The sequence below is a fragment of the Eretmochelys imbricata genome, chromosome 5 (assembly GCF_965152235.1).
Source record: "Eretmochelys imbricata isolate rEreImb1 chromosome 5, rEreImb1.hap1, whole genome shotgun sequence".
NCBI classification, from domain to species: Eukaryota; Metazoa; Chordata; order Testudines; family Cheloniidae; genus Eretmochelys; species Eretmochelys imbricata.
The window spans coordinates 97,680,437-97,824,615 of NC_135576.1; the positions used below are offsets into that span (position 1 = coordinate 97,680,437).

Below are 144,179 nucleotides of genomic sequence, written 5' to 3' on the forward strand. Positions count from 1 at the left end.
AGAATTGCAGGGTTCCACACTAGGACAGTAAAGGCAAGAAGCCTGTCAGTTGGACGGGTGCTCTCTGGGAGACTTGAGAGGGGTCAGCGGTGCAGCTAGCCCTGGACTGTGACTGTTGTGACTAGTTTATAGGAAAACTGAAGAACAGAAAATAAAGGACTTGTCCAAGGTCATCCAGAATGTCTGTGGGGAAAGAGGGAATTGCAACTGGGTCTTCCTAGCCCAGGTTAGCTCCTGGACCACCCTTTCTTCCACAATAATAATCACTCCCGTAGGAAAACCCATCAAAGGAGATTTACTCAGATGAATTTGGAAATCTGAGTGTCAGCCATAATTGAACTTCATTACATTTTTCCTTAAATTATTCACAGAATGCTAATCCAGAACTGCATGAGTACAGCAATACAAAAGCACAGATACAGTGTCCATTCCAACACCTCAGTCTTCATGAGGGGGGAAAGGAGCCAGTTTGTAGGCAGGTGAGAGAATGAGGGAAACCCAAAGTAGGAAGACCAAAGGGTTTGGCTGGCTAAAGGGGTTGATAATTATGATACAGACTTTCACCTCTAAGGTCACTATTCGCCTATGGTATGAGGGCCATCCAATGGCTGTTGAAGTCAATGGAGTTATGCTGAATTACACCAGCTGAGGATCTGGCCCTTGGTTTCAATATTGCAGAACAAATTCAGCCCTGGGTCAAGGGGGCACAGCTCACAGATTTTGAGGCCAGAAGGTACCATTATGATCATCTAGTCTGACTTCCTGATTTAGTTACACCATAATTAAGGGTAGCCTAAATTGTTTCATGATGTCACAGATTTGCCCCAGGCTTTGCCTTATGAAACCTGGTTAACATTCCTTCTACACTACAAAACAGAGCTGCATTGACTAACCTTTTTTTACATTTTTTTTTATAGATATCGTGGGTCAAATTCTGGCCAATGTGGCAAAGCTGTGTAACTACTGCCAAACAGGTGTATGTAAATACTTGGGCAGTGACTACCTGTTTGTTCTGTGTTTGGATAGCACCTATCAAAATGGGGTCCTGGTCCATGTCTGGGGCTCCCAGATACTACCACAAGACAAATAAATAATAATAATTAAGTAGTAATAGCAAGTGCCCATTACTTGTCCCTAAGACCCCCCATGTAAAGCACCCCAACCTTGGAAAGCATTTTGGAGGCGGATACTGAAGGACAGAGCTATGTGGTTTCTTTTTGCATATGAAATGCTTTTTAAAAAATGATGTAACTGGGCAGCTTGCCAATGGGCTGAAATGTTTAGGGCTAAGCCATCCCTGCTTACAGAGTCAGCTGAATCTGGGCTGAATAAGGTGGTTCCCAGGATTAAAAAAAAGAGCAAGGAGTTGCTCTAAGAGAGTGGGGGATGGGGAAATTGTAACTCCAGGGAGCCAGCAGATGTTTGTAGGTCCCTGATTTAGCAGTGGAAAAAACAGCTGTAGAAGCAGGAGTAAGTGGGAGAAAGGCCTTCAGGGTAGAAGGCCTGTGAGGGACTCCGTCCAAGCAAAGGAGATCCTGTAAAGGCCAGCTGGGATGAAGACTCTGTGAGTTTGTGTTTTGTGTTATTTCAGACTAATCAGGAGAGAGATACTGAACTGCTTGGGGCCTAGAGGGCCAGTATGTGTCAGAGAACTAAATAATCGGGAGTCCTTGTGGAGTTGTTTTGAACCACCTTTGAACTGTGAGTTTTTAAAGGGTCCGAAAGAGATTAAAACAGGAAAGGTGCTTGGGGAGGTGGCTGTATGATATTGCATATGGTAAGAATTATTACTGTACTGACAGGAAAAATAGGGATTTTAATAAAATTAAAAGCTCAGCTGCATAATGCCTCTGAACTGGGAAGCACATACTTCAAACACTAGGCTGCACAGTATCTCTGGGTATTTAAAGGTCATGCTTTGGCTATTGAAAGGTAGCCATATATTTCCAGTCTAAACTAATCAGGTGAATCTCACTTCTCTGTAAATGGCCAGCACAAGCGGTATGCACTGCTTAAGTAAAACTGACTCAGATATAATTTCCAAACAATTATATTGACAATTGCCTGTGGTTTTAAAAATAAATGAAGTAACAATGAGATGCTACAGAAACACACTGAGAAACTTATGCAAGAATAAACTAACATTTTCATTCTCATCATAAATATTTATATACTTAGAAACACTTTGACACTCATGACAACATATATCCTTCCAAGACATTCAAATGAACAATAAGACTAATGCAGTGGTTTCTGTTAGATATTGGTACTGAAGCCCCCAATCCTGAAAATACTTAGGCACACTGAGCAACTTCATGCACAGGAGGAGTCGCATTGAAATCAATGGGACACCTCGTTTGTTGGCTGGATCAGGGCCATTGTTTTTGCCAGGATTGTACCATTTAATCCTGTAGCTCACTTTTACTATTATCTGTAGTTAGGAGTGCCCCTTGGCATTCTTGGGTGTCCTCCAGGAAAACCTTCAAAGCGTGGATTTCTGGGGGAGTAGCCGGGCATGCCATATCCTCTTGGCACTGGTGGTCGAGTCACAGCTATGTGTGGGGGCGGAGCAAGGCTTCCTCCTCTGCCATGCAAGGAATAATGAGCATTTGGGCCAGGTCCGTGCTGCTGGGAGGGGCTTGCTTCCTGTTGATGGCTGGTCTTCTTTTTCTTAGACTCTTTGTCACCTCGTCCTTTCTGGGTACCTAAAATGTATTTAGAAAACCAAACTGAGTCATAGAACAGAGATTACCTGTTAGAGCAGTGCTGCGGCATGTCAGCCGCAGACTGTAGGAGCACCAGCAGGCTCTGCCAACCCCATCTCTTAGAGGGAGGTTATGGGGAGTGATCCAGCAGCTCTCCCCTGAAGTTTTCCAGTCAGCCCTTCCCATCCTCCAAGACCTTAGGTAAGGAACGTAGAAGCCCCCACCCCTACAGAAGGCAGCACCAAGTAAGTGGAGGCAGTTTCTAGGGCTACTGGAGGAGTGAGGGCAGTGTGAGAGAGATGGCAAAACTCAGCAATTTCATTATAAAACCGGCCAATTTCAGCAGGGTGCGCTTGGAATTCCCCACATAGCTCTGCTGAAGTGCCTCATTCCTGACCTACAACCTCCCTAACATTCCAGCCCTGACTTCTCCTGCTGCCAATTATGCCAAACGGTGTGCTTGTTTTGCGGCATGGACAATGAGGACAGTAGTGCCTGAGTGCAGAGGGGAGAGCACACCACTCCCTCTTTAAGGCAGGTAGGGCTGCCACATACGCAGCCCGGGACCATGCCTAGGTTGACTGAGCCAGAATTCTTCCTGAGGATTCCTACTACATCATGGCCTTGCTGCGCCCCCCAGCCCCCACCCCCCTTGCAGGAGCCCGGACTTAAAAGCCACAACCTGGCCCTCAATATTCCAATATAAAAATTACTATAGTATTCTGCAGTAAAACTTCAGTCTAGCAAAACACTTATGCACATGCTTAGTTTTTAAGTGTGCAAATAGTCCCACTAACATTAAGAACCTGCTTAAGAGCTTTGCTGGATTGGGGCCTAACAGTCCAAAGTAATACAGCTTGCAGTTTGTTACTACTGTAGGGTTCTGGATTGTTACTGAATGAGACTAATATTTCTTATAAGGGAAGGAGAAAGACCAATGCCATAAAGATTAACCTGGTGACTGCAAGCTTCTGTACTGTGGTTAATTTGCACTGTTTAATTTTCATGACTGTCCCTCTCAGGGTGTCACTGTACAGTAAGTAAAGAAGTTGAGACAGTGTAGAGGGATGGTAGCAAATATACAGACATCTTCAGAGCAGTCGCACCTTGATCTGCTGCAGAGTCTTGTTTGCTTCCTTGCTGCTTGGGTTTAGCCTCAAGGGAGTTTTCTTCCATCTCCCGTGATTGCTGTGCTTTTTGTTTGTTTCTCTTTTTGTTTTCCTCAGCTTGCTGGTCAAAGGGGAGAGAGGGAAACATACCTTAATTACTTAAACCATTTCTCTACTGTTTCAGAACAATAAAAAGTAACAGTTCTACCCTCTTTATGGCATCCTTACACTTTGTAGCTTCTTTTTGAGATCCAAGTTAGCTTCCTTGTAGGATTTGGATGTAGCATTGAGATAATAGATACTCAATCTAAATTTTAAAGGAAAAAGAATATATTTTGTTAGGTAACAATTATAAAATCTAACACAATTCTTAATAAAGCCACATAACAATAAATAGGTTGTCCTTATCCTCTATAGTGTGTTAACATGAAGAGTGGCTTTTATTCCACTATCCTGTCTTATTAACACTAACGTTTTGACAGTTCAGTTATGTGCTTCTTCACAGGAGAAAGAAAATACATCTCTACTTGAGATCCCAGAACAACCCAAATGAAAAATTCACTTTCCCTATCTAAGAAGCCTCCTTTCAGTTACAGTAGTTAAGGAGGCAGTTCCATCCAGCTGTTCTTCCATAACATGGGTGTTCTGCAAAATTGACTTGTAAAAGATGTATAATATGTTTTTCAAATGACCAAAAGTTGTTTATAAAATCCTTTAAACTTGCACAACAATAGGCAAATTCAAGTGCTGTAGTGACAGCAAAGACAAAAAGCAAAAACATGGAAAACTAGGTGATTTTTTGTTCTAAATCAGAATCTTCCAGATCACAAAATCACAAATACATGGCATAATTTTCTTTGTTAAATAACTGTAAGAAATTAGCACATTTTCACCCCCTACTCTCACCTAATGAAACTCTAACTGGATATCCAGCCATGTGATGTTTTTATAATGACATTAACAGTGTGTCATGCTCCTGGTTGAAATAAGTGATTAATCTTCTCCCTATTTTGTTGTCTCTGGTTTGCCTTGTATTGTCTTTGCCTTTGTTTTGGGCCACAGTCACCTAATGCAAAATATGAGTTGCTCTCCTTGAAATCAACGGGAGCTACCCATATTCTTCATTGAGAGTCTTTCTGTATGTAGTATGATTGTCACCAAGTCTTTGCCACATTTCATCTCAAAATTGCATTCTGCCTGTGTAAGTTCCTTCTGCAGTTTCTATTACACTTACTGTTTTTCACTTCCTGTTCTAAAATATTTGGCAGTATAACTGTGCTCTGTTAAATCATGACTGAATTTCACCCAAGAGGTAGCTGCATTTTTGTGTGTACTAAGTGATCCTATAAAGTGATCCTTTGTAAAATCCCTTGGGATTAAAGATATCAGGATTATTATTCTTATTCAGGACTGATTTATGGACAAATGACCATTCGTAGTCCAAAGCCTCAGAAAAGTTGACTTTGGACAGGGAACTTCTAGTACAAGGAGGTAGCAATCATGGCTTGCTGCACACCTCTTACACGGGGGTTTTAGCCAAAGAATCTAGATTGGAAGCCCTCTATGTGGCTTCTCTGCTACATGCCCCCAACTCTTACCTCACACCTAGTTTAGCAAAATGATGGTAGTTCTGCTGCTTTTCAAGCCTCTTTATTATTATACTAAAACCCAAGATGCCCAGAAACAGGCTTAAAGAAAGCTCTTTATCAGGGGAATAGCACTTCTGAGAGTTCTCTACTAAACATGCTAGGTTTTATGATGTGCAGTTCTGCCCAAAAGACTGATTAAATTTGCTGTGGTTTGGACCCCATATAGTTTTTTTGCTTCTTAATTATTTTTGTTGTTTTGGTAACAAAACAAGACAAAAATTAAGCCATTGAACAAGAGAGAGAGATTGGGAAGCCTGCCCTTTGTGCAACTACACATTAATTATGATCAAGAAAAAGGGTCATGAATACTTCAAGGCCCTCAACACAAGGCAATCAGTGTTGTACTTGACTGTGTTTCCAGTGGACTATGGTGGTGGAGGCTTGACATGAAAGGAATTGGGTAGAGATTCACATAGGAAAGCTTTATCTACAGTATCAGAGTTAAGATACTGTACTTACACCATAAGCAATATGAAGGGCAGGATCAGTCCAGGGTTAGAAGCATAACTAAATACTTTTCCAAACCAGGAAGGGAAGTCATTCTCCAAGGTTTCTGAAATGACCTCAAACATTCTGGTTTTCCCACTGTTAAAAACAAAAATTAACCCTGTATCATAAACCCTGCCAATGCCAGTGTAGCATTGTGTATCAACATACAACATATTATCAGACCAGGGATGGGCCCAACAATAAGTTATTGTCATTCACAGTATTTAAATGCTCTTTACTGAACCGATTTTAAGAAAAACATTACTTTTTATACATGTTAACATATTAAAGCAGCACAGAAAAAGTTAACAGTGGTAGCTTGTTCATGCAACTTCATTCCTTGGGGAGTGGGGCAGAGGAAATCTTACTGAAGCTGTTCTAGTTTATCTAATCCTGAATTACACAAGGTCCAGGATTGCAGTTACAGAGACCAGTCCCCAGATGTCACCCTTTATGTCTTCTATGATCTGATTTACTAAATGAAAATTGTCAATCAGTATCACCTGCTATGTATCAGTTCTGTGAAATCCAGCCAGTTTCGTGTCTCAGCAGATTTGCTATTATTTCATACATTTCTCCCATATAATGATGGTGATGTGACACACTACTGGAAAACATCTCCTGAATGATTTGCCTATACCCAAAGGAACTTTTAGAGCTAAGGCATCAAGACTTCTGTGCCTTTAGAAGATGCACTGGGATCACTTTACTAATGAATTTTTCAAGCCCTTCACTGGAAACCAGATCTCCATTTTACTGCTCTTCTCCTTTTACTCCATTAACACATTTTTGCAAGCAGATATCAAAGACTCAAACATTTTAAAATCTAAATGTCGTGTCTAACTATTGCTTGCTTACTAGTGTAATATGTCACACTAAATGGCAAACAGAGATGTTGAAGATTTCTCCCCTGGTATTTCACTTCTGCAATGCACAGGGTGAAGAATAGGGTATGGGATCAGTTGGTTCTTGGATGAGCAGATGTCTTCTTAGCTATATCCCCCTCTGCCACTACCTACCTGCAGGGGAATGTAGGCCATCTTTTTCAAAACCAACTAGTGATTCTGGATGCCTAACCTGAGACACCTTAAAGACTGGTGAAGAGTCGGTGTTCAGCACCTTCTGAAAATTCCCTTTCAGGTGTTTCAAGCTGGCTACCTGAAAACTGAGGTGCTCACAATCACTAGTCCCTTTTGAAAATGTAGGCCACGTTATCTGGGATACTGTTTATTCTTATTTCAATATGCATGGATTTACACACATAATTGCTGTCAACCCTTTCTTTCAATCATTCCTGAGAATGTCAAAGGATGACTCACAGCACCAGAAATATATTATAACAGTGCTACTGAATCTAACTCCCTGAAGTACTGCAGAGAGTCTCAGAAATTTGAGATGGAAAAGCCCTATTCAGTCATCTAGTCTTCCCCTCTGCTATTGCTAGATCCCTTTCTGCAGTACTATTCTAAATGTTCTGTCTCCCAAGCAATGAGTCTATTCTACACTCTAACAGATCATCTCAAGCAGGTAGAGAATGTATCTCTAACAGAATGGTTCTCTATTCCTTACATATAATTTCAGACTTGATCACACTAGTAAGAAACTTTTTTAAAAAAAGAATTTCTGTCTCACCAGTTAGTGAATACTTTTTAAATAGTTAATCATTTCTCTCACATTTAATTCATCTTCAGAGATTATGGTCCTATGCACAAGTAAAATTAGCATAGTTTATAAAGTGCCACCACTTAGTAAGGAAGTTCGTGTTAGTTATGTCATTCACTGTACAGTAGTCATACCATGAGATAACCTATTTGTTAAGAAAGAGATGGATATAAAATGTGAAGGACCTGAATGGGCCGCAGTCAAAGGATGGTGGGATAGAGACAATAGTGTACACAGCAGGCAGAGTAGAGAGGAAGAGAATAAAGAGCAGCATGGCCATGTAGAAGTTATTGGATCTAGAGGCTTTGAAGACCCTCTCGTGAGGGACATTGCAGCACATCACAGCCCAGCATTGCAGATACATCGAGGTGTGGAGACGGAACACATTGATAGCTGGCAAGCATGGAGCGTAAAAAGAACCCATCCTAGAAACAAAGAAGAAAGCGCTCTGTAAAACTCTGCAGCCTTAGATACACCATAACTCTTCACCCACCCTGGGCTTTCCTATCCTCTTGTTTTGCAGCCACACACAATGCACTCCGTTTTGTAGCTTATGAAACCTTGTTTAACTCTTTTTATTGGTCTTGGCTCTGTTTCTTCCATTGACTTCATGGCATATGGCTAAAATACTCTAAATCAACTCTTTCCAAGTCTCAAGACTTCCCCAACCCCCGCTTTTCTTTCTCCAAATGAATTTTAAGCACCCAGTCAGAAAACTGTTATTGATTTCCCCCTTTCACTTTCTTCTTCTTTAAATGGTTCTTTCATTTTCAAATCCACTCAGATAATTTCAGAGTAACAGCCGTGTTAGTCTGTATTCGCAAAAAGAAAAGGAGTACTTGTGGCACCTTAGAGACTAACCAGAGGTGAGCTGTAGCTCACAAAAGCTTATGCTCAAATAAATTGGTTAGTCTCTAAGGTGCCACAAGTATTCCTTTTCTTTTTTCAGATAGATTGTCACTCATTTATAGAACAGATAATCCCAAACATTACACGCCATAATCTCTTGCAGGCTTGATGAGTATCTTGTTTTATCATAATCCAGCATGGTCTTAATTTAATTTGCTATTGTCTTATTAATATTTTTGCTGTCTCCTGAGCTGACATTTATTTCACTTATTCTGTTATGATGGTGTGACCGAGAGCACTCCTGTATTCACAGATTATTGTAATAATCTTTGTGGAAAATATGCCTTGTGGGGTATCATTTAAAAACTAATAACATACCGATCATTAATATTCTTGTGTAATGTATCTATGGAATGTGTAGTAAGAGGTATGAACATAAACTGAAATTATTATTACGAAGTGTTTACCAGTTTCACAAAGACAAAGGACAAACTGACGCATCTAGCCTGGTATCATCAAAGTTGATTAGCAATCACTGGTCAAATGGCCATTCTTTGGCAACAAAGGAGACAGCAACAGATTGATCTGTATTTGAGCAAACAATAACAAGGAACCTCTTTCACTCCATGTCTCTTTCCTCACAGCTGGAATGAACTTCATCTAGGGGTAACCCTCAGGAAAATGCATTTCAAAGGGTGATTGGACTATAAACGTGGGGGGGCAAAAACACCACAGGTTCTCTCTCTTTTTTTGCCTAACACAAAGGAACCATCCCTTTGACTTTAGGGGAGAGATTCTGACCTGAGAATTTGGTCAGCCCAGTAGCTGGGAACATGTATTAAGGATTTTACCTTGAACCAAATAAAGCTTGTAAAGTTTTGGCTACTAGGAAGCATTTTATCTTTATTATTCTGGTAACTATTTCTGACTTTAATATCTTATACTTGTACTCATTTAAAACCTCTCTCTCTTTGTAGTTGCACCCAAATGTGACACACAGTTATTTAGTGCCTGATTCTAATTAAGTACCTATTGATTCTGATAAATGTTGTTAGTTGTTTATAGTTACATGTTTATGACTTTAAAACACTGGGCATTCATGTTCTTTGGCCTGAGCTCACTCTTCCTGCCCCTCTGATTTGAGGATCTAATCCTATTTACCAGTGTGGCTAAGTGGATGGGACCCAGAAGATTTGATTCTATTTCCAGCTCTGCCATTGGTCCACCAGAGGACCTTGACCTCTTCTCTATGCCTCAGTTTCCCCATGTTTAAAATTGGGATAATGGTCTTTCCCTTTATGGAGTGCACTTGGAGATCTGTGGATGAAAAATGCTATATAAGAGCTAGGTATTACTATTATATTGTAATTTTACCCCCTTCTTCTTTTCATCTGTTCTTAATGGAAAGAGACCATACAGACTCTGCTAGTCCTTGGCTGAAGGCACATACTACACCTTGTGCCCCTGATCATACTCTCACTGAAATCAGTTGCAAAACTTTCACTGACTCCAGTCAGTTGAGGATCAAGCTAATTTGTGCCCATTATCATCATTTTTAGGTACAACATTTGAAGCAATGCAGAGTAAATTTTGCAGATGGCTCACTGATATGCAAATTCACATGAGAAGGTTTACATTCCATTCACTTTACAGAACAGGAAGCCTTTCTATAAAGAGAGAAATGAATCTCCCTGCATACACGTGCAAATTTACACACACGCAGGCCTTTCAAATCCTCTCCAGTTACAGGCTAGACACAGCCACACCAAAAGCTCTCCTGTCACTACAGTTCAAGTGAGTACATGTGTGTGCAGCTCGAAATAATTCTAGAAATATACAATAACTAATTATATATTTTATTAAAATTTTTACTAAAATAGTTATTCATTATTTTATTGCTGTAATTTTTACTGTCTCTCTTAATTTCACTTGAGATGATCATATGTTTATTATAAATGATAAATCACTAAAAAACATAACAGCTCAAGTTCACTGCTTGATATAGGCAACATTAGCTAACATGTTATGGTCTCGCTCCTACAGTATGTAGCAGGCAGGTGGACTGCTAGGTCCATGTGGATCCCACATTGGGGACCATGCTATATTAGAAAGTGTATATTGTGACAGAGTATAGAAGTGTATAGTATCTGTATGTGAATCAGGTATTAAACATGAAATGTTCTGAAAATAATCAAAAAGAAACCCAGTCTGATTCCGAAACCAACCTCCCAACTTCTCCTAACCAAAGGCTGACTTTCAATCCCCTCCCATCTTCCCTGCCCCCCAAAAAGTGCTAATTATGGTAGTGGAAAGAGAGTTCCATTCATGCTGCATAAACTTGGGAGTGCATTTTATACTACAGCTGTATCCTCTTGATGAACAGTGGAGTGAGTGCAGCAGAAATGTTAAGTATGAGCAACTGGGGTGTCAGTTGCTGCTGTCTTTATGATCACACAACAATATGCTGTTTTACAAGCTAATTTGTTTGTTTAACCTTGAGTGCCAGGTAGACACTGGCCCTGTGGATTTTCAATGTACGTAGGGCCAGATTAACCAACAGGCCCATATTTCTGTTTCTCTGTGATATATGTGATGAGCAGACTGGCTGCAGCATGAGGCTGCTGCTCCAGGCCTAGATTAGATGCACAGGAGGCTGGATACACATGAGTTCCGCTGTGAGTACCAGGGGCTGCTCCAGTTCTCTTGGTGGCCAGGAAAGGGGGACATCCCCAGCTGCTGTCTGGGTACCCAGAAGAAGACTAACTCCCCCTAATGCACTAGAGACTTGGGCCCTATGAGCCTAATTCTGCTCTCACTTGCACCCATATAGAGACTGAAGTCCAATTAAGTTATATCAGAGTAAAAGCACTGTAGAGCATAGTCGGTCCCTGTCTTTACAAGTGAGGGTTGAGAGGCATGCCCAGCAGTATATGTCAGTATAGGTCCCAATAATGGAGCGAGGGATCATTCCTGAGTGATGTAAATCACTCCACAAAAGGACTTAGCATGCTGCCCCACAGTGGTCCCAGCACTTACTAGCTCAGTTCATGAAGACCAGCAATGGGTCTCAAACTCAGGTCTGTCATAGCACAGCTGAGCACTACCACTAAGTGATCCATTAGTTCACACTGGCAGATTTATTTAGGTATTTATTTATCTCTGCTCCGACAATGCACAGCAGCTATAAACCTAACTTTACAGCTGCTGTGTGTCATCAGAGCAGTGCAAAAGATAGCAGGGAATATTGCTGAATCTGGGACTGTCTCACCACTGTTACCCTAATTCTTTGCTGATTTAACTCCACTGATTTCAAGGTATCCAGTTTGATACCTATTGAGCTACAGTGGCATAAAACTGGAGTAATACAGTGGTGAATCAAGCCCAGCATTTCAGAAGTGGCAAATATGTGAATTTCTGTGTTTCATGCTTGATTTCACAGGCTACGTGAAAAAATCCACACAGCGCTGCTGGCTAAGCTGACCTAGTATACAACAGTCTGTTAATACCATACATGTTCTCTGCCACACCTACCAGATCATGCCTTGGTTAAAGATCAGTCCCAGCACATTTCCACTTATATCAAACTCTGAATAGGAAGGCTGAAAGAAAAGGCACAAATGCTTCCATTAGGCTTGCAGATAATGTTTTAAACTGACACAGAGGAGTAGATTAAAACTGTCATCTACAACAGCAACAACATATTGGCAATGTCTTCTCAAGACTCTTCTGTTGCGTATTAACAATGATTCATGAAACAAATGAATATGACTCAAGACCAGTGTGTTGCCTTCAGTACAGCCTCCAATATTTCATTATAAATCTTATTGAGCTCTTTGAAGAGGTGAAGGTAGTACTGGAAAGTACAAAGAGTTCCATTCTTATTGGATATGCTTTGAACTTTTAAAACAATGATTCATAGATTCTAGAAGGAACAACTGAGATCATCTAGTCTGACCTCTTGCATAACATAGGCCGTAGGATTTCCCTGAATTAATTCCTATTTAAATTAGAGGATATCTCTTTAGAAAATATATTCTATCCTGTCCAGCAATGGAGAATCCACCACAACCCTGGGTAAATTGTTCCAATTAACACTTGCTAATTACCCTTACTGTTAAAAATGTGTACCTTATTTCTGGCCTGAATTTGTCTAGCTTCAATTGATCTTCTTATCTGTTTGACTGTTAGGCTGAAGAGTCCTCTATAATCAGCTTTTCCCACCATGTAAGCAATTAGACTGTGATCAAGTCACCATTAATTTTCTCTTTGATAAACTAAATAGATTGCACTCCTTAAGCCTATTGCTAGAGGGTGTGTTTTCCAATCCTTTCATCATTCTCATGGCTCTTCTCTGAACTCTTTCCAATTTATTAACAACGTTCTTGAATTGTGTACTCCAGAACTGGACATAGTATTCCAGGAATGGTCACCTTTGGGCACTTATCTATGTATAAGTAAATGTGTGTGTGTGTGTGTGTGTGTGTGTGTTAGAGCTAGTCAGAATATACTGGGGCAGGGGGGAAACCAGGGGAAGGTTTCTCTGGAAAAGGTTGCACAGGCAACCTTAGGAAATACTATAACCTGTGTACTTGACTTTGCAACCTTTATGTTCTCTTAACGTAGCTTTTTTGTATGAAATATACATGTCTATATAGTACTGTGATATGTATGCTGTTTATATAGCTTTTGCTCTAAAGTAAAAGAATACTGCCAGCCAATACAAATTCTCACTATTTTATGGATAAGTAAAGTGGATTTTAGTTTACTTCACACAATTTCAACAAAACTCTCAGTTTACTACTAGTGATGATGGAAGAGGCAGAATGAACACAGCTTGATTTTTTTTCCCCCAAATTAAATCGTGTCAACAGGGTTGGTAGTGGGAGAATCTGAGGCAGATTCACTAGTAAATTCTGGCTGCTTTGTGTGCTCCAACAGCATCTATAAACCTGTCTTAATTGGCTTGGATTTTGGCTGCTTTACATTACTAGGGCAGCACAAGGTATCTAGATTGCACCGGTGAATCTGGACCCTTCACTTTTGACTTGTAAACTGAGCAAATCTCTTAAATGTGATCTTGTATTATCCACAGCTAGTTCATTTAGCTTCATCAACCAGTAAATGTATTAGTGGCACTTAGTGAATAATAATAACAAAAATAAGGAATCCGCTTACTCCCAAGTAAACATTCCATTCAGCTTTCATTAACATTTTATCTGAGCCTCCCATTTGCTGACTAGGATCACTGACAATGCATATTCCCAGGCACGCAGTCAAGAGTGTGTGACTATCCTGTCAAAGTGTAGCTGTGCATGGCAGGCCTGCTCAAGTGTAAAAGGTATGAGACAAGGTATTGCTCTTTTAGTCCACACTTAATTAGAGCTCTTGATCATCCAGCCTATGCTTTATTGATGTATTTGTTATTCTTTTAACATACAAGAAGGTAGTAGCTAAAAGCAATGGGGAAGCAAAAATTAGGCAGTGGTATGAAATACTAACTGGAGAAACTGAAAAGCTAAATGGCTGAATAGATCTCCTGCTTCAAATGTAAAAACTAGAAACTAAGACCAGCCTGTTTAATACTTTAAATCTAAGTGAGTAAAGCAGTGTCGATACTATTCTGAGGGCTAAATGACATCTTTTATGAGTCAGGAAAAGAGGGAGGAGGAGCATGCCCAAAGTAGCTGGGTCAAGAGGCATGATCTCTTAGTCGGGTGCAATGGCTCCGGGGCACTAGGTGGAGCACAATGAGCAACAGGACTTGTTTCAAGTTGAGGGCCCATTCAGCAATGTACTGAAGCACACACCATTTTTAAGTGTGAGTAGCCCGTTGACTTTAGTAAGATTATTCCCATGCTTAAAGTCATAGCTTGGCCTAAGCCTCTATCACCTCATTGACACTTGTTCTTAAACAGTACCTGTAACATCTTTCCCAGGAATCCGGGACAGTATTATATTTTGGGGTAATGATGATGATCTAACAAGTGACATTTCTTACTGTTTGCATTTGGCCAGGCTTTAGAAACCACCAGGAAGCAAATTGGCATTTTTTTCATCTTTTTTCTAAAGCCAACAACATTCCCTGCAGAGAATAATAAAGGAGTTTCTGCCACTCTGGTTCAGGGACTGTGATTATCATCCATGCAGTAAGATTTATAGTACATGTGCTCCCATGGCCTTTGGTACAAGCAATATGCAGATGATACTCAGTTCTATATCTCCTTCACGTCAAAGTCTGGCACCTCCACCTTTCCCAGGGCTTCAGCGAGATAAGCACCTACGTGAAGAGCAGCTGGCTGCTCTTAACACTGGGCAAATCAGAGGAGCAGTTTGTAGGAAGAGGGAAACAGGCCAAATCTATAACATCACTCTGAATGGATGGCATCTGCTCTCCCATTATTAGAGTGGCATGAAGGCTTGGAGTCATTCTGGACTTTTCAGTGCTCCTGAATCCCCTAATAGCCATAGTACCCCAAAACGCCTGTTGCTACCGTTGGCCAGTGAGGAGGCTGTGCCCCTTTCTGTCCGATGTAAGATTGGCCACAATGATTCATGCGTTCCTCACCTCTGGGCTCACTGGCTGTGGTAAAGCCATTTACCACAATGGCTGTGGTAAATCTGAAGACTAACGAAGCTCCAGCTGGTCCAACATGCAGCAGCCCATCTACTAAGTAGCACAGAGCAATGAGAGTACATCATTCCAGAGCTTCACATGGCACACTGACTCCCTGTCCAACACTGAGTTTCATTTATGTGCCTGGCTTTGACATTACAGAGACTTTACCTGGTTATCTCAGGAACTGCCTTTCTCTTGAGACCAACCACAATAGCTCTATTTGTCAGGGGGGTGTTGGTGTTAACAGAGCTAAGGCTGAAACTTGCCACAACAGAGTACTTTCTCAGTGGCTGGCTCATAGCTATGGAACTCTTCCACCAGAAACCAGAATGGCAAGCATCCTAATCACCTTGCACTAGCTGTCCCTGAGTAATAACTCGACTGAATGGCTCAGTGTCATTTTTTCCCCTGAAGATACCTCCTAATATAAGTAATAATACATCCATGCATACTTTCATGGCATAATACGAGGAGAGAGGGATGGATGAGAAACAAAAGGAGATTACAGTTTTACACACTGCATTCTATTTACTGTGTTGGTGTTAAATATTACCAGGATGGGTGCACTAGAAATACCAAGAAATTAACTGTGTAAGGGAACTCTGTTTACACTTAAAACTTTTCTACACTATGAGTCATTTACCGGTATAGCTATCCCTGTATACTCTAACCGCAAAAGCACTCCTAGTGTTGGCACAGCTTATATCAGCAAAACTATGCTTTACCAGTATACCCCTTCCCTGAATAAAGCAAGCTATGTTGGTAAAAGCACCATTTTGTTGGTATAACTGTATCTACACTAGGGGCTTTTGCAGGCATATCTAGTCAGACAGGGTTCACAGCCCCGACAAACATAGCTGTGCCAGAAGAAGTCTTTAGTGTAGACATAGAATTAAGTTTACATCAAGTTCAATTCTGAATGCTTTCTATTGTTGGATAGTGAAACCAGGAAAGAGCTGGCCTTAGAAAACATTATACAGACTAAGGATGAAATCATTGCTCCATGGAAGTCCATGGGATTTTACAAAAGACTTAAATGAAGCCACAGGCTTTCATTCTAGATATTCCGAATACACCTGTCACCAAACAAATTGAGTCACTGATTAAATCAGGTGAATGTTCTATGATCATGATTAATCTTAGTTAAAACAGTGTTCCAACTAAAACAATTTCTAGCATATCTAAAACCAGTTCTTTGATGTTTTTCCCCCATCCCACTGGCTGGCTTAGTCATAAAAGAAACCATTTAAAGCCTGATCTACAGCTCACAGAAGCCTTTCCAGTGACTTCAGTAGGATATAGATTAGATCCTTTAAAATGTAAATGTGTATAAACAAAGCAAAGTAGCAAGAGAGACAAAAGGAGAGGAGAAAAGATAATATTTAATGTTGTTCAGGGATTTTGAAGATGATGGGTCTTGTCTTCCCTGAACTTGGGATGCTCAAGATTAAAATACAAATTACTACCAACACGTCAAGTGATAATCTGACAATGGAATTGAGAGAGAGAGAGAGAGAGATACTTACAAATCCATACTCCAAGTCCCAGCACCAGCAGTAATTGAAAAACCTGACAAAGACAGCTCTCAGGAAATCCCCAATTATAATTGTGATGTATGTTGTCATAGTGTCAGAGATTGTCAGTCGCACAAATTCCTGTTGATGCAATGTTTTCTTTTAAGAGAAAGTTTAGTAATAAACAAACAATACTGGGAGACATCCCCAGATGTGTTCAGCACATTTTAGAAGAGAGGGGAACTTTCAGCCCCTTTACTATCCCTACTGATCCCTGGGGATTGCCAGGGGCCAAATTGACCCCCAGCATGTTAAAGCTGTACTGCTGTAACATGCTGGGACTGCTGTAACATGGTGAATAACAGCCTGCTAAGTGACCACTACCAACTGGGACTGCCAGAGTGTAATCCAGTCCCGTAGATGATATCCTAAGTCCCCTTTTTACCCCGACACTAAGCATTCAAACATGTAGGGTGGAACATCCTCTCTTTCCTCCCGCCAATTCCCACAGGAGTTGGAGAGGGAGGAAGATGGAAAATCTCAACATAAAAGTTGCTCCATGCCCACATCCCTCTGGGAGGCCCCAGTAGATGCTTCACCACTTATCAGGCCTCACCCCAGACCTACTCTTCCCTCAATTTTTGGTCCTATTATTGTGGTTTCCAGAAAGTCAGTCACTGTCACTGATTGGTCTCAAGCGCTGCTGAACTAAAACCTTTGTTCCTCTGAGGCACACAACAGATTGAGTTCTACAGCTTGTAATTCTGCACCAGTGCGTCCAGCAGAGAGTCTGCTAAACTGTTAGTGTCTTCCAGGCTAGCTGCCCCCAACCGGTGACATCTCCACTGGGCTTTCTGAAAGGACTGTAAGATTTCCCAGTGAAGATCCTGATTTCCAGATGGGGAAATTGGCAGTGTGACTCGAGCATCAAAAGCCAGGATTCAATGGAGGATTTGGTCTCAGAGAGAGGAAAAAGGTGGAAGTTAAGAGAGAGAGAGGATAAGACTTGGTCAAAAGGAAGAAAACAGGCTGCGGGGAGATCACAGAAGCCACATAGAACATGGATACTGAAGATGAATATGTATGTTCAACAGAATCAAACAGAACTGCTAGGTACATCCATCACTAAACTGTGCTGCCTGAAACTGCCAACAGTCTTAAATTGCAGCAATTGCACCTGTTCCATAAAATATGGAGAAATAACTTCTTAAATGCAGTGATGGCTATTCACAATTTTGTAAGACTTGTCTTGTTGAATTACACAGGATGTATCTTTCGGCACACTAATTTTGCTGTCACAAATTGGTTTTGGGTGATCAGAATTCCAATCAAAATGGTGCCAGTCATCTTCCACATGGTAAATTCATCACCTTTCATGAGTGCTAAATATGCTGTATAAGACAGAGAGAAGGCCAAGAGGATAGAAAAACAGAGGAGAAAAGAAATGTTTCCAGTCACCATTACAAGCTATAGTCAATGTGTGAGGTCAACAGGAACAGTGAGGGCCTCAGAGGATTCAAAAAAGGAATAAGCATTTCTCTGCCCATTAGCTAAGGAGTGACACGGGACCCTGTCTTCCCCCGATCTCCAGGTCTTTTCCTACTTTAGGGAAATGCCAGGTGACAACAGAAACAAAGAGTAGTGCTGATGTAAAATCCTCTGAGAGATTCACTATTATCCTAAACGAATTGCATTACCTGCCCTACCATTGTTTCCCAACATGGCCCTCTAGGGATGTCTGCAGGATCCACCTGTATTGGAGGAGCAGTGGCATTTTCTGATATCGTACCATTGTAGAGGCTGGCTTCCCATATTGTCATGTTATACTTCACTATCTTCTCTTCTTCCAGCTGGAAAAAGAAATCCCAGATGTGTTTTTACTAAACAACAGATCAGCTGTATGAACTTAACTCAGTGGTTCTCAATCTTTCCCATTCCTAGACCTTCCCAACACCCTAGAAGTTCCCTCCCTTTAACTGGAAGGGAACAACATGGGCATGGTGGAGTGGTCGCTGCTAGAGCTGGTGGTGGGGAGGTGCGGAAAAGTTACCTATCCTGTGAATTTCTTTGAGATTTTGAAAAAAAAAAAAATCCTGAATCACGATGAAAAGTAAAGATCTTGGGGAAACAATTGCAAAATAAAAATGAAAAATAATTAGGTTTGCATCAATCAAAATGTTTTGTTTTGATTTTGACCATTTCTTTAAATTTTTGACTATAACTAGCTTAATGTTCTTAACATGAAGTCAGTTCAAATGAGAGATTTGTGTTCTGAAAATGTCAAAATGAAATATTTTGACAATTTCAGAATTTTTTTTTCAATTTTTTTTTTGAGTTGAGGAAATTGTTTAAACCAACTCTTTTTTACCAATAAGTTTCAGGTTCAACAAATCAGCATTTTTCTGATGAAAAAACTTTTTTTTATTGAAAAATTCCTGCCCAGCTGTAGTCACAACCTCTTAACACCTTAACGGTCTCCCTGTAGGTCACAGTCCCATCTTGTGAAACCTTGACTTCAGCCATTAGAAGTTTTTAAAAAAACACATTCAATGGTGATGGAAGACTTCCTGGTTAGCTTGCCTTGAGATTGATCTCATCCATCAGGGCAATGATGAATGTGTATAGATTGCCCAAGAAGAGAGCAAAGATGCGCCCCAATTGCCATCTCAGAGCTATTCGAGGGTGGTAATTTTCCAGAGAACTGATTACATCAAATAAAGTCGGACAGAACATTCCCAAGAGAGACATGACCATGTTCACCTGCAAAGAATCACATAAGAAAAAGTTAGAGATGAGTCCTGGGATTTTGCTCTTCCCCTGCCATTTTAGCTGGCATTTCACCCAGTGCATAAACAAAACTTATTGTGGGAGTTCACATACGATGTTTATATGGGGGATGGAGGTGGGGAAAAATCAGCTGTAATCTACTGTAAATGGATAATTGAGGAACTTTTCTTAATATCTGTTTTTAAAGTTCTTTTTAACCACTAGCACTGAAGGGATAATAAAACATTAGTTACTTTATTCTAAATGGCACCTATTTTCAGGCCTAATTCTGTATCAGATCTGAGGGATTTTCCCATTTCCAATAATTTTTCATGTTACATCCACCCCTCTTGTGTGTTAAGGTGAATAGATTGCCAAAGGGATCTAGGTTTAAACAAAATGAGGTATTTTTAGAACAATGCACCACTAACTCAGTATCTGGGCCTTTATATAGCCCTTAAATTATCTGTAATTGATTGTCCACATTGCAGGTGCAAATCCAGTCTGTCCTCTCCTTTCTACCTTTTGTGATTAGCATTCTGTAACTGTATTAACTTATCTATATAACTGTATGGAAGTGTATTGTGTTGAATGGTCCTAGAGCATAAAGCTATCTGCTAATAATTTTGAAACTCGGTATGGATTATATATTCCACAAACTGAATCTAATTCCATTTGGACTCATAAGGAGTTGGTTGCTGGAGTGTAGGTGAAGTAGATTTTTGTTCTTTTGTTTGGTTTTTCCCACATATCTTGGGAATTCCCTGAAATGTAACCTCTTCTGTACCTACCTTTCCAAAACTTAAACAAAATATAATAAATTTACAACATCCTAATAACAAAGGGTAGAAAGCTGAGGTTACACTTCTGTTTTCACACGTAATGTGACACGAGAAAGGGACTATGCAGGCAAGAAAAATTACCCTCTGGCATTTGCAACTACAGAGCATTGGTGTCTCGTAGAGTTTCATCAATGAGAAATAAGAAATAAATGGCATTTCTATTTGCTGCTTTTCTGTTTTTTTATTTTAATGAGTGCTAATTACTGGATTTTCATATTTATAGACAACCAGTAGCACATTCTGTATGGAGCTTGTAGCACAATGTAAACTCTATGAATAGCTGGAGCTTTTATGATGATAGAATTTCAAAACTGTTTAATTAAAGGTGTTTAATTATCGCTATTTAAATAACTAATTCTAGCATAAAGAAATCACATTTACTTGTTAAAACTGAACAAACAATAAGTATGTAGCTGCCATCCCTTGCAGTTTCTGGCTTTATAATTGAAGAAGGCGAAATCTATTTACCACTGTATGCTATTTATTTAACAGATGATGGTTCTTAGGTGCTTACCTATTGGTATAGCTAAATTTGATAGAAATCTGAACATTGGTTCTTATCATTTTACATTATTGTTAGGTGTCCTTACTGTTTATTGGTGATGTTGCTATTGAACAAAACAGGCATGTTGATAATAATAGACTATCTAAGAGAATCTCAGAAGTGCTTAAGAAACTTTACGCTCCTCTGAGTCAGTACAGAATCAATGAACTAATCTCTATAGATAGAGAAACACATGCAAACACAGGTGATAGGTAGATTGGAATTACCATATTGGATCAGACTTGTGGCCAGTCTTGTCCAGCATCCTGTCTCTGACAGTGTTCTGCACCTGATGCTCCAAAGGGGGTGTAAGCAACTCCCCAATAGGCAGTTACAGGATAATCTGGCACCAATGGAATCTCATTGTAACCACTAATAATCTGAGGTTGGTTTAAACCCTAAAGTATGAGGATTTATATCCCTTCCAAAATTCTTCCCTCTTTTTAATGTTTATTATCATAACTGTGTACTCTTGTTAATCACATAGATGTCCAGTCCCTCTTTTTAAATCATGCTAAATCTGACCTCAATATCATTCTGTGGCAATAAATTCCAAAGTCCAATTATGTGTTTTATGTGAAAAAGTATTCCCTTCTGTCAGTTTTAATTTACCACCTTTCAATTCCATTGACTGTTCCTTTGTTTCTCTATTATGAGACAGGGTAAACAAACAGAAGTTTCTGAACTTCCTTCTCTCTACCATTCATTATTTTAAATACTTTTATCATGTCCCCATTTATTAACCTCTTTTCTAAGGTAAAATATCCCATTCTTTTCAATCTCTTTGCATGTCCGTGTTTTTCCATGCCCCTAGTCATTCTTGTTTCCTGTCTCTGAACCCCGTCTTGTTCTGCAATATCCTTCTAGCTAATTACAACCATCAATGAAAAACAGCCATTTGTGGGATGGAAGGTGTAAGTCATAAAACAATACACAGCAACACTATGACTATTTAAGTCAGAAAGTGAAGAATATGGTGTGCAATTAAAAATGCAAAAAGAGATTTAGGTAGGCAGAATGTAATTGTTCACCAAAAATTTTTCTTTAAAAAAGCCCTCTCTAGCTGTCTGGAAAATGCCAACCTTTTCAAGTAAATGTCTTTGAATTTTTTTTCACTTTTTTTATTGAAATTCATAATTTCATTGAAAACTTTCTTCAAAAACTCAAATTCAGTTACATCTAATATACTTGTCTGGAGAGAGCAATGCTTCACCCTGCACATTTGCTCTGCTTCAGGGTCAGACACTGGGGCAGATTCTCCCATATTGTTCACACCAATATTACATTGGGGTAACTGCAGTAGTTTAAGTGGAATTACACTGGCATAACAAGAATGTAATGTAGTGGGAAATCAGGTGCTCCATTCCTAGAGGTGCATGTGCACTAGTGAATTAACCCTGATACCCACCCTATCCAATATTCAGCTTCTCCATAACTGCTGGATTTTTGCCAATCACTAAAAATCTGCAAGGAGCAGGAAGTGACCTAGAAAAGTAATGTCCACCTATAAAGCTGGGAGTAAAGGTACATATGGAACAATAATCACCAGGTACCCACTAACTAATGTGCAAACTGTACCTCCAAACACATCCTTTCCCCTCGCTGAGAAGTCAACTATTCTGGAGAGCAACCCTTTCCAGGGCACTCTGAGGGCTAGAAAATAACAGCTGCACAAGCAGCTCTGATTTTCCCACTGCTAAGTGAGGTTATGAATCTTGTAAGTAGTGCTGTGACTGCGGTGAAGTCTAAACACAAGCCCCCAGCATCGTAAATCATGCCAGCAATGAATATTGAATGCTGATCGCTTGCTGTTTAAATTATAAGTTTAAGAATAAACTGTTTAGTAAATATAAATCACTCTTTCCATTCTTGCTGAATGCAATAGTAATAGCCTTGTCTAATATTCCCTACTACTGAAGGCAGTAATAAAGGTCTATTTTCCACGTAAATATTGTATCAATTTTTTAAAAATTAATTAGGAGGAAGATTTATATTTTATAGTAGCAAAACCTTGAGATGTCTAGAATGAAGACTGAAAGTTGACTTGATACCTTAAATATAAATGCAGTGATCTACTCTATCCACACTGCTGGTAGCTCTTAAATAAGTTGGAAGGTATTTTTTTTTGCAAAAATCCATTGTGTTTGAGCTTGCAAGATCTTAAATGTAAAATCTGTTTTTTGCTGCTGGAAAGACTTTTAATATAACAAGACCTCCTTCTCTTTCAAGTGTTATTACTGACTCTGTTTTGGCTGAATCAGTCTGTCTTTCCACATGTTCTTTATGCTTTTATTATATGCCTTTTGTTAAGTAGCTTTATTGCTTAGGTAGTATGGACACTCTGCAAGTACTTAAGATAAAGACAAACCGATAGAAAGAGAGAATTTATGGATGTGAATTTTCTTCCCATTACATATTTTCTACCAAATTATATATTATTATTTTATGTAGGGCTTTGCATCAGTAGATAGCCAAGCATTTAACAACGGAGGTAAGGATTATTATCCCCATTTTACCAATGGGGAAACTGAGGCACAAAGCAGTAAAATAACTTACCCACATCACCCAGCAAGCCATTGACAGGAGTAGATCACAAGTCAACTGAATTTCAGTCCAGTGCACTATCCACTAGGCAACATTGTCTCCCACCACAAATCAATGTCTACTTTTTTTCTTTTCCAAAGAATGGGCTAGATTCTCAGTTGTGCGTAATCCAATTGCTACAGCCCATAAAAGGAGCCAATTGTGATCTCACTACTTCTGAGGACAGTTCTGCACTGGGCCTGGCTTGTGCCAGTGGAGAATAGCAGAAGCACAGTAATACTCGGCCATGCCCTACCCCCACTTTGCTGGGGGCTGCCAGGATGGATGGCATAGTTACTGGTTCTGCCCAGCTGGGGACCCATTGTACCAGGGAAGCTTTGTACCCTTTGGCCTCTCTGTACCACCAGACTGGTGTTAAAAGTTTGGATTGCAAGACAGAATCTGTCTCACCCTTTTTTTACAAGGAAAGTGATGAGTATTGTATATCATTTGTGCCTAATACAGCGTCTTGTTCATCACTCCTTAATCACCCCTTGCTCTGAAAATTCTCCCAATGGAGTCAGTGAGAGGTTTACTGTAATGAGGTACTGAACCTTCTTAATAAATCATAGTTTACAATTCCTTGCTAGGTCAGGTGCTGTTGTGTGAATGTGACCTGTGAGTTAAGCCAGGCAACATTATATAGAGTAAATGCTATAGAGCACCAATTGATGCTCTTCCCTTTTTGTGGCAGAACAAAATTTTTGCCTCAGCTACCTATAACAAAATATGTTATTTTAATCTCACATATACCAGTGTAAATCAGGAGTAACAGTAAAGACAGTGGAGTTACACCAATATAGAATCAGTGTAAGCAAGAGGGCAATCAGGCCCAAATTTTATTTGGTCTGTACTGTGGGGAAGTGCGCTCCATTTGTTAGACCCAGACTTGTGTGTGTGTGTTTGTGAATGTTACAAATCATGTTTAACCAAAGACTTAATGGAACTCTCCTATGTCCTTGAATTTACTTTCATTTTGCTTGAAACTGTGATTTCTGACTTCTCTTTTTGCTTGTATTTAGCTGCAGAAACCAATAACAAAGGCTTAAAACAGAAATGTTAGTGTTAATATTCAACCCCATCCATCTTTCTGGCTAACCCGCACAGTGCCATTAACAGGCTGTATTAATAAAGTAGGTGAGGCCCTGTCACTAGTTGCTTTGAATGTGTACAAGAAATTAGCCAGGTTTAGGCATGGAGGAGTTTATAGTCAGGGCTGGAATTGAAGTGGGGGAGCTCGGTGTGAAAAGCCATTTTGAAAAGCAAAACAAAACATGACTGTCTTAATGAATATGGGAAACAGAGAAAAAAAAGGGAAATCCCTTGTTACACATTTACCATCCAAGCCCTAATTAGAAGACTACCAGAAAAAAAAGCACCATGGAGAGCAGAGAGAGAGAGAGAGAGACCTGTGGCTTCAAACCACATCTATTTCATAAAATGTGCTGGGACTAACTTCATTTCTCTCCCACCAGCCATAGTTATCCAGGCCCTCCAGGGCAAACTTCTGGGATCTCCTCACAACAAAATAGATGAGGTAACCACTCCCGGCCAGTGTGCACAGGGCCAGGAAGTTAGCAAGAACTCTCAGGAATCGGGTTAGGTGAATGTTTTCTTCTTTTCGGTTCTCCTGCTCCTCCACAATAGCTTCCTGCACTTATTGGAAACAAAAGTGTAGCTGTAAGTGAGCAGCATGAAAAGCATCAGGCTCTATATTGTCTGTGCAGCTGCTAAATAACAGTCTTTTTCAATGAGTTGTGATGAATGGACTTTACTCCTGGGCATCAGGTTTCTTAAGAAGGTGACATTGTATCAAAATCTGGGGGGCATTGCTGGATTTGGCTTGCATGGGTATCATCAGGCTCATTTTCTATGGTTTTGTCCCCATTGAGTTTCATTTTGAGATTCTCTTACACCTGAACTCACGTGCCAAAGCTGTAATTCAAAACAAAGCCAGCACTGACTATGAATTCATAAGGTGCTGAGAGTTTGGAGACCCAGAAGGATAAGTGTATGACCAGTTGTCAGAAATCTTTTTGTTAAGGAACTGGGAAACTTGAAAAATGTGTCTCTCCAGAGACAGCAAGGTTTCATTTTGAGGGTCTGAAATTCAGGGGGACTGTAAAGGAACCCAAGACTAGACCAAGGCTGGATGATTTCAGATTTTGAAATGAAACATTTGCACAACATTACTCTGTGTAGAGTGCAGATGAATTTCGGGGCTCTTGAGTAACTAACCCTACCCCCATCCCTTCCTAGCTTCATCAGCAGAAAGAGCTCACACTGTCACCAAGATGTTCTTGTGGAGGGAGAGTTTAGTTACAGCTTCTTACTTTACTGTACATAAATGTATCAATCACCCAGTAGGGCAGCTGGATTATTGCCTTTTAATAACTCTATGTGGCTCTGCTTTCTTTACTCCACTTTTGTCTATTACATAAGGAAAATGAGAGAGCAGAAATTCTTGGGGGAGTTCTGACCCCTTTGAAGTCAATGGCAAAAGTCCTACTGAGCTCAGTGAGGCCAGGAATTCACCCTTTGACTGTTCAGTTCCCAGCCTGTTTATAGAAATGAAGGTAGGATGGTTGCATCATGTGATATCCATCAAGAACTTTACTCTCTCTCTCTCTCAAGTGATTTTCACTCTTTTCATGCCGGTTCCTGGCTGCCCCGGTGTAGGTGTAGGAGAATGTGAGGCGAGGACATAGGCAGACCTTCACAGCCCTCTAGCCCCCGTGGGAATCTGCACAAAGAGCCACTGTTGCTTGAGCTCCTTGGGCCTTATTCTCCACCCACAGGACCTGAGTAACTTCCAGTGAAATTACTTGCATGGGGGAGAGATGCCCTTTATGCATAAGGTGGAGGGGATTATTAGCACCCTGGACAGTACTCCAGAAAGCACAGAGGGTGTGGCTGGCTGAGTAGTGTGGAATTAGTGGAGCTCTTGTCTCTCCAATTCCTTAACACAGCCCTAGCCTCCTGCACTCTCCACACCAGCAATGGAGGAGATGCATGCTGCATCTCCAAAATGAAGTGCGTGGTAGAAGCGGTTCCTGAATTCACTCCCCCTAGTGTCCTAAGGTGCCTGCCTCAGCACTCCCCAGGCAGAGTGCCTCCAGCCAATGCGGCTGTTGCACTACCCCTCCCACACCCACGAGCACCCCAGAGATTACTGAAGTCCACCAGACAGCCCTAAGTCTAGAGTCCAGTCGGTGAATGTGCTGCACTGCACAGGGAACTGGGCTGTGTTTCCCTGTTCACTTGAAAATAAAACATTTGTTGTTGTGAGAAAACACAAAGTGACCTTGTTTTTCTTCCTGAGATGAAGGTGTGGCGTCAAACTTCTGAATCAATTTTTTTTTTGACATGCCAAATGGGCCCTTGTGGCAATGACATTGCTGTCTAATGGTATCTCTTCAGAGCAGCAAGAGAATATGATGATGTCAGTGCTGCAAAATGTCACCAGCATTTTTCAAACAAAACATTTTTTTTTAAAATAAAAGCACCATAGAAACTGGAAGCTAGGAATAGTGAGGAGGAGAAGAAGGGAAACATGTTTTGCACAGGAATCATTTTGCAAGTACATGTACAGCAATCCCACAGCACACAGCCGTTGCTATCAGGACTGCTTCCCTGCAGTCCGAGAAGGAAAGAGCCTGGATACCACAGTTCCACTCTCATGCTGGTTTAACAGTGATATATTTTCACTGACCGACTGACTTTGGTGTGAAGGGAGAATCAGGTTCCCACTCTCTAGTGAGCTATATCTTACCTTAAAGCTCGTTGTGATTGAGGCAAACTTATTATCTGCTGTTTCAGGATTGCCGATCAGGTAATCCCAGCTAGTGAACATTTTCCAGCTGAAATTAAAACTTGTATCATCCCCACCACCTTCCTCATTTGCATTCCTTGCCATTCTGTAAAGGCCAAAAAGATGCACAAAGAACCCAGGGTTAGAAGGAAGCAGCTGGCTCTGTTAAGTGATTTAGATTTTCAAATGTTCCTACTAATGTCATAGAATATCATGCCGTGTCATCCCGAATCCAAGAAATGCACTCCAATCCCATGATGATGAAGAAATGATGGATAGATCACATCCAGTGGAGTCAATTCATTTTCTCACCATAGAATTTCTTATTTGTTTCTTCAATAGCACATCGGAGAAATTCAGTTGGATGAGAAACTCAGCAGGAAACAAAATATCAAGAGGGAGGGATTAAGTTATCTTAAACCGAACCCTATAGAACACACTACAATGCTGCTGATCAGATCCTAGGTGTGACAAAGAGAAAAATAAATTCTAATAACTAGCCAGGAAAAAAAATCTGGTTGCACCGAATAAACAAATCACAAATGCTGCTTTCTTTTATACTGCTAGTCTGTGATGTGCGTATAACTGGATTTATAATAGCATCCACCAATATCAAATTGTTTTTTAAGTGGCTTGACTTCACCTTGGACTGCTAACTTCCCTATTTCAAGGTTTATCAGCCTTTTAATGTTGATGGTCAGGTTGCTGTATATTTTATTACTTAATTCAGATCATTAAGCACAAGGAAGGGATACATTACTAGGGAATGATAAATTTAGCCTTGGATACTTTCATTAATTTCATGCTCAGGGAAAACAATTTCTATTTTAAGGTTATGCTGCGGAGCAGAATCATATTATTAATAATAAACAATGTGAACCACAAAACTCCTAAGATGCACAAGAAAGCATATATGCATTAACCCAGGCTAATTGTGTCTGCTATACAGCATTCCTGCTTTCTCATCCGTGGGGACGGAGTTGTCTCTGGCAGCTGAGCTGTTCTGGAGTTGATACCGCGGGTGGGAGTGGTAGAAGATACTAATAGCACAAAGGGCTTCTGAATGGGCCTTGTGAAGCTTCTGCCCTGCTGCTTCTCTGAGACGTTGTGGGAGGATTCATTCTCCCCAGTTCCCAAAAAGAAAGTTGGTGAACAACTCAGTGTATGGGGTGTATGTAGGATGGAAGGATTTGGTCCAACATGCAGTTGGCCAATGTACCATGGGAATTTGGATATTAAAATGCATATTTTGTGTGTGCAATTACTGTTTTGTATCTGTATGCATTATATTACATGTGAGTCCAGGCAGCCAATTTTGAGTCTGTTACCATATATGTATCTTAGGCACAGATTTCTCAGTGTACTGTCTCTGCTAGTCATTTGAAGTTGCATGAAAATAACCTGCTGTGAATACCTTTTCTGACACCTCTTGTCCTCATCATCCCCTTTTCCTTTGGAAATCATCTGGGAAAATACTCTCCAGTATTATGTTCCACAAGCATTTAAAGAATATAAAAACACTGCATGGTCATTATTAAAGCAAGCAGCAACTAGATAGTGGATATATATACCCACTGTTTACCATTACAGAGAAGAAAAAGAGGAATGAGGGAAGGCACAAGAGTCTCCACAAATCCAACATCTTCCTTGTGTCAATTTCTTGAATCTATCACACCTACCTTTCTGTAATTTGATTCCTGACCATCCAATCCAGATGGAGCCCTTCTTGTATGGAGACAGGGAGCCCAGAGAGTAACATAGAGCTTCTGGGCCAGGGTGAATGCCCAGCCCCAAGAACTGCAAAGAATGCCTATGGATTTCAGAATAGTTGTAGGTATGGGCAGCCATATCTCCTGCCCACTCCTTGGACAGGCAAATCTGGCCCCAACTGCATGATGCACTGGAAACTCCTTAAGAGTTTGAAACTAAAATTATCTTAAATATGTGAATTCTGCAACCTTAAGGCTGTGGATTTTTCCACTTAGTGTTGGGCTGGTGAGTGAAGGAGTTGCTGTTTTGTGCCCTAACTCAAAATGGTTTCTATAAACTTAATAGTCAACTCCTCTTTCTCTCTTGTCTGCCTTCAACCACCAGCAAAAACAACAACCCTAATGACACTAGGTTTTAATTTCTGTGCTTATTGTATTGCAATGAAAAAATGGCCTTAAACAAAAGATTATATAGGGTTACCTAAATGTGGATCAGCACTAGTATCTGTGTCCAGATGGAAATTTAGCACATATGGTATATGCTTCTCCAAGGATATTCCCTTTGTTTTGTCCTCAGAGATTCTGTGTTACAAGGATTCTTTTTTCTGGTTGACAGCCACTCAAATATAATTCCCTGAGAGGATTCAGAGAGAAGAATCTTCTAATCTTCAGGAATATACCATCAAAGAAACATTTTTAAAGGCTGTTCTAGGTCAAAAACTATGCCTGCTGCATCAAAGTGTTTTGTTCTTTCTCCACACACACACATTATTTTAAACAAAAAGAATGAGGCCATTTTTTTTTGTTTGGGAATGCTGCTTACCTTATCTAAGAAACCATGTATTGTTTGAGTTAATCTAGTGTTTGTGAAAGTGAAAAACAAACAGCCTGATACAGCACATGAAGGATGTGTGTGAGTTTCTACTACCCAGCTGTACTAGAGCGCCGGATAATCCTGACTTGCGATGGTCTGACTTTTCCAATCCTGAGCTTGTTCTAAAGAAACACTTCAGTATGCTTGTTCAGTTATTGATCTTTCTTATGTTAAGGGGTTTTCTAGTGTGATCAAATAGGTACTATGGATCAAATCGCCACTGGCATACCACCAATGGAGTAGCCCCAGTTTATACCAGTAATGAATTTGGCCCTAAAATAAGACAACCAAACTCATTTTCACTCTGGATCTAAGCCAGGATTTAAACCCAGAATTCCAGAGGTGGAAGTGTACTAGTGTTTAATGCACTAACCTATCTAGCCTCCCTTTCCTTTTGTCCACTTACCCATATTCTTCCTACTCTTTTTAGTATTGTGCTCTAAATATAATTTAATGGAGAAAGCACAACTGGAGACTACTTTGTCTGCCATAGGACACTAATATTTTACCATGACCAATGGTATTAATTCTGCTACACCACTGTGCAAATGTGAACTAACCACTATAGTCATGCTGAGAATCATTTACTGCTCACTGTGACTTATACAGCTGAATTTTTGGCCAGGTGTTTTCCTCTTCTTCCTTTTTTCTTTTAATTTACTTCACATCAGGTATGATTAAAAGAGGAACAACTGCATGGCCTGGATGTTATCTGACATTGTGCTAGATGCAGACTATTATCAAAGGAGGGGTTGACAGCTTTGTTCCTTGCATTATACATTCATTTTACACCTTTAAGGTGCAGAGGGAAAGTGTTATGTTACTTCAGTAAAGATTTTTTTCCCCACCTCTGCCAGACTGAGACATGCTTTCTGGTACAAATAAATAAATACTGGCCTAAGAAATTATAAAATGGTTTTAACATAGTCCAGCATTTCCTTGCAGCTTTGCCCCACCAACACTGCATCAATCCTGCTATTAAAACTGCTACATTATCATTTCTGATAGTGCATCCTTTGTGAAGAGAATTGCATTTATTTTAATTCATTCTTTACTTCCCTAAAGACAGAAGGAACTTACGTTCGGATGACAACCATGTAGCTATAGGCAATGGTCCCAACTCCCACAAGGAAATAGGAAAGAGGCATCCTGAACTTCAGCCATCCAATTGTTCTCTGGTTGTTGTAATAGCCGTAAAAGAGCACAGAATACTGTGCAAGGCCCTGAAAAGTACATGGCAGGTAACAGCTTAACTAGCCTGTTATATACATACATACATACACACGTCACGAAACTTCACCAAAAGCAGTGAATACCAAAGAGACATTCATTTTTATGTCTTCATGACATCCTCAGACATCACTAGGGTAAACCTGGCAGCTAGGGCCTGACTATTCTGTGAGAATTCAGAACAGCTCTATTTTGGAGCCTTTAAAGAAATCTTTTTTCAGATCCTCATGTTGATTGTCAGGTCCATAACCTGTCAGGTATTTTATAGGTTGAACACTTCATCTACAACATAGCAGCTGAAAGCTTTTTCATCCAAGTGGTTTTTTGGTTGGTTCTATGTGTGTTTTAACAGAAAGTGGCTTTTCAACAAAACAGAAAGTTTGGTTACTTATATTCCATGTTCTTAAAATTTCCTCCAGTCAAGTTTGGTATAAAATTCTTCACTTCTGTCCTAAAGTACTGGGTAGTGTTGCTGTGTGCTGGTTAACAGTTGATAAATTTCATTCAGCAGATAGCTGGGTTTCATTGGATACTGAAATGATTCTTGTATCTACAGTTTATAAAAGAAATTATTAGGTTGGTATTGAGAAATTTGCATTTCTTTAAAAAAATCATATGAATGAAGTTTCTATTGGCTTGAATTGTTGTTTTTTCAAAACAATTTAATAGCCAATTGCTGGAGTCTGAAAGTAATCAAGGTAGTCGGCTTAGCCTGATCAAAGACCATTTTGGTTCGAATAAGAACTTACCCCTGTAGGAGAGCAGTGTATTTAAACCACTTTGATGAACAGCATAGCACATGCAGAGCAGCAGCGAAGCTCCAAATGGGCCCAATTAACTCAAATCAAACACTAGAGTTCAGCATGCCAAAGTGTAATTTATCAATATACTGCTGATGAATCTGAGATGTGCTGATTATGAACTGACAGTGCTAATGCGAAGTTCTTTCGTCCTCCTAAATTAAAAGGTCCATTTACTTTCCTTCTGTTTAGCTGCTGGTATTTCCTAAAATTAATCCATTCATAGATTATAATGTCTATAGATGAACATCCTTCTGTTTTGTGTAATCACAAACTATGCATTTGATTTATTGGAGCTTTTAAAATGTCTGAAATGAGTCGCACACAGTCTTCAGAACCTCATTTGCAATTCTTGTGAACGTGAAAATGAAATATTAATATATGGCAACTAAAGGTAATATTCACAGATTTCTTGGTTTTGTAATCGACCTATCCCCTTATTTGTATTGGTATCAGAACAGCTGTAGAGATATGCATGCAGGAGAGACAATATTAGGCTTCTGATTCTAGGCTAAAGGGAATATTATTATTTATTTGTAGAGCACCAAAAGTGAGAAGAAAAGGAGTACTTGTGGCACCTTAGAGACTAACAAATTTATTTGAGCATAAGCTTTCGTGAGCTACAGCTCAGAAAGCTTATGCTCAAATAAATTTGTTAGTGTCTAAGGTGCCACAAGTACTCCTTTTCTTTTTGCGAATACAGACTAACATGGCTGCTACTCTGAAAAGTGAGAAGGTTTGTCTTTAGTTACTATACTTCTAATAAGAAATGGTGTAATTTCATGTAAGAATTTATGCTGGGCTTGGGTTGTCTAATCTGTAGTTGTACACAGCCTCATACATTTCTGGATGGCTGTTTAGATCACACTACATATTAAAATAGCTTTAAAGTCACCATGCTCTGCTAAGTCAGTGTTGTCGTAGGTGTTTTAAAGCTTTTAGCTGAGCCCTACACTGTGAATAATTGAGAATGTTGTTTCCTGGGCTTTGCCCACTGTATTTAACTGTGAAGCCTGATATATTTTTAGCTGTGAAGCAATAGCCATAAATATAGGGTCTCCCTCTACACCCTTCCCACAGCCTAACACAAGACAGATAAGCATATTCTCTTTAGTTGCATGCATGATTATAATGAGCCTTGAGATTCTGATTGCTGTGGAGTAGGGTCTGATCTGTAGATTATATACAAATATAAAACATTCAATTCAAGATTAAAATACAAAAGGCAACAGCAATTTAGCAATTTCTGCAGGATGAAAATAGCCACATTCCCACGGGTGAGCGGGACAGGCACAATTTCCTCCTAGACATGTTTTGCTAGACATTTTAGAGCCCTTTTTATTATTTTTGAAAAATATTATTGGGAAATTACTCAGAATACAAAAAAAAATGTTTGCTTAAATGTACACATTAGATTATCATTTTATTTTGGATCTGAAAAAATTATTTTTGCCTCTAAAATTATCTCAGCTATATAGTCCCCACTCCCATCCTTGTCTGGATAAAGGTTTCATTGTCCCTTGGGAATGTTCTGTGGCCTGATATTTCATTTGTCAAAGTTCTGTCTTCCCCACTACTTCTTGGGGTCCATGTCTTTCACTATCTCTTTCTTTGCTTTTATAGCCAACTGTTTTTCTCTACCTCCCATTTGCTTCTTGTGCTACCTGGTACTCTGCAGTTATCAAGCCTTCATTCTATTTGCTAATCTTTCTCTTTCAGAGAGGCCAGATTCCATTTCTTTCTCAATTACTAGGAGCTTCCCTTCTCCTGCTGCCATCTCTTTTCTCTCAAGTGTTCTCTCTTTCACCTTCTCCATACAATTGTATAAACATCTCTTCTAGGTGGCTTGCTACCAGGCTGAAACTGTCCAAAGAAGTAAACGAAAGAGTTCATTTATGACAGAGTTCATTCCAGGCCAGTGGTGCAGCCCATCAGGATACTCTGATTGCGGGCCGCGAGACATTTTGCTGACATTGACCGTCCACAGGCACAGCCCCCCGCAGCTCCCATTGGCCAGGATGGTGAACCACGGCCACTGGCAGGTGTGGGGGGTTGTGCCTGCAGATGGCCAATGTCGGCAAAATGTCTCACGGCCTGCAATCTGATTACCCTGATGGACTGCATGCAGCCAGCAGGCCACAGGTTGCCCACCACTGTTCCAGGCACTGTACCAGAGGAATAAGCCATGAGCCAGAGGTAAGGCTGGGACTGAAGTGGCACAAGGCAGGGGCCCTCTCTAGGCAGCCAGCACATGCTTGAAAGTGGGCAATGCTTGATGGGAGGAATGGCCAAGGGCTGAGCTAATTCAGTGAATCCCTACCACAGCCTCTGTCTGCATGGCTCCTAGGATGCTCCAGAATTTACAGCTGCCCCCAGCTGGCAGAACTCCCTAGGGTGAGGGATGGAACACTGCCCACAGCCCTCATCACCCTTCCTGGCATCAGCAGTCCAAACCAAGGAGACTTTAACTCCTTCTTCCTCTGAGTAATTTTTAAAACTTTTCCTAGTGCTTATGAGTATGAAGAGAATGAACTGTTCTACTGAGTTTGCCATGTCTGGCTGTAAATTGTCCAAAGAAACAGAGTCCCAGTTTCACTTCCCACATATTCTATCATACCTACCTTTGCTGAAATCCATAACAAGTGTTTAAAGTTAAGCATGTTCATAAAGATTTTAAGGATTGAGGCCTAAATGTAGAAGGGAGATTGTGCAGAAGCTTCAGTCAAAGTCACCATTATCTGAATGCTGTTCCCATTAATCTGTAGAATGCCTATAACTGGATTATTCCACCTTTTTTGTTTGTACAAAATCCCTTACAATGACCTCTGCAGCTGCCTGACAGACAATGCGGAGACTTTCATTGCCTTACAACCATTTTCTGGACTCGTAATATGGAATTTATCCTCCATACAGTCATCTTAAATTTATTTCATGTTTACAAAAGTTTCCCCTGTGTGAAAGGTGGTGAAAATATTGTTTCAATAAATAAAAGTATTGTACGGTATTTAGAAGTCTACCTTCAGACTTTCAGTTGAGGAGGTTCATCTCTTTAGGATACGATGAGCTTCAAAGAAACAATAAGGGATTCAGCCATCCATCCCACTATAGCTAAAATATTTGCATATTTAAAAACCAGAATTTTGCTTCTAGTCTATCTTTTAAAAAAGGCCTAAAGTATTAGGTTTTGTCTTATATGGAACTTACACAGCATCACCAATTTGAAATCTAAATGCATATAATCACAGAGGGTCAAATTCATCCAGAGTCCAACTCTACTGAAGGAAATGGAATTACCAGAGACTAAATCAGTCTAGACTCTTATTCCCAAATTCCTCTCCTTTTTTATTCCTAAAGACACAGTAATGGACATGGAATATTCATACGTTCTGTTTTTAGATCAAGAAACATCTATACTCAGAATTAATGAAAAGAGGATTTGAATTGATTTCTATCCATCTGAATGATCTCCTGACAGTTCATATTAAACTACTGAAATTGAACAGTGAAGCACTGAGCACTGAAATCAAAGCCTTTTAGAGCCAAAAGAGTCATGATAATATGCAGTATTGCAATAATGCACACTTACACTAAAGTCCCACAAAGTTGCAAAATTCATAGCAGTTCTTTCTTCACCTCTCGGGACAGTTTTTCTAGGTAACGTGCCATATGGTTTCCCCATCAGTACCTGTAGCCAAAATATGATGAATGTAGATAACAGCTCAAAACACAACACCAACAACCAGAAGTATAAAATGCGGATGCAACCAACTGCACTGGAGATTTTGCTTTATGTTCTCCTTAACTGCCTACTGATAGCAATCCACCTCTCCAAATCCTCTGCCTTCACGCCTTTTATCATGATTGACGCTATTACTGAAGTATTCCATGCCAATTTTTTATTAAATGGTAGTCTACTAAAAACCAATGGAATGTTAAGCTGTACCTCTTATATTCAGCAGCGATAAAGAGGTTAAAAATATTCATCAGATCAGTGAGTTCTTTCAGTGATGCAAATTCATTTTCTTGTGCTATTGCTTTTGTTGCTTTTGTTAATAGAAAATATATTGGGTCATTACATGCATATAGTTTTCAGATGATGACAGCTAGGATTCTGAAAGTATCGGAGCCTCTGGTGAGATGTTTGCACAACCACTGAAAGTACTAAGCCAGATTCTGCTCTCACTTGGGTCTTGATATTGTTGCACTGCAGTCACTGGCAGTTTTTCTCTTGACTTCAATGGGAACAGAACCAGGCTCTTAAGGTGGTGTAGATCCAAAGTAACTCAATTGGCTTCAATTACTCTACCCTAATGAAAGCAGAATTTGGTCCATCCATTGGAAAATATTTGGAAAATGTCATCTCCTAAATAAATTTTGTGGGCTTGATGTTATCTGCTGCACTCACTTACATGTACACACTGGAAGTAAGTATAATCAAGAGGATATTCTCTATGGCAGAAATTTAGGGGCCAGCCCAAGACCTATGTACCACTTAAATTCCATTTAAGTCCTATTTTGAGCCCTGCTTAAGTCTTATACTCGTCCTTTGCATGGGATAATTTCAATTTGGGTTGAATTCCACCTTACGGATGAGATTCTGTGCTGCATGTCTAAGGATATGTCTATACTTTGAGCTAGAGGTATAATTTCCAGCTTGAGGAGACATGTACCACAGGCTAGCTCTAAGCAAGCTAGCACTCTAAAAATGGAGTCTAGCCATGGCAGCCTGAGTAGGGGGAGAGACTAGCTGCCCTGAGTACAATCCCATTCAAGATCCTAGGTACATATGTGGGCTGGCTAGCTGTGCCTGCTCCTTGCGCTGCTGTGGCTACGTCTTATTTTTAGCTCTTCATCCCAGCTGGCATGGGGTATGTCTCTTCATAATAATACCTCCAGCTCAAAGTGCAGACATACTATTAGAAGTGCAGCACAGAACTCACAGTCCAGGGGATGGGGGCTAAGGTAGCTTTAAACCACTTTGTGCTCCCCACCCTTCTCCACTGCCAATCCTGTGCTGCTCCAGGTATAGAGTGGCGATGCCCCTGATGTAATTTAGACAGACTTCTTGGACTGCCCTAAGAGTCGCAGCACTGCCTGGAATATCCCCAGCACTGGAAGATGCAGCCCTGCTCCGCACACTTGTCTCATGCTCAGCCCTTCTCTGCCATGTCCCCCTCCCCTCCATGCCAGGGAGTGTTAAGTTCTTGGGAGGCAGCCTTATAGCTGTCTTCTGCAATGCCTGTGTCAGGAATTCGCCCCTGGGCAGAACCAGGGCATTTAGGTCTGATTTACACCATTCTGTCTCTTTTCATGGCCTAAAGGAGCTGGAGCATTGGTAGGGATCTTGCCCTAAGTGTTCTAGTAACAAAGGTAAAAGTTTTAAGCAACATTTCTCAGTGACATTTTATTCTCCTATAGAAATAAGACATGCAATTTAAAAAAATCCCAAATCACCCATTCTCACCTCAGGCACCATTACAAGGCCAAATGTCAATCCAAAGAGAATCATATTTATTCCATACATCCAGCGCAAGAATATAAAATAAGAAGCTACTGAAGAGCCGAAATGACCTATGAAAACATTTGCAGTGATGAAAAGACAGATCAGTCAATCTTCTTGTCTTCTTACTTTGAGACAAGATTACTTGAGCAGTTTCACGAGTGGTTAAGACACAAAAATATCAGATTTTTCTTTATTCTATATTAATACCTATTTTATCATGTCCGTAATTTTTCAAGATTACAGACTAGCATTCACTTCATTGACATGATTTAAAAAACAGAAGCCAAGACACCATTTACCAAAGATTATACATTTATATTGAAGGAATATAAATAACATGACACCAACACAATGGAATAGAACTTCAGGATGATCTCCTAGGGCCAGATTTTCAAAGGTATTTGGTTGCCTAAGGATGCAGATAGGTGCCTAGTGGGATTTTCAAAAGTGCCTAAACAGATGAGACACCTAACTCCACTAAAAATACCTTTGAAATCCTGGTCTCTGGAGCTTATCAGTGCCTTTCTACATATGCTTTGTTTCTGGCCTACTAGCCAGGGAAAAAATAAAATATTGCTGGAAAGACAACTTCCTGAATTTAAAAACACACACACACACTATTCTACAGCAGTGGTCCAAAACACTAGAATTTGCAATGGTGATACTACTGTTCCTGTTATTGTATAGAATACAGTGGTATTTTTATGACTGGTGTCAGTCACAACACCAGATGCAGAATACCTTGAGAACCAGGAGGATACAGTTACTCAATACAAAAGATTCTTCACAACAGGCTGATTAGTCTATGCATCACGAATATAAAAGTTTTAGCAATGACAACAAGAGATGGTTTAAGATTCAGGTTTAGGGAAACAAGTATATACGGTGTGAAAGATTATTATTGTAAATAGGAAAGATTTAGGTAGGAAAGAACAGGGGAGGTAGCTTGATCATGGGGTCAGAGTATTTAATTGAGAGCTATGAGCTGTTCAGTTCTGCCACTGACCAGCTGTGTGACTTTGTTCATATATTTTGCCTCTTTCCCCGCACACCCTTTGTCTGCCTTGTCCATTTTGACTGTAAGCATTTTGGGACAAGAATTGTCTCTCTCTCTGTTTGCACCACGCCTAGCACAATTGGACCCTGGTTTCAGTTGAGGCCTCTAGGTACTACTATTATATTAATAATAATAATAATAAAAAAATAATAGCAGTTTAGGCCCTGATTCTGAATACTTATGTGAAGAAACCTTCCACTGAAATCAAGAATCAAACGCTTTATGATTAAACGAAGACTTTTATCCCCACGTGGCTCTGGAGCTGGAGCTGCCGTAACTGAAAACATTGGTCACATGATCTTTTTATTTACTGCTAAAGTGGCTCCTGTTGGTCTGGGACACGTGAGCATTTATTGTAATTGATGATTTCATAAACTGTTTTTTACTATGTCACCTATTTTCTCTGGTAATGACCCTCTTGATGCTAAATCAGTTAAGATTAGCATTGTACCCCAGTTAATTCTAACATTTATTGATCTGTAGTTATTCATTAAAACAGTCACTAGATCGGATTGAACTGGGGAGGGGAGAATCATCCCAGGCCCTTGTTGCAGAGGACCTGAAATACCTAGTCCTGTTTATGTTGACTCTGAGCTTTTATGTTAGTATTTGCAATTGGCACTGCTTGTCCAGCGCATTGAACTTTTCAGCTCCTATGAAAGGCAGCCTTTATACGTTCTAACGTTAGTTTCCCATACAGTTCCACTAGTAGCTCCATTTAAGTAGAAAATTGTAACAAGACAAAGGCATAGGTTTTGCCTCTGACCTGTTCTTTACCCTTTGTGCCACAAAACAGCCAGAAATCTACCTTAACTGGTCTCCCTCAATATAGGAGAATCCTCAGCTTGTATGCCATCCTGTCCTATATCCCAGCACACAGGTGCCTAGCTAGGGTGACGAGAGAAAGTGTGAAAACTCAGGATGGGGTGGGGTAATAGGCACCTATAAAAGACAAAGCCCCAAATATCGGGACTGTCCCTATAAAATTGGAACATCTGGTCACCCTATGCATAGCTGCAGAAAAGAGAATCAGTGCTAGGAACCACTGGGTGTGGTTGATTCCTGGCCAATATAAAGGACCTTAAGTTGCACATCATCTGATTCCCAGATGCTGTAATGGACCTAAATGCGCACTGGGACTGGACAAGCACTCAGTGGCCCCAGGATGGGTAGACGGGGATAAAGGTGTCTTAAAAGTAACTTCATGTCCACCCATCCCCTGAGCTATGCTAGATGGGGGGCAGCAAGGTCTGAAGTTCTAACTCAGGCATTTCATCATGCATTATATGGTTTGCTTTGCTGATTTTCTAGGTTTAAAATATAGATGTCTTTGTTTGGTAAGGGTTAGATAGTCACACATGCTGTCCATGCAAACCTGTACAGTAAAAACACATTAATTTGCAGTATAATGACCATTCTAGTTAATGTTGCAAAATAGTTTTCTTTTGGGCTGATACATGTCATGCTTGGTCTCTATCCAAACTTGATTTTTATTTTTATTACTTTTTACAAAGATAAAGTTCACAATCCTACTTATTGAGGGTCATTATAAAGGTAACATTTATACTGTGATATTCTGAGTGTCCAGGCATCTTTAAGCTAAGGAAAAGAAAAAGGAGCTTATTTCATTACAGGAGAGAAAAAAACTGTACATAGACACAGTATCAGTTAATTATCCTGGTCTATTTTTACATACTTGTCCTACTAATGTAACTTGAAACAGACGTGGGTTTTAATGGCAAAACAATTCAGTCCAGGTCCATTTATTTACCAAAAATAACTGAAGGATCACTCACATGGGTTCTCAGAATGAATTCTATTCTGTTACCAGCCCACCAAAAGAACCACCTGTCTCCTGCTGCTCAATTTGATTTAACTACATTTATTAAACTGCTTCTTCTGCGTGCTAAATTAAACCTCAGTGATTGCATAGCCTGCTTTGTTCTCTGCTGATTGTGATGCCATGTGTTTCAAGTTATTATGAGGTGAATTACTCTTTCTTTTTGGCCTAGTGCCGCCTTGTCTAGGATTGCTTTGCAACACAAAATACAAATCAGCTAAAACTCACAGTTGACAATTTTCCTGGTCATGGCCACCTTGACACTGTCTATTGCATGCTCCAAAGCTACCTTCGGTAAAGCTATCTTGTGCTATAATTAGGGCTGAACAGTGGCTAGGCTCCCACTCAAGTCCTTGTGATGTTAAGCCAAGTTTGCTTCATAGGGGATTTGTTGGTAACTTAGCTCATTACTGGAAGGCCTTTCTCCCTGTGAAATATAAAGCTTACTTTATGATAAGACCATTCTCAAATTTTGCCACAACTCTCATCACAAGTATTTTGCACTTTTATATATGCACAGTGATATTCATGATCATATTCTCTTTTCATCTTTATTTTACATGTTGTTGTGATTTGAGAACACTTAAATAGCATATTATAGACAAACAACAAATCTAGCCTATAAGCTGTATCCCTAGAGCACTTTTCCCAAGTTAATTTCAATACTGGGTAATGAAAAAGGTTTAAACTTATCCGTGGCATCTATACTGGGCGTTATCATCTGTACGGTAACTAAGACTTTAAAGGATATTTCTGATGAATAGCTATTAATGCCTTATCAAGCTAAATAAATTTTCACAAAAGAAGACTGTATACAATGTAGACATTTTACAATGATTTTTTAAAGTATTTTTAGATATACCTGTCTGTGTTTCAGAATCTCGATTTAGTGAATGGGGCTAGTGACCCAGCACATGGTTCCCAGAAGAATCCCATGCCCGGAATAGGTCACAATGAATAAAAATGCAACTCCCATTTGAAAGTAATGGACATTTCACAGTTGATGTAAAATTAAAGTACAAATAAAACTGTAACATAATTTTAGTATTATCTTTGAAAAGTCATGGAAGATGGGTGAGATTCCAGAGGACTGGAAAAGGGCAAATACAGTGCCAGTCAATAAAAAGGGGAATAAGGACAACCTGGAGAATTACAGACCAGTCATCTTAACTTCAGTAGGGGGAAAGATAATGGAGCAAATAATCAAGCAATCAATTGGCAAACACCTAGGAGATAATAAGGTGATAAGTAACAGTCAGCATGGATTTGTCAAGAACAAATCATGTCAAACCAACCTAATAGCTTTCTTTGACAGGGTAAACAAGCCTTGTGGGTAGGGGGAGAAGGTATATCTTTAGTAAAGCTTTTGACACTGTCTCACATGACCTTCTCATAAGCAAAGTAGGGAAATACAACCTAGATGGAAATTATATCAGGTGGGTGTATAACTGGTTGGAAAACCATTCCAGAGAGTAGTTATCAGTGGTTCACAGTCAAGCTTACCAAGTGGGGTCCCGCAGGGATCAGTTCTGGGTCCAATTCTGTTCAATAATTTCATCAATGATTTAGAGAATGGCATAGAGAGAACATTTATAAAGTTTGAGGATAATACCAAGCTTGGAGGGGTTTCAAGTACTTTGCAGGAGAGGATTAAAATTCAAAATGATCTGGACAAACTGGAGAAATGGTCTGAAGTAAACAGGATGAAATTCAATAAGGACAAATGCAAAGCACTCCACTTAGGAAGGAACAATCTGTTGCACACATACAAAATGGGAAATGACTGCCTAGGAAGGAGTACTACAGAAAAGGATTTGGGGATCACAAGTTAAATATGAGTCAAAAGTGTAACACTTTAGCAAAAAAGGGCAAACATCGTTCTGGGATGTATTAGCCGGAGTGGTGTAGGCAAGACACCAGAAGTAATTCTTCTACTCTACTCCGTGCTGATTGGGCCTCAACTGGAGTATTGTGTCCAGTTCTGGGTGCCACATTTCAGGAAAGATGTGGACAAATTGGCGAAAGTCCAGAGAAGAGCAACAAAAATGATTAAAGGTCTAGAAAACATTACCAGTTTAGGCTGGAGAAGAGAAGCCTGAGAGGGGACATAACAGTTTTCAAGTACATAAAAGGTTGTCACAAGGGGGATGGAGAAAAATTGTTCTTGGTAACCTCTGAGGATAGGTCAAAAAGCAATGGACTTAAATTGCAGCAAGGACGGTTTAGGCTGGACATCAGGAAAAACTTCCTAACTGTCAGGTTGGTTAAGCACTGGAATAAATTGCCTAGGGATGTTGCGGAGTTTCCATCATGGTAGATTGTTAACAGCAGGTTAGACTAACACCTGTCAGGGATGGTCTAAATAATACTTTAGTCCTGCCTTAATTGTGGCATGACCAGGTGTCTGGTTTTTGACCAGAACACCCAGTAGAAGAGGGATCCTGGCGGCTCCAGTCAGCACTGCTGACTGGGCTGTTGACCATCCAGTTGGCAGCACTGTGCAGTGGGGCTGGCAGGTTGCCTGTTAGCGTCTGTGCTACGTGGCTCACAGGAAGCAGCCGACATGTCCCCCCTCCAGCTCCTATGTCTACGGGCAGGCAGGGGGCTCTGCACACTGCCCCCACCCCAAGTGCCGCCCCCTGCAGCTCCCATTGGCCAGGAACCGTGGCCAATGGGAGCTGCGGAGGCAGCACCTGCAGCTGGGGCAGCGCGCAGAGCAGCTGGCTGTGTCTCAGTGAAGGAGCCGGATGGGGGACATGCTGCTGCTTCCAGGAGCTGCTTAACGTAAGTGCCACCCGGAACCTGCACCCCGACCCCCTCCTGAGCCCCAACCCCTGTACCAGCCCCAGCCCTGATCCCCCTCCCACCCTCCAAACCCCTCAGTCCAAGCCTGGAGCATCCTCCTACACCCCAACCCCCTTATCCCCAGCCCCACCCCAGGGTCTGCACCCTCAGCCAAAGCCCTCACACCACCCTGCACCCCAACCCTCTGCCCCAGCCCAGAGCCCCCCTGCACCCTGAACCCCTCATTTCTCGCCCCAGCCCAGAACCTGCACCCCAGCCCAGAGCCCATACCTCCTCTCATATCCCAACCCCTGCCTCAGCTCAGAGCCCCCTCCCATACTCTGAACCCCTTGGCTCCACCCCCCAGGCTGGAGCCCCCTCCTGTATTCCAGACCCCTCATCCCTGGCCCCACCCCAAAGCCCCCACCTTCACCCTCACCTCCTTTCCCATCCCATCCCAGCCCACTGCCTCAGCCTGGAGCCCCCTCCTGCACACTGAACTTCTCATTTCTGGCCCCACCCCAGAGCCCGCACCCCCCCCAGCCAGTGTCCTCACCCTCTCCTGTACCCCAGCCCCCAAGCCAGTCCAGTGAAAATAAGTGAGTGAATGAGGGTGAGGAGAGTGAGTGACAGACAGAGGAGGGGATGGAGTGAGCAGGGGCGGGTCTTCGGAGAAGGGGCAGGGGGCAGGGCAAGGGTGTTCAGTTTTGTGCGAGTAGAAAGTTGTCAACCCTACTTGAGTGCAGGGGACTAGACTAGAAGATCTCTTAAGGTCCCTTCCAGGCCTATAATTCTGTTAGTTAGATAAGCAGCTCTTTCTCTTACCATATCGAAAGAACTTCTTAACAAATTTGAAACCTTCTCTTTTCCAGTGGGATTTGAATTCTCTATCTGATTCTGCACTACCAAATCATCAACATGACAATTTTATATATGATCTCTGCAACTAGATGTAGTGGTGACAATACTATTTATGGTACATTGGAGTTGTCCTTGAAAATAAGAGAAGGGCTATGCAGTCAAAATGACGGAAGTGATAGTCTGGGTATTGGCTACCTGAAAAATAACCTGTTTCCACAAACACCAGCACAGCAGTTTAGATCAGCTGATGTTCTTGAGGGAACAAGTTATGTGAATTTAGTGGTACTAAAAAGTGCCAGATTGAGAGCCATGAACACAGAATTCTGTTTTTCACCCAGACAACAGATGGGACAAACATACCAAAGGGCCTTACCCCTGACTGCAGAGACCCTTTTTTAAGGATCAAAGGAGTGTTTAGTCTTCAGGTCCAATCAGTACATTGCCTTTTGGCTTGCTCGGTGTGCTCCTTAGTCCCATTTCAAAGAGGACTATATCAAAGCATGTTAACAAACTGTTAATACACATCAGCAGGGTTCATGTGGATTGTGCCCACAAGGGCCAGGAGGGGGAGAGATACCAGCGGAAGGAGGACACTCAGGCCTAAGAATAGTAAACTATGCTTTATTGAAGGAAGGAAGGAAAAACTTACACTCCAATCTGCGAGAGGAGCCCCTAGGACGCTTTGGATGTTAGTCTGGGGCAGGCTAGTGTGAGATAGATTCACGCTCCAGCTTGCTGCAAGCTACATGTTTGTGTAGATAAGCTTTGACTATGAAGATTGTTTCATGAAGCATAATCTCTTGTTCAGACTGTGGCTGTGCCCTTTGCCATTACAGCTAGGAGGGGTGTCAGTGCTCTAGAATAATGATGAAGAGGCCATTTTGGGTTCACTGGAAATTAAGAAGGCGGGTCCATCTTCTCTTCTGAGGAATAAAACATTTGGAAAGCTATTTTTAAAAGCAGTGAGAATGTTCTTGGAATCAGGGGAGCCTCTGGGAGTACACCTGCTGCTAAATGCTAATTTTATTGTTTCTCCATAATACTTACTTTCAATTTCTTTGATTTTCATTTCCCATGGTATGCAGGCTGTTTTAAAATTCTCAAAATCTCGTTGAAATTTCATCCATTTCTGTAAAGGTTCACAAAGAAAAAGAGGCCACATTCTCAGTGTTCTCATATACATTCTCAGTCACTCCTCGGAGATCCAGCATGGAACTGAGTGAATCATTTGGTATCAAAGACTTAATTTGCTGTATTTTGCCTTTTTCTTTTTCTTCCTGTTTGTGGAATGTCTGAACAGATTGTGATTTTTCTTGACTGTTATTTGATTTGAGAACTGTTTCTGATCATTTAATGTATTTTATTCCAAATCTGAAATTCAAACTGTATTGCTTAGTTGTGGTTAGTCTAAATGGTGGTGGTGTCTCTGTCCCTCAATTGGATAAGAGCAACTATGCTAATCCGGCTTTCCAGGCATATTTCAGAATATGAAAGTTGAAAATTTGTGGGGTATTTTTGCAAACATTAATGCTAGTAAAATGTGGTTCCACAAATGTCTATAGAAAATGAAGCCAAATTAGAACTGAACATGGTTGAAGCAAAACTTGTTTAAAAATTTGAATGAATATTTGCAGAGATTGTTTCAGTATTCTCTCAGCTCTGAGGCAAAGGGACAATCTATCCAAGCACTGTATAAGGGAAAAAGGAACTGCAATCTAATATATAAAGTGCAGGTTTGCCGTATGCCAGTTTTTCTGCTACAATGTGGAGAGTGGAACATTTGAATCTTCTCAAGGAGTATGATTGTCATTGGCTTTCTTTATACTGGGCCTAACCCAAAACCAAATTTTAATCTCCAGAGGATGGAACTCTTGGTGGAACAAATTAGAAGGCTCTTGAAGATAGACCCCAATCAGCAGGTATGGGTTTGGTTAATGAACTCTGCTTTGGGATCATTTGGGGCAAAAGTGGTTAAAAATGCAAGTGAAGAATGGGATGGTATTTATGAGGATGTGGTGAATGATAGTCTACAACAGTCTATTGTTTTGCATTGTATGAAATTGATGAAATAAAATCCTTACCTTTGTCATCATCACTTTGTATGCATAAAACTTTTTCCCTTTTCCTTTTCCAAGTGCACCTTCAAATTTTTCCACAAAAAGCTGGGCTTCCCTAAGAAATAAGAACAAAGAGACATGCATGTGATGATATGGTAACACAGGAATTCCTGCCACTTCAGGCTGGAAAAACATGTCCTATTACTCCACGTTGGATGTTCATATATCCCTGTTCTCTTATTGATGCTCTTATCGTTTGTATTTCCCAGAAATTTTATCATAGTTAGTGCAACCAGAAGAAAACAACTTGAGTCATCTAGTCTGAGCCATCTGCATTTTCCAGAAGTGATGTCTACTTAATTCCTGCTAACGTTATCTAGCCTGTTCTTGAATACCTGAAGTCATGGTGTCTTGTTTTGTAATCTAGCCTATTCCCCAGTAGTACTTCCTCTTAAGAATTATTTCCTTTTGTTCAAGCCATTGGTCGTAATCCATTCATCCACTGGAATGAAATGAATTATTCTTCTCCTTCATTTTAACTGTTACCTTGAAGATATTTATAGACTGTAATCATGGTTCCCTTGTGTCTGCTCTCTTCTGGGCTATATATATTTCACTCCCCTCAGTGCCTCCACATAGGTCTTGTCCATTGTACAGTCTGTGAATCATTTTCTCATAATTGTGGCTTCAATTGGCTCCAGAAGATTAGAGTTTTGATTGACAAAATTATTAAAGTATTCCCCTGAGACAGATAGGACATAAGAGTGAAAGGAAAAAAAGAGTGAGAGTTCCTTTAAAATGTTTTTAAGATTTTGTGTAACATCAGCCCTTTTAAATGATGATCAGATGAGACCAGTCATTTACTAGAGTCCTCTTCACCCCCCTTGTATTCTCCTTTGTGAGCACATATTTTAAGACACCAGTGTATGTAGTTTTTTTGAGGAGAGGTGGCTGCTTTAGCTGCTGAATGACCATATCTAAAGTACTATATCAAAGAAACAAGACTTCTTGAAATCCAGTGTTTGCACAGTGATATCAAAAACATATTGGTTGTCACCAGATGGCACTAATCCAGAGCACCTTACACATTTTGATTAATTGCCTGTTTAGGCATTTGGAGACTCTTGGGCAGTTGGAGAATTGCTAACTATTAGTTGTGGTGCAGTTCTTTTCTGGAAGATGTGCAAATAGATTAATTGTCTGAGTCCGTCTGACTGGAGTTATTTCTTATGCATAGATCTGCTGCGCACAGCTTATATCCACACAAGCAAACAAAAATATTACAATGTGTCAAAACATTTTTAAAAACTTCAGGTGATGCTTATGTAAGAAGAATACTATTAACCAGCTCAGAACTGCCACATGAACCAAAGCTAATCTCTCTTATTCTTATGAAAAATATTGTGGGACTTTAATGACTGCAAGCATTCAGAAGTAGCCCTGATCCTTCTAACACCATTTGTTCAATTCAGAAGGAAGATTGTCACCTAGTGAATCACCATCAACACCACTTACTATGGCACTAGTTGATTTATGAAGACTTTACATCCAAGCACAGGATCTAGATTGTGAAAGGGCTGAAGAAATCACAATATGCAGTGGCATGGCTAAAATCTATTCTTTCAGCCATTCATCTGCTTTATTTTACTGTTCCAGTCTTCAAAATTAAAAAATACACTTCTCAAAGTGAAACAAAGAGTTTAGAAAGTCAGCAGGATAATATTCAAACAAAAGCCTGACACAATGTCACTAATGTGAAAACATTTCCTCCTTATTATACACATCATACATCCATAGCTGGGCACAGATAGTCTCCAGAAACTTCTCTTTTCTATTATAAAATTATCATGAGTTTGGCTAAGCCAAAACAAAGAAATTATTTTCCACAGGCAGAGTTTATAAAAACATGTCTTTTAGATCATGAATTCAACCCCTCAATTGAATCCAAGGATTTAAACTGGGCATGCTTGTTTGCAATGCAATGAATGTCACATCAAATGCCTTTTATGTGTTTTCCTCTGCATTAGAATATAGTTTTTTTATTCCTCTCTGGGTCCTGGATTCTCTGGCAAGGATGGGTTTTCTGTTTCTATCTGCAAGCTGGTTGCAGATTTCTAGTGCAAACTGAATTCTTGCCCTTTGGATGTACTGATCTAGGTTTCCTGGACTACTGCTGGTATGTTCCCATGACTTCCCTCAGTGAAGTTCCCCTTCCCCTCCCTCTTTCATTTGGTCCCCTCTCCCCATTCCTATTGACTGTTAGGCTTTTCTTCCTCTCCATATCTTTTCAGGTTTCTGACTAGGTCCCTGGTGGTTCCCCATGTATGTTACAAAAATCCCTTATCTGCATGACAGTATTTAGTCTGTCTATATTTGTTAAGGGCTTTAACTTTTACATTGGGCCAAATCAATCATCTAGTCTAGTTACTATCCACGTATGCAGATGTTCTGTTTTAAATAGAAGGGGACCCTTCACTTTAACAGGGCTCAACTGTATATTTAATACTGAACTATCTGCTGTAGCTCACGAAAGCTTATGCTCAAATAAATTGGTTAGTCTCTAAGGTGCCACTAGTACTCCTTTTCTATCTGCCTGTCATAATCTAAGTACCTTTGCAAAGTATGAGGCACTTGAATACGGTACTGATAGCACTCACCATTCCTGTTAAAGAACCACTCAGAAGCCTCTCACACATTCCACAGCAAATGAAAGGAAATACATACCACATGGTATTATTGGGTAGATAGAAGAAGCTTGCCACTATTCAGCATCTTGTGTCAGAATGAAAGCACTTTATGTGTCAAAGTTACACTTGATGTTCTACATAGGTACCTTCTCCTTGAGTAGGCAGTGCAGGTTTGGTTATAGCTGACTTTTAAAGAGCATTTTTGTACACTCGTTATAGACACAGTGAATAACATCCTCGTGGGGGGAGGCCTTTAAGAAGACACAGTGAATAACATCCTCATGGGGGGATCCTGCCACATGAAAACCTGTAGAGAAGCCATTCTGTGCTCTGCAGCAGCCCAGCTGCATCCAGGAATAGGCATACTTGCATGACTAATTTCAAGTCCCTATTTAATTGGTAGTTGAGTGCAAGTCTCAATAACAATTTAATTCCATGAAAAATTCCCACCGCAGTATTTAACAAAAGATATGACAAGCACATCTAGTGGTGGAACAGAGCATGAAAGAGGGCCTGTGGGTGATGAGGCAGAGAATATGTGTGCAATTGCTTTCAAGGAAACTAATAAGGAAACCATAAGCCCCATGTGATGTTGCAGCTATCAAACAGTTACTGCAAAGTACTCTTTTCCTTGCTCCTGCTCATCCCTCCTCCACCAGAGACTCAATGGCTTTTTGCTGGGATACACCATTGAATTAAAATTAGTTACTTCTGATTTTCTTGCTGTGAGATCAAAGTCAAGCCCTCAATGATTTGTAGGTCAGGGGAAACTAAGGAAATTTCCCCCACTCCCTCCTAAACTTCCGATGTCCTGGCTGGCTCTAACCGTAGAATCATAGGACTGGAAGGGACTTTGAGAGGTCATCTAGTCCAGTACCCTGTTCTCAAGGCAGGACTAAGTATTATCTACACCATCCCTGAAAGGTATTTGTCTAACATGCTCTTAAAAGTCTCCAGCGATGGAAACCTCCGTAGGCAATTTATTCCAGTGCTTAAGCACCCTGACAGTTAGGAAGTTTTTCCTGATGTCCAGCCTAAACCTCCTTTGCTGCAATTTAAGCCCACTGCTTCTTGTCCTATCCTCAGAGGTTACGAAGAACAATTCTTCTCCCTCCTCCTTGTGACAACCTTTTATGTACTTGACAATGGTTATCATCTCTCCTCTCAGTCTTCTCTTTTCCAGACTAAACAAACCCAATTTTTTCAATCTTCCCTCCTAGGTCATGTTGTCTAGACCTTTAATCATTTTTGTTGCTCTTCTCTGGACTTTCACCAATTTGTCCACATCTTTCTTGAAATGTGGCACCCAGAACTGGACACAATACTTCAGTTGAGGCCTAATCAGCACGGAGTAGAGCGAAAGAATTACTTCTTGTGTCTTGCTTACAATACTCCTGCTAATACATCCCAGAATGATGTTTCCTTTTTTTTCTTTTTAAGAGTTACACTGTTGACTTGTTTGTAGCTTGTGATCCACTATGACCCCCAAATCCCTTTCTGCAGTACTCCTTCCTAGGCAGTCATTTTCCATTTTATATGTGTGCAACTGAGTGTTCCTTCGTAAATGGAGTACTTTGCATTTGTCCTTTATTGAATTTCATCCTATTTACTTCAGACCATTTCTCCAGTTTGTTCAGATCATTTTGAATTTTAATCCTCTCCTGCAAAGCACTTGCAACCCTGTATGGTCTGCAAACTTTATAAGTGTACTCTCTATGCCATTATCTAAATCAACATGCAACTATCAGGGAATACACAGATAATAAATGTATTTCCCTGTCCTCTACATGTTTGTATGTTATGCACATTATCATTTCCTAAGCATATTTTGAAATGCTCTTTACCTCAGTTCTCAGCTTTGAGAATAAGAACTTTATTTGCACATCCCTGGAGAATCATAACACGCCTCTGCACTTTGTGCTAAGAAAAGTGAGAAGCAGAGGAAGAGCAGTCCTATTATTACAACAGTTTATTAAATCCCATCTGCACATTTTTGAGAGCATCTTTAAAAATATCACACACTACATGCAAAGTTTCAGAGTAACAGCCATGTTAGTCTGTATTCGCAAAAAGAAAAGGAGGACTTGTGGCACCTTAGAGACTAACCAATTTATCTGAGCATAAGCTGTGATAGAACCTCACAAATATGAGAAAGTATCAAAAACAAAAGTGAAAGACAAAAGTGAGCTTTGTAATCACTGGTATCATGTTATAGATAAATTATCTATAGCACAAGATAGGCCAAAGTGTACCCCTTTAGCTAACTGTGAGAGCTTTTTTGGTTGAGAAAAAACATCTTAATCTAATTACCAACATAAGGAGCTACTAAATATTTCATGGAGTCAGGTAGTATCGCCCTTAAGTAGCCCAGGTTAATTATTAATCCTAGATATGAGGTTGCAGCTTCCAAAGTGCTAGGTAAATTGCATGTAGGGCAGTTCAGCATGTACAAAGTAGAGGATGTATTACAGCACTTAGAGGTTGCTGCTGGTGAACAGGATTCAAGTGGATAGCTCACGTTTTTTCAGCAACAGTTCAGGAAGGTTTCGGTCACCAACATGTAAAAAAGTCATTAAAAAGAAATGTCCTATTAATATTGATCACTTTGGACGTCTCCAAGTAAGTCTTAAAAAGACCGGCTAAAAGTTGACAGCAACACAACTGTTGCCAGGTGGCAGCTAGCTTGGAAAGTAGCTCAACAGTAATAATGGACAAACTACAGTGGTGTTTAATTTGGTTGTGGTGGCTGCCAATAAGTTCATAACAAGAGATCTGTGGCGGTATTAAGATAACAGTGGAAGAAGAAAATCTTTTTCTTCCTCTCACAGAGTAGCGTGTGATTGTTTTTTGTCGTGCTGCATTTATAGAATACTGTCTTCTGTTACAGTAAATCTATTTTTATGGCTCGTCTGGACTGGAAAGTAAAACTAGAGAAAAAAGACAAAGCCTAAACACCCCCCTTCCACCCACCTTCCCTCCTACCTCTATTCTTTAGAAATAATCCATTGAAAAAAATGTTCCCAGGTTGGTACTGCACTGCGGCCGCTGGGGTCGGTGAGAGTGTTGCCATTGATTTCAATGGAACCAAGCTCAGTGCCGGTAGCACACCAACTGGGCTCTACTTCCCCCATTGCAGGATGCTGGTAACAGCCTGGGCTGGCTTTCCAGTGAGGCACAGTTGGCACATGCCTAGGGGCATCAGCATTCTAGGGGCACCTGACCTCTCTAAAACTGTGTGCAACACATAGGTCAGCTGTAGGCAGTAGGGGCGCTGACGATGCTGTGCCTAGGGGTGCATGAGGTGTAAATCCAGCCCTGGTAACAGACTGAAGATTCTGTCCCTCCTCCTTTTAATTTTATATGAACCAGTTATGTTTTAGGGGCCCTCTCAAATATCCTTTGTTCACTGTCACTGTTCCTACAGCGACTCCCAAGTTGACTTATGATTCTTCTTGCATTCCATATTTATTTGAAGCTACTTTGTGAATGATACAAGCTTGATCTATGTCTGCCATCTCCTTCATATTTTGTTGTCATTCATTTAATTGTAGTTCATACATTGGTATTAACTTTATTGGGTAGCTTTTACATTTAGTAAAAACTTTAAACAAGGGAGAATTATAGTTGCATGGCATGCTATTGTATAATTGCAGGATTATGTGGTAATTTAATAAGAGCATGCTAGTAGATCTGACTATATATAGAAGTTAATTGTCTCTGTAGATTACACAATGCATACTTTGTGTGTGTGTGTGTGTGTAAAATCTAACTGACCCATGTCAACAGTGAGAATTAGAACTGTGCTCCAGAACCAAATACAGAATCCCACTTTTCAAATGTGGTCCTATCACTCCAGAACCAAGAACCATTAGCTTGGAAAACAAGGTAACTGGCTAGATATGGATACACCCGTATGTCTCAGATCCTCAAGTGGTGTAAATCTGTGTAAATTTCAATAGAGTTACACCAACTTGCACCATCTGAAGATCTGGCCCATAATATTTTATCTCTATCTCTATAAGCATCAATTGTAGGTCCAACTTTCTCCAAATCCAGTTCAGTAAATAGGAACTGAAGGTCATTACCATTGGAGTTGCCTTTGTGAAACATGTTGGTGTCTCAGACCAGTTCCCAGAGGATAAGTGTCTATATCACAGAAAATACCACCCCCAAAAAAGAGGAGAGGACAGGAGACAGCCTGCCCTACCTTCTAATCCTCAGCTGCTCTCCCTCCAGTTCAGAATTAATGCACACTGGCTTGGTAACATGGAGAAGTTTATACAGACACTGCCCATGCTACAACTTTCCTAGAATAAACAAAGTGCTTTATTCTCCAAAGTGTCCCATCTGACCTCGTTCATAGGCATTACACTCAGCAAAAGGAATAGTGCACATCCTGGAATAATGGTTTGTCCCACTCCAGTTGAAACCAGAAAAAGCCCATGTAGTTAAACGAGAAGAGGAAGGAAGGAAATGCAAAATGTCTAACCTCAGTAAAGCCAGGAAATTCAGAGAAAGGCTGAATCACCATCCTTCCCTAGTTCAGTTATGCTGAGGTAGTACAGAGAATATGGCCCTCTTCCAGGTAACTGAGAACTGTGCTCTTACATACCATATAGGTCAGATTCCTCCCCCCCACCCCACCCCCGCAAGAAGAAAAACTTGTGGAAGTGGGAATTAATAGAGGAGGGGGTGGCAAGGGACAGATCATTCCATCAAAGGGCAAGTTTTGCCCTCAAATAGATTAAGCAGAAGCTTCAGTCACCCACTATGGATCCCTTGAGATTCCCAAGATGCAAAGCCTTTACATGGGCTCTTATTGAACCTTACCCACATCCCAGCATGAATATTCCTTATGAGGCTGTTTGAAGGATGATGCATCTAGTTAATCTGTTTCTCAATCTCTCTCTCTGACACACACACACTCTCCCCATCCATTCCCATCCTTGGCCTGCCCCCTCCTGCTTTGCAAATCATCAAACCTATGAAAAGTTGTCTGTGAGATAAGAAGATTAGGGAGCAGTGCTACAGAAATTTATAACCCCAAATTCATCATAAGCCAGGATAGCTCTGCCTGCTGGTCCCCTCCACACGTGGATCTTGAGAGGAAAAATCAAGGCCACGTGAGGTGCATAATGCTAGGCACAAGGGTGTAAGGCAGGAATGGCAGTTCAGCCTATGATACATCTCCCTTGTAGGTGTAAGCCAGATGTTAAAGTAAGTGTAAGTGTCTTTGTATGTGAATTCTGCACCTGCACATTAAAAATGTATAGTTCATGCATTTTCAGAACAAAACTAAAAAGCAAAAAATAAAACAATACACTTCCTTCTAAAACAGAATGAAATTCTTTACAATGTGATCACTTTTTCTGGTCAGTGTGATGCTCACTTATTACTCTAACTTTGTCATGATAGTTTAACTAAAGCTTCTTCATTAATGATTTTTCCCCTAGGAAAAATGGAAGCAAAGAAAAATGATAAGATGGTGAGACAACTGCCAATGAAATCTCACTTTATAGAGATTGGAGAAAGCAGAATGGAAGGGTTACCTCCCTCTAGCTATAGAGCATTGGCGTACACAGTTGTAACAATTATTTGATATGAATTGCACCAATCCGCTCCCAGCTCAGGTAGTCAGACGGTACAGGTGCTCAGAAAAGAGCCAGGGGAAGGATGGAGCAAATAGTTTAATAAAAATTAAAATCTAAAACCAACATTCTCAAACTTGGGTTATTAAAATTAGGTGCCTAGAGATAACATTTTCAAAAGCACCTAAGTTACTAAATAGGCTAAGACCCATTTTCAAAAATGATTTTGGCCAGTCTACATAATGTTTCTTTCCCCTTCCCTCCCTTCCCCCCCCTCCGCCCCCCGCCCCACAGTAAGCTCTGGTGATATAAGCATCTTCACATCAATATAAATGTGTCCAAACATATTTTGATTTCTAAAATGACATAGTTAAAGCAGTACAAAAACTGTGAGTAAACAAGGTCTAAGGCTTGTATTAAAAGTTAATAGGACTTGGACTCCAAAGTGCCTAAATCACTTTTAACAAAAAGAAAAGGAGTACTTGTGGCACCTTAGAGACTAACCAATTTATTTGAGCATGAGCTTTTGTGAGCTACAGCTCACTTCATCGGATGCATACCGTCACTTTTGAAAATGGGATTTAGACACTTTGGAAAATTTTACAGTAGATCCATATTTTGATACCTAAATAACTGGCTTCATTTTCAGAGGTGCTGTGCACTCACTACTCCATTGATTTCAGTGAAATCAAGACACATGTACGGGGCCAAATATAGATTTAGATGTCTAACTTTAGGCACCTTTGTTTGAAAATGTGGCCTGGTTATTAGCTTTTAGGTTCTAATTTTTGTTTTTTTTTTCTTCTCTGCTGAGCTGAGATATGACTCTCCATACATAATAGTGACAATCTAAAGTAGGATTGCCTCGTATAAATTGTAACTATTTTTGGAATGTATTTGATGTAGCTAGATGGTAACAAATGTGATTCACTGGTTTACAAAAATAGATTTCAGTATAAAGAACTGATCTAAAGAACTGTCATTTCCACTTAGAACTCTGATATTTTCTGGGGTCAGCTATTAAAATGCTCCTAAGCCTACTTCAAAGAGAGCTGTGTGCTTAGCACAGCACAAAAGAAACCGTTGTTTTGGAAAGACAACAGAAAACACGTTGGTACATATACGTGTATTCACATAAACCTTTCGATATGAGAAAAAAAAATTTAATGAACTTGTAGTCTTCTAGTCTGGATAGCAAAAATATAATAATTTAGCTAATCTAATTTTAAAATTAAGTAACTAAACTAATTTATAAATAATTAAAATTGTTAAATGAACAAGAATATCTTGGTTAAAAAAATTGACATTATAACATCAAAATACATCAGAAGACTATCCAGGCTGGGATTTTAAAAGAGCTCAGTGTTTGTCTAACTGAAAATCCCACAGCCAGAGTACCAAAAAAAGGGGTATAAGCCACAGAGAAACAATGAGAAAACTTTAACAGATAATGGAGAGCATATTCACCTATCCTACAATAGCAGTAGAGTTAGGGGACCTGGTTACAACACAGTTCATAGATCCATAGGTCTTAAGGCCAGAAGAAACCATTATGATCATCTAGTCTGACCTTTTGCATAATACAGGCCATAGAAATTCACCTGCGTCAATCCCTTAACTACTGATTGAGCTACAGCGTATATTTCAGAAAGATCCAGCCTTAATTTAAAGACTTCAGATGATGTGATCCACCCTGTCCCTAGGTATATTATTACAATGGTTAATACCCTCACTGTAAAAAATTTGCACTAGTTGTCCCCAGACAGTTATATTTTATTGGGTCATGAAAATAAAATGAGAGAGCGTGTCAGTGTTAATGCTGGAAGAGAAAACTGAACTTTAAGGTGAAAATTTTGTTCCTGCTTAATAGATTGTAACTATAAGGTTTATCCTATCTATGTGAGGGTTCTATAGTCCTAGACTAGATAAAGAGTATTCTGTATAACTTTGATTTTTCTGAAATTTATGTCCATTTTCCAAATTCACAAATTCATATATTATAAGGCCAGAAGGGTCTATTGTGATCATTCTAGGCTGACCTCCTGTATATCACAGGCCATAGAACTTCCCTGAACTAATTTCTGTTTGAACTAGAGCAAATCGTTTAGAAAAACATCACAATTTGATTTTAAAATTTCCAGTGATGGAGAATCCACCACAACCCTTGTTAAGTAGCTCCAATGGTTAATTACCATCACTGGTAGAATGTGTGCCTTATTTCTAGTCTGAATTTGTCTAGTTTCAACTTTTAACCATTGGATCTTGTTATATCTTTGTCTGCTAGATTGAAAATTCCTCTGTTATCAAATTTCTGTTCCCCATGTAGTAGGTACTTATAGACCAAAATATTCTTTAGTTAAGATAATTTGGAAGTACTAGATACTTGGGAGTAACTTTGCTGGTAGTTCCCAAAAGAAGAAAAATGAATTGCAAGATTCAGAGGAACCTATAAGGGTACAGAAGTACCTGCCTGGAGCCCTTAGTAAAAACATGGAACCAAAAGCCCTTTTCTGGAAGATACTGGCAGAATGCTACCAGCAGTCAGTGAGGGCAGAATGCTACCAGCAGTCAGTGAGGGCAGAATGCTACCAGCAGTCAGTGAGGGCACAGGGAGAGGGAAGGCTGGCAGGCACAGAGGAAACCAGGTTACAAAAGCACACTGCAGGGCTGCACAGTTTCCTGGGGAAGCAGATTGTTCATTTCATTTCATTCATAATTGCATTGACTTCTGGATTGCAAAATGTCACTTAACTCAACCGGGCCAAGTTGCTTCTGACAGAAAGATTAGTATTTCATGTGTTTTGCCAGTTTAGCCAAGACCTAAACATTCTAGCTTTTTCAGATGAATTTTTCAGATTGTTTCAAGAGAAAATACCTGAGACCCAGGCCCATCTCAATTAAACAGACTCAAGTAGGCATGGAAACAAAACTATAAGCCCTGAGGGCTCCGCGTGGAACTATATAAATTTCTGCTAAGCAAACTAAGCAGCCAAAGCAGGGGCTGCTGCACTGATGGGAGAAGAGAAAATGGGGCCCAGCTGGGGCCACCTCAGCCTCCCCTGAACTTTTAGAACTATCCAGGACAGGCCCCCACTACTCTGAGGGCACTGGAACCCAGGTGGTGCCACCTGTCTCTTCCCCTCACCATGTGGCCTTGGAGAAAAACTGCAGAGCAAAACAACCAGCCGGAGACTCTAGAAGCAGCCAAAGCAGGGATGTCTGGACATTCTGAGAACTTTGTATAGTTTGGACTGGACTTTCTCTGGCCTGCACCAATTGGCTGTTTGCTCCAATCCTGCCCCTCCCTCACAGTCTCTTCACCTGCCCCCTTCCCACCTTCTTCTCTATCCTGTCTACTCTCACCCCTTCCCTTCAATGTCCCCTCTCCACTTTTCTTTCCATTTAGCTGATCCGCTCCTAACTAACTGTTCCCCCCACCCCCCGCAAAAGTAAATAAATAGTGGAACTAACATGACATTTGCTGGCATCACATTGTTCACTTTGCTTGTGTGTTACACCCCTTCCCACACTCTGTTTCTGTTTCATCTATTTCGATTATAAGCATCTGTTTCCACTGGAGACTTATTTGCTAGTGAAAACAACCTTTTTGCTTTGGTGAAAATGGAAGTGTGGCATTCACTAAGGCCAAAGGCAGTTTGTGCCTACAACGTACAAGAAAATGCATAAAATGTTCCCAATGTTTTGTTTTTCCCAAATTCAATTAAATTTTCATTCATTTCCCTCGCAGTTTAAGAGACAGAGAATTTTCCACAAATCTTTAAATATATGCTAAAATTACAGCACACAGGCCATCTGCTGGCATTCAAGACAGCTCCAAAGATAGTGACCTTTCTAATTGATGGGAAACTATCATGATCAGAAAGGTCTGATCAGGGTGGGTAATGGAATCCTACAAAACAGATCTGACTCCTTCATATTTTCACCCCAGATCTAAGAAGGTGAAGGAGCATTGACACACAATGTCACTTAAGTCCCAAGGATGGGCTTTCAGAGAAAAAAAATAAAAAAGAGCCTGATCTCTGGGGCTGCTTGAAGTTCAACAGATATAGAAATAAAGAGAAAATTGAGAAAAACAGCAAGAAGAGAGTATACAGTACCACAAACACCACAGTCACAGCGTTATTCATTATGAATCAGACCATACTTCAGGACGTCTAGTTTCTTTTTCATCTGCCATGGTTTGTTTCGTAAAGTGGCAATTAGTTTCTTTTTCTCTTCTACCTCTTCCTTCAGCTTGGCCAATTCCTCCTCCGTAATTGGCTCCTCTTCAGAGTCGGAGTCAGAGCTTCAAACAAAAGTGGAGGGATAAATACAGTAAGTTTAAAAACGTGAGGGTAATAGAAGGTTTCACTGAAGCAGATGTTCGGTGCTAACTCCTTAACTTGATCCTCTAGGTCTGTCTTGCAGCTGTAACTCTGAACTTGAATTTCTGTAACCCTGACCTGAAATGAAGTATTTGGAGCTTGAAGTACTGAAACTGAGCTGGACTATGACAGAGACAGAGATGTAGGACCTGATCCAAAGACCATTGAAGTGGGTGGGAATTTTTCCATTGACTTCAATGGGCTGTGGATCAGGCCTTTAGAGAGCAAGAGATCTGCTCCTCAAGGGTAATCCAATCTGTTAGATGCAAAGGTTCATGTAAGGAAACCCAACTCGGAACATTGTATAGGTTCTTTTTAGAAGAGTTTCAACCGTTGGGAGGGAGGTGTTTTTGCAAACCACAGTTTTTGAGAGAGCCATTCCCCACCTGTGAAGGCTCATCTCTGTTGGCTAGTTTGGAGTAGGAAGAGCCATACCCTCACTCTCTCTTCCCCGACACCTGAACAGGGCTAATCATAATCTGATCTTTAAATTGCAATAATGACCATCATCCGTCTTTTTATTAATACAGAAAGGCAGAGCCTATGGCTTTTTAAATTATGCATGCTTTATACAGAGAGAGGCTAAAACCAGAATCTTGAATCTGAACCACTTCAAATTTGTGGGGAGGGAGTGCTGTGTTCTAATCTCTGAATTTCAGCCCCACCCTATATCTTTGGTTGCAAAGGGACTTATTTTCTGGGTCCAATTTATATGTGGCCAAAATCTTGTGACACCATCAGTTCACATAAGAGTATGGAAATTTTGCATGAGAAATTGATTTTGCAAATTTACATATCTCAGAACTCTCACAAGATCAGCTAATTTCATGTGACTTCTGCTATTTAGGGGCAAAATGTCATGAAATTTTAGCACTGTCAAACCCCTAACCTGGCTCTGAATCAAACTTAAATTTAAACCCTAGCCTAAACCCAATGAAAATACAAACATCATTGCAATTATCTCCAGTTATATATAAATCCAGATACACTACCACAGTAAAGCTAAGCCGATACCATGCTGTTAGTGGGTAGCTCAGAATGTTCTGGATATGGGACTGTGTTGAGTAATATTCCCTCCACTACCTGAGTGGATAACATGGCTAAAGATAGTTGTGACAGATATGGCAATTTAATGAAGTATCATTGAAAGACCTTTTGGTATTAAGCTTATGTATTATTATGGGCCAGGATTGTATGTATCTTTTCTATGGGGGAGATATGACAAATATTGTACCCCATCTTTGGGGTCCATTGTTTTAACTGCATGGTTGATAGTATGATTATGCTCCACTCCATGAGGAAGGGCTACCACAAATCCACCAGGAACAAAAAACATTGGGTGGTGATAAAGGCAAATCAGCCAGGTTGTAACTCTCCCTGCAGGGAGATACCACCTCCTGGGATGGCTTGCATATACTAGTTCAAACTAGATTCTCCAGAGACCAACAGACAAAGATGGGACTTTTGGATAAATAGCCTGAGCTTAAACATACTCTTTCTGATCCAACGGACAGAACCTTCTATCCAAGGATGGCCCAATCCTTCTAGAAGAGTCGGAAGGGGTGCCTCCTATCAGAGTTCTTGTTGCAGTGTGTGGGGGGGGTGATCTCTGGGGGGTAAGCTATTGGCACGTGTAATTTTTTTAATTGTTTTTAATATTTTTTCTCTGTAACGTTTTCACCTTAAGAGTAAATATGTGTGCTTATAAAAACCTGTATATTAACATATAACTGCAGGCAGTTACAAGTGCCCAGAGCCTTTGAAGAGAAAGTAAAGTACAGGTGCTGGCCTGTTTAGGCAGTCTGGCTTGCTGCGGATATCACAGTGAAGGCGGGAAACTGTGCAGCCTGGAAAAACCCTGGTCAAGAGGGGGAGAGAGACATTGGTTTCTGCCCCATAGAGGTGACTGCTGAGGAGCTGGGGACCTAGAGTGGTGCCCTTGAAGGATCATAAGAGGGAAATACAGGTGCAATTGCCCTGAACTGTGACAATAACTACCTACTGCTCTCCCAGATATGACTACAAACAGATAACCATCAGTATGACAGAAACCATTTTTTGCAGCAGCGGCATGGGGGAAAATGCTTAAAAATCATTGAACTCAATTCAAATCAGTGCTGAGGATGGCAACTAAAGGAATTTACAAAGAAATTATCCAGTGGATTTAGCTCTTTTTCCTGTTCTGAATGTTCTGTGAATGGACTGATGCCTTTAGGAAATTGTTTGTTATTTGAATTAGTTTTAGGAATGGTTTGTTCATGCTAAGTTTAGCCTATGGACTGTTTGCAAATTGCTTGCTGCCATTACATCGTTGAATGCTTGATATGCATGATCTGATATTTGAGCTGTGTGATTAAGTCACGTAATGTGGTTTCTGTTCCCTGACTGGATAACCAAGGATTTATAAACTTCTTCGAATTCCTTTCAAAACAAATTCCATTTGCTAATGCAATGAATTGTGTGAATAACCAGACCTCAGTTATTGACCTAAAATGTTCCTTCTATTAATACTTGCACCAAAACATTTCCCAGCATGAATGATCATTAAAAGCTAATAAAAAGTTACACCAGCACAGTCAAAGTGAAATTCTTTTTAGAAAACATCAAAACAGATATTTTTTTCACTCTTCACCAAGCTCTAGCTTTGGTAACAAATGCTATGTGAGAAGGATATAAAAACAGCATTTGAGATGACTGTATGAGACACATTAGACTGAGTCAGAAAAAAAGAAAAACAGGATCCTACAATTACCAAATTCTCAGTTACTAAAGAATCAAATGCTACATACTAAAGAGAGCTGAACGTTAAAGAACTTGAACTCATCATCCATAAAATTTCAGCAAGAATGTATCATAAAAAAATCCCACTGCTGAAAACAAACCTCTACAGAAAGAAAGAGTCTTGCTGAAAGCCAGTCAGATATATTTATTATTTGGTGTTGAGATGAGCACTATAGAAAGACCTAGGCCAATGTACTGAAAATCAAAAGTCAGATGTCTCATGGATATCATCGTGAAGCACTTGAATCCTAATGCAAGGGAGTACTCTTTTAAAAACAAAAATCAGAAGGACTGACAGGGAATTGAATATTATACTATTTATGATAAAGGGGTTAAATCCTTTGCCCCGTTCCAGCCAAGGCAGCACAAAGCAGCCAGAAACCTTTCTGACCAAGGCAGCTGAGGAGGGTTCCCTTTGACACAGGGGAATCTCTGTGTTTGTTGTAGCTAGTTCTGAGAGGAATGTGTGGGGGAGTATGAAAAATAAATTGTGATACTGTGGAGCCAGTAAGGAAAGGATGCTGTACAAAATGAACGAGACACTGTAAACAAGGCAGAATAAAATATATATTAGAGCTTTTATTTGTCCCACTGCTCCTTATATGATGTAATGTCAGACCTAGCGCTGGTAAAATATATATATATTTCTTCAAAAGCAAAAATTTATTTTTTTAAACAAAATTCAAAATAAAGCCAACCAAATTTTTTCATCTCTTCTATTTAGAATGTTTTCATCAACAAAATCAAAAATTTTATTGAAATCAAACTTTTGTGAAACAGTTTGATTTCAATTAAATTGCATTTAAAAAAATAATAATTTGGGTAAAAAATTCTAACAGTTTTCCTTTAGCTCAAGTGTAAGGTCTCTGCTGTTGGAACCAAGAGATCTGAATTCTTCTATCTTTATTTACAACCAGTGTAAATGCTGCTTATGTGAAATCAGTGGGACTACTCATAAAGTGCTATTCAGTATAGGAGTATCACAATCTGGCCCTATAATAATGAACAAGCTCAGATGAAAGGCTTTCAGAGCTTTCAAAAAGACCTTGACAAGGTCCGTCACAGGAGGCTGCTAAGGAATCTAAGTAATCTTGAGGTGAGAGGTAGAGTTCTCTCATGGACAGAATATGGACAGGAAAAACAAATAATTGCACAACATGGCAAAAAGTTAGCAGTGAATGCTCCAAGGTTCCTCATTATGCTTTTCTTTTCCTTGTTTATTTTTTTTCATTTTATTTTCTTTCAGCATGCTTATCTGCTCTGCCTGAAAAGCCAGAAGCAGTGCATCACTTTTAAATCAGTAGGTCAGTGGTCCCCAAACTTTTTTGGTCAAACACACACCTTACCTGGTCTGCACCCCCTCCGGGAGTCACAGTCTGGAACCAAGGCCAGGAGCAGGGCTGCAGCTGGGGCTGCAGCAAGGAGCAGAACCATGGCCGGGAGCAGGGCCAGGAGCTGGTGGCCGAAGCCGGGGCCAGAGCTGCGACCAGGGGCAGGGCTGAAGCAGAGCTGGGCTGGGGGCAGAGCAGGATTGGGTGCCGTTCCCTCCCCTCCCACCATGGGAGCTGGCCCAGGTCCCACCATGCCTCCCCCCCAAGATGTTCCTCCGCTTGCCCCTGGGGGGGGCATGCCCCACAGTTTGGGGACCACTGCCACAGATAGCTTTTGTTATGATGAATCCACATGGACATACTAAAGAGCTCATACTTTCCACCCTCTCCTCCTCCCCCAAGGTTTGCAAATGCTCTATCTGAATTAAATCAGCCGAACTGATCATCAGCACATCATTCTTTGTTCATACATTATTTGTGCTCGCCTATCAAAATAAATACCCTTTAAACACCCTTTGTTGTTGTTGTAAGGAATTGTCGGAACAATATGCGATTTAAAAAACTTTCTTCAACTCATTTCAACTTTCTTACAATTACTTTTTTAAAATCTTTAAGATGCCATTTTGTGACATACCTCATAAGCTTCTGCTATCAGAAGCGACAGTCCCTCTACTCTTGGTGTCCCAGAGCTCATACCTTATTTACAATAGCTTGTTGGAAAAGTGATCTTGTTAGTTGTCCCACTTACTGTCTAAGGAGACAATGTTCTTGATGTCCTTCCAGGAATAGATAACTATCTTTAGTTATTCCTCAAATGTTATCCTTGCTATCCCCATGAGCAATGTCCTAGCCTGTATAATGTTTCTAATTAATTAGCCTAAATGAATATATCCTCCTCTACTGAAATTTATCATCCAGTCCAAAAAGTTCTGTTTTCATTCAATTTTACATTTTTCTGTGGGTCTTTTTTTTACTACATAACTATTTAATGTTCACAACAGAAGACAAGAACAACAATAAGTGAAAGAATATCAATTGGCACAGTCAGGAATATGATTTTAGTAAAATATACTTGAGTGCAGGAAACCACATAAAGGAAGGATAATGCTATAATGGATTTCATAGTGAAGAGCTGGAACAAAGACAAATTCTAGGAATGCTAAAAGGTGGGGGAAATGGAGTAGAATTGTATTGAAATGTGTTTGGGGAGAAATTAATATGAGAGTCGGGACAACACGTCTCACATTATGGGTTCCTTTCCTTTGATGATTCCTGCTGTGTTCTTCTGAGGTGTCTCTGGGGGCACCGACACCCATAGTGAATGTAAAAATGAGGGAAGTGGAATATCTCTCCCAGCTATGTAAATGTATCTATCTCCATCTGCTTCATGATGCACTCTTCCCAGCAGGTGGTTCCTTTCAAAGAATGTGATTCAAAAGCACAAAGCATGAGGTGGTGGAAAGAGAAGGTGGAAGAATGAGAGCATCAAGGCTGCTAGCAGAAAAACACAAAGGTTGGAATTTTCGGAAGGCCTCAGCACCCACACTGGGTGCTCAATTTTCAAAAGACTTCAGATTCCATTTAGGCACCTAAATAAGTAGACAGGTTTGCAGAATATCTCAGCATACCTGGCATGGGCTCTTGAAAATCTGGCCATAAGTGTCACAATGGGAGCTGTGGGAACTGAGCTCTTTTGAAAACCTGGCCTCAGTTGTGGGTCCTGAGTCCCTGAAACTCTGGCCTTGATCTTTTCTGAAAAACTGGCTCTTATAGCTAAGGGAGTTGTGCTGGCTGTGGGTACTTCCTAACTATAGCCATAAGTTCAGATAGGTTTCAGATTACATAAATAATTACCTTGAGGAACCTTTCTTCTTTTTATCCTTTTTCTTGTTGTCCTTCTCCTTTTTCCCTTTCTCGTCAGGTTTTTTTTCCTGTTTGGTCTCATTTTTGCCTCTTCCTTTTCTGCCCCCTTTATTGTCTTCTTCTCCATCCTCATTGGGCTCCTGCTGTTTGGATATCTGATTTTCCCTGTTCTTCTGGTTTTTGCAGGATTCCCCATCAGAATCACTGTCCTCATTCCCAGCCTGTTTCCTCTGTGCTCTCCTGTTTCTCTGTCTGTGTTGCCCAGCTGTCCTTGTCTCCTCTTCCTCCTCCGAATCCTTTCTGGCTCTCCCTCTGGCATTTCCTCTTCTGGTTTTGGCAGTTACTTTCTTCTCTTTTTCAGATTCTTCTTCATCTTCACAATCATGATGGGGGATGGTGGGGGGACACGCAAAAACAAAAAGTTAATATTATGTATCAACACCAACAATTCTCTCTCTCGCACACACATGTACAGAATTTATGTTATCAATATGATATACTATAGCTGCACATGACCTAACAAAATGATAAACAGTTTAGAAACCTGACCTATGATGAAACTTTAAAAAAACTGGGCATATTTAGTCTTAAGAAAACTATGGGGGGGGGTGGATGTGATGGGATGTACGAACCTACACTGGTGAAGTAAGGATTAAGGAGTAGCTCTGGGCCCATAAAGCCCTGCCCAGCTGCCCCTGCTGGGCATGCTCACAGCAGGGGCTAAGCTCAGAAGGGAACAGTTTAGTTCAGTCTGGGTGGACAGTTGCAGGCTCCTGCCAAGAAGCCACTGAGGCCCTGGGTGGCCAGGCCCAGTCCTCAACGCCAAGCCACCACAGACCTATCAATTGCGGAGATTGGCAACAACAAGTCATGGCTGACAGAAGAAGACCCTTCAGAGCATGGACAGCGAGAGCTTCAGAAGGGATCCCCAGGCAACCGGTGACACCAACAGAGGAACAGAAGCTAGGATAGGAAGTGGCCCAGGGAGAAGATATAGGGGCCCCTGCCCCTTAGGTCACACATTTTTTAATTACTGCTTCATTGGACCCTGGGTTGGAACCCGGTGGAGCAGGGAGGTCCCAGGTTTCCCTAACTCCAGCCATTGACTCTCGCCATTGGGTGACATGGCCATTGACTCTCACTGCAGGGCAAAGTGGCCACTGACTCTCACTTTGTGAGACATATCCCAGAGTACTACCAGCAGACGATGCTGCTGGGAGCAGACCTGAACCCCCTGTTCCCCAGCACAGGATCTGATAAATCTTTAGATATGTTAAGGGCTGTTATAAAGGGGACATTGATCAATTTTCTCCATGTCCACTGAAGAAGTAATCTGCAACAAGGAAGATTTAAGTTAGATATTAGGAAAAACTTTCTAACTATAAGGATAGTTAAGCTCTGACAGTGATTCCAAAATTTCCCTGGAAGGCTATTCCAGAATAGTCTTCCAGGGAAATTTTGGAATCACTGTTACTGAGATTTTTAAGAAAAGGTTAGACAAACACTTGTCAAGGAAGTCCTAGGTATACTTGGTCCTGCTTTGGTGCCAGGGGTGGACTGGATAACCTCTCAAAGTCCTTCCAGCCCTACATTTCTATGATTCTATCATTAGAGCTCATAACACTCCTATACCCCTGACAGATTAAGATACCAATTTCATTATATTATCACCCTAGCTGATAGACTTCCCTGCTGCCTTCCAACCACTGGAGTTATTTTCCAAAGATATTAGTTTAAACATGAAATTCAGAGTGCACTACAGTCAAAACATGATTACAGTAATTCATGAACTATGGGATCAGGATGTCTCAAAACAATAGTAATAAGCTATAGAGCTCTTCACTTCAGATGACTAGTTTAAATCCAGCCCGAGTCTCTTCACTAAAAACAGTCATTTTGTTAAGTGGAGACCTGCCGAACAGGAACTGGATTAAGCCTCCACATTTCATGTCATGCACTGCAACAAGAAACTGTCTGAATGGAGAATTGAAATTGTCCATCACTGATTACCTATTTTGCTGTCATCATCTTCGCTCTCAGCTGCACTGCCTTCTTCATTGTCAACTTCAATGCCCACTATGAAAGAAAATCATATTGTGCTGTACGTTGAAAGATGAATAGTCATTAAAGACATTTTTAAAAAATATGCTTTGAAATGACTTGAATGTGTCATATTTGGGCTCTTAGTTACAAAAACCCAACATACTGGAACACTGAAGTTTTAGAATATATATTTTTGTGAGTACGACGAGGGAAGTATGAACAACACAGTGGCATGTGACACCCCTTGTCCCCTTGTCTTCAGCCAGAGCACTGGAGCTGAGAATGGTGGTAATAAAAAGTGAGATTTACTTTTTCAAATAGGAAGACGTTGGAGGATGTGAGAGGTAGAAGTCTCATGGAGAGATGAGGTAACTAGCAGCTACCTCCTGATTAGCAGAAAGACAATGAAAAAACTGCTGCCTCCCCAGGCAGTTCTCAAACTTTCTTTTAAAATGTGCAAGACTAGCAGTGACTAGTGCTCTGGAATCTTCTAAGATCACTGCAAGCTTTAACAAAGAGCCATTTCCTGGTAAAACTGAGTGGAGGAGGAATGAGATTTAGGAGTAGCAGCACAGCTGATGGATAGAGGGTTCCAGAAGAGGGGAGAGGAGTTTCTCTTGAAGCTTCAGATTTAGAATTCAAAACTCTAAGCAAAGTGGCAAGAAATGATTTTGTTCTTTCTTGGACAGGGATTTGCCCTACCTCATAGCCCCCAAGAGACAAGATAGGGAGTGGAGACTTCAAGGAGAGGACCCCATATACTAGCCACCTTCCACTTCCAGGACAACAATACTTAGGTTAGAGTGGGGTCCCTGGTCCTAAGTGGAGGGACATGGCTGCGGTGTTACTGTCTGAGGGAGTCCAGTAATGCAGTGACGGAGGAAGCTGATGGTTGGCTTAATGAGAGAAGGGCACATATGGGCACTGGTTGTAATGAATAGAGGATGTTGGTTGAGTTGCTCTGTTTACTGATATGTGGTTGGAGGGTGTGGATCTATGGTTCTGCAAACGTTATCAAGCCTGTTACCTAAATGTTTATGGAACTGGGTTTATTATTCCTGGAGAGATCTAGAACACACAAACCTACCCTCATTTTATGGGAGTTGAAATTCCAGTCAAATTATTCACACTGCTCTAATAGTGATTACTAATGAGTAGAGCGGGAGACATCCTGTACCTGCTAGCCACAAGTAACCAGGAGTATATCCCAAATAATCTCCCTGGGGCACTTTGAACCAGTGGTGGTGATGGTAGGGAACCCTATGTATTTAATTCCAAAAAAGTTCAACTGTAGAAAAGAGCTATTTGGTGACCTGGTGTCAATCTGGTGTTGGTCAACTGGTGTGGAGACCAGTGATGTTCCCTCAGAAAGATTTCTACTGTTGTATGAGGAGACGGTTGCAGCCAGCTCCCTGAAAAGTTCTCAAGGTGTCTCTGTCTGAGCCTGGAGGTCCAGAAGCATGAGGGAGAGGGCTTGAGGTATGCCAATGGAATGTATAAGTTGATATGTAGTGGGAAAGAATTAAGGAGGAAATTAAGAAATATTGTCCATTAATATAACTATGCAGCTGTTATTCCATTACTTTTTACCATATATTTTCAGACATGTGCTACCTAACTTTCTCCCTGTTATGTCAGGACGGTAAGCCTATAGTAAGTTGTACAACTCAAATTTTCTAAAATAACCTTTCAGTCAACAGGAAACTAAAATTATCATTATTATTCACTTCCTTGTGTGCCTTTTCACTTTTCCTCACTCTTGTAGTGGCTCCCCTCCACCGCAGTTTCTGACATGGACTCATATTAAGCAGCTTGTGACCTCTTAAACCATGATGTAGAAGTTAATTTATCCAGTGAAAACTGTAACCAAACAATCAGGCATTGCTGCTTAGCTTTACCGAGATAGGAGATTATAAATCAAAAAATGGTAAAATATGTAAAGCCGTAAACAAGAAACAATAAAGAGTCTTGTTTCTGTCTGTGAATTAACATGGAAAGGATTATTATCCAGTATCTGACAGACACATTAAAACAGGGACGTATGCACAAAATTTAAATTCCCTCCATAAAGCATCTCTTTGTAATAGTATTTTCTGTTATTTGAACAACATCTGCATAATAATTTTTAAGGCTATGCACAAATGTAATCATGCAATATCATCAGTGGGATGTGAAAATAAGTGCTCTTTTGTTCGGCCTGGACATATGCCTACTGTTGCTGGCAGTAACTGGATCTACATTTGACAAAGATCATTACATTGCTATTGAGAGCTTGCAATGACGAAGACAGACATCTCTAAAAAGATAGGTTGCATGCAACAGAAGCTCATGGTCTTTTATTTGCAACTAATTCCTTTGCTGAGCTCCTCCAGCCAAAGAGAAATTCCCAAGGAAGCACTATAATGATATAGGATTGGCCTTACTTCAGATTTTGATGAGTGCAGACAATAAGCAAACAGCTGGGGGGTTAGAATATATTCTGAATCATTCGCTGGAGCTAAAAGTATATCATGCAGAAATTAACATTATATCTGGAACAAATAAAAACAATGCCTATGCAGCGTAGCAACTTAAATGCAATAGAAAGTAATTGATTGAATTTAATTAAATATAGTGGCATAAGATAATAAATGTGCTAAACTGAATCCAGCATATCAGACAAGATAATATGTTGCACTAAATAATAGGATCACTCATCATTCTGACTAATAAATAATAGAAAGTCAACATGTTTACATGCTTGATTATCTATGTGACCAGCAGTAGAAGTGCTAAATAGCAGAGATTTTAAACAACAAACAAAGAAAAAAACATAGGGCCAAATAGAAGTGGATATTACTGTGAAAAGGATGTGACAAAAAGCACTGTATTAGCCTGGAAGTGCAAAGAGAGGATTAAAGGGGATCACGCAACTGCAAGAGTAGTGAGTTCATAGTGCAGACCTTGCACAATCTTGGTTTTTTTGCAAAAGCTGACAATTTACAGCATTAGATTGAAAGGTAGTTCCTGCCTCCATGACCTCATTCTTCTGCAAAAATAGACCATGCAAACCTGCTAAATCCATTTGTCCTAAAGAGACCCTCTAAAAAAAAACAAATTTACTGTGCAACAGAAACCATTGTGGCAACATTTAAGTGACAAATTATTACAGGTTCCTTTTATATCTGCTGGAATTACACATTATTGTGCTTCATTCCACAGACACTCTGGCCTTCTCTGCAGTAGATAAGAACTTAAGAATGGCCACATTGAGTCAGACCAATGGTCCATCGAACCCAGTATCCTGTCCTCTGACAGTGACCAGTGCCTGATGCTTCTGAGGGAATGAACAGAACAGGACAATTATTGAATGATCCATCCCTAGTCATCCAGTCCCAGCTTCTGGAACTCAGAGGATTAGGGACACCCGGAGCATGGGGTTGCGTCCCTGACCATCTGCCCTCCACAACATCCCCTGGCAACGAGTTCCATAGGTGTACTTGGACTTTCAGAAAGCCTTTGACAAGGTCCCTCACCAAACGCTCGTAAGCAAAATAAGTAGTCTTGGGATAAGAGAGAAGAATTTCCACATAGTGAAACATTCTGGGAGTTAAAGGATATCAGAGTTGTTTGTTAATACCCCAGAATTCCCAAATGCAGTCAGTATCACCATCAACATGAGCACCAACATAGACCCGACCCTGGAGCAGAAGTGACAGTTCTTAACACAGCTTCCACTGATTAGTTGCATTGCTGCTGAAGATTGGAAAGTGTTACAGGCAGAATTCAGGAACAGATAAGAGCTCCTGAGTTTTCAGTTAATGGGCACAGTGCTTATAACTCCCCTTAGCACAATGTCCCAGGATCAGCTGTAGAATAATTTACTGGTGCAGCAGGCAGGCACTGAAGACCAACCTTGCCTTCTTGCAGTCCATGAATGTTTCCGGAGTGGAGCACCATTCTGGATGAGACCTGTATTTTATGTTGGGATGATAGCTGGATGGGGTGATGGTGAGTGTCAATAAATTTCCAAATGAAGATGGATGCCTATTACTAGCTCTTTGAAGAAACATCTCAGTACTACATTGATGGTATTGGTATTGTTAGTTCCGGGATTCTTCTTCCCTCAAGCACAAACAAATAAAAAAGGCAATAAGGCACAATGACATCAAATAGAACACACAGTGTGTCTATTATTATTAATCATAATTATTATAGTAGCACCTAGAGGCCTCAGACAGGCTAGGTACCCATTGTCTCAGGCACTGTATATACATAGAGGAAGTGACAGTATCTGTCCCAAAAAGCTTACAGTCTGAAGACAAAAAGAAAAGGAGTACTTGTGGCATCTTAGAGACTAACCAGTTTATTTGAGCATAAGCTTTTGTGAGCTACAGCTCACTTCATCGGATGCATACTGTGGAAAGTGTAGAAGATCTTTTTATACACACAAAGCATGAAAAAATACCTCCTCTCCTGCTGGTAATAGCTTATCTAAAGTGATCACTCTCCTTACAATGCGTATGATAATCAAGGTGGGCCATTTCCAGCGCAAATCCAGGGTTTAACAAGAACGTCTGGGGGGAGGATAGGGGGGTAGGAAAAAACAAGGGGAAATAGGTTACTTTGCATAATGACTTAGCCACTCCCAGTCTCTATTCAAGCCTAAGTTAATTGTATCCAATTTGCAAATGAATTCCAATTCAACAGTTTCTCGCTGGAGTCTGGATTTGAAGTTTTTTTGTTGTAATATCGCAACTTTCATGTCTGTAATTGCATGACCAGAGAGATTGAAGTGTTCTCCGACTGGTTTATGAATGTTATAATTCTTGACATCTGATTTGTGTCCATTTATTCTTTTACGTAGAGACTGTCCAGTTTGACCAATGTACATGGCAGAGGGGCATTGCTGGCACATGATGGCATATATCACATTGGTGGATGTGCAGGTGAACGAGCCTCTGATAGTGTGGCTGATGTTATTAGGCCCTGTGATGGTGTCTCCTTTTCTTTTTGTGAATATAGACTAACACGGCTGTTACTCTGAAACCAGTCTGAAGACAGTTAGTTATGTCAGTGTCCTCTCATCTTGTGATAGTTCATCTTCATTTCAGTCATCCCCCTCTGTCAGCTGTCCCTTGGACTCCAGGACACTCAGCTCCTGATTCTTGGCAATTTTCATCAGCCTCACCTTCAAACCCCCCCCCCCGCCGCCCCCCGCAAGCACCAACAACCTGGAATGATTGCCTGGATGGAGACAAGCACTGCATAGAAGGGCCCAAGATGGAGGTGCCAGTGACTCAAGCAGCCCTGACAATGCTCTTTTATGATATTGGTCCCACAGCCTCTTGATGTTGTCCCAGCACTGGTTAGCACTACACCCAATTCACCAAACTTTGTGACACCTTGCTGGAGACCAGCCGCTTGTGGACAATGTTGGAACACCTCATCATTCTATATCCCAAGCAGGGCTCTCATAATGGTGTCAGGCCAGTTTTCAGCTCTATCAGAAGTTTTCCCAGAGCAAGCATGTTAGGAAGCAAAAACAAGACTCTCATAGAAATAGATGCTAGAAAAAGCAAAAAAAACCCTCATCCCCAGCTTTCCATCCAGCTGATATAACTGATGCTTGCAAAATGCTTGGGCAGCAGTTGTATGTGTGTTGTGCAGTTGTTACCAGCTTAAGCCATTTTACTGCAATGCCTTTACACCATGTAAATGAGACCTAAACTGTCTGCTTGATGTATGTGCAGCTGATGAAACCTGTTAAGACTTGTTTTGGGAAACCATTTTTTTAACTAAACTGTTTTTTACAGAAATGTTACACAGAAAGTAACAAACGTGCTCAAGTATAAACAAGACAGGAATAAGCAGCAGGGAAAATGAACTTCACATGGATAAAAACCCTGGTCCATGCAAATATCACTAGTAATTTGAAAAAAGGGGGGCAGGGCAATACAGAATATATTGCTTCAAAAGTTCTAGAGTGGTCTGGACATGTTAAATTTCTCATCTTTATTTCTTACCTATAGAGCTCACAGTGTGGTCTGGTACAAAGCGTTATTTATTAGGGTGGTGCTATTGGATTGTAACTCAGTATTGTATGTTGCTGAGCAGAGAGTATCAACAGCTACAGTTCAATGATAATTGAAAGTATCAGGAGAGGAGCTGCAGCCAAAGAGCACCAGACTTTGGAACATGTGCCTTTCATGGTAATCAGTGTCAGCAACATTGCTACCGGTGCCAATTTTTAAAATGCTTATGAGACTTCTGACCTGACATGGTGGACAATGCATATTAAGCAAAGCAGAAAAAAATGGGTATGTTGTATGAGTAATATGAGGTCTAGAGTGTAGGCCTGGCAAGTGGCACTTGTTAGGTGAGTATCAAAACTTTCTCTGCTCCAGGGTAGCATGCACACATTACAGGATCTGTTCAGGTTCACTTGAAAGGCCAGTGAGATTTTTGACACACCTGACCTAAGTTTGGACTTTATAAAAAAAGCTAGAAACCTAAAGTGTTTCTAGTGGCTTCCTCGCAAACATTTCACATAGCTCTGCACTTTGTTGACATTAGAAAAGCTGTGTCATGAAACTGATCATGAAACTAGCGAATATTATACATATTAAAGAAACAGATCCCTTCTCAGCTGCTGGAGTAACGAAGACCACATGCGTAGAAATACAAATAATTTTAAGATCTTTGCTGTATTAATAATTGACTTTTTGGTTTTGTTTGTTCGTTTTGTCACATATCTAAAAGACCAACATTATTGGTAGTTTGGACATTTGGCTGATAGGAGCAACAGAAATGTACGTAGCCTTATTACTAGAAAGCTACTTCAGATCATTAACTCGGTAGTAGTTTTCTAAGAGGAAAAGAAGGGGCTAAGCAGCCCACAATTCAATGCTACCATTATTCATGGCAAGCCCTGTCTTACTGAATTATTACGGGAGCATTTCATCTATATACAAATTACACTTCATGGTGACACTAAATCTAAATGCTGTTTAGCACTAAACTTCAATGCATTTCTATATGACACAGCCTACAGAAATAGCAGAGAAGTATTCCTCAGACACTTTACTATTACCCTGCATCAAAACTGAAGGTTTCATGATACACTGGTTTGCTGAAGTCGTTATTTATAATCTTTGGTGCAAGACCATAAACATCAGTATGTGGGATGCTTTTAGCTGTATAACTGTCACTTGTTTCCAGCTTTTTCAAATTGGCCTACACGTGATCAGACTTGTGAACAGCTCCAAGAAGCAGGGCAGAGCTATGCAGCAACATCTAGAATGACTCAGTGTTAATGAGAAGGTTTGAAGAGGGTCTCAAATATCTTGGGGTATGTGTTCACTGCACAGTTATCTTGGGTGACCAGCACCAGGATCTGAGCACCCAGGTTAGCCTAGCCTAGTGCGCGCAGCCACACTGCAAAACTCTGCCTGAGTTACTGGTGCTGCACCTGGATGTGTCACTAGGACTTCAGGATATGCCTCCAGTGGTTCTTTGTGCGGTGGTAAGCTGAGTCACTCTGATTCGTTCCCAGTGAATTGTGGGAGAACTTCTCTGTCCTTCTGAGTTCATGGAGGGAGTCATGGGAAGGCACTAAAGGACTTTCTCCACTCAAGTGTTTTAGCCTTCATCCTCAATGCAAAGTGGTCAGGTTACCAACCAAAGACTCAGTCAAGTTTTAGCCTATAGCCCCAGTCAGGCGAGCTAGCTTGGGCTGAAAGCTCCGCCAAACTCGAGTGAGAGGGATTTGTGTGTAGATGGGATGCAGGGTTGGGGCAACACCCAAGTAAGAGGCTGAGTTAATGCTGCAGTGAAGCCTGGCTCATAGATGCCAATAGACTGCTCAGAGGAAAAGCTGGAAACTTCTCCCTTTGATGGCCACAAGTGGAGCACTCCATGAGATATAGAGACAGATTGTGTGTGGGGTGGCCATTCAGTGGCCTTGTTCACCCAAGTCACTCTGCCCTCATAAACCTGAGATTTAGAACTGTAGGTACTGATAAATTCCTACCTCATCCATCCTGCCATTGACTTTTGCACTTGATGATATGTTGTGCAGCTGAAATGGGAGGAATGGAGGGAAGCATTCATATTTCATTTTTGTTTTCTAGCTCATTCTATTTTTTCTCACTGACAAACTTTCCCCATGGTCTTGTTCTGATAGCACGATGCAGCATGCAAATGTTCCTCAGAACTAACCCATAAAATATGGTCCAGTTGTGTAACACTGTTGGCTGGCAACTGTTCAACAGTTGCCTGCATTCACCCTGGAGGAGGCTGCATTTCAGTAATAGGCAAAAAAATGCCTATTTGTATGTAGTTTGGAAAATACTGTAAGATTCTTCAGGATAAAGGGTGACATAAAAAATGAATACTGTGACTTTATTATTTAATCATTAAGACAATATACTGGAGCACAGACAGACTTGCAAGCAATTACCTGGAGTCAAATGCCCAGCCTACCTATGACAGGCTCCGCTGAAGGGAATGAGCCAACCCTGCTCCACCTGCGTGTAGTTAATTGCCTATGTAGCTGGAAGGCAGTTAAGTAAGGAGCCAAATAAAATGCTTAGGAGATCTCAGCTGATAAAAGCTTCTGAGGAGAAAGGAAGCTCCAAAGGAGGGGAACACCTATGGACCTTGAACTAAGCAACAGCTATCCAGACAGGGAAAACCTGAGAGAGACCTTGAACAAGCTGGGGAATCATAGAATATGAGGGTTGGAAGGGACCTCAGGGGGTCATCTAGTCCAACCCCCTGCTCAAAGCAGGGCCAATCCCCAATTTTTGCCCCAGATCCCTAAATGGCCCCCTCAAGAATTGAACTCACAACCCTGGGTTTAGCAGGCCAATGGTCAAACCACTGAGCTATCCCTCCCCCCAAATCCTGAGGCCTTACAACACAAGAAGCTGCTTCTAGAACTTAGAGAATTTTGCTTTAGGACTTAAGTTGTATCTGGCCTCTGAGGTAAGAACCCTGGTGTAAGTGTTCCTTTCAGAAGGTTTTATTAAAGGGAGATGTACTGTACTTTATTAAAGGAGATGTACTGCGGTAGAGTTTTTGGCTTCTCCTTTGCCAGGCTGTTTTAGTGACTTTGTTACCCCTTTAAGGGGTGGGAACTGAGGCAAGCCACAGCAGAGCCTCACTCCTCAATGAGGGAGCAGTCAGGAGATGACAGTACCCCTTCTACATCTAGACCTGGTCAGTAGATCTGATGATGTAGGTGGGTCTCTTTCACTAGAAACTAGTGAAATTCTCTCTCCAATGCCAAAAAGATACAGTCATCTATACCTCGAAGATCTACATCCAGTTCCTTAAAAAAAAATCTGAAATTCCCTTCACATTCTTCTCTGACCCTTGAATAATAGACTAATGTCCAAAATTAGTAGTCCCAGAGATCCTAAATACCTCACCACACCTCCATCCACTCACAAGCCTCCCTGCAACCCAACCCGGGGAAACCACTAGACCTTGAAGATGACCCGAAGGGGCCAAGTTATGCTGAGCTCAATTATCCTTCCCCTAGGATGCTCTGCTAGCATCCCTATCTCATTTAACCAGGGAACTGTCGGTGGCAGCATCCCATCTGCTATAGTGTAGCACATGGGGAGAGACAAAGTCCTTCAAGTAGCCAAGATCCAATCTACAAAAATCAAGAGATTTCTTGCTGTTTTAAGCAAACATCTCACCTCTACTTAATTATAGATCTATACTGCAAATTTAATGCACATTGAGACGTTCCAGTTTTCTTTACCATTTTAGTATATTGTCAGATTTTGCTTGTCAGCTGTTTGATGTGACCTTATATGTGAAGCTGATCAGATTACTGCAAAACTCTAGAAGGCTGATACAGGAACTCTGCAACCCCCACTTGCCTTCACTGTCCTTTTCTTTTTCCAGGCTACATTTCAAATATGCTAAGGGGAGCTGGTTAAATAGACTGTTTATACATGTCCAAAATGTCATCACTACATAAATTTAATGAGGTTCAGTTTTTAATGACCAGGCTCAGATAACTAAAGGAAGATTTTCTTTCCTCCCTCCCCCAATAACTACTTTCCCAACTGCCTAGTTGTCAGCCATGTGCCTTATTATTATCCATTCCCTACATCAGGCTTTCACTGAAGAGGACTTTTTTGCCTGACAACGTGCAACCTCCTCAACATCTGAAAGTTATAAACAGGGACATGTAGGAAGTAAATGAGGGAGGGACACATTCCTTCAACTCTGTTCAGCTCTGCAGGGTGGCAACTGGTTTCTGTTGGTAGAATGAAGAAGTGGTAAATGTTTTGCCAAAACAATAGGAACTGTTCTGGCTAAATTGGGAGGGTTGGCATCTTGTCATGCACTTGTATGGTATCCTACAATCTGGTTGGCTGCTTCCAGTTTCCTGCTATTCTGTACTTGTACATCACAGGTTTCATTTGTTGCCCTTTTAAGTTTAGGGCAAGACTTAAAACTCCTATTTCAGGCAAAGCTCCCTTTCAGCTCAAGGGTTGATAAGTCTATTGCAGTGCTGCAGAATCAAGCCCTTATTATTCTCCCTTGCCATTAAAACCCACAGAAGCAGGCTGAGGAGGGGAGGAAACTTCAGTAAAGAATCCTTCAGAGTTCCTCCCTCCCGCATCTTGTTCCATCATGGGAAGCACAGGGTTTGTCCTTCCCCAAGCCCTGTGGACCCATCAGAATCCTCAGGGCTCCTGGGCCTGCTTTACAATGAAACATTCTGCACAGCATCACCACTATCAAGGTTGTGCTCAGCCCTATCATTACACAGGCCATACTGACTGTTTTGAATGCATGCAGGGGGGCTAGGAGATTAAAACCTGTTTATATATGTGAAGTATAAGTCAGTGCCCTACCAACAAGGGTTTCGGTTCAAAGCACTCCTTCTGAATTTGGGACAAGTTCAGATCCGCATGAGAGTTTTGCCTGTCCAGCCCATGTCTCCTGAGCAGATGGGTAGGCAGAAGGATGGTGTGACAGCCTTGTTTGCATCATGTTCATAAATACCCAGAACAGAAAACAACTCATTGCTTAGAGGTTGTTTTTTTTTTTTTTAATTAGGCCCCTACCTGAGAATCTAGGGTTTTGCTGCAAAACACCTGGTGCCATGTGGAGAGCAGGGTGCAAGCTTATACATTTTTTCTAGATCAGGTCAGAAAGAAAAAGAGTTAAAAAAAAAAAAAGAGGAACCAGCCAATGTTGTTCAGAATAGCTCCATTGAAGCCCTTGACTTCAGTGGAGCTATGCTGACTTATACCAGCAGAGGAGCTGACCTATAGTGCTTTACAATAGGTAGAATTTGGGGTCTGTGAAGCCTGCAGAACCCCTTAAACTACGCACGTAAGACCAGAACTAGAACAGGTTACATCTGTATTCCTTCCTATTTCTGTTAACACTTTGTCATGAGAATGGGAAATGGCCCTACATCAATCTGCTCAATTGACAATCTTTGTCCTAAGACTGTAGGATCAAAATATTAATGCCCAGTATTGTCTATGAAAACTGGGAATGTAGTAAATTGTATGTCTCTGACCTTTACAGTTTCCAAAGTGTGACTTGCTCATCTTATTCCCATTCTCCCATTTACAGCATTGGTAATGAGACGAACAGGTGGTACTGCTAGCTACTGAAAAGAAAGATTCTGTAGAAGTTTCAAGTCTAGTGTACATAAAACAGACCTGGTCCCAATCCTACCACCCAGTGCCTCACTATTATCAGGGTCATCTCCATCCACTTCCAGGCCCTGAAGAGAGAACTCTGGATCAATTGGATGAATGGGCTGGCCAGGACTGAGGGGAGGGGCTGCATTGATCCTCTAGAGATCAGGAAAGATAGGTTGTGTGACCCTGGGTTGCATTACCTTTCTTCTGGGGCTCCTCCATTATGGAGATGCACTCATGTTGAGTATTACCTAAAGTAATCCCACTGGGTGACACTTCCCAGGAGTACCCAGGACTGTGAGGCAACCCAGTACCACCTGCCCTTAGTGTGAGAGCCTTCACTCTGCCTGCCATGAGTCAGCCTGCCTCACTCCATGGGCCATGGCCAACACAAAGTCTAGGTCTACACAAGCCGTGCTCTCTCTCTACAGGTTACTGATAGGCACACTCCAACTCTGAGCCCTCCGAGCATCTCCCTGAAGCATCCAGCTCCTGCTCCACTGGAGGCCTGCAGTATTCACTGTTGCTGTCCTGCCAAAGAAGCAGTACACCCTGGCTTACCAGTTATACCTCACATCACTGCTCTGCTTGGCACACAGCACTTAGAGATGTTTATAGTGAAAACAAAGAAAAGCTTAAGAAAAGCGTAGTAATTCAAGTGATAGCAAACAGAAGTATTGGAAACAAATGGCTACATATAAGATCATAACATGCATTCTAGAACTTAGACTTAATTAGATCCTTTCATATCTTATAGAGCAATGCTCACCCAAGTCCTGCCAGTGTTTTACAGTCAGGCTTTGCTGTGACCTCCATTGATAAGATACAGGCTACTGTTAACTTGCTTCCTCAGTGAAGGATCCAGGGTGTACCTCTGCAACCCCACTTATACCCCCAACAACGCGTTGTCTATATTCATAACCAGGATCCCCTTCTGTTTATTTTTTCCTTTAAACTTCCTCTCTTGGAAAAAAAAATTTCAATCTCTTGATTAACATTTGGCTCAGTATGCACGGATGACCAGACAGAGAGAGAAGCATCTGTTACCTCCTGGTTGAAAGGAACTTGGCTGAGACATGTCTCCTCCTGGTGACATGCCTGAACTTAAGAATATAATTTCCAGTATTGATACATAATCATACATCACTGCAAAATGGATGGATGATGACAACAGATTACTGGCTCTCAGCAGCGTCCTCACATGCCCCCCTCGAGTGAATTATTAAGCATGTATCTGACCCAGGGAATCCCTGTTAAACTCTGTGCACCCTCCTTTCTCCTCTGCCAGTTAGCACTAAGATGTTCCTGGGCCACAACTAGTAAGCATGGAAGAATTGAGCCCTGTGTGGCTTGGTGAGGGCCATATACCAAATCACTCACAAAGCTGGGAATAGAAGATGAGAGTCTTGACACCCATGCCCCTGCTTGATCCACCAAACAATGTTCAGGAGTCCACCTATTTTCGCACCTCTTACTGATCACTTCACATCATGCAACATGACAGTAAATGACTGTGTTGCACCATCCTGAACATGCCCCAGAAACAATGCATCTGCCAAACATTTGAGAAAATGCTGCACTTTTCTAAATTGCATGGATGTGATATCACTGATTACAGACATATCTGAAGCATTGCTGCTCATGGAAAGAGGTGGGTCAGGTATCTTATACCTAGCTTTGAAAGGGTTAGATTTTTATCAGTAGGGTGCTAGTAAATTTCTATTTCACCAAAAACATACAAACCAATGAAAAAATATTTGTCGAAGATGATAGAAATTTACAGATAGGCAAAATAAGAAAAACACTGCTTGGGAACTTCTTAGAGTCGAAATCCAGTGATCTAGACTAGTGAATTAGGCTTATGGGCTAGGGAATGAATAGTTAAAAACAGGCATGATTTGTTGAGTTAAGGATATTTACTTTTCATATTTAGACTTGTGATGTTGACAATTTGTGGTTTAAAGCTTTAACTTCTTGAATCTCAACATCTGCTGTCACTAAATATTCGTCTGACACCCCGCCATAATTTCTTGCAACTGTGAACATTTAAATAGATAAAAATTTAAACAACTTTAAAATGAACGTATCCATCAACATTATAAAAATATTGAATTTTGCTAAACCTACTTATACCAAATTGTTTCTGACAGAAATTCATTCAGACTGATAAAGTACCATGACTGATACTATGAAACAGATTGTTACCAAAATCATTTGGTCCAGCAATAATATAATACAATTTACTTTTATAGCAATAAAATTAGAGATGAGCCTGAACCCAAACACCAGAATCAAACATCCTGAGCCCTTGAGAGAGTATGCAATCCAACCATGGAGCATTTCTCAGAGGCTTCCTATATATTTATAATAAGCTGAACTGAAGCTCCGGAACTAAACACAACCTAACTTTGGGTATTTGAAATCCAGATCCAGACCTAAATTTAGCAGCATGAGCCCATCTCTAAATAGAATCAAGATAATTTCGCTATGCCAAATGGATTTTCATATAAATGGTGAAGTGAACATTATATGTTACTAATTAAATCTGATGTAAAATCTACCTAAAGTTTAATTATGATCCTATTATCCAGTGCAGAAAAGATATAACACCATTCTTGTTCATCTCAGAAATACTAATTCTGGTAAGAAATCACTTTTTTTGACAGATGCTAACATAACTGAATTATTAGTCAGATATCTAGACCCAAAGGGCAAATGCTAGCAGCTGACTAGCTAGTTAGCTGGATTAAAATTTAGCACAGTACCCATTTCCTACAAATATGGGTGAATGCTGTAGTCCATTTTTGTCCAAGTAAGACATTATTAAAGATGAACAAACACCCACAGAAGTCACTAAGAATTCTAGCTAAGTAAAGCCTGAGTGAGGACATCAGAATTTGTCCCATACTAAAACTAGATTCCACTGATACATAACAATTTAGAGTCCCCACAAGCACTCTGAAAATTATATAAATCAATAAGAGAAAAAGACTGAAAAAATGTACGTGAAGGTATTTGGAGAGGAGGAGAGAGTATTTCAGAATATAACTCCAAATTACTTCTTTTAGAGCCCTATCCTGCAAAGTGCTGAGCAGTTCTTGGAGCTGCTGGTTATAAAAGTAGAATTTACTGCATTATTTCTGAACAACATGAGTTTGCTAAAAATTTGCTTTGTGGTATCAGCCATGATCCTTAATGAGACTTGATGAATTCCTGTTAAAAGCAATTTGATATAAGACCCCTGACACACCTCCTTCCAGGAGAAAAATAAGATACTTCATGCCCACTACATTTAGAAAACTGCAGCATTGCCCATGAGAGAAAAGTATATGTCACACCTTCAGAAGCTGCTCAATACTTTGCAGGATCTAGTCCTTAGATAATTACAGTCCTAGAAAAACCATTTCTAATATCCAACACATAATGATGCAGCAACAACATGGAAATACTACTAAAGGCTTTCATGATTAATAATGTGCATTACATTTCATATTAAATACTGAAGCAACTGGGATTTTAGCCTGAGTATGAACTGCAAGAGGCACCAAAAATTCTTTGTTTTCTTCAGCTGTCCCATCTGTTGATAGAATTGTGGGTCAAGCAATGGCGGTTGTTGCATTGTTTTGATTTATGAGCTAGTGGAAAAACTAGTTGACCTCTTATAAGAAGCAAACTAAAAGCAAAGGTGCTTTCAAGTAAAATACATTGCTAAACAGATAGTGAATTACACCTTGAAGGTAAAGTTCTACCAGGAAGAATACGGGGGAAATAGTTTCAAGCAATCTTGCAGAATGTTGAGCTGCATACAGTAAGTGAATACATGTATAAGATGTATAATTATATTTGTAATTACCAGCACTCTCAATGATGGTTGGCTTTTCGTGTCTAGGCATCGTGACTGTATTTCACAGGGCTGCTCTGGCTGCTGCCTGTACAGGAGATTGCTTGAAGGATAAGTCGTTCAAGATAAAGTGTCTAGCATATCAACCGAGTTTTGCCTGTCAGTGAAAAGGAGGCGCTTTCATGGGCTGAAACATAAGAAGGTACTAATTTCCCAAGTGATTAACTTTTCATGAATGTTTAGTTTACCATTTAGGGTTGGAGTACCAGGGTCAAAAGGAAGGGAGAGCTTGTTTACACAGTGTTTTTGTTTGGTTTTGTTTTTAAATTTGAAAAGGAACAGCAATTCTTTTGGAATATACACTCCCACAGAAGCTAGCACAGTTGTTCAAATGATTAAGCGCTTTGCTAAATCAGGACCTCATGCTCTGTCTAAACAGGAAAGTTTGGCCAATATAGTTACAACCCACCCCCATGGATGTTCTTATTCTGGTACAGAGTGACTTTTTTGGTCCATGTTAAACCTCTTCCTAAGCAACACAACCAAAACAAAAAAAAGGATTCTTCTACCAGAATAAGAGTGTCTAGGTTGGGGGAGGGGAGAGCTTATACTGGTATATTGGTTTAAATTCATAGCTTAGTTTATATTGAAAAAGCTTTCCCATGTAGAAATGGAATATAACTAAGTAGCCTGATTTTCAGTAGTGCTGGAACTAACAGTGCTGGGGGTGCTGCCATACCCCTTGGCTTGAAGTAGTAATAACAAACGCCAGATATATGGTTTCCATGGTTTCTATCATCAGCACCCCCACTATAAAAATTGTTCCAGCATCCCTGTTGATTTCTCAAAGATGTTGAGCGTCCAGGAGCTCCTAAGTACATCTGAAAATTAGGCCACAGATTTAGATCCCTGAATATGGGTTTTAGGATCCTCTTTGAAAATCTTGGCCTCTACGATTAATAGGTAAGTACTTTTTAAAATTCTCATTACACCTCCAAACATTGATTGACAAAGCATTAGAAGAAAAGAAGCAAAAAGAATCTCTCCCAATATAAGTGTCCAAAGGCTAGGATAACAGCAACAGAGTTCACCTTTGAAATATATTTGCTGCTGCTGCTTTTAATACAATCTTTTACTGCCTGGATATAAATAGTTAAGGGAACTATACATGTACCACTGCCCTAGTATTGTTTAACATTTAGAGTGCATTAGCACCTAAAGTCTTCAGCCAGGTTGGATCCCATTGTACAGTGACTAACAAAGATATAAGAAATTACAATTTCTGCCCCAAAGCGTTTAAAATCTAAATCATTCTTCATTTCATACTCACCCTTCCTTCATTTTGTCCCTAACATTTGCAAAAATATATACACAGCTCAGAATAAGAAATTGCTGGAAACTGATTCCTTGAACAGGAAATAGGATTTTATAAAATCCTAGCAAGCTGTTTTGACTTCTGCATATAGTTTTGCAAATTGTAGGGGCAAAGTTACATTTGGGTGGGTGGTGTAAACCAGGTGACGTGAATGATGGAGGGTGATATGGCAATGGAAACTGGCTGGATCCCTTCCCAGTTCATTTCCCTTGCTTGTCCATTATCTTGAGGTTGCATGTTGATTTGGGGTTTTCATTTTATTTGGTTTCTGGAAGTTGTGGAATATTTCAAAAGAGACTAACATTTGATGTGTGTTATTTGGACTCCACTGCAACATAAGTTAATAACAAAATATGTAAAGATGTTCCGTTTTAATTCCAACCAGGCCATTAATCCTCAGCAATATAAATGCCCCCAGTCAAAAAGATTAATTCTGCATTTATAACCATAAGAATTGTCTCTTTATGACAGTCTTACACCACTCCTGAACATTTATCTAAAATTAGCTTCTTGAACTATTTTCACTTATTGCAATTTAAAATTCGTTATAGGGAAAACATAGCTTCTCATGATTTATGTGATTAGGAAAAGATTTACAGTGAAATTTCCCATTTATCTACATTTCATATCATGGAAAATTAAATTTCATATGAGATAAGCCAGGGAAACATTTGTAGTTCAGAAAGAAATATAGGGATAGATTCTGATCCCAGATACCCAGTGTAAATCCAGAATAATTCCATATCCAACCACCCTCATTTTTTAAAAAACTGTAAAAGGAATAACAGTACAAAAAGTCTTGTAAATTACCCTGTGGGTTTAATTTCATATTTTCTTACTTTAAAGGAATCATGAACATGACAGTCAAATTCATGACACTGCAGGCATTTAAGAGAAGCTGTAGGCATTTAAGCAAAGCATTATAGTCGTGCATGTTTTAATTACAATGCAAATGAAAAACATCAATCTGTTATCCAGGAAAAAACCCTTGGCAGAGTTGTTTTTATATTTCATCCTGAAGAATTTCAGTTCAGTAATATCTTATTTCTGTTTGTCAATCACACTGAAAATATTTAGTGAAATAAATCACTTATCTGTATGGGAAAGGGGAAGGAAAGGACTATAAATGCAGACCTGCTTGTCTGACTTCTCTTTTTTGTATGGAATTAACAATAATACTTAGACTGGAAAGTCAAGCACTAAAAGTAAGGAAATGCCAGAATTAAGACTGTCCATGCCTGGTATGTACTCATTATGATAGTCTTTAATTTCATGGTCACCTACTTTTTATAGAACCCCTGCCTCATTCAGAGCACAGCATGGACAGTGCTCATTTGAATGAGCAGTTATTCAATATTTTGTTGTAGCCTTACTGCTCAACATGTGACCTTATGCCTTATTTACTGAACACTATTAAGACCCCGCTCTGAAGACAGAATTACTAACTTCCACATGGGCTCTTCTAAAGCACTCATCAGTACAGTATCCAAGTGCTTCACAAACATTAGTTTATCTTCACTGTAGTATATTGAGAACTGTACTGTAAATCAGGGGAGGAGAGGTTTCCTGGCCCGGATTGCAGGCTAGGGGGCTCTCTAGCAAAGTATGTGATCAGAGTCCATCAGGAAAGAGCTCTTAAAGTAAGGTGAGGTGTGTTTGTGCTTTGCTGTCTTTGGGTGCAGTCTGTTTTCTCTCCATTTTGGGGTTCTTGTGTATTCTACGTTCTAGGAAATAAAGTTACATGCACATAGTAGGTTGCAGGACTGCTACTAGCAGGTCAGGCTTCTGTATCAGATATGGACTGACTACAGAGCTTCCAAAGATGTCTTCCCCTAAGATCCTTTAAATGTACTGCCAGGTATGGTTGATGTTAGCTTTATTAAGGTATGCCACACACTATCCTGTTCTCTTTGAAATTCAGTATGTATCAGCCTGCAAGTGTCTTGGAATTGTACTGGTTTTCTAATTACCCAACCCAAATGTTTAACAACTTGGTCATCTGGCTGTCCATTAGTTGCAATGACTGGCTGGGGTTGGCTTCTTGTTCTGCATCACCATCTGTAGATTTTGCTCTGTTTGCTCTTTCTGAGGAACAAACTCAAGATGTTAATGGCTTGTGTTGAACTCTCCACTGTAGTCTCGATCACATATATGATCTGGGCAATGAGTTCTTTTCCTTTACAGCAGCTGGAGTTGGCCATCTTCCCCCCCCTCCCTGCCTATCAAGTTTGACATGCACAAAGGTTTGACAGCCAGCAGGTCTTTAATTATCTGTTGTAAAAATATTTAAGCTCTTTTTGCCTTTTTATCTGATTTTTTTTTTGGGCTGTTATCTTCATGTCTTACCACTTTGGAGTTAGGTTCTGTTCCAAAGTTGGAGCAGTAGTTCTGAGTTGTCATCCACCAGTGAGTTTTGAGCCTTGTTCTTGAATACTGAAGTGAGCAAAAGCGCACTTCAGTTTCTCAATACTATGGTATGTCATGACTTTCAAGTACATGTATTTCTATATACCTGGAAAAATAGTCCACTGCGACCAGGTAGATGTCCTCCAGATTCACAGAAATCTGCAATTAGTCTCTTCCTAGTTCTGTCTGGTAGAGGTGTTAAAAGTTCTTTGTGTTGTGTTGGTCTGTTAGCTCTGCAATGTTCACAGGTGATTCTTTATTATTTTACATCCTTGCTGATGCCTGGCCACCACAATGACTGGTTGGCCAGTTCATAGCATTTCGTTAATCTTAGACGTCCTTCCTAGATAAGGTTAAGGATTTCTCCTCTCATTTAATTTGAAATTACAATACAATGACCTTTAATCATGAGTCCATTTTACTCAAAAGTAGTCTCTGGTCACTTCCTTTGTGTCCATTAGATACTAGGGCCAGTTGACACCAATGTTACTAAGAACCTCTTGAAGTTGCATGTGTGTCAAGGTTGTCATCTTTGTGAGCGTCTTCCATAAGATCCTTTAATGTATTTCCAGGTGTGGCTGAGCTTAGCTTAAATGAGGTTGTGACACTCTGTACCTCAAAGCAGCACCCTAAAAGCTCCATTTTCACCACTGTTATACAATTATGATATGTTTTGTACAAAAGTATACCTTATGAGGTATTACTTTAAAAGTCCTGATCTGTTGAACATTAATATCCTCTTGGATTGCATGTGCTATCATTATGTGAGATTTATAAAGTATTGCTATACATGTTACTGAAATGTGGTGAGGTGGGGAACACCCACAACCAGCCTTTCAGGTACAACAATGGAGTAGCTAGACAGCGTTAATGTCTCATCAAGAAAAGAATCCACTATCCTTGAGATTTCTTGGAGGAGGCATATATGCCATGGAGGCAGACTAATCCACCTCACAGCAAAGATCTTTACAGCAAGCTGGAAGAAAGTATAAAAGAGGGGAAGTGACATCATCACGTGGCCTCACTCCACCCACAACTCAACACCTCAAAACATGTCTGGCAGACAAAGACTTTGAACTGGGGGAGGGTGATCCCTGGCCAGGAAGGAGTCCCAGCTTGTTTTTTTTTTTGTTTGTTTTGGGGTTTTTTATTGGGTCAAATCCACACCAACGGCTTTAATTTGGCTCATTTGGTATCCATTTGCCAAACAGATTAAACACAGTCATCATTCATTTGTTTACTCTTTATTATCTCTTCTGTGGATTAGAGAGAATATTTAGTTCCTTAGTAAATTTAAAAACTCAATTTTGTCAGTAAGCAGCATTTTTAACTTAAACGTGCTATAACTCTCCCTCTACAAAATAAATGTCTTTTCTGTCACTTATGCACATCCTCTCTCAGATCATGGAATGCTTTTGATTTATTTTTCAATGTATAAGATGCACTTAGTTGGCAGGCTATAAATACAATACAAATAAATGGCTTCTTAATGTTTTCACAACAAAGTTCTAATAAAAGTCACTACATTGTCTGGCTATGTAGACTCCCTCCTCAGGCCCTACGCTACCAGCACTCCCAGCTACCTTCGAGACACCACTGACTTCCTGAGGAAACTACAATCCATCGGTGATCTTCCTGAAAACACCATCCTAGCCACTATGGATGTAGAAGCCCTCTACACCAACATTCCACACAAAGATGGACTACAAGCCGTCAGGAACACTATCCCCGATAATGTCACGGCTAACCTGGTGGCTGAACTTTGTGACTTTGTCCTTACCCATAACTATTTCACATTTGGCGACAATGTATACCTTCAGATCAGCGGCACTGCTATGGGTACCCACATGGCCCCACAGTATGCCAACATTTTTATGGCTGATTTAGAACAACGCTTCCTCAGCTCTCGTCCCTTAAAGCCCCTACTCTACTTGCGCTATATTGATGACATCTTCATCATCTGGACCCATGGAAAAGAAGCCCTTGAGGAATTCCACCATGATTTCAACAATTTCCATCCCACCACCAACCTCAGCCTGGTCCAGTCCACACAAGAGATCCACTTCCTGGACACTACAGTGCTAATAAACAATGGTCACATAAACACCACCCTATACCGGAAACCTACTGACCGCTATTCCTACCTGCATGCCTCCAGCTTTCACCCTGACCACACCACACGATCCATCGTCTACAGCCAAGCTCTGCGATACAACCGCATTTGCTCCAACCCCTCAGACAGAGACAAACACCTACAAGATCTCTGTCAAGCTTTCTTACAACTACAATACCCACCTGCGGAAGTAAAGAAACAGATTGATAGAGCCAGAAGAGTTCCCAGAAGTTACCTACTACAGGACAGGCCTAACAAAGAAAATAACAGAACACCACTAGCCGTCACCTTCAGCCCCCAACTAAAACCCCTCCAACGCATTATTAAGGATCTACAACCTATCCTAAAGGATGACCCAACACTCTCACAAATCTTGGGAGACAGGCCAGTCCTTGCCTACAGACAGCCCCGCAACCTGAAGCAAATACTCACCAACAACCACATACCACACAACAGAACCACTAACCCAGGAACTTATCCTTGCAACAAAGCCCGTTGCCAATTGTGCCCACATATCTATTCAGGGGACACCATCACAGGGCCTAATAACATCAGCCACACTATCAGAGGCTCGTTCACCTGCACATCCACCAATGTGATTTATGCCATCATGTGCCAGCAATGCCCCTCTGCCATGTACATTGGTCAAACTGGACAGTCTCTACGTAAAAGAATAAATGGACACAAATCAGATGTCAAGAATTATAACATTCATAAACCAGTCGGAGAACACTTCAATCTCTCTGGTCACGCAATCACAGACATGAAGGTCGCTATCTTAAAACAAAAAAACTTCAAATCCAGACTCCAGCAAGAAACTGCTGAATTGGAATTCATTTGCAAATTGGATACTATTAATTTAGGCTTAAATAGAGACTGGGAGTGGCTAAGTCATTATGCAAGGTAGCCTATTTCCTCTTGTTTTTTCCTACCCCCCCCCCCCCAATGTTCTGGTTTAACTTGGATTTAAACTTGGAGAGTGGTCAGTTTGGACGAGCTATTACCAGCAGGAGAGTGAGTTTGTGTGTGTATGGGGGTGGGTTTTTGGAGGGGGGTGAGGGAGTGAGAGAACCTGGATTTGTGCAGGAAATGGCCTAACTTCATTATCATGCACATTGTGTAAAGAGTTGTCACTTTGGATGGGCTATCACCAGCAGGAGAGTGAATTTGTGTGGGGGGGTGGAGGGTGAGAAAACCTGGATTTGTGCTGGAAATGGCCTAACCTGAAGATTACTTTAGATAAGCTATTACCAGCAGGACAGTGGGGTGGGAGGAGGTATTGTTTCATATTCTCTGTGTATATATAAAGTCTGCTGCAGTTTCCACGGTATGCATCTGATGAAGTGAGCTGTAGCTCACGAAAGCTCATGCTCAAATAAATTGGTTAGTCTCTAAGGTGCCACAAGTACTCCTTTTCTTTTTGCGAATACAGACTAACACGGCTGTTACTCTGAAACCTGTCATTGTTCCTACTGTGATAGATTATCAACATAATGTTATGAGCTAGGTGGGACCTTGTTATGGATTTAATTAAAACTCATTGAGATTGACAGGTGTGAACTTACCCTTCAATTAACATTACTGTTTGCATAAATCCCCACCTGAGACAAAAGCAGGGTGCATGTGAACCTACCCAGGAGTTTGACTGAGCATTGTTTGGAGGGAAGAGATCACAAAAACTGAGAACAAACAAGGAGAGAGAGAGGAAGAGGCAAGAAAGCCAAGCAGGAGCCTCTAACCCTAGTGGAAAAAGCTAGAGAAAAAATTTTGGATCTGTTGGCTAAAGAGGCTTGAGGGCTATAAACCAAGAAATTGCTCCTTTTGTCATCTTCTGCATTCAGGAATCTGCACATTCCTTGTAAATAAGGAAGACAGCACCAAAGAAAATACCAGATTCCATCAATTTCTACCTCCAACTGGAACATCCACAAAGCCCCAGACTTTGACTACACTAACATTTTGCTTTTAAAAGTGCAGGAAGGGGTTAGACTGTAAAGTTACAATCTGCCCTAAGGAGGGGGTGCCATGTATCTGCACAATCACAGGAGCAGCCTAGAGAACAAACAACCTCAGAGACAATTCCTCTGCTTCTCCCCACTTGCAAGGGTGGATGGGCATAATGATTTCTCTCTCATCCGTGCTTTCTGTGGAACTGCTTAATATTCCCTACATCTAGACAGCTACTCTGGCCAGTGAGTTATGGACAGTGAAACCAGGGCTCTAAGACTCCAAGTCTCCACCTGTCTCCCTGCCCATATCCTCACTGAAGAAATTATCAGGCAAACAGCCTCCACTCTTCTGTCCCGCTGGCCAGAGCTGCGATATGAGCGGGGCTAAGCCTCACCCCCAGCCCCGCAAACCTCCACTTTCTTACTTCTCTGCATGGTCAAGTAGGTGCTGTGGCAATCTAGTCCTAGATAAAGAGTACAAACACATATTGTCCACTCCCATGAGTTTCACACTTTTTTTTGTCTTAAAGCCCTAGCTTCTGTAGGTTTCATTTTTTAAGTACGTTTCTAGCCCCATGGTTATGGAAAAAAGCCCAAAAGTCACCTAAATCTCAAAAATCAGAAATAAGCAAAAAATAAAGACCTAATACTAATTTTTTTTAAAAAAAAACCACCTTATTTTAGTTAATATCATGATTTTGAGGCCTGACAAATGACTTCTCAATGTTGAGGGGTTGCAATAGTGAATGAAGGATAAATTTGCAAAATGAATATATACATGAATGGTTCCCAAAAATTTGGGGCAGCTCAAAACACAAGAAAGACAAACAATTGCTTAGGCCCCTACATCTTGTGGATCTGGAGCAGCAGGTATAGTACTTGGTTAAATCCACATAACTTCAGCAATTTGCAGGCTGAAGCCAGCTTGCCCCAGTTTTTGACAAGAAACCTGGAGGATTAAAGCAACTCCTGGCATAATTCTTTGCAAATATCCACAAAAATCCAAACTGAGGTTTTGCTTTCATATTAGTCAAGCAGGATCCACAGCTTCATCTCTGGCATATGACTATAGATTCTAAATAGCCAGCTTGAATTCTTGCTTGAAGTTTTGCAGACTTGAAGGCTTCAGCCCTATAAATTATCAAACCATTCACTTCAGCTTGGCTCTAAGACCCACCAGATGCATGATAAATGCTTAAATGTAACAAAGATTCTACCCAACTGTAATGGGTGTGTCAAGGTTCCTCCCCCACTCTGAATGTGGGGGCCTGCATGAAAACCTCCCAAACTTACTTTTACCAGCTTAGGTTAAAACTTCCCCAAGGTACAAATTAATTTTATTCTTTGTCCTTGGAATATCCACTGCCACCACCCAAACTCTAACTGGGTTTACTGGGAAATGTAGTTTGGACACATCTTTCCCCCCAAAAATCCTCCCAACCCTTGCACCCCACTTCCTGGGAAAGGTCTGGTAAAAATCCTCACCAATTTGCATAAGTGACCACAGACCCAAACCCTTGGATCTGAGAACAATGAAAAAGCATTCAGTTTTCTTACAAGAAGACTTTTAATGTAAATAGGAGTAAAGGAATCGCCCCTGTAAAATCAGGATGGTAGGTACCTTACAGGGTAATTAGATTCAAAACATAGAGAATCCCTCTAGGCAAAACCTTAAGTTACAAAAAAAGACACACAGACAGAAATAGTCATTCTTTTCAGCACAATTCTTTTCTCAGCCATTAAAGAAATCATAATCTAACACATACCTAGCTAGATTACTTACTAAAAGTTCTAAGACTCCATTCCTGTTCTATCCCCAGCAAAAGCAGCATACCAACAGACACACAGACCCTTTGTTTCTCTCCCTCCTCCCAGCTTTTGAAAGTATCTTGTCTCCTCATTGGTCATTTTGGTCAGGTGCCAGCGAGGTTACCTTTAGCTTCTTAACTCTTTACAGGTGAGAGGATTTTTCCTCTGGCCAGGAGGGATTTTAAAGGGGTTTACCCTTCCCTTTATATTTATGACAGGGTGTATAAACTCCACACTGGTTAACCATGAGCTAACAGTAGCCTGAGCCCAATTAGGTCACTAGGTGGCACCTGGGGTTGGGTCAGGTCTGAGTGGTGAGCAAGCCCAGCTCAGGAGGAGCTGGATCTTCAGAAAGGAAGGAGCAGAGGGCAGTGGGGAGAAAGAGATCCAGGTGAGAGGTAGCTGGAAGTTTCTTCTCTTGGACTAAAGGTAGAGAGAAACCTGTGAGGCCAGAACCAGAGGGCTTTGGTATAAGGATTGGGACTTTTAGTTGTTGGACTTCCTTTTACTCTGGAAAGGATGGAACTAAAACATGCCCAGGCTGGAGAGCCAAGCTGCAAAAAGAGGCAGACTACCATGAGACTGGAGTGACCACCAGAAGGGGACAGTAGAGGAGGAAAGCCTGCTTATGCCATGCCCAGTCATGTGAGGGTGTGCCAATGGTGAGTCAACCCTTTTACATCAAATTACACCCTATGCAACCTCAGTTATATGGGGTGTAACTTGTCTCTTTGTAAATATTCAATGTAGATGTGTCAGACAAAAAGAAGTGTTGCTGTCCAGTTAAATTCTATGAGCACTGTCCCAAAGTCTTCACACAGAGAGAGCCCACAATGAAGTCTGGAGGCTTGTCTACACAAGGACACTGAGGAAAATTAATCCAAATTAACTAGAAGTGTGAATTTACAGTGGATTAGTTAAATTGCATTAAAACCCTGTGTGGATGATCTTATTCCAACTCACTTTAGAAATGAATTTAAGCTAAACCAAGTTAACGCTTTAATTCTGAGTAAAAATATACATGAATTTAATGTAGTTTAATCCACTGTAATAATTAATTCGGATAGCTTTCCTGAGTATCCCTGTGTAGAGGAGCCCTAAATTTGGAGTTAGGTATGTAACTTAACAATTCAGTGATGACTGAATTTTTTTATTTTTTTTATTTTATTTTTTGTGAATACATGCTCTTTTTCCTGCTGGTGAATCATTTGCAAACAATCCTGACTTCTGCACATGTGGTGTGTGGGTTGGTTTTTGTTTCTTTTTTTAATTGATCAATATTTGACACATATTCTCATACTATAAAAAGAAAAGGAGTACTTGTGGCACCTTAGAGACTAACAAATTTATTTGAGCATAAGCTTTCATGAGCTACAGGTCACTTCATCAGATGCATTCATTCTATAGGTTTTCATGAATTGTGCAGTATTTGTGGTGAAGAATTGGTCAACCGATCCCACGGTATCATTTCTGCCCCATTATTGAATGGATGGCTAGATTGATTTGAATTAGATTGGAAGACTGAAACTTTTCAAATGGGGAAAATCATCAGTGCTGATGTGAAACTGACAAGTAATAGAGACTATTACATACAAATAAGCTTGTTCAAGTGGCTTGTTCATTTTGGCTGCTTGTACAAAAAGTAGCTACACAATCTTATGTGAAACAAAACCCCATTTGTGTAAACATTTCTGGATAGTGTGTGGGGAAAAAAGGGAATTAATATGGCTGAACCAAACAATTCTTTGGAATTCAAACAAATATATGCAGGCCTTGTTTCCTGAGCCATTTGAATAGCCCTTGCTAGAACCAAACCTCTCAGAAATGTTACTTCTGCAGTATCCTAGTCATTGTTTGCCTCCCTCTGGACTGTTTGGTTCTGATTAGCCCCTGAACTCCAAGTACTTAAATACCATGAAAAAGAATATTGCAGTACTTCTGACTCAAGCGGAAAGTATCAGAAATCTCATAAGGGAGCCAGTTTTAGCAGTTTTTCAGCTACATTATGCAGATTTTAAAAGGTTTGGATGAGCATATGTAATTGGGCAAAATTATTCAAACTGGCCTTGATCTCTGAGTCTTTAAAGTTTCTCTATCATTATTAGGAATGCTCTTTTAGAAGCTTGAAAACAGAGATGGTCATAAAGATTTCATTGAAACATTTGATAGAAAAACACAACAGTATTGCGTGGTGATTTTTCACATAACTGTCTTCAGATTTTAGTCCAGCTGGTCTGAAAACAGTAGTCAAAAAATGTTTGGGGGACGATGCTGTATTTGAAAATTGTGTGTGTGTGTAAGTAGTGGAGATTATATACACACACGTTCTTTTCTATATGCAAACATAACTTTTCTTGTCTTTATCAGAGCTAAAGTTAATATAGCTGCTTTTTTTTAATATCCTTTTATTTCACTCATTGTCACCACAGCTGGCTGTAGTCAGTATCTGTAGCCTTGACTGATGATGGCACTGTTCTGGTAACAGTATTGTGCTGCTTAGCTGTTGCTATAGAGTCAAGAGAGGAAGCCTAGATCGTTATTTCTCTGGGATCGTTCATTGCCTGTTTCTTCCAAGCAGAGTGGTAGATTTTAAAACTACTAAGAGCTAAATGTGCCTGGAAGCACTTGCTAGCAGGGGTTGTACAGCTGTAGTAGCAGAATGTGAATGGAGGCCCTTTTGCCTGCATAGGGGAATACAGCCAGGATGCTCAGGGAGCATGGCAAATAATGTGATCCTCCCATGCAAGTATGAGGTCATGCTGTGCAGAGGATGCCATTTTGGGAGCAAAATGACATCTTCCAAATGGCAAAAGTGCCAAAATGATGTTCTGGCTCCATTACACCTGTGACTAAAACTGGGCCAATACTGGATTTTGTTTGGTTTGTTGGCAATTTCAAAAACTAAAAAAAAAGTCACTTTGGCTAAAATGGCTTTTTCAACCTAAAACCAAAACACACCATTTTGTTTCAATTCCCCCTCCACTGGCCCCACCCACAGGGGCCCAGGGCTTGGGCTCCAGCTTTCAAATCTAGAAAATTTTTCATATCCGAAATGACTAACTCATCTTTTAATATCTACAGCTACTGTATGTGCACTGAGATGGCCACCTTCACCTGAGTGGACTCAGTGCTGGTATGAAGAGATCATGATTTGAAGTGAGAGGTTTTTAATCTTCATTTCCATTCACTCTTGGTTTTCACTACTGAGATGCCAAATGGGTGCCAATTAGTGTCAAGTATAATACTAATTTTTGGGATGTAGGGATCTCTCCATTAGGACAGACGCTGAAACAGTTAACTCATTTCATATAGATCTCTAAACAGCTGTTTGACCTTAATGACTTCTGGTGTTCAGTGATGAGTGGCAGACTCCTGCTACAGATTAAGGCTTACCAGTTAACTAAAGGCTCCCTGTACTATTACTACTGATCTCTTGAGACATGACTCCCAACATTCAATTTATTAGAGAGATAAATGAGTTTGGGGTTAGGGTTTTTTGTTTTTTGTTTTTTTAATCTGGAGAGGCCATCTGCATTTCCTTAGCAGAGACAGAAAAGGCTTAATGAAAGATAAAGTATTTTTGAAAATCAAGCAACCAATCCAGCAATGTCTGCAGAATACTACAAACTTGTGGAGGCCCGGAACTGCTGGGAAAATGACTGTTTTGCTCCAGCCCCAAATCTAGTCACACAGATCTAGACGATATACTTAAAACCAAAGCTGTAAAGTTTACTGCCCCACAAAGAATGATTCACACTATCAAAGATCTTTTGAAAAATTGATAAATGTAGGATTGACTACATTAAAGCCATATCTTAAAATGACGATTTGGGCAAAACTCAGCCTGTCTTGTAAATTTCTATAGTTTATCTGTAAATGAATCTCCTTACATAATCTACAATATCCGTCTGGTCTCTTCTTGAGGTACCTAATGTATCTCTGACGGTGAGCAGCAGCAAATAAACATAATCTAAAGAGGTGAAGTTCTGTATAAGATACAGCCTTGTAGGCAAAATGAAGATGAGATAATAAGATCCTCTCTGTACTAAAACTACAGACATGTCAGGGGATGCATCCAAAGCTTTTATCTGGCTAATGTCCCATATACTACAAACTGGATCATCATGGTGGTGATTTACAGCTTGGGGGTAGGAGGGATAGAATGGGAAGCTGGGAGTGCTATCTTACCTGGCTCCTTGTGCTTTCCTCCTCTTGACTCACACGCCTGTGCTAGGTACAAACTGGCTCAACCTTAGATTAGAGTCACCCTCAAAGTTAGGGTGTGTAGTTAAGATTTTCAAAGTAACTAATTCAACTACACTGCACATACATCATAGTTATGATTACTAGTGGGGCTGTTGTTCACATAAGTGGCAGTCACTGAAGCAGAAACAGCAATAAGGACCATCATATGTGATTCTGACACCTTCCAGGAAAGGAAAGAAGAGGGAGCAGCTGGGACCCACTACTAATGTTAGGTCACCAAATACTCCTGTCTCACTCAATGCAAAACTGAACTCTTCAACTCAACTGTCCCATGGTAGTTCTCCATACACAGAAACACAACCCCCACCACAATGCACCACTCAAACCTACCCGCTGGGAAAGAATGAGAGATTGTGATAGACAAAGAATTACTAAAATATAACAATGATGGGTGCCTGACAGGATCTAGAAAAATCAATACATAGAAAATAAACATCTGTAAGCACATCCAGTATATTCAATGTGGTAAGCAATAGGCAACCTTTGCATTTTCTAAATTTGTTATTGTTTATATAAATGGGGGGGGGGCATTTAATTATACTTTATTCTGACAAACTCTAGTGCATGAAATGCTTTGTTTGAGGAATTGCAGTTTTAGCTGCTACCAGCAGATGGAGGTGTAAGTAGTTCCATCTCAGATGGATGTAATGCTTCAATTCAGAACAAAATTGCAGGCAATGAAATATAAATGTCTCATCAGTTAATCAAGAAAGGAGAGAGCTGATTTTTCTTTCGAGTAGCAAGTGACAGCATGAAGCTTCATCATGTTAATCTCACACTGGCCCTTCTGTGGATAGCAGCATTGCATACTTTCCATGATTTACCATATTTCATTTGATCTCCCATCTCTGCAGATGACAGAGATGAAATGTGATTTTTGGCAGTTTCCCAATGACATGGGGAACGTAATTCATCTTCACTGATTGGTGGGTCATCTCTCCCCCTCCCCCCCGCATTAAAGACAAGAATTTTCACAGCATCTGAACCTAGCCTGTGCAATTGACTCCCACAAGAACGAAGAATGAGCTTAGGCCATGCCACTTTCAGAACTAACTGCAACACTCGTTTCTCTGTTTCAGGGTATGTCTACACTATGAAATTAGGTCGAATTTATAGAAGTTGTTTTTTTTAGAAATTGGTTTTATATATTCGAGTGTGTGTGTCCCCACAGAAAATGCTCTAAGTGCATTAACTCGGCGGAGTGCTTCCACGGTACCGAGGCTAAAGTCGACTTCCGGAGTGTTGCACTGTGGGTAGCTATCCCACAGTTCCCGCAGTCTCCGCTGCCCATTGGAATTCCTGGTTGAGATCCCAATGCCTGATGGGGCTAAAACATTGTCGCGGGTGGTTCTGGGTACATATCGTCAGGCCTCCCTTCCCTCCCTCCCTCCATGAAAGAAAGGGCAGACAATCGTTTTGCACCTTTTTTCCTGGGTTACCCGTACAGACGCCATACCACGGCAAGCATGGAGCCCGCTCAGCTCACCGTCACCATACGTCTCCTGGGTGCTGGCAGACGTGGTACTGCATTGCTACACAGCATCAGCAACTCATTGCCTTCTGGCAGCAAACAGTACAGTAGGACTGGTAGCCATCATAGTCATGTCCGAGGTGCTCCTGGTCGCCTCTGTGGCAGGCGATATGGATTGCTAGCAGTCCTCTTGTACCATCTTCTGCCGAGCAGCCATGAGATGTGGATGGTATGCAGTCCTTCTGCACCGTCTGCTGCTAGCTAAAGATGTAAAAGATGGAGTGTATCAAAACAAGAAATAGACCAATTTGTTTTGTACTCATTTGCAACCCCACCCCCTCTCTAGGGGACTCATTCCTCTAGGTCACACTGCAGTCACTCACAGAGAAGGTGCAGCGAGGTAAATCTAGCCATGTATCAATCAGAGGCCAGACCAACCTGCCTGTTCCAATAAGAACATAACTTAGGTGCACCATTTCTTATTGGAACCCTCTGTGAACTCCTGCCTGAAATACTCCTTGATGTAAAGCCACCCCCTTTGTTGATTTTAACTCCCTGTAAGCCAACCCTGTAAGCCATGTCATCAGTCACCCCTCCCTGCGTCAGAGCAATGGCAGACAATCATGCATCTGAGTTGAGAGTGCTGTCCAGAGCAGTCACAATGGAGCACTCTGGGATAGCTCCTGGAGGCCAATACCATTGAATTGTGTCCACAGTACCCCAAATTTGACCTGGTAAGGCCTATTTAAGTACTAATCCACTTGTCAGGGGTGAAGTAAGGAAATCGATTTTAAGAGCCCTTTAAGTCGAAATAAAGGGCTTCATCGTGTGAACAGGTGCAGGTTTACATCGATTTAACGCTGCTAAATTCGACCTAAAGTCCTAGTGTAGACCAGGGCTCAGTTTCTCATCAGCAAGTTCTATATACCATACATTACATACATACAGAGACGAACCTAGACAGACAAGCAAACAATCCACCTATAAATTAATCAAGCTATTTTGCCTGCAATTTGAAAGGAGGATGGGGAGAGTGGGATTTTTATTTCTCTAAGTACTTGGGAGACCTGTGGATACTATGGTGATGTAAGCCATTTAAGTACCTAGACTGACCCACAGATAAACCATTTCAAATAAAACTGACATGAACAGTCACACTTTCCACCTTTTTAAAATAACCCTCGTTTTTCCTCTCTCTGGATCCACACATCTGAAGGAGCGCTCCATTGCCATGACTCCTGCTTCCAGTGTTCACGATCACCTTTGAAGACTACTGTTTGAGTGGGGCCCAGCCTTTTGGGCCCTACTCAAAGTCAGAGCCCCATTCTGCTCGACTTTGTGCATAGTAAAGTATAGGTCCTAGAGCTGGGTGAAATGTTTCAGGCAAAACATTTCTCAGCCAAAAATGTAGATTTGGCAACACCAAATTGTCTTGCAAATACACATCAGTTGGTCCAAATTGTTTCAATCAAAAACAAAATTCAAACCAACTTTTTGTATCAATATTTTCAATGTTTGGGGTTTTGGTTCAAATTGCTGTTTTGAAATTCCCTTCAGTTTTATTACAAAACAAATCAAAACCTTTAAAAATGCTCAAAATTGAAACAAAACATTTTATTTGTATGAAATGTAGTTCAACCCAAAATCACTTTTCAATTCACTGAATTTCAAACTATTCCTTTTTTGTTGAACCAATATAATTTTTAAATTATTTTTTGGAATTGCCAATGAACTTAAACATCCACTGTGTCAGTGGTTCCCAAACTTGTTCTGCCGCTTGTGCAGGGAAAGCCCCTAGTGGGCCGGGCCGGTTTGTTTACCTGCTGCGTCTGCAGGTTCGGCCGAGCATGGCTCCCACTGGCCGCGGTTCGCTGCTCCAGGCCAACGGGAGCTACTGGAAGTGGCGGGGGCCGCGGGACGTACAGGCCGTGGGACGTACTGGCCTCCACTTCCAGCAGCTCCCGTTGGCCTGGAGCAGCGAACTGCAGCCACAGGGAGCCGCGCTCAGCCGAACCCGCAGAAGCGGCAGGTAAACAAACCGGCCCGGCCCACTAGGGGCTTTCCCCACACAAGCAGCCGAACAAGTTTGGGAACCACTGTACTATGTGCATAACTCTAGTAGCTTCTGCCCCAATTTGGTTACAATCTAAGTATACCTCACAAAGGATGAGAGAAGAGAGGAATTATTATCCACATTTTATAGCTGAAGAACTCATGTGAATAGTTTGCCTGAGCTCACATATGAAATCTGGGACAGAGCTGCACGTTGGAACCCAGATTTCTGAAGTCCTAGTCTAGTGCCTTACCAACAAGATCTTCTTTTTCTCTAGCCCAGCAGTTCTCAAACTGTGGCTCGGGACCACAAAGTAGGTCATAACCCCATTTTAATGGGGTTGCCAGGGCTGGTGTTAGACTGGGGCTGGGGCTGTAGGCAAAGCCCAAGGACTTCAACCCTGGGCAGTGTGGCTCAAGTCTTTGGACTTTGCCCTGCCCTGGGTGGTGGGGCTCAAGGGCTCAAGCTTCAGTCCCCCATCCTGGAGTCATGTAGTAATTTTTGTTGTAAGGAATTTGCAATGCAATGAAGTTTGAGAATCGCTGCATCCACCCTACTCTTCCCCTGCTGTTATGCTTTTTTTTTTTGTTTTTGTTTTTTTTTTGGTGGCATTGTGTGTGCAACTGATGTAGCTGTCCCAAGACTCCAAAAGGTGTAAGAGTTCAGTAATCCTTGCCCACTCTGGGCCTTTCCCATCGCAGTCCTTAAAGTGCTGGTACATAATATAGTAGGGAAGCAATGGAGGGCCAGACAGAGAAATTGTCCATACCCAGCTTGTTTGGCCACCCTGTCTAAAGATGAGGTGATGTGTGGGAAAGGGAGAGAGTTGGGGGGGGGGGGGGAGGGGGAATGAAATATCTGGGAAGTTCAGAAGAGCCTGCTGGGGTGCAGTGAAGAAGAAGAAGGAGATTACCTCATGGGCTTAGGAACCAAGGAGGAATGGAGGGGTTATAGGGATGCAGACTTGGAAACTTCCAGGTGTCTTGAGTTGTGAGGAAAGGGTGCGGAAAGTGCTCTGTGAAGCAGACATGCAGTGAATACATACAAAACTAATAAATAAAGTGCCAGTAGATGGCGCTCAAGAATATTCAGCATTGTTCCTGGGTTTTGTAGGACTAATAAACATGATGGTGTTCTAGACTCCTTACATGCAGTTCTTAACAGAAGGGAGGAATCCTAATCCTGACTCTCTCTCTCTCTTTTTTAATACTTTTTGTAAATGAGGAAACAAGTAGTGGCTGTAGGAAGGGGTACATGCAGATAGGCAGCCCGAAGTCTTATGTTAGCCGAGCCAAACCTCCGGATCTTTGAGTTCCCCCAGCCCTTGCAGTTTCCGTGAATCTGACTGCCTCTGCCTCTGCTCAGCTGTTTCCCTGCCAGTGCTGCGGATACAGGTCCAACTGGAAAGTCTATTTACAGCCATGCAAATTAGAGCAGTGGCGTAGAGCCTGACCTGGCAGTGGAGAGACAGTACAGGTATGCCAAAGGGCTCCATTGTGCCTAAAAGGCGAAGCCCTGTGTTCCAGTAGGAATAAAGCTAACTCTTGTTAAACATTTTACCAGACCAGCCCATGGCAAGATGCATTCAGGGTTGCCTGCTGATGTGCTTGTTTTCCTGTTCCTGCAGCACCCCGCAGACGCTTCTGTGGAAATGGCTAAACAAGCGGCGTGGCCAATGAATGATTCATGAGCAAGGAAGCCGGGAAACAGGAGAAGCGCAGATTCTCAGAACTCTGCAGCTCCCAGGTCTGCGTCCGCAGAACCCGGGAGACAGTCAGACGGGTTACTGCTTTGGAACAGCCTTAGGCTTCATTAAAACCTGCCACCAAATTCTTTCACCCTTGCCAAAAAAAACCAACCCCGACTCTACAATGCTGCTGAAACCAAGAGGTTTCCTTCATGTAGGGCTGCATGAAATAGCTAAATCGAAGTGGTGGAGGAGTTCTGTTTTTCTATCAAGTACCTGGTTTCCGCCATCGGTTAGTTTTAAGTATCTTTGGCACCTTGTCTCTCCAATTATTTTTAATCACATTTGCAAATCTGCTGAGCTACGTAACATTTCAAACTTGTGGTGGTTTCTTTAAATATAGGGGGCGGGGGGTTCCCATCTTTTTCTAATTAGAAAGAACCTTGTTGTTCCCGTGTAAATACAATGAATGAATTCAAAGTGGAGACTGCAAAAAGAAAAGGAGTACTTGTGGCACCTTAGAGACTAACCAATTTATTTGAGCATAAGATGCATCCGATGAAGTGAGCTGTAGCTCACGAAAGCTTATGCTCAAATAAATTGGTTAGTTTCTAAGGTGCCACAAGTACTCCTTTTCTTTTTGCAAATACAGACTAACAAGGCTGTTACTCTGAAAAGTGGAGATTCTAATCAGGGGTCTCAAAGGCTCTTGTGTGTGTGTCTGTAATGCTTCAAGTTGTTCTTTTCTATGACACAACATGTATTTGTCCACACAAAGCACAGATAGTGTAGAAGAACCACAAAGTTTAGAGCAGGATCTGAACTCTCTTATATCTAGGGTATTTATAATCCATTATAAGGATGAAGGACAGACATGAAGTTCAGATGTGGATCTGAATATTCCCAGAGACTGATGTTCAAATGTAGGATTTTTATTTAAGCCCACCCCAAGTATTTCAAAACTAGATGAATTAGACTTGTGAACTTTGGAGCTATATAGAGAAAGATATTTACAGATGACATAAATGACAGTGGATCTTGAATTTTCACCAGGGGGGAAATAAGTGCTTTTTTGAGGGACAAGGCTGTTTGAGGAGGAGGGATGTTCTTAACTTATTTTGCTCACTTGCCATTTGCCTGTTTGGATATTTGCAAAGTGAATATTGATCACATTCCACAGATCCGTTTGGTGGAGCTATCGAATGAGAACAAATACCTTTTCTCCCTTATGTACTCACAGCCCAACAGCAAGGTTCTCTTTGAATTGTAACTACTCAAACCTCTGCGGATTGCCATAAAATGAACACATAACTGGAGTAGTAGGTAGCCTATGTTGTATATTGTCTAGGTATAAAAATGCCAGCAATAAGTAAGGACAGTGCTGGTAAGGTCCATCACAAGTTAGGATCTTAGGTATCCTTGGGTATTGATACATTTTAGGCAAAAGTCTCTATAGAGTGATAGGTTCTGTAGCCCACATAGAAAACAACAACAAACACCACTCCTTCCCAGTTGCCAAATGGACCTACCATCTTTCTCACAGAGGAACCACCTCTAGTCCCCTTCCACTACATCTTTTTGAGAAGTCTTGAATACCCAAGGTGCCAAATACAGCTGGTCAGAGTGTTTTTGACAGTTTTTTCGCCTTTAAATACTCTGTTTCACTGAAGCCAAACTGTTTTGCAAAGATATATCAGTTTTTGATGGCTATTTTGACAGGAATTTTCCTGAGGTCCAGGGTGAACTCTCCAATGTGGTCATTTAAAGTGAGAGTGAGCCAAATTGGAAACCTGACCGTTTTGATTCAAAAACAGACAGGGTTTTACAATTCTGTTTGGGGATGCTTGAACTAGGGGTGCTGAGTGTGCAGCAGCACCCCTGGCTTGAAGTGGTTTCCATCATACACAGGATTTACAGTTCAATGGCTTTCAGCGCACCCACTATAAAAATTGTTCCAATGCCACTGATTCTGTTTTGTGACAGTGTGAGCAAGGTTTTGGTTTTGTTCCAATACAGAACAAAAACAAACTTCGAAAGTTTTCACGAAATGAAATTGTTTTCCAGCGGCTCTAATGCCAGACTTCCACATCAACTTTCCCTCTCTGCCAATGAACCCATCCTTCACCTGCCCCGAGAAGCTGGCCATATGTACAATTTTACTGTGTTGAGGAACCATGCTTAAACTGAGAAGTAAAGGTGGGGACTTTCAAAAGCACTCAGCACTGGCCTAACTCTGCTCCCATTGAAGTCTAGGGTAAACTTTCATGGGAGCAGCAGTGGGTCGATGTTGAGTGCTTTTGAAAAACTGAACCCAAAGTATATATAAAGATTTCATTTTAAATTGACACAAGTGAGCAGGACCAAGGGCATTTACTGTGGGGTTTGTTTTTTGTTTTGTTTTTTAAGATAGCAAATCTTGAGCAGAAACTCAGGCACTAGCTACCATTATTATCCTCATTCTAATAAATGTCCATGTTAGGTATTAGAAGGAAGTGACTCTTTCCATGATTCCTTACCACTGGCATAGACACTGAGACTGCCTAAAAACAATCTATTGTCTACATTTAAAAGTTCATGCAAGCCTCCCCAGTAGGTGATACCTTTCTGGGGAGTTACAACCTTGCCTTAATCGCCACCCACTGTCTTTAGTTCCTAATGGAGCTGTGGTAGCCCTCCTCTATGGAATAGAACACAATCATACATCAACCATTCAGTTAAAAAATCGACCCCCAAAGCCTGGGGTTGTAATATTTATTCCATCTCTCCCAGAAAGAAGCTACATACAATCCCAGCCCACAATAATACACAAGCTTAATGCCATAAAGCCTTTCAAAGATATTGTGGGAAATTGACATATGTCACACTAATAACATGCATCCATCTCTTTCCTGTCCTTAACCCACTAAATAAGAGTCATAAATGTATAATATAATTCTTCAGAAACATATCAAGGGAGATCACAATACAAAGAGTAGGCTTAATGGCTTCCAGTGATAGTCTCTGTTTTGGCGGGCACAACTTTGCCCACACACTTTTTTATATCTGCAGTTCACTGTAGAGGCGGATATTAATAGTAGGGCCAACATTTTCAGACATGGCCACTGAACTTTGTGTGTGTCTGTCTGTTTGGATTCCAATTGACTTAACTGAGAGAGAGTTAGGTTCCTAACCTGCTTAGGCACCTTTGTGCATCTTTAGGCACTGTAATACCTTTGTAACTTTGTCCCCTGGTGCACAGCTGGCCCAGACTTAAAACCAGCTGCACACACAGCCCTCTCCTCCCGCAAAATGTGTGGTTTGTTCTTCCACTGTAGCCAACTATTAGAAAACCTGCAGCCTCTGCCCACCAAAAATTGCTTCAGCTCATGTCCTGTGAGGGGCCAAGAAGTCCGGTGCACGGTCTACTTAACCCAATCAGTATCCCAGATATACTTGTCATGGTCTGGAACAATGGCACATCTCTCACATAGCAAATGTGCTTGCTTAAAAACAGGAAAAGTGAATTCCATTTTAAATCAGTGGGGGCAACTGTTACAGTATAGACAAGTGCCCAGTGTGCACTATTATAAATTGTTAAAAACAGCCGCAAATTAATGTAACTGAGCTCATGTCACAGGCTGGCTATTGGTCTGAGGCATGTTTTTAAAGTGCTTGTGCTTTTTATATGGGCTCACAATCCACTGGTCCAAAAAATGGGAGTCACTATTTTGTATTCTTATTCCTTGCTCCCTTGAATTGCCATCCACGAGTGAGATTGTCGGTCTGAATTTTGGCCTTGAATCATGGGGAATATGAGGCAATCATTGCAGAAGAATGACTAAACAAATGGAGGATTTCATTCATATCATAGATTTCCTCTTTCCAGAATAGGAGGGGTGTCATTCTTTCGGCAAGCCTATAAAAGGCAGAGAAGTGCTGGGTGTGGGGAACTGGATGGGCTGGGGGATCAATGACTAGGTACAGACCTTTGCACCCATAGATAGCTTGTACCCCCGAGTATGGGGACGTGACTGCCCCATGTGTCTCCCCTGCCCTGCACTCAGCCTGAGGCTGCAGTGCTCTCCCTGCCCCCATGTTACCTGTGGGGTGGGGGCTCTCTGTCCTTCACTCCCTGTGCTTCTCCCCAGGCAAGTTCGGCTGCTCTCCCTGGCAGCACAGCAGGGAGTGGGATGGAGCTGCTTCTGCCTGAGAGAGCCTGGCTGAGCCTCCCATTAGTATAGGTAGCGTGTGGACTCTCCTTTACAAAGGTCAGTTTCATTAACCCTATTTTACTGAGTGGGAACCTGAGTCACAGAGAGGGGAAGTAATTTGTCCAAGGTCATCCAGCAGGCCAGCGGCAGAGCCACAAAGAGAATCTCAAAGAGAGTCTCATACCCCAGTCCACCCCTGTAGCCACTAGGTAGCACTGCCTCCCTAATGGCCATGTGCATCTAGGGTTCTATATAAACAAACAACACATGTTTGCTCGGACACCATAAAACATAACTCACCTTCAGCAGAATCCACATCTTTGCCTATGTCTACCTCCAAAATGAACCTTTTGGAAGGCTCTGAATTATTTGGGTTAACTTTTCTCTATTATTTTTCAGCTTAGCTTCACTCTGTACTTCCTGGTTCTGTCTCTCACAGGAGGCAAAAGTATTATTTAGGTAGTGCCCACAAGTATCTCTCAGAACAAATACAATGACCTGTCCAAAATTAGGTGATAAATGACAGGGAGGGTTGATAGGGTAAAGAAAGAAGATGATAATTTCTGTGCTATTACACTTGCATAGCCCTCTTCATCACAGTATCCAAGCACCTTCCAAAAATATATTATGTGCTATGACTGGCATCTTTAACATGAAGATCTTTCTTTCCCTCTTCCTCTCCACTAGGATAGAATTGTTAATTTTTTTAAAAAAAAGTAAGTATAGTATTAAATGTACATTGTAGGTCATATTAGCAAAGACAAGGTCAAAGAACTACACATTGCATTTGGAAAGGAAGCTGGAGAGATTTGTGCTGGTTGGCAGTTTGTGAAGGAGTTCATTCAGCCCTTGAGAAAAACCTGCCTCCTGCACAAACAAGCTTCATGCTTAATTCTAAGATCCTGAAGTTATTCAGTTTTTGCATAAGGCTCTATTCAGAGTCGTTTCTAGTGTTATGGAAATCTTGTGAGTTTGATATCAGTTTTGGAAATGCAGTCTGACAATGCAACTCAGGGTCTTGATAAACATCTAGGCTTTTGGGTGCTTAGTCAAACTGAATCTTAATATTATTAAATCCTCTAAAGCACAGATTGATTGCAATCTCTGATTAATTATGTCTTTTCAGAGACTGTTCAGTATCATCCATCCCTGTGAAGTATCAGGCATAGTTAGCAGGATTAAGGAACATCTCATTAATGTTTGCAGTATTGCCAACCCCAAGCATTCAAAAATCAGAAGTCAGGTTCCCAAAAACCATGAAATTGGTTTAATAATCACAAGATCTTAAAAGAAGTTCAAATCTATTTTTATTTTACTTCTGGTTTTTGAAACTTTAAGAGTGCATTGGTAAGCTTATCTCTAAGGTCTGAAAACTTTTTTTAATAGAATATGAGATTATGGTATATTCATATGCCTTGGCCTAAAGCAGTGATACTCAGATGGAGGCTTGCTAGTTGCAAGCAGCTCCTTAATGTGTCTCCTGCGGCTCTTCACAGCACATGAAATTAAAACAGTGTGATTTTAATTATTAACCAGTCTAAGTTAGTAAAAGCATCCTGATTGGTTAATATGTTATTAATCAATTGCAGTTGATACTATTATAATACTTGGTCAGTCATTTTGTTGTGAGAATAAAATATATACATATACTAAATATTTCCCCTGTCAGACTGTTAAAATATGAATATATACTAAAGTAAATGAAACCATGAATTATTCACACTATAGTGGCTCTTTTGGGTAATGTTGATAGTTAAGTTGGCTTCTGAACCACTGAGGTCTCCGTATCTGTGGTCTAGGACTTTAAGAAAAACACCAAGTGTTGTGAGACTTGCAAGAGTTGGTGCCGCTGTTGTTGGCTACTAATTAGAAAACATGATGAAAACTGGAATGGATAAAATAAGAAATGAACCTTTGCCCCAAAGAGCCTTGAAATTGTCTTACTGCCATTAGAATGAATTTGCATACCCTTCTTCAGTTCCTGGTTCTGGCTGGGACATGAAGTAGAAGTGCTGAAATTCTACAAGAAAGACTGAACTATTTCTGTCCTGGCAGAAAGAACTGGAAATCTCATGAGAAAATCTGTTCCAGTGAGATTTCCAGATAATTTTTGCGGACACAGAAGTTTGGATAGTTCAGAGAAACAAGTGAACTGTCCAGTGCCTTCTCAAAATCTTTTAAAGTTTGTCCATTATTATTTATGTTGGATTTGACTCATTAAATAAAAATATACATACTGTGTATGAACTCTTTTTAGACACAGCATATGAATGGACAGTTCAGATGTGTGATATCCCGGAGATATAAGAATGTGCCCCCTTTCAGATAGTAGAGTCCATGCACATGTGTAGCATGTTGAAAATAAGTACGGCATATGATCTCTGAATGAGAAATGCACATATTACTTCCATTTGTAAATCTTGGCTCAAATCTTAGAATGTGACATGCCCTCAGGTTTATGGGTAATGGGGACACTTAGGCCCCATCTCATTGACAATTACAATCTGTCAACAGAACTCTTTAACATATACTTTAAACATCTTTGAGCTGTGGACTGGGCATGACTGTTTTCATTTAAAACCTGTTCTGAAGTAGGTCCTTGCTGACTAGGCCAACCATGTTTACATTGTAGTGGCAGGAATGCTGTCTAAGGTGCGGTGCTTCAGAGGTTTTCTTTAATGTGGTTTAGTTCTCAGTGTGACTGGGATTGTAATTCAGTTCAGTTTAGTCTGGATTTATCTCCTACAGAAAACAAGTTCAAATTCTTTCAAAATCTCTTTTCTAAATTTTCTTTATTTATGATCTGGTAGAAATTGGAGGGTCCAATCCTGAGAAGTGCCAAAACCCCACAATTAAAAGCCCATTGGTAATTTGAGAATATTCCTAAAGTTTAATTAATAAGTGCTTTTAAAGAATACTTAGCAAGCACATACCTAATGAAGGAGACTAGTGATAGATCTTTCAGAGGTTCTGAAGTTGATAGGTTGACTTCTGTCTTGTAGCTACCAGCTGATGATCCCATCCATATGAAAGAGTTTGTGACTGTATATAGAAAGGGCTAAATTCTGCTTTACCCTGTTGACACTGAGTTACTTTGAATTAAATTGTGTGACTTTTTAGATTTCAGTGGTATAACTGGAATTTGTATGGAGATATATATTCTTTGTCTAGAGGATTTGTTGTGCAAGTTTCACAGGTGATACAATTAGAATTCCACTCATAATTGTTTGAAATATCACTCCCTAAAACTGGCAGACCTTGAGGGCCCTGCAGCTCAAACAGAATGCCATTTTTTTCAGATGACTTCCAATTCATTCACTCCAAAATAGAAAGAAGGGAGACAATATGGAACTGGGAATCAGGAGATTTGGGATCTGTTCCTGGCTGGACCGCTGATTTGCTCTGTTACCTAGGGTAAGTCACTTCCCACCTCTGTTTCTTCTTCCACATGGTAAGAGGAAATGGTAAGCTCTTTGGTGGGGCAGAAACTACCTCCCACTATGTGTTTATACAGTGCCTAGCATGATGAGGCCCTGATCTCAGTTGGGGTCCTATGGTAATACAATTAATAAAGAATATTAAACCGGGAGAAAGAACCCACTTAAATCAAAGACAAATTATGTAGTGGGGAAACCCTGAGTCCAATTAGTAATCTTTATAAGCCCTACATCAACCTGAAAGACTAATCATAGTACCTTGATGCCACTATAGGGCAAATTTGGAAGCTCATTCCCCAGCCAGTTGGGATCATCTGCTCTCCCACTGGCATCAACAGAAGTGCCATGTTGCCTGGACAATAAAATACTGAGTCAAGACCTTCCAGGAGCAAGACCGAGACAGGAGCAAAATTTGCCAGGCAGTCTCCTATTCCCTTTTGAATGTTAGAGATCTGAAATGCTCGTTCTCTCATTTGGTCATTTAATCTACATATGTAGCTGGAAACAATTAGAATAACAGCAGTAAAAGTGAAAGCTTTTTAAAGACAGTGATGCCTTTGTAAGGGCATAAAATTTCAATGGCTCCAGGGGAACAGAGTTGGAGGGGTCAATGGAATTATTTGAAATCAATAGAAGCATTTCATACCCAGGGCTTCAGGGAGCCAGATGCCACTGATATAACAATAGCTTTAGAAAAAGTAGCTATTCTTTATAATACAGGCAACATTTTTATACATTGAGATCCTGATTCTATAGACCCTAAAGTAAGTTATCTCAATGAAATCAATAGTGTTTGCTGGACGGTAGCTATTTGAAGCATTGGGCCCTTTCTAGCTCAGCTGTATAAAGAAATAAGTACCATTTCAAATAGCAAAGGGCATTAGTCCACATTCAATATTAAACGCCTGTCTTTTTGTTTTGTTTTGTTGTTTTTTAAGGCACAGCTAGTCTTCCCCACTCCCACCCCCTGGCAGTTTGCTTAAAGGAGGAGAAAAAATGCATTAACTGAAGCTATTAACAATGATCTGTTCTTCTATAAAGGGTGAGGGGGAGTTTGGCCTTTTACATGCCAAAAAAATGACTAAATCAATCCATTTCAAACTGAGGCATGCATATGCTGGCCAAATGATTAAAAAAAAACACACACACAAAAAAACCCCCTCACTTTGAAAGTCCCGACAATAGGGATTTGTAATGAAAATGCTGCGTCTTTCATGGGCCCTTTGTTTTTAGGCCCACATGCTCTTACCCTCTGGCCTTCCATCCAGACCCCAGGTGCTCTTTCTGGCTATAATTCAGCACCCTATTTAAGCCTATTTAATTTGAATTATGTGCTTAAGTCTCCTTGCTCTTAATGAGACTTAGGCACATGTCTGAAATCCAGCTTCACTAAGGATGGGCTTAAGCACATGCTCAAGAGTTTCCTCCTTTATTCTCTCTCTCTCCATAACCCATGTGCACTCTCCCCTCTCCAGGTATCCTGCCTCAATCCACCAAATCTTATTTCCTCATTTGACTTTTTCTCTCTTCTAGTCCCTTCTTCTACCTTACAACAGATTCCCTCAGTTAGTCAAGCTAACCTGGCCTCCCATTCCCCTTATGCCATAGACAATACGCTCCCACTTCATTTGCTTTCTTGCTTACCGTATGCTCATTTGAGCTGTATTCCTGTAACAGCAAAAATAATGAGGAGTCCATGTGGCACCTTAGAGACTAACAAATTTATTTGGGCATAAGCTTTCGTGGGCTAGAATCCACTTCATTGGATGCATGGAGTGAAAATACAGGAGCAGGTATAAATACATGAAAGAATGGGGGATTGCTTTGCCAAGTGTGAGGTCAGTGTAACGAGATAAATCAATTAACAGCAGAATACCAAAGGAGGAAAAATAACTTTTGAAGTGGTAAGAGAGTGGCCCAATTCAGACGGTTGACAAGAAGGTGTGAGTAACAGTAGGGAGAAATTAGTATTGGGGAAATTAAGTCTAGGTTTTGTAATGACCCAACCACTCCCAGTCTCTATTCAAGCCTAATCTGATGGTGTCCAGTTTGCAAATTAATCCCTCAGCTGAGTTTAGCAGAAATACTGATTAACAACCCATTTCTCTGAAGAATCAGCCAGTGTATGTGACCATGCAATGCCCCACACTCTCAGGTGTGCACTTGGCCTCTGGAGACCATAGGTCTGGCCTAAGTAGCCCTGCCTTTTAAGGCACAGAGAAGTAGGAGGCCAGTAAATTCATAGCAGGACAAACCACTTTATTTTTCACTCCCTCAAATACCTGCCTTTCTTTTAATCTCCCTTCCCAGGCTGTTGGAAGTGCTCTGCAAAGCGCTTAAATAAGGAAGCTGTCGGCTGGGAGCATACGTTTCTCTCTGATTGTCCAGCCTGCAAAGGTTGCATGAAATGGTCATGGAATCACAGCACAAAAGCAGAACTGTTATTGGGAGGACTTGAGCAGGAACAGTCAGCTGCTGGCTCTCTGTTTTGCAAATCTAGCTTTACAACCCCACTTGCTTAAACTTCCAGTGTGGGAACTTCCAGTGTGATTCATACTTAAAAAAACAAAAACAAAAACAGTGTGCTGCTTTGGCTTTTGGCTCATTGGTGGGTGGTTGCTTCTTTCTCCTCTCTCTGCTCATATGCTTCTTCCTGCTGCTGCTTTTTTGCCTCCCTCTCCTTGGCTTTAATCTCATCTTGCCTTTTTGGTGTTCACACTCTTTGTCTTTCTGTTCTTTCTCCAGCCTGGCCAGCTCTGGCTTTACAGTTGCTTCACTAGTGCTCATATTTATGCTTTATTTTTATTTCCCCTACCTGAAATAACTAAACAGAAAACAACAAACTAACCTTTCTTTGACTGTTCCCAGCCACCACTCTGCAGACTCATTAAGCAATGGTGTAACAGTTTCAAAAGTGTAAATCTCAGTTACAATTGCAAGCTGTGTATAAATCCTGCCGACTATACCACTTATGACGTTCTGGGGTGAAATCCAGGTCAGTGAGGGGTTGTCACCCCTGCCCTGCAACCTGGGGTGCTTCCACTCCGAAACCTTCCAATTTAGGCCATTCACAATCAGCCTGCCAGCATGCAGGTCACACCGTGAGTGTCTGTCTAGAGCCACAGACCTGGTCCAGCAACTCTGACCCCAGCAGCATGTCAGCCACACTCTGGCTTCCAACAGCCTTGGTTACTGCCTGCAGGGTGACCCCAACACACTCCTAGTCCTCACTTTTCCCCAAAAATATGTGTTCTGCACTATCCAGCCCTCTCTTGGACTGTTCAGATGTTTTAGGTCTGTTGCTCCTGTAAGGGAACAATATACAACAGTTTGCCACTTTAAATGGAGTGACCCAAACAATTTGCAACACTATTAGTTTTGATCAAAGAAAAATACAAGTTTATTTAACGACAAAGAGAGAGACTTCAACTGAGTTCAAGTATAAGGCATTAAAGTCAGAAATGGTTACAAAAGAAATAAAGATAAAACACTTCCTAGTACTAAAACATAACAAACTAGACTTGGTTCAAGGTGAAATCCCTTACCACATGTTCCCGGTAACACTGCTGACCAAATTCTCAAGTCAGAGTCTGTTCCCAAAGGCTGTTTCTTTTGTTGTCTTAAGTAAAAGAGAGATGGATAGGGAGAGATGCTTTGGGGTGTGTTTCCCCTCACTTTTATAGTCCAATCCTCTTTGAGATACACTTTCTTGATGGTTATTCTGGCTGTAAGGACAAAGACAAGGGGTCTGGTGGTGAAAGAGATTCCATGCTGTTGCTTGCTAAGAGGCAGATCTGTTTGTTCCTCCCCACTTCCTTGCCAAAGAATGGCCACTTGACAGATGATCGCCCATCAACTTTGATACCTAGCTAGAGGCATCAGCTTGTCTTTTGTCTCTGAGAAACTGGTTGTATGGTAAACACCTTTCAGACCTGACTTCAGCTTATATGTATAACTTTACATATAATGTGTATAGCAACATTTAATCATGTGAGTTTAGTTTTCAAATGATACCTGACAAGGCATATTTTATACAAAGATTATTACAATAGTGTGTAAGGTGCGAATACAGGCATTCATTCCATCACAAAAACCTTAACATGACATATATCTCTCATCACATCATTCTTTTCACTCGTAAAATTGCAGGGGGGGAAACCCCACTGTAGCTGGGGAAAATATTAAGCACCTGATTTCCAGAATGCTGAGAACTGCATGCACATATTATTCCATGCCCACTTTGTGAATGCACTTGCTGCTGTTGCACAGCAGAATGTGTATTTACAGATGCAAAGCAGAGCAAAATACCTGTTTGCACACATTAGATTAGCATCTGTCGTTGCAGTAGCTCTATGTGCAAAATGCACACAGACCTCAGGGCTCAAGTTTCTGAACATCAGGCCTTAGTAAATTTCTAAAATGTTTTATAGTGTGTTACCAAACACTCGTTAAACCATGTATAGCTCCCATCACTGAGTCTATTTCAATCCTTAGAAGTACACATACACATTTCCTGTTAAGTTAATATGGTTGCACTTGTGTAACTGTTGAGTCAAGTTTTAAACCATTCTACGTTATTCTGGAGTTGCATTTGGATTTAAAATAGGGAAAACCCCAGGTGGTGACATACCATAGAAAGTTGTGACCAAGAATTCAAATGTGATTCAGGATTTCAGAACAAGCAGTGTTTAGCATGGCAGTGATTAATTTAGAGAAAAGAGCTGGGCTTCCTGATATTACTACTACTTTCAGTCACACAGCCGGATGGAGCAAAAGAAACCAGAGAGGGAAGAGACACAAACAGTTTTTGAGTGACTTTCTTTTTTAAATCAATGATAAGCACATCATACTTCTGAGTCACCCTAAGTCATCTTAGACACACCTTGCCTATTACACCAGTCGGTCATGTACAGTGTGTTTGAAACAACTACTTCCTCTTTCTGATATAGATTGCCCTAGACAACAAGAAACCAAACGGATATTTACCACATTGGGGTTAAAAGTCAAACATTAATTTTCTGTTGAAAAAACAGCTCTAGTAAAGAGTGTTAGGAGAGTCAGCACTCGCAGCTGGTTTGCCTTAGTTTCTGCACCTCTTTCCCAAAGAATGAATTGAGTAAGGATACCAAGGAGGCAAGCATGGCAGTCAGGTAGACCAGTTCTCCCCTTGATCCATTTTTAAATAATAGAAATGACCTGCCTCAGAGTAGTGATCAGAGGATGAACCCAATTAGTTTGGATGTTGGGTCAACATGAGGGTAATGCAGAAAATCTGCGGGACACAGCATATCTGCTTGCTGTACTGGTTTCACCAGCTACTGGTTGCACCTGTTTTCAACAGTCTTCCTCTGCAAGTAATATTGATCCAAATCATCCCCTTCCATGTAAAGACCCACAGGATGGGGTTAAAGGATCCCCATACAGCTATTACCTCACATCACTAGAGCGGGCGTGGGGGGAGCTCAGGGCTCTCCTCTCCTCTGTATGCAAAAGGCTGGGCGGGGGAGGGGTTGCTTCCAAACTTAGTGGATCTCCTGGGATCCATGGGAGGCCAAGATTACCTGTGTGGATGGTCTGTTCTTCCATGTCCTCCCTCTGTTGGTCCCCTACATGCATACCAGTTAGCTCCTGGTGATCAGCATAGATCTGCCAGGTTTGGGAGTGGATGCAGCAAGGCGTTTCTGGCTAATTTGCATGGGATTGAAGGGTAGCAATGTGCATCCTCCATGCATCTCCTCTTAGTCCACTCAGTCTTCATCCCCTCACCTAGCACAGATCCCAGACCAGGGGAGAGAGATTCAGGGAACCATCAGGATGCATGGCCACAGGTAGGCCCCAGGGGACCAGACAAGGCCAGCAGCCAGCTTTAAGGTAGACCAACCAGAAAGTGTTCCCATCTATATGTGTATAAAACCACAGTTCAGTAAGTCACAAAGAAAGATCCACAAGAGAGAGAAAACACATTCCTCGTTCAAGAAGGTTGCAAATTGCCATAGTATGCTATTCAAAATATTTCCATTGGTTCATGAAGTGCTGGAGCAGTTATTTGCAAGTTAACATCGTATAAGGAACGCCAACGTTCTTAATAAATAGAGCCTGATTTTTCTCTCCACAACACCAGTTTCATGGTCAAACACCGGCGGGAGAAGCATCCCCACAGTCTTGTAGGAATAGGGCTATTTTAAAATAATTATAAATATGTTGAGCACCCACAGAAAGGCTTCTCAGGCCACCTTTTCTGCTGTGTTATTGGGATATCTGGTGTCATACAGGATGTGCTAGTAAAAGAACATCGCCTGCAATCTAGCATGGGACTCAGCTGAGTACGGATAACAGCCTAAGGGAAAGAGGTGATAGTATTCTTGTTCAGTACAGTAGTTATCAGCCCTCCTCCTCTCACTACACAATGCCACACAAGCTGCAGACGGAGCAGACAGCCATCGGCAGTGCTACAGGATAGGATCGGGCAGTAATAACAGAGATGATTTAGTATTGCTCCCACTCTGTAATTATCAGGGCCTGTGCAGACAGGAAATCTCAATGGTGAGTGCTAAATGCCGTTAAGAATGTAAAATCTTTCTGAGGGGCAGCTTAAGCAGGGGAGAAGCCAAAGTACTGCACTGCACTGAACTGTACAGTTGATGAACTCTGGAAATGACCCCCTCCCTGCTCCATAACAGCCACATCCCAAGCCATGTTGGATCACCTCCTCAGCTGATAGAAATCAGCCTAGCTTTACTGAGTTACATGGATGTACACCAGTTGAAATTCCCCCCTTACGAGGTCAATGGAGACATGTTGATTTACACCTGCTGAGGATCTGGCCCATAAAATGTAATAGAACATCTAATTAAGTTAAGCCCTGATTCAATGGGAGATTTTGTGTGAGAAATGACTGCAGGGCTGGGCCGTAATCAGCTGGGTTGCAGATAATTCCTTATTTTAAGTGTTCATACTGATTATGTTTTCTATATGATTAAGATCTTTTATAATGCATTTATGTGGACATTTTAAGTGAAGAGCGATATGTGTGAATTTGGAGGTTTGGGAGCTGATGCTGTTTCATATATTGTATGAAGAACCTGCTTTCCCTTCTTTTTAATCAGTAAGTTTTCAAAAACATACCTTAGGTATTTTTAATGCTAAAACCCCATCAGGTCTTGGGTAAAGGCATCCCAGTGTTAAGGGGAACTATCCAAATTGTTTTGGTGCAAAAATGCCATCTGAAAGCCTGTTCCAGTGAGCATTTCTTGCAAGATATCTACAACACATTCTGTTCTCATTAGGATTCCTAATAGAGGCAAATCTTCATCCCTGGGCTGCATGCTGGATATACAGGCTGCATGCTGGAGTTCTTCCTCAGTGGAATCCTCCCATCCACATCCAGGTTGAAAAAAGGCAGTCGGCATTCCCGCAGCTTGAAGGTGCTAGGATGCTACGTTGAGCAGGACATAATATAAATAATAATAACAACAGATGTGGGAGGAAACAGTAGCCATTGTGTGGGGAGAAAAGGGGGGCAGGGAGAATATCCAATAGTTTATCATGTAGTTGCAAATCCACCAGCATCATTCACCCTAACTCCATCCTCAGCTGTATGGAATAGGAAAGGGTTTGCACAACTTCTTTGCAGGCTCCTGGCTTCCATGATCCCAAGGAAAGGGGTGGACAGGGTTATTTACCTCATGATGTTTTGTTTCTCCTTCAGTCAAAACTAGGAAGGGGCACAACGATGGATTTTTCTTTGTTTGTTTGCGTTTTTTTAAGTTAACCAAACTTTTTCAAATCTCATTAAATAAATAAATAAATAAATAGGTTCAGTTAATATCTTGGGTGACAGGTCAGGACAATGTTTATTTCAGTCCATCCAAATCTGTTTGCCCAGCTCTAAATTTTTCTGCCTTCACCAGCCCTATGTGATGTCCTTCAATAGAATCTTTTTAAATATACAAAACTGCTCCACCCATTGTCCTGGACACCACAGGTCACAGCTGTGTGTTTGTGCGTGCTTGTTATCACTGGCTGTCTTAATCCCTCAGGCCTGATTTACACACAGGAAGTCATCCCAGAAATTCAAGCCAGTTTTAAAACTGGAAATGTCCTCAACTTTAGTTTAACCTCCAGGAAGCAGGTTTCACTAAGCCAGTTACAAAAACGGTTCCAGCTGCCAAAGCTTTGTCTTGACTTTGGTTTGCCCTAGGAGTGCTTTAGTGGTACAGCTAATGCCAGTATACTATACCAGCAAAGCACTCCTATTATAGACTCAGCATACACTGGCAACGCTGTGCTGTTGCTGGTTTAGCCTCACCATCACCTCCCCGAGTAAAACATGCTATATCAGTAAAAGCTGCACAGTCTTGCCAGTATAACTGTGTCTATACGAGGGAATTTTGAGTGCAGCTATCAGTCAGAGATGGTACTTCCTCATACCTCTGACCAAAAGCCTGTAGTGTGGATGTAGCCTCTGGCACCAACCAGTTTTAAAATTGGTTTCCCAGTCTAGACAAAGCATCAGAGTTATTCATGAGGCCAAATAATGAGCGATTTGATCTGTTCCTAGTATTTCACTTTCTAGATGGTGAACATAACTTTAGAAGACCAGATCTTGTGTTATACTGGACCCATAATGGTTCTCTGCAAGAAAGATGGCCCTCGCAATACTGACCCGTTGCTTTCCAGTAGTACCCATATGCACAGCCCCAGCTCAAATACAAAATATACAAGAACAGGATGATAGCACCTGAACGCTGTGCTACTTGTTTTATATGGGAGTATCCTATCTAATGGTATCCAACTATTGCTCAAGTACAGAAAGGAAGTAAAATCAAATGGCCCCCAAAGCCATGTGTTTCATTAATTGCCCATAAAAGATTAGATTAAAATATCAGCATTCTGGCAAGGTCACTAATACAAAATAAAGAGGGTTTAGACTACAATAATTATTTATCAAAGAGCAGCGCTCTACATAGTTTTACACAATTTACTACTATTAATATGGGCCACCAGCAGAGAGAGGCTAGAATCAAAATGACCTCTTTTATGAGTTAGAAGCCACAGCAAAAATTCCCAGCCTTCTACAGCATGAGCAATCTGAAATACCACCTTGCAACTATAATCTCCAAAAGTAACACCTCCAGAAAGGATTACTTTCAAGAATGGGGTCAAAGGAAAAAATCAGTCAATGTTCAACTAACGTCTAGGCTTTAGATGTTGCTACAGAATTCCTCGTGTAAAAATCTGTTCAGTTCCCTGAATTCAAAGCTACGTTGTGAATTGGTCTGTTCATACCCCTTTGGTATTTGCTGTTTGCAAACATTCATACAACAACTTTTCAAAATATCGACATTTTGGGCTTAATCAAAAAAGAAATGTGTTTAGGAAATGAAACAAAATGCATTTGAGGCAAAGGGGGGAGTCGTTCATGATAAGTCATCCAATCAGGGCACAGAAACAATGCCCTGTGGCTAAAGTGATCTGTTACAAAACTTATATAGCAAAGTCTGAATATCACATAAATGACTAGATATTCACTACAAAAGCTGTTACTCATCTCAGCCGCAAATTACTACCACTCCTTCCTTGCACAGCCTTAGTTCTGCTAACCTGCATAGTGGGTGCAGAGCCAAGGTTCCATCCATTCCCCACATACCGGTTTGGGGCGCAACAGTGGGTGCCCAGTTTCTATTTGCCCATGCACTCCTGGACCCAAGGTCTGGGTAGTCAGGGAATGGATGTAAGGAAGGGTTCTTGCTCACCTTACACCTCTATGTGGATATGCAGTCCAGGTTACAGTCTACCCCTTATATGGCACCACAGTGCATGCAGGTCTGTACTATACTGTACTTGTGCCAAACAGATAGCAGTTCCATGCTCTAACCTGTTTACACACTGAGGGAAGAAGTGAGTATAATGCACTACCATGCCTGCTCAGAAGGGAGGGGTGCCATGAACAGCAGGGGCAGAGCACCAACATGGTCCTCCTTCATTGCACCATGCCCTACACCCCCCTCTCTAGACTTCCCTACAGAAATCCAGGAGAGAACTGATATTGCACAGCGCTGCATTAATTCCCTCTGCGTCTGCTGCTGAGCAACTGCAAGGCCCAGCTGATGACTGCATTGCTCCTTTAGGAACCATGATGCCAGGGGGAGAACATGGGAAGATGAGGATCATTACATGTGGATGGCTCTTTTCTCTGCAGATCTAGGGATTCCTTCCCTGTGGATCCCTCGGATGTTCAGTGTTGGGAGACTTTACCATCTGCAAATACTGTATGGCCCCAAATGCTCCCTTGAGGGGATGCTTTGATGGCAATTTGAGGAAGTTCACCTCAGCGTTGTCCTACCCCCTCTAACAAATTTCTCTGGGACAATGGGTGATCTGGGCCTGCAAATGATTTATGGCCATAATGGCTGGAGTATCATAAGGCATTCCTATTAATACAGCCAGTCATTAAAAACATTGAGAGAACTGTTGTCTCTCTTCCATGAAGCAAATGAGTGCAGAATTAGCTCAAATGAGTGATAAATTATCTGCAAAAGCTGTAGACTATGTCTGTGGTGTGTAGTGATCATACAATCAAATCTGAATAAACCACTGTAGGTGAAATGCTAAATGATATCATAGGTCAGCCAGAATATAATCATGAAATGGAAGAATTCCTGGCAGAGTTTCAATGCTGCTTCAAAGGTTATTAAGGAATAATGAAAAAAAATCAGACAACAAAGGCACTATTCAGATATTTTTATCATTTATATTTTGTAATCTACATTGCTGAGCAAATTGTCAGAGAGGAGCTAGTCAAATGAATGTGATAAAGGACCTCTGATAGACTGACTTCTATTTATAGTTTGCAGTGCATGTGTTTCATGCAATGCTTCTGAAGTAATTCTCCAAACAGTTACAACAAAGGCAAAAGTGAATTATGGGGAAGTATGTGGGGATGCTAATGTCTACCTGGAATCCTAGTTGTTGGTTTTTAATAATCAACCTAGAATTATTACGAATGATTTGTGCTTCTGGAATATCTTCCACCCAAGGATTTCAAAGCACTTGGCAAACATTAATGAATTAACATAATGTCCATGGGCTCTAACATGCCAGATAGGCACAGTCTGTGCTGGTGTGGAGTAAATCCCTGAAGGGGCTGTTGGAGGAATTCTGCCTCAGAGTGGCAGAATTCCTGCTAAGCTCCTTCAGGAGCTACATCCCTTCTGCTAGCCAGTGTGTGGGGAGGAGAGAAGAGAGCAGGGGCAGTAAGTGAGCAGGGGAACCACCTCCTCCCCACTTCTTCCATTCTTAGGGGTGCCCAGGGAGAACAGTCCTGGCACTCCCCCATGCAGAGAGCTGCATTCAGGCTTCAGAGAACACAAGGGATAAGATGGGAAGAAGGTTCCTTGTGCACTGCTCACCCAGCATACTCTGTAAGGGCCTTCACAGTCTAGTCCCCTGTGAAGTAGGTATTTTTATTGTCCCCATTTCACAGGTGATCAAAGAGAGTCACAAAAAAGGTAAGTGACTTTGACTTTGGGCAATCACAAATCTGAGGTTTAAATCCTGATTATTATGATTAGTGTTGTTTATTTTGATGCAGTAATGCCTAAAGACCCCAGTCAGGATCAAGGCCCCATTGTCCTAGGCACTGTACTAACATTAAAAAAATGGTCCCTTCCCCAAAGAGCTTACCTCTCCTTCCTATCAATACTGTGCCTTAACCACACTTCATACAACAATGTCGTACAATTTAAGATAATTGGCTCCTTAATTGGATCAGTTACAGACTGACAGTTACTTTCGCACTGTATGTGTGGGAGTTGCACAGCAAGGCTGTGGGCACCATGACTTCACTCACACTTATCACAGAAAGACAAGATTGCCCACAGAGGGAAAATAATGTGTTCCATGTTATTTTTCAGACCACTCTGTAATCAAGTTACTGCTTAGGAATGCATTTCATAATGTAAACTGTTATTGTAATCTGTTGGCTAGGCACTAACCACAACTTGGGGCGTTACCTGACAAGGCAGAAAAGGACCTAGGGGTTACAGTGGATGAGAAGCTGGATATGAGTCAACAGTGTGCCCTTGTTGCCAAGAAGGCTAACGGTATTTGGGGCTGTATAAGTAGGAGCATTGCCAGCAGATCAAGGGACAAGATCATTCCCCTCTATTTGACATTGGTGAGACCTCATCTGGAGCAGTGTCTCCAGTTTTGGGCCTCACACTACAAGAAGGATGTGGAAAAATCGGAATGAGTCCAGCGGAGGGCAACAAAAAATTATTAGGGGGCAGGAGCACATGATTTACAAGGAGAGGCTGAGGGAACTGGGTATATTTAGTCTGCAGAAGAGAAGAATGACGTGGGATTTGGTAGCTGTTTTCAGCTACCTGAAAGGGGGTTCCAAAGAAGATGGATCTAGACTGTTCTCAGTGCTACCAGATGACAGAACAAGGAGTAATGGTCTCAAGTTGCAGGGGGAGGTTTAGGTTGGATATTAGGAAAAACTTTTCCACTAGGAGGGTGGTGAAGCACTGGAACATGTTACCTAGGGAGGTGGTGGAATCTCCTTCTTAGAGGTTTTTAAGGTCAGGCTTGACAAAGCCCTGGCTGGGAAGATTTAGTTGGGGATTGGTCCTGCTTTGAGCAGGGGTTGGACTAGATGACCTCTTGAGGTCTCTTCCAACCCTGATATTCTATGATTCTAAGACGAGCAGAGTTGATGTTGTTTGTTGTTTGCATGGGAAAATCCAGGGTGCTGTACAAAGTGACCCTGATGGGTCACTGACTGATGGGTTCAGTGGATGACACACTTCAGAATCAGTACCTTCCCAATGCCTCACCAGAATGCTGGGGTGCTCTGCCACTGCAGGTGCCATCCGTATGATGAGACATAACACGAAGGCTCTGACCTTCTTCTGACCTGATCTCTTCCTACCATGGTCCTCAACCTGGTTCTTTGTTCTGCATAGTGAACAAATAATACATGGTCTCTAGGTTACAATTTCCCCATCCTTTCCCATGTATCCATTTTTATTTGACAAGCTTAAATTGCACCTGACTTTGCAATTTTTTCAACTTTCACACAAATGTCCTAATTCTTGGACTGCTCCATTTTTGCATTAAATTCTGTTAAATTGTTCAACATTGCCACAAAAATATGAATTTATAAAACAAGCTGACATATTTTCAGAGTTGTTAATTTTGTGTAATCAGATTACATTTCAAGGATTATTATTCCTGTGCATGTATTTATATAGCACTTGGTGTAAGCCTCAAAGCATTTCACAGAATTACAAACTATGAATCAAATTATGTGGCCCATACTCTAGCAACAGCAAATCCTTGCAGAGTTTCTCCTAGAAATGAAATTCAGTCACTTGAACATGACTGCAATTATAACGGTGCCAACCACACTTCACACCAATCTGGCACAGGAAGTGAAAAGAGATCTCATCCAATTAAATGAACAGGGCAATATAGGTAGAGAGATTGATTATCTTGTCTTGGACTTTGTCCAAGACACCAGGGTTAAGCACCATCTACTAAATGATTGAATAATTTCATCATTATCCTCCCCTTTACATGTGCCTTCTACACCAGCTGCTGATTCTGTTTATGACTTATAGTCCTATTTTTATCAGGCAGTACTACTGTATATGACACTGGCAAGAGAAGTGACGGTAATGGAAAGAACCTGGGGTCAAGCTCAAAATGACTTGTGTGGGTGCGTATTTAGATCAGTGCAACTGCAACTCATTGACTTCAGCAGAATTCAACATGGATGAAGCTCATTTTAGGATCAGGGCCTTAGGCATTCACTGGTCTTGTGATGAATGTCTGATAACAACGCATTTCAGGTCTAGATTAGAATATTTTATCTGGGTTCATGTGGTTTCAAATCTCTATATCACTGCTATCATTATTCTGAGGGCTTCAAGGGTAGAGGTGACTGGGCTTCTATATCTGATTTATGCATTGGCAACCAGATTTGTCATGACGTGCTCAAAAGTTTTACCTCAGGCGTTATTCTCAGCTTAGCTGAATATGGCAAATGTGATTAAATATGAAATGGCTGCCATGAAAAATGGAGGAAATATGAATGTGGGAGAAATTTGAGAAACTTTTACAACACAACTTTAATTAAAATTCAGAAATGATTATTCAAGAACTGGTTGGGTTAATAATCTAATAGATATTAACAAAGCAGTTGCTCATCAAATTATCTAGGTCATATTTTATCAGTGTTAAAAGTATATTTAGTTAAGCCTAGCAGTCTCGTTAGTGTTATTAATTCAGTACCCCATATGTTGTTATTATTACTTTTTATTTTATAAAAGCCACCATCCTCTGTGTACCAATGCCTCTCCTGTTGAAGTCAGTGACAATTTTTGGTGAGCAGGATTAGACTCCGAGCCCTTGCTCACTGAACAATATTAATAAGAATAAAACGTAACATTCTGACCAGTGTCAACTATGAAAAACTCTTTCACTATTACACAACATACAATCCTCTCAGGGAAAAGCCAGAGAATGGAAATGGCAAATACATTTGGGTTTGGTTTAGCTAAGAGGAGGGTCGGAGCTTCCACTGAGAATGCCAAGCCTGGATAATCAAACCCAGGGACTGTCAGCCAAAGTGCCCTGCCTGGTATCAGTTGCCACAGTGGCACATGCAGTGTTGTTGCAGCCATTGGTCCCAGGATGTTGAAAAGACAAGGTGGGTGAGGTAATATCTTTTACTGGACCAACTTCTGTTGGTGAGAAAGACAAACTTTCAAGCTTACACAGACCTGAGGAAGAGCTCTGTGTAGTTCAAAAGCTTGTCTCTCTCACCAACAGAAGCTGGTCCAGTAAAAGGTATTACCTCACCCGCCTTGTCTCTCTAATGGTGGCACATGAACATGGAGCCAGTCTCTCAGCTAATGAGAGATCCAGTGGTACGCCTCCTGAGCGACTCACAAGCCTCTTAGGGTTTTATGGATCAGCCAATACATTGAATTAAACAGGAAACCAGTACAATTTAGAGACTTGGGCCTAGGTACTGTGGTATGCTTCCTGAGAGACTCCTAGTTTTAAGTCGAGCTAATCAGAACATTTTCAGCTCAATTAAATGTTACTGAAATATCCTGATATGTCAAGATGGATCAGTTTATATTAAGTATTTGTCTGGAATTGTATCCAGGTCTCTCTGGTCACTTGTGATGAGACATAGAAACCTAAATCTAAAGCCTGGGCTTTTTGATCCAAAAACAGCTGTTTCAACAAAAAATCTGTTGTACTAAAACAGTCAAAAAGTTTTGTCTTCATTCCAATGCAGAGCTAAAACAAATTTTGAAACTTCGAAAGCTGTCACAAAACAGAATTGTCATCCTCTGGACAACTACAATTTTAATCTACCTTTGCACATCCTGGATTCTGCCTGTTCCAAGAGATCATGCACCCTTTGGCATAAGTTAGAACAGCCTTATTACACCTGCCTATGCGCTGCTCTTCCCCTCCTGCATTTGGCACTCTCCTCCAAACCCCAACTTACCCCTACACCAGGGGCTGTAGAGGGGTAGGCAACATAGTGCCGCATTCACCAGCCCTAGCATATATGCCCTGCCACACAAAAGGGTTGGATCAATAGTGTATTCCCTTCAGCTCATACTGCCAAGCATTCTGCACTAGCTCTGTCTTCTGAATGGTCTTCAATGCTAACCCAATGGTTTTGTGTGTTTCAGTCTGGATTATGTGACATGGTACATGTGTTTTGTATTACCCATTGCTGCTGTTTCTTTGTCCTGTGTCTGAATTCCATTATTTGAATAAGGAGGAAGGTAATGTTTTGCTTGTGATATTATGCCTCTGAATCTTTGCTTTGCCACCATTTTAATTTTTCTTTCATTCTTGATCTCTGACACTGTAATTGGAATCCTCTAAAGACTGTTCTCTGCTTTTGAATAATTCAGCTATGCAGCTGAATGCTGTAGGCTAAGGCCACATTACCTTTTGCAGTGGGAGATGCTGTTAATGTATGTCTGAACTTTGGTCTAAAACCTTATAGTTGCCAGTGTGTGACTAATGGCTGTTCAGTAGCTTATGTGCAATGAATAAGAGGTCTCAGTCCAGCTTGTGGACAGGCATCAGTATCCCCAAACCACCCATTCTGGTTGTAGTTGGCACCCATATTGTCAGTCTCATCAGAAAAATCCAAAGAGTAAATGGGCCCTGGAAACTGTGTATCCCTCTTATCCCTTAGAAGTATCTTTCAAGTGAGGAGTGAGGCACATTGATGGGGCAGTGTGAGGTAAGTTGTCCTCCTTCTAAATCCGCTGTTCAATGGAAAAATCAGAAGGTTGCAGTCTTTAGAGCTGTGAATCCAGCATCTTTCCTTAGCAGTGGATCCACTAAAAAGAATGCCCCCATAATGAGTCATCACTGTAGACCTGAAGAAGAGTTCTGTATGTCTCAAAAGCTTCTCGCTCACCGACAGAAGTTGGTCCAGTAAAAGTTATTACCTCACCCACCTTGTCTCTCTAATCACCATAGTCGTAAATTTCTGTCAGAACTGTCTATTTAACAACCAGCAGTCTCTGGAGAAAAATCTCTTTACTAAAAATGCAATAAAATGATTATTTTTATACATTTCTGTGGTGCCATAAGTGTACATGCTACTTTATCACAGTTTCTTTTGACAAGCACAACACAAATGACAAATCCCTGGCCTGAGGATCTGGCAGTCTAAACTCCTTTCTTCTTGCAGCCTGTTGTGATACTCTGTACGCAGCATACAAAGTTGTGTATCCCACTAACCATAGCAAATAAAAGTCTGATTTTAACAATCCTTTCTGGTCGGGGAGATTGTACACTTGGCTATTAGAATATATGACTTAGTGATAGAATGTGGAGTCTGGTAGTAGTACAAAACATTTTCAGTCAAGTGCAAGACATTTATTAGGATTTTTAATAGCGAATGATACCTTTTTATATATATATATACTCTCTCTAAAAACTTGATTTTTCCTTGGTGAATTATTAAGTTTTTATTTCTGAACCTTCTAGTGGTAACTAGGATAAAAATTTAAAAGACATTGGTAAGTCACAAATGCAAACATTTATTAAAGATCTCTTTTTCTGCAATACTTGTAGAATAAGTGGAATTATTCCACTACACTGAGATGTAATGAAGTCAGTTCTATAATTTTCAGTGGGTGCGCCTCTTCTCCTCTCTCACTCTGTGGGGTACCATAGGGCTGAGTTGCTGGCCCCTCCTACTCTCCCTTTAAATCTGGCTGGGTGATCTCATCCACTCACATAGTTTCTACTACTATTTCTATGCCAATATCTCAGAGATCTGCCTTCCCACACTTAATTGGCTTCCTGAATCCAATCCCATATCTTAACCTATCTCTTTGACATCTCCTCCTGAATGCCTCACCATCATGTTAAATTTAACACAGTCAGATCTGAACTCCCCCAATATTTTGTCACTATGGAAAATATGACCATTCTCTCAGGTTATGGGCCTGAGGGCAGGGAGTCATCTTCAGCTTTACCCTCTCTTTTGCACCACCCATCCAGGCTGGGGTCAAATGCAGCTGCTTCCTCCATCGGATTTCTAAGATTCATAATCTTCTTGCTGTTCAGACAGCAAAAATTCATTTGCATCCACCCATCATCTCCCACCTTGAATACCATATCCTCCTCCCTTCCAGCCTCCCTAATTCCTCCCTTGCCTTCATGGCTGCCAAGATCAACTCCTTTTCTCCTTTACACCCCTCTTTGAATCCTTCTACTGGCCTCCCTTGTTTTTTCAGATCATGTTCAAGCTTCATGCCCTGCCCTTCAATTCCCTTCACAACTCTTCCTCTCCCTGCTACTTCAGTCTAGTCTCTTCTTGCATCACCCCTCTTCCCTGGTGCCAGCTTCACTGGCTCATTTGTCAGTTTTTCACACAAACACCTTCGGGCCTCCTTCCACATGAAACACCCTCCCTGAACTGCCTCAGATGGCCACTACCTTTTACTCTTATTTCTATCTCTCCTCAGGACCCCCGTCACCGTGGTGCCTACAAGAAATCAGCCAGTGAATATAGGTTAAGGGCCAGAAAGGTTACTTGGCATGTACTCCATCTAATTATTCTTCCTTTTAAAATGGCAATATGAGATCCTAATGGTTTAAACATTTAAAACATCACAGCTGGTATAATACTGCCCTAACTCTCTGAAGCTGCTCAGGGAATGTGAGCAAAGGTGGCATGGTAAATTGGTCACATGAAGTTCCACAAGCTGAAATAAATCATGGAAATTCTTTGTTTCTTCAGTCCATTTTACTAAATGAGAGGGGGGAAAGGCCTATACCTCTCCTGTCCACACAATAAGGAGATAAAGTTTGGTGTGCCTCCCGCCACCTATGCCCCAATCCACAATCTATGCCACTTAAACAGTTTAATGGCTGATGAGGCTTCATTATGGACTTCCTGCTGTGCTGCTGGAGATGGATTCTCTCAAAGCTGTTGTTTCTGCCTTTTCCACCCTTTCAAATTGTAAATGATGGCAGTGTTGAAAAACAAATTCCTTGGTGTCATGGAGTTCACTGCTAATTAAACTCAACCAGACTTCAGTATGTGTGCTGAGTAATTGGTCTCTGTCCTTTTTGTTTATGCATTCCTCCAAGATCTTCTTAAACAATCATATAAAAAGACAGCAGATGCTGAGCTGTAGTGCTTTCCTTGTTGGCTTTTGTTTGTTTGCACTTGCATTACTGCAGCAATCCAAGCTTATGCATTACTTAGTATAAAGGGAGAGTTAACAGTGGCCCAGGTAAAACATGTCAAGGTCACAGCCATAAGGAGTTTCAAGTATTACATTTATCACAGGGCTCAACAGAGACCTATAAAAAAAGCTATGGGCCAGATACTGCAGCTACTACTCACACCAAATAGTAACTTATTTCATGAGGGGATCCTATTGAAATCAATGGGGCTACTCATGAAGTAAGGTATCGTGAGTATGGGTGGTAGAATTGTACCCAAAATAAAGGAATACATTTATAGTCTGGGGAGACACAGGTAAATCATGCAGCCCCACTGGCCGGTGATAGAGTATGGCCAGGGTAGTTGGGGGCTGAACTGATTCATCCTCCATCATTTAGTACTTTGTATACAAGAGAAAATAGTTCCACTAAGGCCTTGTATACACAGGAAAATTGCAGCATTTAAACTACTAGAGGGTCATATATTTCATAGCTTGTGTGTGGCAACACTCAGCATCACCACGCCTATGTTCCTTTGTGACTCTAGCTCTAAAATTTGTGGTTCCTTTGTAGCTCTAAAATTTCCCACTGGTCTCGCTCCACCCCTGGTAGCAGTAGTAGCAGAGACTGGCTTCTGGCATTTTCACCCCTTGGTCATCTTGCCCTGCTCCAAGCAGGTCTAGATAATATGACATTTAAAACTGGTAGCTGCTGGCACCTTGTCCACTTTAGCACTCCCACTGCTGCTACCACAAGTGGGATTGCAAGAGTGGGGAATATTACACCAGAAAAGTTTAACATAGACAAGGCCTTTCCGTCTCTTTCCATAATCTTTCTAGTGTTGGTGTAAGTCCCCTCCTCTTGAGCTCGTGAAATCTGGGGTAGCCTACGTGTTCCTTCCGTCCCACCTCATTGACTCTCCACATTAAATTTCATTTGAAATCTTTTCCCCTGGGTTTCTCCTTTTTCCACTGGCTGAAATTAACTGACTGATTTCAATCTCAAGGCTCTGTATAAATTCTCTTTTCCCCCCTCTCCCCCACCCCATTCACACTTCTTCACTTCCCTGATGTCATCACCCTTGGCTGCCTAATTTTCAGTCTCTCAAACAATCAATTTCATGCCTTCTTCTTTGTGGCCCCTATGCATGATGTGACCTCCCTGAGCGCGTGCACAAGGCTTCTCCTTCTCCACTTTTAACTCTCCCTTACCGACTGATTTTTTTTTCCTGTGCTTCCTATGGTGAATCTCATTGATTTGAACAGAAAATCTGTTCTGTTGCTCTCCTTCCCTCACTTTTGTCTGTTTGTCTAACCTTAGGGCTGGTCTACACTACCGCAGTAAATCAATCTAACTTATGCACTTCAGTTACGTGAATAACGTAACTGAAGTCAACATAGTTAGATCCACTTACCGCGGTGGCTACACTGCACTGTGTTGACAGGAAAGCATCTCCTGTCAACTTCCCTTATGCTTCTGCAGGAGCTGGAGTACACAGATCGATGGGAGAGTGCTCTCCCATCAATTTTAACGTGTCTGCACCAGACCCACTAAATTGACACTCGCTGCATCGATTGCAGCAGTGCTGATCTACCAGTAAGTGTAGACATGCCCTTAGACTGTGATCTCCTATGCTTGGAAGCACCAAGCACATCCTAGGCAGTGTATTATCACCAATCATTTTCTGTGATTCGTACCTAGCTGACTTGCATTGTTTAACCATATAAAGCAATTTAGGAGACAGTGGACACAAAAGATACTATAAATTTGTATTGTACCTCGTCCAACCACTAACATCAAATACAATGTATCTTATCTTCTCCTTGTGCACCCCAAAACAAGGTTTGCTGCCATCACAAGTTTGGGTTTATTTTTGGGAGGCCCAAACATGTAGGCCAGTAATAAACATCATTGTTTTCATAGGGACAGGGTTCGAGATATCAGACTTGGAGAGGGGTGCTGTAAAAAAAACAAAACAAAAAAAATCCAAGACACAATGACTAGATGATAAATCTCACACATGGGGGTTAGGGTCTAGAGTCTTCGTCCTTCTGCTCCAAAAACACAGTCCTCTAACTATCACTTGAGCCAAAGGAGATCTCCCTTAGTTGTAGTAGCAGCAGCGAGTCCCTTATCCCCTCTGCGGGCCTACTGTTAGATAGCAATGTGAAAGCACGCGCGCACAGACTCACCCACCAGTACATTAAAGGAAGGCTCCATTATGCCACAGATATTTGGGCTTTTTTCTTTTTCTTTTCTCATGATGGTAACACCATATCACCTGTAGCTGAAAATGTAGCCAGTCAAGGACACCATAAGATTTGTATGAATTTGGGAGTAGAACCAAAGAAAGGTTCATTGCTTTAAGTGACAATCGGAGTAATTGCTGGGTTCGCTGCTCTGAAAACTTTTTGTTTCTCTGGGGTGAGGGTTCTGTCTGTTTGTTTGTTTTTTTCATGAGTGACCTTTTAAGTTTCAACAAGGAGAAGAATTAGTAGCCATGCCTGGAATCTGGCACAGTGTGCATGGACATTATGTACAAGCTTCCTACGCAGGCCTGTCAATATTGTACTTGAATCCTAATCCGCTACTCCCTCGTCACACCCCTTGCTATTCTGCTCATGGTCTCCTGAGAAATTGCCAATGACACCTGTCATTGTTGCAGGGCATACTGTACCTCTGTCCCCTTCCTGAGCTCTCTGAGCGTAGCCCATCAGGTGTCAGTCTTTCCTGTACCTCTTCTATGGTGGAAGGCCACTCCTAGGCTATGCAGTGGGCTACGGGACCCTGTGTATCAACAGTGCTTGCCCAGCAGGTCTGACAGAGTTCCAGGGCTGAGAATCTTCTTTTGGGGAGTCTGTGACCTATGGTGAATACAGCCAGTAGACTGCTTTCTTAAAATCAAAATATTGTTTATTTTACCGGGAGGGGGAACATTTTGAGAAATAGACCTGCATGTAGACTGTTTATTGTTTTAAAATCTCTCTTATCTAAAGCTTTACTATCCTGTGATGGTGGCCTGGGCAGCCCAAGCTTCTTCCGACACTCCAGTAGGTGCCTGTCTCAGTCCGAACAGTTCCCTAACAATTACCTCCTCTCTGTACAGACAGAGTCCTTGTAACCCAGGCAAAGGCCCTTTGTTCTTGTCCGTTCCTCGCCTTCTGGACCAAACCAGTCCAGTGACCTCAGAAGGAGGTTGAGCCAGATTCCAGTGGCTCTACCATTGTCCTCTAATGACCTTCAAGTGTTTACTGTGGGATGCCTTATCAGGAGCATTGTTTCCTTTCCTGCTTTTTTTCCCAATAGCTCTGTTGATTTAACCCAATATAGTCCTACCATAAATATCACAATATTTAGCCCATTATAATCATATAGCAAACATCTCACCAACCAACATACAGTATTCATAAATGGCTATACACATCTGTCATATACCCAACGGTGGCCAATTGGTGCTTTTTGGGAATGACTGGAGAGCTTATTTGCTCCAATTGTTTTTGTGGGTTCCTGGAGCTAGTGACAGGATTGAACATCCAACCAATGCCTGCTATTTTCTTAGAGGTGTTGGGTTGTTTTGGAGCAGCTCAGCTGGCAAACACTGGCTTGAAAACAATGAGAACTATACAAGAGGGATCAGGACTTGTCCCTCTTTGGCCCCTCTTTGCATGCTTAATGCTGGAGAAGATACACTGAAGAGTTCATTAGCGGGTGAATGAATGCAACCAATTTGTTCCTAATCACATTTGATGGCACAGTTTGGTGTCTGTTTGGAGGAAGAAAACTTCATCATTCTCTAAACAAGTGCCAGCTGGAGAAGTAATGTTCTGGCCAAGATCCACTCTGACAAATAAATAAGTACATTCAAACGCCCAAGCTAACAGGTTCCCTCCTTGTTGCAAGCCTAAAACAAACCAACAGTTTAAGCTCTTTTTTTATTTTATTTTTTTAAAAGAAGTCTTGGAATAGAAAAAATCCACTGAACAATTTGTTCTATGCCTGAGAATCATCAAGTCTCTCATCGCTGGCATGCACTGTTTTTACTTCAGCATGTTACATGGTAGCAAATTAGCCTTTGAGACAAATGACTTGAATAATTCCATAGCTATTAAAGGAGTACTTGTGGCACCTTAGAGACTAACCAATTTATTTGAGCATGAGCTTTCGTGAGCTACAGCTCACTTCATCAGATGCATCTGATGAAGTGAGCTGTAGCTCACGAAAGCTCATGCTCAAATAAATTGGTTAGTCTCTAAGGTGCCACAAGTACTCCTTTTCTTTTTGCGAATACAGACTAACACGGCTGTTACTCTGATAGCTATTAAACTTATCTTCAGTGAGGAAGATTTCAAAAATTATAGATGAGATTTTATATGTTTTACTGAAACACACAGCCAGCAAAATGTTCCATCGTACAAGGGAAATACTATAAAAACTACTTACACATTTATCTAAAACTGGAGGTTCAAAAGACATTTAGGGGCTTGGAAATGTCTGGGAAAGGGTTTTCAAAAGGGAGATCTCTCCAAAGCAATGGGATATGTCCAATTAATATTAAGCAAAGCATCTCATTTAGTACCAAAAATCCAAATATTATGTAACACAGAATTATCAGGACCCCAGTTGCAGGCCAGGTTTAAGGAAGAGCTGGAGACAAAGGGACAGATTCTCACCTGTAACAAGTGCAGGAGAGCAGAGGGAGAAGGAAAGAAAAGCAACCTTTCCACTCCTTAATCTTGGACTAGCTTGCGACCAAAATGGCGCACTCAGCATAATTTAGAATACCCCAAAGCCTGCTCTAAATTATGCCAGCTACATTAGTCCTACATTAGGGACTGCTGCACCAGCTCAGGATCAGCAGGAGCACTTTGTGCTGTACTTGCCCCTCTGTCCCATAGATGGAGGGAAAATTGGAAGTGGGTGGCGTACAGTTGGCCACTCTTCACCACCCAAGGATTCTCTTTTGTGTTTCTTTAGGGCAGCTTTCTAGCTGCTTTGCGCTGCTGAGGCAACTTCCTACAGAGAAGCTGCCTAGTGCATATTGCAAGGATTGAAACTTCCTTGTCCGTGTGAACCCTGTCAACCCAGTTACAGGTTGCTACTGGTGAGGTGATATTGAGCTGTACACAGAAGTTAATATTGAAGGTTACCCCTGAGTTGTCACTGCAGGGATAGAAAACAATGCAGCCTCTTGCTCTTTTCTACTGTGACTGGAAACCAAAGAGAGATGACATGACATGACTTATCTCTGATCCCTTGTAAACACAAAGGGCGGGGCAGTTTGGAATTTGTATTTTGAGTACCACCTCCCTCCCTACTCCTCTTTCATACACCAGGATTGGAGAAAACCCAGGTACTTCCTGCTCAGGGTCATGTTTACGTGCCAGACATCTGGTGAGATTTCAGGAATAAATCAGAGATGTGGGTGGAACAGACTGCTCTGGTGTTTCTTGTTTGTTTATGGTCTGTACATTTACAGCTAATACAGAGGAAAGAAATAGTTCAAAGGGGTGTTGGGAGACCGTTTACCTTCCTCCCACCATCCACCCTTCCTTTTGATTTCTCTGTCTCTCTCTATCTTACTGACACATATGCTTCACAGCTGCAAATAAATACACATGGGTAGACTAAAGAAAAGCTCCCAGAAACAGCACTGGGCACTATGAAATTTACCTATGTGAATGATTGCTAGAAAAGCCCCTCTAAAAGTTGCTAAGAGTGTTAAATCATTTCAGGGCACTCTTATTGATCCAACAAGATTAATTCTTCTACAGGCTATGATCATTATTACAGTTCACCTCTGAGTATGGTGGGAGTTCTAACTTCTCATCATTTGCAAGCTTTGTTCCTCTGTTGCAACTACCTCTTTTTCGTCATGTTGTTATGAATTCAAAGGGGAAAAATACTAGAAATGGGCACAGACAGGGAATGAGTTAAGCAAATAAGTACAATTCCCACATGCTAGCTTGAAAGGGTGAACTCAAATGAGGATGGAAAATGAAGTAAAACTCATTTACAGATATAAGCCCACTTTGCAGCCTGCCTGATGAACCATACACGTAATTGACAACCAATCTGTTGCTCTCAACACTGGTTAATCATTTATTGAACTCAAGAGTCCAGCTCCAGGCCACCATCCTGTTTTAAAACTCTGTATGGAATTGGTCTTAGTTACCTGAGAACTTCTACCTCTCCTAGACCAGGAGTTCTCAAGATAGCCACAATCCACTGGAACAAGGGGAAGTATTGACTATAAATGGAAGGCTTATGACCCCAGAAGACATAATTTTAACAGAAGATGGATTAGGACTATGGAACTAAGAAAAACTAGATGAAATAAGATGAAATAAGAAAAACTACTGAGCTTGCTGCATAGGCAGCTCGATGCAAAACCCACCTCCTCATCAAATCTTTCCTACAATAGTGCCTTCCCTCTTTCACTGGTGAGGGGTGGTGGGGAACCTCACCAAAGCCTGTTTCTTGTTGGTAAGACAGAAAGCAAATTCTTGTCATGGCTCTTTAAAGTGCCACTTTCTCCATCACAGCAGCCAGAGCAACTGCAGGATACTTTTAGACTTTTTGAATACTAGGCCTGTGTTGTGCAGGGGTCTCTAAGGCTGTAGTTTTTGGTGCTGTCTTGTTTCCTGACAGAAAACTAGAGCTCAGTAGAGGAGAAAGGAGATTTCGAGTTGACTTTTTCTTTTTCCCTAAACTAGGTTCTAGTACTCTTTGTTTGGGTCTCAGTGACAGAGTGCTGTGGTGTGGTTGGGACTCATTCTTGAGTGGTCTGGTGAGGGAATGAATCAGAACCTCATGGAATGGGAGACAACAGAGAAACTGGAATAAAACCCCGTCCATTCTTCAGACATTATGGTTGAAGGGCACATTAACCCTCCATATTGTGGGAAAGAGTCTGTGATGTGGTGGTATAGGGAAGGTGTTGTGTGGGTTGTCCTTTCCTGCTTTTGGTTTAGATGGCCTTGGTAGCCTGCCTTGGAGGTCCTTAGTCAAGTACCTGCATCCATTTGATGACATTAGGAAGACCAAGGAAGTTGAAACAAGTGCTGAAGCTCAGGGATACAGAATCCCAGGAGATTTGGTTATGAGGGCTTTTCTCTCTAACCTAGTGGTAGTAGAAAAGATCAGACAACATGGGAGAATTTTGGGCAGAAGGGTTAGTCTGAGGTCAAGATGTTTAGCGTTAATTCCATTTGTCCAGATGCCTGTATTACAAAAGTATGTAATAACGAAGCATTATTAAAGAGAGATTTCTGGGAGACCCATGCTTGTTGGATGCAGCTGTAACTCATACACAGCAGACATATTTACATTTTCACATTCAGTAGATACAGATTTGGACTCTCTGGGCCTGATTCTTCTCCTCCTTCTACCTTCTTCTACTCTGTGGCCTGGACTGATATGAGTAATTAACACAGGGTGGGAAGCCTCATTTCTTGGAGGATAGAATTAGGGAATTAAATAGATCAGTAGGCTGAAAACAAAATGTTTTTGTGCTATGTAAGGTAAGTAAATAGGTCAGTAGGCTAAAAAGACAATGCCTGAGTCTGCTAAGATAAGAGGGAGAACTCCTGGAGACCATTTACTAACAATGGACAAGATAAGTTAGCAATGTGGAGATGAGGTAAACAGTTGTAGGTCAAGTCTGGACAAAGCATGCAGCACAGGGGTTGGTTTCTGCAAAATAACCAAGCCAATACAAAAACGTGTGATGCAATGTATAGTAAATGCAATGAGATGTGTAAATGTATATAAAGGAAGAGGTTTTCTGTGTAACTTTGGATGTGTGGTAGGGCCCATACTCACCCGCTACACTTGAGTCTGATCAACTCAGCATAGCGTTGCTGTTTGCCAAATAAAGGAACCTGAGTGATAAAATCGGAAGTCAAACTGAGTTTATTGAATCCCAGAGAACTGGATGAAGTATTGTCCAAGAACTGGACAAGGTATTCTGGGTATGCTGAGTGGAGAAGATTTCTGAGGAAATCCCAACAGAAATGAAAGGAGTATCAGGCCCTTCTATTGTAAATCATTGCAACAGGGAGGCCTATTAAGAGTTTGTCCTAACTATGCTATTTTATTTTTTTCTTTTTGCCCAGAATGTACCTCAAATGTAAAAAGTTGTATAGCAAACACTTGGTTCACAAAACAGTAATGCTGCTGGTGTTACCAGCCAGATACTAAATGTGTTAGCAGATGCCTCCCACCTAATTTGTGAACTCGTGGAATCTGATTCTGATTTACTTACACTGATATAACTCCACTGACTTCAGTAGAGTTACTCCTAATGTACAGTAGTAAGATCAGAATCAAACTCTTTGTGTAAGTCTCCTATAATTTACCATAGCCAAGTCTTATACAAGAACTGTCCTCATTCATAAGCTGCAGCATCTTCCCCAGGTAAACCTCCCACTGGATGGCTCTGTAACCTTGTCTTAGCTGGAAGTTTAATTTCACATATCTTAAAGGTGGGTAGGAAGGAAACTTATAGTAGGGACCTGCAAAGGTGTTTTCCAGTCAGTTTGCCCATCTCTGTAAGTGACAGTTCCTTCAGTACTGCAAAAGAAATAAATTCAGCCAGGAAAAATGAAGCTGTTTTTTTGAGGAATTAACTTTACCCATCAACCACTAAAAAATAACATTCATCACAGGACTGGAACCCGCTATTGATAGCGGTTTCAAGGGATGATATAAGCATCAGATAAATAACAGTTTAATTTGGAGAACTATGAGGAGTAAACAAGTTTTAACTTGTTATTAACTATGCCAGCATGAGATGTAAATTACTGTATGGAGGATGGAGGTATTATTTCTATGCAGTGTCAGTATTATGGAGATGGGTCATATCTGAAATGCTCCTCTCTGGTGGCAGATAGCCAGAAAGTACCTGCCTTTGTGCTGTCAAAGGCACGTGTCATAATTTATTTGAAAGAGGCTTGGCCAATACACCCTAATGGATGAATCAGAGAATATTGTCATAGTAGGCAGTGTTGTTTTTTTAACATACTGCACTCCAAGGAATTAGTTAATTTTTCTTAAGAATCATATCTTCAAGCCTTTTAACAAGAAAGTAATGTTGTCACCAATGAGAAGATGGAAGTCGTATGTGTTTCATTGTTAGCTTCACCAGCCCAGGAAATAAAAATGTGAGCTAGCAAATTGCCTGTGCAATTAACTGGACTGCCCAGGAATAGTCAGTTTTCCTAAGCCAGGGGAAACTTGAATTTTGCCAAATTACTTTTTGTACCAACTTTATAAAACAGAAGTCCATAGTCAAGCATTCAGGCCTTTCACCTGTTAATTATACTAGTAATGAGTAGACACAGGTCCAAACAAGAGACAGGTCCAGAATTCAGTGAGCTCCTACCTGACCTGTAGAATGAGCTAAGCCAAAACCTCAGGTACAAACATTCCGACTCTGGTTTAGGGTAGTTTAGATCTGGATCCAATGGCTAGCACCATTATCTGTAATGGGCTGAAATTTCAATGCTGGATCCTAAAATTTCCAATTGGGAAAATATTGTCTTACTCTTCACATAAGAGAACAATATGAAGAAACTACATGGGCATAGCTGGGTACCAAATAACCATGTTTACTAAATTTACACAAACAGGCCAAGCCTAGTTACATATATATTGCTACTCTGGTTGGTTTCAGGTGCCTTCTACATCGTAAAACACAGTGAACACCACGAGAAGACTCACAAATTGTTTAAAGGGACAGTACTCGATTCCTGTACTTACCAGAAAAGTTTGGATCTTGATTTGGATCTGAACTTTATAGCTCAGGTGCTATATCAAGTCCTTGAAGATAGCCTCAAAAGGTCAGAGGCTTAAGGATCAGTAAGAATAGAGTAGCTTTTTGGAAAGCATTTCCTGTAAGACTTTTAGTGCTTCCTGATTTCAGCTAGGTTGGAAATACAGCAAATATAGCCTCTCTCCTAATATTTCAGTTCTTCCAATTCCTGTGCCTGGAACCAATATGTGATATTGAAAATTAAAATAAACAAAACCAAAGCCTGAGTCCAATTTTCAAACCTCAAAAATATGTGGATCCAATTCTGATACAGGGACAGGTCAGTTCTTACTTTATTCAGACTAATTCACTCATCCCTAATTGACAGTAAGACTTGGACTGAGCCTCTACAGAATGAAAATGTACTATAACCCTGACTCTGCAAACACACACACACACACACGCTCAACTTTACTCATGTCAGTTGTCCCATTGACTTCAATGGGACAATTCAAATGCTTAAAATTAAGTAAATTCTTAAGTGTTTGTAGAATTGGAGCCCCAAATAGCCACCACAAGAGAAATCTCTAATATTATGCACAGTCATCCTCAATAAGTTTCATATGGGCCATCAGGAGAGCTAGGTTTAAAGAGTATTCAGTTTCCTTTTTGCATAGGGAATTAAGTATATTCCAGGAATATTAAGTATATTCCAGGCAGGAGGACAACCTTCCAAAAGAAAAAACAAAACAAAAGGATCCTGCTAGAGAAGAGGGCCTGAGGTGGGATTATGAACACAAAAATCTTAATTAAGGAGATGGTCTGTTTGTCCTCTGTGGAGAGGTTTCCCTATATAATCTCACCATTTCCCCCAGTGTACTTAATAAAGAGATTGTGTTTTTAAAAGCCTGGCAAGTCTCTCTTGTATCCAGGCCAGTACAGAAGTGGAGTGGAGTCAATTTGAAAAAGGTAAACAAGTGAGACTAGGAAACTTTGGGCATATGTAATTGCTGTAAAATGAATAGAACAACAACAGCATAGGGGTTGAGACTTACACAAGGCTTAGGAAATAGACATCTTTCAGACTGGAAAAGCTCCACTGGAATGCTGTCTGGTAGCAGGCTAGGGCAGGAGTCATTTCCAACCTGCTAAACCAGATGTCTTGACTTACTCTCCAGCCTTCTTTTTTGTCCCCTTTACCACCCTATAATTGAAGGATTATATGCTATCAGAGAAATGCTGGCCTTGCCAAGAAAGTGCAGGCTGTTTAATACACACATTCTTTGAGTACAAACCAGTCCAGAATTTGGCAAGATATTGGAGATTATAAATAACAACCATACCACATTTATCCTTGGCTACCATCGTCTCAAAATATGTGATACTACCTGTCAGCCTGGTATTTCATGTTAACAAACCAGTAAACATTCTGTTGATGTTGGCTTAAATAGTTGTCCTAACCCCTTGGATAGGCACAGCCCTAGCCAGCTTCCTACAGTCTTTCAGCTCACGGTGGTGCCTTGCAGATAAATGTGGTAGGATGACAGCCAAAAAAGAAAGGAAGAAAGAAACTAGGAGTAGGCTTAACTGGCAAAATTTGGGTCAGGATCTGGACTTTGAATCCCTCACAGTATAGCACCTACCAACATTTTGGAGTACAAACAAGGATGTTTTAAAGTAGAATAAATGTCTACACATTCGGGTTAGAGTTTGCTGGAGGGGCTTCCAGCTCCTCTTCATTGGTGTGGGTCAATGTCCCAAAAATACAAATGCCAATTAATTTGTGCCCTCCTGTACCCTCAGCCCCCCCGTCTCCATCAATTAATTCTGGTCCCCCGCAGCCCCATATCTCAGTATCCCTTCAGCCTGCATCTGCTCCTCCCTCCCAGCACACCTCTGCTCCCTCTGCAGCTTCACTGGCTAAGAAGTAGGGATCATAGTAGAGGTCAGAGGCCCGTGATCAGAACTGCAGCTCAGACTGCATGTACAAGTCATGTAAATGCATGTTTGGCTTCTAAATAGCCTTTTGCACATGCAGATACCTGAATTGCACATCCATAACTTCCACTTGCAGTGTTGCTCCCTCTCACAATTTTATCATGAGTCTCATTATACTTGGTGTTGTTTCTTAAAGCCCCAGCTCCTAGGTTATGTGATTATGTAAGAATTTTCAGCTTTCTTTCCTTTTCTCTTTTTTTCTTTAAGGCAAGTTTTTAGCCTTTATGGTTGTGGAGAAAAGCTTGAAAATGTGAAGCCTAAAGACTTAAAAACCATAAGGCTAATTATTCCAAAAATATTATTTTCAAAACCTAATAACTTTCAAACCCATCTCATGAGTTTTTTGAGGGCCTGACTCGTGGTTTTTGAATGTTTGGGGTTGGCAGTACTGCATTATACACATTGTTTGCATACAAACCTGAGCCCCTCTCTTCTGAAAATGGGCTGTATTCTGCCTTCTGAATGGAGCCCATAAAATATGGTGGATTTTTGCTTAGTATCAATTTTGGCCTTGCAGTCTGGCAAATGCTAGTGTTCTGTGAGTTAAAAGCTTTGTGTAAGTGCGCCTTGGCAGATGGGATTGTTTTCAGCAATTACTTCCTATCTGTAAAATGCACCAATCTGGCTGGCACCAAAATTCGTCTCCTTATACCATGTGCTGACTGATGGAATATGAATCTCAGAAAATAAAGATAGAAAAGATCTATTGGCTCATCCATTCATTCCCCTGTCAGACCAGAATTGTTCCTTGCAATATATTCTCCAGTGCTTGTCAAGTCCTTTTTTAAAAGTAAAAAAATGGGGCTTCCACCATTTCCTTGGCAATCCATTACAGTGTCTAACAGATCTCACAATTAGGAAACCTTTCCTAATGTATAGCCTTTGCTCAATTTCATTGGATTACTTCAAGCTATATGACCTTGGAACACCCTAAACAACAACTCTGTGTTAAATGTTTTATAAGCTGTATATGACTCAGTCTATTTCCACTCCCAGTCTGCCAGTCCCTCTTGTTGCTATGTCTCCTCTTGTCAGGGTGGTAAAAGGATACATTGAAGAGGAGGAAAATGAATGCACAGTGCCAGACTAAGGCTAGCCCCTATAGAGATATGCAAGGGGTGGGGGCAGATGCAAGGAGTTTTGTCTTGTCCTTCTTGTGTTCCCATTAGTAAACTGATATGTACTCAGATATCATGGTGAGGGGTGCAGTACAAGAACGTAGATCAAAAGGCAGATTAAGATTAGAGAAAGATTAGTCTCTTCCCTTCCCCATCACCTTGCACTCCCATGCAGGGCTTAGCAGCAATGGCAGTTCTTGTGCACACCTGAGCACAACTTCTGCTTATGGGTAGTGCTAGTAGCCACCTCAACAGGAGTGAGGTGGGACAGAAAGGCGGTGGGACGATGCCACACCAGCAGAGGCCCACAGAGTTGAGCACACATTATAATTGCCTAAGAGGTAGAACAATGAGTTCACTCTCCATAAGTACCAGCATGCTCCAAGAGTCATAGCAACTCAGGAAGGCTATGCCAGACATGGTGCTGTACATCTAAGTGCAAGTGAGCCCCTTTTTTGAAAGAGAAACTTTCTTCCAAGAAGTGCTGAACCTAATAGGATTTGTTCTAAAGATGCTAGCCAGGTTGGTACTTACAAACACAAAGCTGTAAATCAAACTTCCTGGCCTATGGATAGAAGGTTTCCCCTGGCTATTCTAAATCTCCATGTCATGAAAACTGAAAGCATTCTCTAATTTGACAGAGCTTAATGGATTCTTGAAATCTCATGAAATCTCTGCACATTTGTATGTGGTGTTTATGCATTACATACAGGACTTAAATTCAGCTGGAGCTGACCAGAGCAGAGCTCTGGTAAATATTTAAAAACCCACAGGGCAGAAGCCCTGAGCCCTGTTACACCCTCCATAGGGCTAAAGCCCCAAGATCCCCCCCTCCCCACAGCTAAAGCCCGGAGAAGCCCTGCAGGCCAGAAGCCTCTAGACACCCCACACACGCATGCACGCGCGTACACACACACACACACACACACAGGACAGAAGCCCCAAGTCCCCCACCCCCACCCCGCAGCACAGCTGCTGAATCCCCAAGCCTACCCCCCTCCCCCAGCACCCTGGAGTTTTTATAGCATGTTGGGGGGGGGGCGCTCTGGGAAATAATCTGAAAATTTAAGCCCTAATTACACAAAGAGCCTCACAAGGTTTCCTATTCGGTATACTTTCTATTCCAATTTGCTCTGTTCTTTAGCCTACTACTGAAGCTGTTGTAGTAAATATCCATTTTTATGGCATGCTGATCAGTGATTGCTAAATATGCCAAAAGCCTGTCTTAAAAAAGCAGGCTCTGGAGCGAGCACAGTGTACTGTACTTTCTCCTTTTCATCCCCCGCCCCCCTCAGCCTCTCTCTTCCCCACCCCTACCCCTTCTCCTTCTACAGAGGTGACAAGAGCACAGAAACAAAATTTGAAGCTTTTGTGTGGCTGTTTTATTTGCCCTGCAATGACTTCAGCATTTGATTTAGATGAAACCTTCAGATGCCTTCATGCTTTCCTTGATGGAAAATGTCATTTTACCTAGCACAGTAAAGCAAAACAAAAAACAAGAAAAATCCTTTCTACTCCAGTAGTTAACTTTTAAATTGCATGGTGGCCTCAGCGGAAGACTCAGAAATTGGTCTCTTGTCTCCTAAAAGACACAGATTATGTCCCACCCACCAGTGCCAGTCAGTAGTCTGAGTATGAGTAATAAAATGCACTTTATTGTCACTAACTATATGACTAGAAATCAATGCTGAGCACTCAAAGCATCATTTCAATTGGTTTAACAACATAGACTGTAGTGTCATAGAATCAGAAAAGTAAGAGAGGGAAGAGAGAGATTAGCTCATCTACTCATGTGCTGTATTGTTCCCTACAGTATGTTTTCTAGTGCTCTCTCCATCTGGATTTTAGGTGTTTAACAATGGGGCTTCTTTCACTTCTGATGAGGCTACAGATGCTTCCAATCTGCCATCATCACCAACTTCTCCATTAAAGCTGTTATTACTAGAGCTGTGTGGAGGATGGAAATTCCGATTTGTCAAGGATGTTGAGTTTTTGAAATTTGACTTCATTCCAAATTGGACTGAAACCCAAAAATTTTGAAATTCGCTGCAAAGGAAAAGTCTGGCTGGGGGAAATCATTTGTTAAGATATATAACACAAACACAAAAACGAAACAAAAGTAACTTCAAAATGAAAAATCAAAACATTTCAATCTGAAAATGTTGAAATGGGATGTTTCGACATTATTAGAACTTTTTTCCAATTTTCTTCTGAAATGACGTTCCACTGAAATTGACCCAATTTCACAAAGCATTTCAGTTTTGAGAGAGCTGCATATTCCAACAGAATATGGTCTGTCAAAGTTTCTCTCACATGGTCTAGTCATTACACAAGTGGGTTTTTTTATATGATGTCAGATAAATGACTGACCAAAGTATAGGCCAGATCTGTTAATATTCAGTTCCTGTTACATGCCTCATATAGCGAAGTATCATCTCCAGTTTAACTCCAGTGTGCTCTTAGTGTAAGTTTCAATATACTTTGAATGAATCCTTAGAGTTTCTATATATGCATAAACCTAAATCTATTGCATGCATATACCTATTTCATTTCTTATGCCATATCCCTTAGCTAAAATAATATGCAATACTGTAGTTAGAGAGAGGTAGGGATAATTTTTTTTTCATTCAGTTCTGACAGGGGCTGGGGGTGGGGGGAGTGACAATGTACTTCCACTTAAAACATATTGATGCAAAAATGTGTATAATTCTCATAGTTCCAGGGAGGCTCATCACATTTTTAAGCATTAAGCAGCACTTAAATTTTAACAATGATTCCCTGAGGTATTGCAGTAACTGTTACAGTTAACAAAAGAACTTAATTATTAGCCTTAACAAAAGGTCAGCCTTAGTTTAAATTCACATAGTGCTGGCATGGCAGGTTAGGCTCCAGCTCTTAATTGTTTCTATTTATGATATTCTTTTTAAAATAACCCAAGCAAAACACATTTTCCGAAAAGCACATAAGGGTATGGTAACATTGAAGGGAAAAACAATAAGGCAAATAGATTTGTCAGTCCCAGTTCAATGCACTCCAACAAAAGGCCCTGATTCTGCTTACATCCATGTGCTTAACGTTAAGTAAAATGAGTGATGTCATGCTCAGGGCCCAGCTTTGTGGCCTAATCCTCCAAAATTCTAAGTGCTGCCAGCCCCCAATGGAGCAATTCAGCTACATTTTGTCCTGAAATGCTTTACAGAATGAAATAACACAAGAAAGCAGGCAGAGTATTGTTTACGCTACAGAAAGTGATGTGTTAAGACGTTGCAGGACTTTGTCTACACTACAGACCTTACAGTGGTACAGCTGTACCACTGCACTGCACCACTGTAAAGTCTCCCATGTAGCCACTCGATGCTGTCAGGAGAGAGCACTCCTGCCGGCATAATCAAACTATCCCTCATGAGTGGCAGTAGCTATGTTGGCGGGAGAGCATCTCCCACCGCCATAGCGCTGTCCACACTGGCACTTTTGTAGGCGAAACTTTTGTTGGTCAGGGGAGTGGGGTTTTTTTCACACCCATGACCAACAAACGTTTTACTGACAAAAGTGCTAGGGAAGACAAAGCCTAAGTTTTAAATCTAGCTTCTAAGCTGTGCCCACCATATCTGCACACAAACGTTGCTTGTGTAAAATAGATAACTGCATCAAATTACAAATGCTATGAGCATTACTTGTTTGGATTTTGGTAATGTTAAAAAGTGGAATATCCTTACACACACACTCCCCACACACACACCACCACACACACAGAGGAAAATACAGTCCTTGCCCTGAAGAGC

The 144,179-nt window shown here is 41.0% G+C and overlaps 1 protein-coding gene across 1 annotated transcript; it reads right to left on the reverse strand.

The window, feature by feature from the left end:
* Nucleotides 1–2,427: 2,427 nt before the first annotated feature.
* Nucleotides 2,428–82,091, reverse strand: TMC1 (transmembrane channel like 1). The gene is made up of 20 exons (XM_077818029.1): nt 82,052–82,091; nt 66,509–66,565; nt 64,481–64,856; nt 58,295–58,435; nt 45,879–45,969; nt 44,845–44,926; nt 37,217–37,323; nt 35,339–35,437; nt 30,803–30,945; nt 27,101–27,245; nt 24,785–24,979; nt 19,174–19,353; nt 18,291–18,443; nt 16,606–16,734; nt 11,995–12,062; nt 7,800–8,039; nt 5,923–6,048; nt 4,043–4,121; nt 3,812–3,935; nt 2,428–2,705 (listed from the first exon to the last, which is right to left on the reverse strand). Exons 1-20 carry the CDS (start codon nt 82,089–82,091, stop codon nt 2,428–2,430), a joined length of 2,853 nt encoding a protein of 950 aa, XP_077674155.1.
* Between the last annotated feature and the right edge of the window lie 62,088 nt (nt 82,092–144,179).

Coding starts and splice junctions, on each gene's coding strand:
- TMC1 (XM_077818029.1), bottom strand. CDS start 82,091: ATGCCTAGACACGAAAAGCCAACCATCATTGAGAGTGCTG. Junction 35,438..37,216: donor GCCTTGTAATGGTGCCTGAG/GTGAGAATGGGT, acceptor TTTTGGCTACAG/GTACTGATGGGGAAACCATA. Junction 18,444..19,173: donor TGGATGAGATCAATCTCAAG/GCAAGCTAACCA, acceptor TTCTTTTTCCAG/CTGGAAGAAGAGAAGATAGT.